Here is a 126,060-nt window from a genome sequence, read left to right as displayed (position 1 = left end):
ATCTAGCTGTGTGTGTTTGTAGGGATGTGCTGTTTACTTTTGGAGGCTGGGTTTTTGTTTTTATGGGTATTGGTTATTTGATGTGTTGGTTGGGGTTTTTTTGTTTGTGCATTTTGTTTTTTTATTGTGTCAGGTATTTTGTGTTTTTTTCGGTTTTATTTTTGGTTTGGTTTGGTTTTGAGCATGCCATCTCTACATGGTAAAAAAGCCTAGAACTGATTTCTGATGTGTTTAAGAAAACAGGTAAGTTGCTGTGGCAGAAAAAAGGAAGGTAGAAAATCGCATGCATTTTTTCCTTGATATTACTCTAATAGTTTATCCTTCTTCATATTTAGCAGTTCAGAGACTGAGATGGTTCAGTACTTACTCTTCATGTTGTTAATCATCTTGTCTTTGAGAAACTGAGTCAGAACTACTCTGTTGTAACCATCAGACATCTCCAGTGATGGAAGAGTTCTATTTAGGCTATTTGTTCCACAGGAGACATTTCAAAATATTAACCAGATTGGAAGGTACTTAGGAAAGAAATGTGGTAAGACATTACTGGCATGATGACCCTACGAAATATTTTTATTTTGTCATTCCTGTACTTTTGTGGTGTCCCTTTTTGACTGCGAGGGACTTGAGGCCAAAAGTTGATAAAATATACTTTGAGCAAATAAAAAAAAGAAAAAAAAATAGATCTGTTTATCACAGGTTTCTTAATGTTTATTAGAGCATCTGTTGTGTTTACCTGGAATTTATAGTATCTGACTGCCTCTTTTCTGGGTATTTTTTCCTCCTCTCTCATGTGTTGCATTTTGGATGGAATTAATTGGATGTGTGCACAGAAACTTCAGCATCAACATTTGCTGCTACTGTCAGAATGGATGATAACTGCTTTACACTGCTGTATACTTCACACGGGGGAAACCCCATTCTGCTATAGTAAAGCACAGGTTAATATCAGTGGAAGCTAAAATAACAGCTTCAGAGATCTATGTTAAAGCAATATTCCTTTTTTCTTACAACTTCTGTTAAGTAAGTATATACTTAATCACTCCTGTGTCAAATTCTGGGGTCCTATGATTTGTCTTGGCATGAATTAAATCCTGCACTCACAGGGGTAAAATTATTCTCCTGAAGTAATTTCTTTTGACAATAGCATTTGCCTTGCAGATGCCGTGATTAACTGCAGGCTTCAGTTGTGAATACTGCGGTTGTTTTCATCCTTTAGACATTCTTGAATTCTTCTCCGTTCTCAATGTTTCATGACCAATGGAAAAAGCAACAGAAGTAAAACCACTGCTTTTATTTTTCCCTTAGAACAACATTTTGGAAGTGCCTGATGTGGCAACACAATTTAAACCAAGATGTAATATTCTGTTTTTACAGGTTTAATATGCTTTTGAGAGATATCTGTTCTAGATATTCTTGTTGCGTAGATCCAAGTAACCACAGGAAATAGGCACTCCAAAAATTCAGTTATTTATTTATTTTTTAAAACCAGTGCAGTGAGAAGGGAATCGGTTGTCAGTGCCAACTTTCCATATTCTTTGTGTTTATTTTTTGATACTTTGACCCTTGTTTGAGACTATGTGATTTCTAAGTTCTTTTTCCAGTTTTATCTTGGTATGCCTCCAAACTTCTTTTGGGAGCATCCTTCTTGGAAATTAACTTCTCCATTAACAGCCATAATGCTAAAATATGTTCAGAAATAAATCAAAATATGAACTTACATCCATCAAGAAAAGTCTGTGGGGAAAAGGATAGGAGACAGGGCAGAGAATAGCAAATAGTAGCTGCAATGGCATTCCGAGTTGTTAATATTTTTTGTTCATTCATATCTTTTGACTTCCCTCTTCCTTGTGGAACACCAGTCATAAAGCAAAGCCTACCCTGTACTATTGGTCCATGTATATATTATTCCTTCACATAAAGTCAGAAGAAATCTGTCTGGAAGAGATTTTACAAGGTTGTCTACTCCGTTATTCTGTATTATCTAAAAAAACCCCTTTCTCATTTGTGATGGAGATTCCACCACATTCCCAGGTAATCTGTTCTGTTGCTGTTACAAGTTGCCTGCTAATTGACCTGAATATTTCTTGCTATGGTTTAAGCTGATTACTGTTTCTGCTATCCCATCCTTCCCTTATGTAACAGCTTTGAAAACTAATATTACATCCCCTTTGATCTGAAGTCTGTTAAATATGGCTGTTTAGGAAAATTGCATTAACTGGACAGATTGAAGACCATTCTCATTTTTCTCCCAAAAGTGCCAATTGATACTTTCCTTGTGTTGGATTCAATGTTCTACATGAGATGCAGTGCTCTGGTTAAAGTCTTGCCAGTGAGGTACTTGCATTATAGAGCGAGCTTTTCTATCAGACCTTTTCTCCCTCTCTCATTCCTTTCACAACCTAATTTTATTTAAGTCTTGCTGACATTGTGATTTTAACTTACAGATTTTCTTCTCAAGAACTGATTTTTCTTGCATCATTTCAGTTGAAGTGAAACGGTGAAGTTCTGCCATGCTTTGAGGTATCAGGAGATGTTCCTGCTGGAAAATCTGGTGTGAGTGTCTCAGTTCTGTGGGAGCTTTGTGCTTATGCTTCTTTTCAGACTCCTAAGAGGTTTGCATCAGCTTTACCTGACTTGAAATATTATTTCTCCTTCCCAGTTTTGCTTCATAGGATACATGTTAGTGAAATCCACAGCATAAACATGGAATCTTTAATGGAAAATAAAAAAGAACTGAACAATTTAATCTTTTTAATCATTATTTTTTTAAGAGCAGGTGTAAGGGTAAAGGGAAGCTGAACCAAAATGTAAGGTGTTTAACAGCAGCTTTTGTCAGACACTGTATGTAAATAGTCTCTTACACATTTAATAAATGTAATATGACTATGTATGCAGGTATTTATTAGAACAGATTTAACCATTGCTTATTTTTGATACCATATGGAAATGGAATATATGGAAAATACTTTGTGTCAGCTGAAAATACCTTTATTAGACTTTGTAGATGTAGTAATCCCTGTTGCAGTCTGATGCATAGAAATGCAGGTAAAACAAGCCAAAGCTTGCTTCTCTACAACAATGCTCCAGATGTAGGATGTCTAGTATTTCCTGCTCCTCTCTTCTTTTACTTAAGTTAGTCTGCCTCTAACTTGGTGAAGTGAAAGGTTTTATTCAGTAAACATAGGGGAGGACTGCTGTTTCCAGGTGAAATTTTTCTTCAGCCTCCTTGTCAACTTGCTACTGTATTAATGTCTGCAGTGGCTTCCTCCTCCTCCCCTGTGAAGTTACTATCATAAATAATACATAAAACTCTGAACTGCCTTTCACCCTGAAAGAGCAGTCCCCATGGTTGCTTTAGACACTAGTCAGGATTATGTCAAGATTACTAACTCTTTAGTATTCTTTTTGGTTTAATTGTGTTTTTCTCTCACTAAAATGAAATGAGAACTAAAAACTGCAGCTGTATTAGTTCCAAATAAACATGGACTACAAACTGTTCCTTTGTATTTCAACTTCAAAGACAGTTTTTTGAAAATTTTTTAGATTGAATTTGTACTCTTGGGCTGTAGAGACTTTTTGACAGCAGCATAAATGTAGGCTGTGAATTCTTAATTCATATCTATGAGCAATTTGAAGGTGGAAAAACATGGTTTTGACGCCTAAAAAATCAACCCGGAATGAGGACAACATCATGATACTCAGTTTAGACTAAGTTTTAATTGCTGGTTTCTAATATCTGTCTTGATAAAAAGTGTTCAGAAGCATCAAACAAGAGCTGGCATGGTAGGTGTCAGTTTAGTGATCTAATAAAATGTAAATGGAGGCTGGTGTCTTATCTGTGCTTCTGGAAATGCCTTATGTCCACTCTGTACCATGAAGCTGATTGTCCTGTTGCCTAAACAACAAAAAGGATGTGGAGATGCTTTTCCCTTTAGGAGAGATGATGAACTATAGGACTTGTCCATCTGTATTCTTGAATGCATTTTGCCTAAGGAAAGGGCTGGGTGGCTATAGGGTGGGAGCTGGCACATGGACCTACTAAGAATTTTTCAAAATTAATATTAAAAGTCTAAGCCAAGGAGTTATTAGAAAAATGTAAATGAACCTGATAAGCAATGGTTTCCCCCCCCCAAGATTAGCATAATATTCACATTAATTATGATACTGCCAAATTTTAAATTAGAGCTTCCTTTTATGGAGGAGGAGTAGCAATCTTTTAGTCACAGTAGTGGGAGAAACTTAAAGGTATATTTAAGTTGGCAGCTCTGCTCTCAGAGCCTCTCTTTTTGCGTTTTTTTTTTCTACTCTGCCTCCCCTTTTGCTGCTGAATCTTTTTGAGCTGGGACATGTCAGTGACTGTTTCATTAATTTGCTTTCTAGCTTTGAAGAGCCTAAAAGATGTGTCATGGCCTGAGCTAGGCACAACGCACACTACTATACTGGGATATAATCCTTGCCTCAGAAAATGTAAAATATGAGTTGGAAAAAAAATGACACCAAGAAGAGATGAGGATGGGAGACAGAGAATGCTATGTTAATGATATAAACAGCTCACTTTTAATGCAATAGCAAACATCTCAAATTTCATCTTGCTTAATAAGTACCTATGGCAACAATTTATAGTATGAAAAGATTATTGAAAGTCATGAAAAGATTATTGAAAAGTATGAGCAAATCTTCAACTCTGCATAGGCTAGCAGGAACACTAAGGTAGGCCCCTAGATAGGTAGAGCTTTAAAATATGATGAGGATTTTCTTTGTTTAGGTGATTTGCAAGCAGGTCTTTAGAAGCCATTCTTTTTTAGAGATGTCCTTTGACTCTCCCATGTGATATTTCCTGGCTGCATAAAGTTTTATAGAAAACCAATTGTTACATGATATGAGAATGCTTCCTCCATTTTGACAGGATACATTTGCAAAAAAATCTAATAGGAAGGATTTTGTTGGCTTTGTGTGTGTGCTGTTGTGAACCTTGATCTTGAGAAAAAGCAGATGACAACCTGAGTGGAACACAGTGACAGCAAGGGACTTCCCAGTGCATACCTAGCCAGCAGCTGTCTTGCATATTTAAATGGTGTTCCCCACTACAGTGATGGCAGATTGACTTCTGTCTCTCTGCCAGTCCTCCCAAAGTCTGAATTGCAAGCTAAGTAGAAGGGTGAAAGTTACAAAACTGGCACCTTGAATTCTCACCAGAGGCTGATAGGAAGTTTGTACCCATCCTGCTGCATATGCACTGTGATCTTGAAGTGAAAATGTCTTCTTAAAAAGGAGTATTAAATTTTAGCCTGCACGCTTTCATGCTGTAGGGAGATGGAGCAACCCATTCTCAAGAAAAGGTATCATGAGCGTTGCTGCAGTCTCGGTTAGTCCCTGGCAGGAGTGTGCTGCTTTAGGGTGCCTCTGTTGTGCTGTCATACTCTTTAGGCTGCCTGCTTAATTCCAAAGAAAAAGCAGAGCCTTCCAAAATTTTAGGGAAGTTCACGTATCATTCTCTTTCTGAATGTATAAAAGTTTATGGAAATCACCACAGCTATAGTGACTAGCCAAAGTGAAGCAGGTATTCAGTGTTCCTGTGGGACACAGATGTTAGAGGTTGACCCCCATTTCCCTGTTTCTCTAGTTGGACAGATCAGATCAGTCCAGGCCCTAACACCTGTCACTGTTCTGGGTTCCTACGACAGGAGGCATGCAAGGCCTCAGACAAGACTGCCCTGATGGCCCCATTCCTTCAGTCCAGGCACATCTCTCCACATTTCCACTTACACCCATATGCACAGGACAGGTAGGTGGCTGAGGCTGGTGTTGTACCTCCTGTCCCTGATCCAGGTGGTGTGCTCAACAGTATTTGCTGCAACAGCAGCCCCTGAGCCTGCAGCTACCCCACCTTAGTCCAAACCAGCTCTTTTTTCTTTCTTTTAAGAAAGGCATACTTCTAGAGCATTGCAGTTCAAAACAAATTGGGAAAAGATCTCAAGGGTATCTAATGTTGCTGAAATGTTTACAAGATCAGCATGGACAAGGCATGTTCTCTGACAGCTAAGTGTAACAGTTGATGTGACCAAAGTGGTTTTACTCTGTGACTAAGTCTATGATCTAACTTGTTCAAAGACATGGAGAAACCTCAGTTTTACAACCTTGTATTATTTTCCTAATACTAAGAAGGGCTACTAACTCACAGTTAGTTAGGCTGCTTCTGCCAAGACTTCCCACCTCAGCAGGACCCTGCACAGCTCTTTAAGGCTCACTGGCACCTTGTCTCTGATGAGGAAATGCTGATGATGCTACCTGCAGTGGATCTGGTGATTCCTATCTGCTCTTCCGTCTAGTAGGGCAATGGTTCCAGTTTATGGGTCATAGCCGAAATTTGTAGCAGCACCTCTAACTTTGGCATGCAAGACCAAAGCACAAGCAGAGGAGATGCAGTGTTTATCTCTTGAGAATGCTCTTCTGTTTCCATGGCAGTAGACAGCTCAGGCCAGATTTGGGCAATCTTGTCTGCAAAGCAGCACGAAAAAAATTAGGAGAGTTAAAACTTAACTGCAGCTGAATGGAGGCAGTCAAAATTAATCAAGCTTGCATACACTGAGATTGGGTCTGCCATATAAGACTGCAGAAACGAAGAAGAAACCTCTTTGCTTCCTGCATTGCTCAGGCATCTGATTTCAAATCTGCCTGCCCCAGTCAGGGAGACTTCTGTACCTTGAACTTTTGGAGTTGCCTTTCTAATAAGAAAACTATACTTATTCACAGTGGGAAGACAAAATAATTTCATAACAAAATTATTAAACTTTGAATCAATATTATTACAAAGTATCCTTCATACATTGATAATCAATTAAATTGCTGCTGCTTCAGGGTTGCCCCAATGATCATCAGTGCAAACATCTTCAGAAGTTGATCTATTAAAGCATAGCCCTGCCTTCTTGAGGCATGTGTATTATGGTCTCTTCCTAAAAATTAATGAAAAGAATGGAGATTGCTAGTCATGAGAAGGAGGAAGATGATAGATGAGGTTTCCAGCTGAACTTTGGTGAAGTAGGCACTAGGTATAACAATGCCAGCCGCCTGAAAACCTCTGTAGACCTTACAGTGTGTTTCCATTGATTTTGGTAGCATGTGAGGGAGGGTGTGCTGACTTCCTCAAACAAATTACTGTCATATGTAGATTATGTATCAGATTTGAACTGACTTTAGAAGATTAGTAAAAGTTAGCATTGAACATAGGTTGAAAAGTTAGCGTGAAACATAAGACTGCTTCCAGAATATTTTATTGAATGGGCCTAATCTTTTGAAAACATAGACTACCTGTTCAATAACAGTTTGAATATCAATTAGGTAGTAGATAGAGTATATGTTGGATAGATAATTTAATTTACCAAAATAAAAGTGTAAAGATCTCTTTTCCATTTTTTTTTTCTCTACGAGTCAAAATATATCCAAGTCAGTTTGATCACTTCAAAGACTTAGAAACTAAATATCACTTTTAATTTCTTTGCAAGGTTGTTCAGTGGTAAATATACAGTCCCCTATAAACTGGCTGTTTCTTAATGCAGCCTTTGCCAATGAAATAAAAATGACAGATGTTACAGACGTTTTTGTTTTGTTTAGGGTTGTGGTTGGTTGTTGTTGTGCTTGGTTTGGTTTTTTTTGGTCTAGGTTCTAAAGAGACTTCTAAAATTAGATGATAAGGCACTTCTGTTTAGACAAGTTTAGTTCTTTCAGAGCACGCTCTTCTGCAGCTGAAGAAACCTAATTGTTCTGCAATCTAGGTGATTGTTTATTTATTTATATTATGTGAATGCTTAAGACTTGCAACCAAATGAGGCCCTCTTTATGGTGACACAAAGTTTTATTATTGATGTGTTGCCCAAAAACTTCAGTTAAAATTAATGAGAAGGATAAAAAATAGAAAATCACAGAAATTTTAGAATTTCCCAGAATTTTCATGAGACTGCCAGGAAACAGAAACTTATCCAAGTTGGTGGAGGCTACCTTGGCTTTGCTGGCCATGCTGTAAGACAAAATACATGGCTTTGGCAATTCCCCATTTTCCATCTCTCTGCACTTTCCAAACAGAGATGGAAAGCTTTATTCCTTTTGAATGAGGAAGCTTGTACCTGAGAGCTGTTTGGAGGTACTGCACTTATTTTCCTGTCTCTTGGGACTCTATGTTTGACAAGGACATTCCAATGCCTGTTTCTTCCAGTCTCTGTAAGTACTAAAAGCACCTGGAAGAAGCTCAGTCCATGTATTCACACTTGAACTAAGGAGTAAATGCCTGTTGAGGAGTTCAGTACTGTTCTTACTGCCTAATGAGTCTTTACAAAGACACTGTCTTGCTGAGGGGTGCCAGACCCCCAGAAGTGGCATCATGTGCTGGCCAGTTGCAAATGAGAAAAACACATCACTGACCTTTTCCTGAAATTAAAGGAAATTTTCAGGATAGATCAAAAAATCACTTCAACTATTTTAGCATTGGACACTAGAAAATGTAAGTGTGGACAGAGCCTGAGGCAATACCTCCTTTTATAAGCAGAATGTAATATCCTAAAGCTCTTGAGAAAATCTGCATCCCACAAATGTGAATCAGCATTGACGAAGATCCTTGAATCACAGCAGAAAGAGGTGAGTAATCTTGCCTTCCACCATCTTGTATTGCTAATACCTCTGGCATTAGTACTGGGGGGCAAAGGACACCCCAGGGTCATAAAGGAAAAAGGCAGTGACTTGAAGATTCTAGTGAGGCTGACATTTGGGCAAAGGCCATGTGCAATTTACCCCTGCTCTAAAGGAACAGTGGAATCAAAAGTGAAGAGTGACAGTTCCTAAGGGAGAAGCAGGTGAGAGCAGGTACCTGAGAGAACAGGTACTTTGGATCTCAACTTTTATGAGTCTGGAGAAGGTGATCTAAGCTGCCCTTGCCTATGTGTGTTCTTGTAGCATCCCAGGCAAAACAATTCTGAGGTGGGGGATTTTCACCCTTGAACACACCAACCTCTCCTTTTCTTTAGAAGAGAGAAATGCAAAGCCAGTTTTAGTGTACATACACTTTAGAATTCCATCCCCTTCACCAGGGAAGGCAAAGATTTAACCATATAGCCTGGATCACACTGGGGATTCCTAATCAGGCAATGGAATCAGTGCTCACCTCTTTTTTTTTTTTTTTTTTTTTTTTTTTTTCCTACTGTGTTATCTCTTCTCAGGAGACCCCAGTCTTCACCATTTTTAATTTCCTTGATAAATGTAATATACAAGGACCTTTTCCAGGTTCTCATTTTTTAATGAGAGACACCACATTCCCCAAAATTTCACAAGGAGCTGAAATTTGAGGGAAAGCATATGAAGCACACCTGTCTGTATAAAGCCTCTCATAGGGAGAACTCCTGCATGCTAGTATGGGTCTAAGAGTAGGCTGACTTCATCATAGCTTTCACATTGTGTTTGTCTGTCTTGTCCAATCTTACTTTTATTTATATTTCTCTACAATAAGATTTTTTCTCAATAATTCTGTGTTATTAATCAAACCAAGCTTATAAATCAACTGCATTAACTAAAAATGCAATCCTACACTTCATCCAATTTAACTACACCATGGCTCCTTACAGTTCTATTTCAGAGATCTTTACCTAATCTATTAATTCAGGGTTTTCTGCGGTTTCAGAGTAAGATTCTGACTGATCAGCAGTGTACTTCAGTATAAAGTGGCTGCCATGTTCTGCAAGATGTGTAATGAGTTAGTACATGTAACTGTAAATAGTAGAGATGATTATAAATAATAAAGGAAAATAGCAAAACACATGAAAGAAACAAGTAGAAGTTTAATAAAATGTTAATGATAGTGGATAGTTAAAATAATTTCCTTAATAATCAACTAAATTGATAGAAACAGATCATATTTTATCTGTTGCACTGCCTTCAGTTATAATTTTTGATTATAAAATTGATTATTTTTAGTTTCCCAATTACAACATCATATAAATAATATGAAATTGTGATCTGCACTAGAAAAAACTTGGTGGCTTCAACCTCTCATGTCCTCCTCAGGATGGCAGATGTTATCTAACCAGGTTAACCTTCCCAGGAACCCTGGGACAGACCTCCTCCAGAAGGTGATTCAGAGCATGACTATAGCTGAGACACACTGTTTGTCCTCAGATATATATGTTTTGTTTTTTTTTTTTCAAATCCCTTCTTCCATTTACTCTTGCTGTTAGACAGCTGGTAACCCAATGACTTTGCTTTACAGTACTCAAGCTTGCTCAAAGAATGATTGCTCCTAATCAGCAAAATGCTCAATTGCCTTGGATTTCTCATAGTGATCCTTGTATCTAATTTTACTGCTTTGCTGGTTGAAACCATAACATAGGACCTTTCCCTTTGTAAAGAAATTATTAGCAGCAGGGAAAATCAGTTGCACATTGCTCAGTATCACTCAGTTTCTCAAATAAAGCTCTAAATTCTGAGCTACAGAAATGTTTCCACTTATCTTTTAAATGAGTATGGTCACGCATGTGTAAATAGTTTTTGAGTTTGTTGGTGTTTTTTCCCCTTTGCAGACATATTTCATGGTAAGGCTTACTCAGCAGACACATTTCTCTCTCTTACATTTGTCTCATGCTTTCACTCTTACTGGAAGCATTGAAGAGTGCAAAAATTCAGGTCAAACTCTTGTAGGGAGGAAATTAATTCATAAATGTCACTATGTCTAGGTAGACTATTGTGATTCAAAAAAAATTCAGCTCGGGAAAGTCAACATCTAACATAATTTCATCCTTCATTGAGAAGTCTCCCACATGATGAAACTACAAGGAAGAATGACACAAAGAGAAATTAACAGCATTATATTTAGTAACAGACAAGGTATAGAATGTGAAAATTTTTATATGACCGAAGGACTGTTATATTCTGGAAGAGACCATTCCTTTTCTTACCAACTAGAAAAATTCTTTCTGTTACTTATTCTTACCATGCAATAAAACACCCCCATGTGCTTCGTAAGTCTGAAGTGTCAACTGGTTGCTTATAATACATGCCTTTTCCATGGCAGTGGCATTACAGGTATGGCTGTAAAGGTTTTGTTTATGAGATGCCATCCTTGTTAGTCTCCAGTTTCTTAGGATTTTGTATGGGTTATGAGGGTTTATTTAGGGGAGGTAGGTAGTGGGGCAGTGTTTAGGGTGTTTTTATTGCTTTTGTTATTATTAGGGCTTTAGTTTTGTTTTTGTTTTGTGTGATGGTTTTTTTCTGGAGGGGTCGGCTTGTTAACTTGGGCACAGATGTGGGACTTGAGCAGATGGTGACAGTTCAGGAGGAAGTCCTGGTACTCTGTGGTGACACAGTTTATGTAGTGTTTTGGCAGCTACTGCCACCCTATGGTTTTCCATAATGGATGAATGCTGCAGAGCTTTAATGTGTTGCATTTCTCCAGAAACCTCTTCGAAGAGGTCAGAGAGAAGACAATGAATATTCCTGTTGTCTTACTCACTCCTTCTCTATGTCCCCTTTTCAGAAAAATCCCATCTGAAAGAAAATCAAGTATGGCATGAGAGGCCATAGGTGGCATTAGGATGGTAGGATCTTTTCCACTGCGTTTACAACTATGTCATTGAATATTAATTTTGGTTCCAAGGGTTTTCACTGACTGACTATATCTGCTTTGGCAGGATAGATTTTGCTCTTTTTTTTTAGGAACTTAAAAATGTACATCTGGAGAAAGCTTCCAAAACCCATTTTTTAAAGTTGCTGCTGCTTTGGGAGCCTGTGTTTACATCATGGATGCCACATATAGACAGATCTGGGTTAAAGCAATCTGGTCTAAGCAGAGTGTCCTCAGAGCATTGCTTCCAGCAGAGCTTTGCCCTCCAGACGCCAGCAAGTGCCCAGCCGAGGGCTCTGATGCGGAAAGAGGACGTTTCAGATACCATTATTCCACCCATTGCCCTCCTTCAGGCCAGGGAATACCCTTTGCGTGGCAGAATACTTTTTTTTTCTTTTGAGGAAGCGGCAAGAGGGATCACCTCTCATGTTGTATATCTTCTCTTTAGGGCTGGAAGCTTCTTTCCCTTGACCAACCTAGCTCAAACGTGGCAGCAGTGTAGGCTGTAGAAAATAACTCAGCTGGCTTGAAGGCAGAGATATGGGACTCTCTCATGTATTACAGCGCACAGGCATTGTCTTCTCTCGTCGGGGACTCTCAGATTCCATCCCCTCTGCCAGTTCAACCTCACACCTATGCAGCGCACGAAGTGTGAAGTGCACCCACTGCTCTTTATTTTTCTTAGCCGACATGAAAACTGGGTGCCCTCTCCTAGCCGGATCCCCAAAACCGCGCTGCCGGCCGGCAAGAGCTGGCTCCAGGGCCCCCCGAGTCGGAGCACTCCCCGCCGCCGCGGTCCCCCGGCACCCCGCGCATTCCCTGCTCCGCCCGCCGGGGCTGTGTGGGCGCTCTGTAAACCTCTCCTGGGGGCTCAGTAGCTCCTCTCCGCAGCCACCTGTAGCTATGGCTGATTTTTCTGCATTGCTCCGAAAAATATCTATTCTCAGCCCCGCTCCCTTCCCGCGTGTTTTACTTAAGTGAGCCAAACGTCCATGTAACAGGAGAGGAGGTGGTGTCTTTTTCGGAAAGATTCAGCGTTTGTTTTCACGGTCGCCTCCCTGAGCCCCCCTAGGCTGGTAGCGCGGGACAAGAGGGGTGTGTAGGGCCGGCTCGGCTGCCCCTGCCTCCGCCCCGGGGCGGAGCTGCGGCCCCAAATGAGGTACGATTTCACCTTTGGGTTTGTCTTCCCGGAGAGCCACTGGAATTACGGCTGTCCCGGTTCTCGGTGCGGCGCGGCCCCCTGCTCATGGCTCTGCGCTCCGCCGGTGGTCCCCGCTCCCAGCCCCGACGTGCCACGGGCGCATCCCCCTTATAAAATGAGGGGAGCGGGATCTCCACGCGGGCGGCTGGAGCCGCTGTTACGCCTGTCGGAGTTGAGCGTGGAGGGAGGTGAAACAGCCACCTGAACGCGGAGAAACACCCGAACCGACAACAAGTAGTCTCGCCTGGCAGGGCGGCACGGAGAGAGTCTGGGGCCGGAGCCCGCCCGGGAGCAGAAGCCGCTGTCGCTCCTCCGGCAAAGGTAGCGGCGGGGCGGCGGGAGGGATGGCGGGGGAGCGGGAGGGACTCGCGGCGGCCCTGATCCCACCTGCCCTTCCCCGAGATGCGCGCTCGCCTTCGTGATTTGTCTGAGAAAGTAGCGAGCCCAGCTCCATACAGACAGCTTTCCCCAGAGTATACCTGCTGCCTGCGCTTATGGGGTGCTCGGTATTTCTTCCCCAAAAGCAACCCTTTCCTCCCTCCCACAGTGGGGGTGGGGAGGAGGAGAAAAATATCTAAGCCTTCTTTTTTCCCCCTCGTTAAGTTGTTAGGATAATAAAAGATAGATGCCCATTAAATAATTAACCGTAACACTTTCTGTTCCATCAGCTCGGTTCACACAGCCCCGCGAGGGAGAAGGGGGTGGGGACGGTGGCGGATCCATACGCGGTCGAAGCAGCAGCAGTGCCATTTCGGTAGCCTGCTTCCAGGGGAAGCGGGAGACAGCCCGGAGCTGTGCCCGGAGCGGGCAGGCGGCACAGCCCTCCGCGGAGGAGCGTGCGGAGCTGGCCGGCGGTGGGTGGCGGGGCGGGCCGGAGGGGCTCTCCCCGGAGTGCGGGTCCGCGGGAGATCTTGGGAGGGGTCTGGGACAGGCAGTGACCGCGGGGAACGGTCCTCCTGCGGTGGTGCCTGTGGGGCTTCTCCTCGATTTCTTCTGTTTGCGTTTAAGGCAGAAGCTCGTCCCCCACGGATCTGCCGGCGACAGGCTGCCCCCCGCCCAGCGACCGGCGCGTCCCCCTCCCAATCCCCGCCGCCGCCTCCCGCGCTCTCCCCAGTCATGTCCCACCCGGAGCGATGGGGAAGCTCGAGGACAACGAGAGGGTGATCCTCAACGTGGGGGGCACGCGGCACGAGACCTACCGCAGTACCCTGAAGACCCTGCCGGGGACCCGCCTGGCTCTGCTCGCCTGCGAGTCCCAGAGCGAGTCCCCGGGCGGCGAGGAGCCGCCGCCGCCCCCCAACCCGCCACCGCCTCCCGCGGGCGGCTGCCCCGAGCCCGGCAGCGTCTGCAGCCCCCGGGGCAGCGGCGGCGCCAGCGAGTTTTTCTTCGACCGGCACCCGGGAGTCTTCGCCTATGTACTCAACTACTACCGCACCGGCAAGCTGCACTGCCCCGCCGACGTCTGCGGGCCGCTCTTCGAGGAGGAGCTGGCCTTTTGGGGCATCGACGAGACCGACGTGGAGCCCTGCTGCTGGATGACCTACCGCCAGCACCGCGACGCCGAGGAGGCCCTCGACATCTTCGAGGCACCCGACCTGCTTACGGGCGAGCCGCCCCTCGACGGCGACGACGACGACTTGGCCGCCAAGAGACTGGGCATCGAGGACGTGGGGGCGGCCGCCGAGGGCAAGGGCGGGCGCTGGCGGCGGCTGCAGCCCCGTGTCTGGGCGCTCTTCGAGGACCCTTACTCCTCCCGTGCCGCCAGGGTAAGCGCCGCCGGCCGGCGCTCCCACCGGGGGCTGGGGAGGCCGAGGGGCTGCTGGGGTCCCCTGAGCGGGAGCCGGCAGCACGGGGAAGCTCGCCCCGCTTGGGGTGTGCCTGCAGAAGTGATGCTTTGGTGGGCCACTGCACGGGGGGGACATTGGTCCACGTGGGGTGGTGATGCCTGTGACCTCCACATCTGCAGGCAATGGCAGGCAGCGCGGGGGTCCCGCTGTGTCAGCATCCTTCCCTTGGGAGTACGGGGGTGAGGTGGGACCTGTGCCCCAAGAAGCCTGCAAGGGAGCCATAGTCACCCCCTGGCCTGTGTGGGGGTGTGGAGGGGGTGACTCACCGGTGGACCTGCTTGTGTGTGGGTGTGAGCAGGAACAGCCCCATGGCACCCTCATACTCCCTGAGTGGCTGCATGAAGGTGCGTTTGGAGCCGGGGCAGCTGGCCTGTGGTCTTGGGTTTGGGTCAGGTGGTGACGGTGACACAGGAGAGCGACCTCAGTCCTTTCTGAGCTTTGCGCAGCCTGCACTGGTAGGTGATTCTGGTTCAACAAAGTAAATGTGACAGCGGGTCACCCTGGCCTTTCCTCCATTGATTTCTCAGGGTGACCCTGACTGGCTCAGTGACTAAGGGTCTGGGGACAAGACAGTAAGTAATTATACTGAGTTTCTCTTACTTAGATAGGGATTTTAGATTTTTATGCTCACTACTTTATACTTTGATGACTTGGATTTTAGTTCTGTCTTTTCATTGCAGTTGTCAGTGGTGATGCAGGTTCACTCTCTAATTCAAGGCTTTGGAGCAAACAAATGGTTTTGATGCCTTTGAGAGAAATATGCAGTGGTGTCTCTAATTTACCCAGAAAAGCAACCCCCAGCAAATCCTCCCTGCAATACAAGACAAAGAACTTGTAACAGGAAATGTTTGATTATAAAATGGCAGTAAGTATTCTGTAGTGTATTTATCAGGATTTCCATGAAGTATTCAGAGCTAAACCTGCAGAAGGTGCGGTTTTGGTGGGTGTAATCTCCTAAGATCCACTTATTCCACTGGCAGCCTCATAGATATGTGCGTAAGTGTGTGGTTTAGTGACTTCTGGAATTGTACCCCATGGCATGATGCAGTTTCTGCCCACTTGGGAGCTATGAGCTTATTGAGGTAAGTTAAAGAGAAAGGAAGAGTCCTCACAATTATTACTGTCACTTGCAGAGTGCCAGTGTTGTTTATGTTATTGAAGGTTGCCTACCAGTATGTTTTGCCTCGACAGCTGGCTCCAGTTGATTCTTAAAATATGTTTTTAATAAAGAATGGGTTCTGAAGAAAAGCTGCCAGAAGTGTCTCTTTGCTTATCAGTGATGTACCCACATCTCTCATCTCAGCTGTTTGAATCCTAAAGAAAATTTTGCTGTCAGTTCCCTGACAAACCGTAGTCTATGCGGCGATTGCCCTGCCGGTTTTCTTTCACCTTCTGTCTTGTGGAAAGTTGCTGACAGTGTCAAAACTGCAGCTTTTATGACAGAGAACCTTCCTGCTCAACTTTGCTGGAGAACTAAGAAGTATGGAGTAAATGTTAAATGGAAGATGCCAGAAGTAGGAAGGTAGACATGCTGTTGTGCCCTGGAGTTGCAGTTGGGTTTTCAGCCCAGTCTTTGACGGAACCTGTAGGTACTTGCTTTCCAAATTTTCCATCTGTGCTAGGTCATCCTGAACCATTAGTGGCGTGGGTGAAGATATTTCAAGTTTGCAAAATGAATACTGTAATTGACACTATAATAGGAAATTGCAACATGGCAATATGAGTCTCTTAGAAGATAGAGTATTAACCTTTTTATAACTTAAATGGTTTTAAAGATTTTATTCTGATTTCAAATCCAGGCAGCCAGAAAAAGGCAGTGTCAGAGCCATAACAACAGTGTCTAAATCTGTATTTTCATTTTCTGAAGATCTGTACTTGATCTTTTAGGTAGGGAGACAATTTCGAGAATTTCTGGTAAGTTTTAAAGCATTAAAGTGAATTTGTATGTAAGGACTCACATGCACTTAGTAAGCACTCTTGAACACAGTAATTTAAGGTGATGGCAACCTTCGTTTGGTACTGAGACATCGTGTTTTTCCACATCTGAAACAAGAGCCCTTATTTTATGAGTATTCTGGCAAATACACTCTTGTTTTATGTCAGCTGAGATGATGACTAACTCTAAAAAAATTTGAGTGAAATCCTGGGCTTACTGAAATCAAGACAAAACTCTGTGAACATCAATTTCTGCCTCACAGTGTTAGTTACTGACTCATCCACCACTTAGATTATGGTGGGGCTGCTTAGTGGTAAACTTTCCTAAGAACTGTGATAATTTTTTTCTTTTAGCATTACTGATTTAGGTTCACTAGTGTCTTTTTTGGGAATTATGATGCTGATAAAAATGAGATATTTTCTGTTAATGAAATGGTACTTAATATTTGTGATTTTCTTTATTCAAAACTGTGATCTCTAAAAATAGAAATTTATAGAAATTCAAATATAAGTTGCCATGGTAACCTCTTTGGGGATAGTGCACGCACAAGATTATTCTAGCAAGACCATCCAGTGATGTTATATAAATAGTGGAACTAGTTTGTTGACAAGAAAATTTACTTTGGTCGAGATTCTAAAAAAATTCAACTTTCAGTGCATGCAGTTTGGTAGTCAAATAGTGACATCTACTATTCATGGGGCTTGTAAATCTGAAATGTAATCCATGTATATATGATTGCTTTGAAACCTGCAACACTTTCCTTTGTTTCCCGAGTTCAGGAGTTAGGTCTGAATGTTATTTCTGTCTTTGTAATATCATTCTGGATTTCATAGACCGTGAAATGAAATTAAAGAGTGCAGCCGTACTCCTTTCACTCCACACGTAATAGAACGATCATTCACAAAAGGCTGTTTGACACAATGCTGTTATGGAGATATGGAAATATACTGGCATAAGGTGCTGTCACAGGAGGAGGAGTGCTGGGTGACTGAATCTTTGTGTGTTGGTTTAAACATCTCTGAAACAGGCACCTATCTCTTACCTGACTAAAGCATGTACGCTGTTTTGTTGGTTAATATCTGTAAGTGATTTTGGTGTCTGATGGCTCCTAAGTGCCAGGTACTTGTTTGCAAAGATACATCTAAGTAGTTTGTAAGAAAGCACAAGAGGCAATATTAAATGCTGAGTTCAAAAGGTGTCTGCAGATGTCCAATAGGAACTGCAATGCCAGTGCTCATCCCAGATATCATATTTCAAAGTAATTACCTCTAAAGCCTTTTTACTTTTCAATAATAGTTGAAAAATGATGCTGTTTAAAGAAGTAATTAGTATTTGTCATTGATTTTCCCTAAGGATTATGCACTGTACTGGATGCAGGAATGCAAAAATGGCCCTGAAATTCACCAGTTCCATAGTCATATATCCTTCATGTTTTGGGAAGACTGTAAATCTATTCATGGATAATGGGACAGCACCTGCCACGTGGGGTAGTTAAGCCGTGCAGGAGTCAGATTGACCCTGGGCACTTTAGTTGGCACTGCTGTTTGCAGCCACTGAAGGCAACTTACACAGCCCCTTTACTATGGCTTTATCTCTAGGAAAGATCATAATTGCTTGGTTTACAAGGAAATAGGAATCCTAATTAGCAAGTATTTTTCAAGTTTTGCTGTAAGTAAATATTCACTGCAGTGCAAATAAACCCACAAAAGCCTTGCAGTCCAGGCACCAAGATACATCTTGTAAGTGTTTTTAAAAATACTGATGCTGCTTCACAGTGGCATGGGGATCTGTATTTGAGCAGTGGGTGGTATTTTTGGAGGGAAGTAAAGTTCCCTTCTGCTGCTTTATATGATGTTAAATTGTCAGAGATTCCTTTCAGTGACCCATTGCAGCTACACCAGCTTTGAACGTTTGGTGAGGTGAAGAATCAGCTGAAATGAATGGGATGGGAGGGGGGAAAAATATGACTTTACAGATTCCCTCTAGAGGCTAAATATACAGATATGTTGGAAAACATTCTTATCAAAGATAACTTTGTCTTTATTTGGTGGCTTGCTTATGTTTTCTCCAGGTACCTAGATACCTGTTTTGATACTTGTCAAGAAAGTGTTGATTTAGGAAGCCTGTCAAATACTATGATGAATGACTGAAGTGAGTTATATTTTTAGGGCTTTGCCTGTTCTGATGCAAGACAGGTTTTATTTTTGGTGGAAACAACACTGCTGCAGTAATCTGAAATACTGTGAATAGAGTGGTGAAGGTACATTAGTCTCAGAATATATGTTTGTAGATTAATAATGAATAGCAAAGGTTTGCTTTCTTAACTGATAGGGAAGCCCTTTCATACCCAGAGGAAATCTTTACTCTATCTTTTATTCAACAAGGAAAGCAGGTATACTTCAGATTTTACCATTCAGTTATTATTTAGACAGACATCTGTCTGAAAATGGCACAAAGAAAATAGTTAAGCTTGATGCTTCAAAGAGGCTATTCCTTTTGTTGGTAATCAAAACACTGAATTTATTTACAAGGGGGAAAACAGTCATTACATTAAATTGGTGAAAAACAGTCATTCTGGTTAAAGCATTTGTACTATGGGAGCTGTCTTTTTTATGGACACATCAAGATGTGTTCCTAAAGAACACATAAAAGTCATCATGAATTACCATTAGAGATATTCATACACTCTAGCTTTATGTCTACATGGGCTGACTAAATCACATTGTAAGTAATTTTTATTAATTTACTTCTGGTATGCTGGCTTTTATAAGTCCTAATTGGAAATTCTAGCTTAATACATGATGTATAATCAACTAGTTTGATCTAGCCTGGGTTTAGATGGTCTCTGATGGTACTGACACATCGGTGAAGTAAAATCAGCAAGATTTCTGCCTTCCTAACTTCTGCCTCTTCCTCTACAGCTGTTCTGCCTGATGCTGCTAGTGTTTCCATGGAAACAAGCCAGCTCTTCGCTTCCTCTTCCCATTGAAAACAGCCTTCTCACTGTCACTTATTCATCTGGGAAAAGGATTTTGTCATGGCTCTGACATAAATGACACAGAGATGATCTGTCCTATCATTTCAGAAATAGATGCTTTTAGGTATGTGCATGTGCATACAGCCAGATTGTCTTTCAGTGACTCTAAAATAATTTGGTTAATGGACTTAGGTTGAATTTGCTTTGGTGTTTAACTGGAAGTGGAAATCAGCTAATTAGATACAGCCCAATATAGTAACAGTGTGAGAACTATTTTTAAGTGAGAAATCTGGTAGACAATGTTCTCTTTTTTATGTAGTTAATATAGAATGTAGTATTTGTCATGTTTGTTTACAGTGATAAAATTCTTAAATGGTTTACTTTGAGGATGAGAATTTATCCTCAAACTGATTAAGATGATGGTGGGAGGAATAGCTCACAACTTCGGATGAATATTGTATAGTTTTCAATGCTACTGTCAGATGAGGAATCACGTTATCATGCACATCATGTGATGCAGTCAGAATACAAAATAGGCGATGCAGGAGAACTGGTGTCTTCAAGATCCTTTTAATTTTAAGGTGTTTGGTACTTAGTCCAAAGTAAATATATCAATCAATACCCTTGAAGAAATCAGCATTTTTACTTAATCTGGTGAATTTGTGTTAAGTCATAATTAAAAACGTTCAGAACTCAGATAAATTCCATGTGCTTGATTAATATCCTTCACTGTAGTGACTTTAATGTACTGTAAGAGAAGTTTGTGTAAAATTTGCCTACCCTTCTCTCCCTCAGTGATCATTGGCAGAGCATGATTGTTCTCTTCCTATGAAGGTGCCTTGCAACTGGGGTAGAAGAATAAAAGAAGAGGATAAGCTCCCTCTATAAATTTTTGATATCTTAATAATTTCTTATAAAAGTGTTGTCCAGTAGTTTTAAGATGGAAGAAACGAGTTCTTCTCATTATCAAGTGCTGTTTCATGACTGTTCATTTCTCCAGAGATGGTTCATTCTCGTCCTGTGATTCAGATTAGTTGCTCATTTTAGGGAAGGACAGTTTCCTTTGGCCATAACTGAAAAAGAGAGGGTTTATCCTCTCTATATTTAGCACCCAGTGGAGGTAGTGTGTTCCCTTTTAATTCTCTTTACTAAACTTTTCTTAAGGCCTCACTTCTGTTAGCGTGGTTTACATAGACTTGTAGGGATTTCTGTAGGGTTTTGGATTTTTTTTTTTATTGTAAGTAAATTAGTAAAGCAAATAAAATACGGGTATAAGTCAGAACATCAAGCTATCAGCTTTCAGTCTACTTAGTGTATTTCTTATAGTTATACAGTTCCTTTACATACTCTTGTTCTTTAACGAGCACACATTTTTCCAGTATAAATCAGTAATTGCATAGGAATAAAAATTATATTTTAAAGAAATGCTAAGCAAGGCTATTCAATAATTCTATATGCAGAGGAAATACGAGAACTGTGTCCAGTCTTACATGTGCTCTTGCTTCCAAAGAGCCTTTTCCCTGATGCAAGGACTGAAACATGAGAATATTTCACATGTCAGAAATAATTTATTCTGTGAACAAAATATTCAACTGGGGTAGTGTCCAAGGACATAGTAGTGAAAATTTAGCTTGGTGATATTTATCAATATGATCAAAGGGATTCAAGTTGTAGTAGTCATGACCTGGTACATTTTTTTTTCCCTATAGTGGTATACAGGTGTATATATTGATATAAATAAATGGTAATTTTGTCAGATTCTATAGAAATAGCTGTAGAGAATGAACATGAAATCACCCGTTTTTGAGGTTTTTTGGTTTTGTTCTACTAATTTGTTTAATTAATCTTTGTTGGTACTATATGATGACTAAAGCAATTTTGAAGGAGAAATTCCACTTCCATCTGTTAATCAGATGTGTTAAAAATAGAATGCCTTCTAATCACATGAAATACAATTTCTTGTGATTTGTGATTTGCTTTACAGATTTGCTGGCTGAAGCGGTGGCTTGAAGCTTAAAAATAAAATTATCTGATTATGTATTATAGTAGTGCGTTGTTATTCCCCCTGTTGCTTTTAAGTTGAAAATTCTGAGACGACGCTGTGGTTTGGGTCTTTTTACCAGTAGCTTAATTGTTACAGCAGTGTGATAATTCAGTCCTTTCTTGTTACAGACAGCCTTTTGTAGTTTCTTGGTGTTTCTAGGTGAAACTTAGATATTGTGTCTTTGATTTATTCCAACAAAACACTGTAAACAGAGAACAGTCTCTTAGCCTAATGCTAGTGTGGCAGAGTTCATTAATATGCATGAAATATGACATGCCGTATGATCTAAGCTTGTTTCTGAAATAAGTGTAGATTTCAATAAGTATAGTTTAAAGTGTTTACATTTTCATTAGTGTATAGCATAGAGAATTTCCACTTTGCCCAATCTTTGTAAGGGTAAGAATCCCTTGAAGATTATGCTTTTGTCTTGAATAATTTTTGAGTACTAAAGTTATAGTAGATACATAGTAAACTTCTTTTTAACTGTTTAATCCTTATCCCAAGAGAAATAATTCTTCTTTGGCAATGACTTTCACCCTGCTAAAATGCTTGCTTTGATAAAAGCACAAGGCTATTCCAATATTAGGGATCTGAAAGTACCTGGGATTTTAGAGCAACAGAAATCAAATGCTGAAGCTCATTTAATGGCGGAGAAGATTGCTTTGGAGAAGATGAAGTTTGGTAGAGTTGAAAGAGGGGGCTACAGAACAGTGCTGTGAAGTACTGGGTACACGTTGTTGCCATAATGCAGAGCAGAGACTGAGTTCCCAGCAGTTTTCCAGGGGGGCTGTGTTGGTGCCTGCTGCTACACTGAGTGAGAGATTAACCATCCCCAGCAGCGCCCTGCTGCTGGTGGCCACTCTGAAGGGGTGGGAGGAATAATAATAATCATGTCTTCTAGTCACACTCCTGTTGGCCTGAGTAATTTCTCAGATTGTGAACATTCACAAAATTTATTAGGCTTCTATATGCTGTGTACTGTTAGACTGAGGATAATAAAATATGTAGTAATTAATATTTTATATAAAGCCTGTGCAATAACAGAACTTTATTTTTTTTAAAAAATGTAGATATAAACATTTTTACAGGAAAATGTAAAAATGTTTTTGAAGTATACAAATGTCTGGTCATAAATTTTCTTTAGTTCTTAGGCAATATCAGAGATGTCCTCAATAGCCCTTATTTTTACATAGGTATTTAAAAATTCTCTGAACTTTTCAAGTGAGCAATAGTCTATTTTGGCAGTTGGTAATCCTACTAATATGAATGGCAGTTATGTTTAATAATTAGTTTCAGGAATATCTTCTTTTTTACAGGATAATTGTTTAAAAGCTGAAAGAGATAACTTTGATTTTTTTTATTAGTATCATCAAAAGTGTTACACATGTCTTTTTTGTGACAGGAATTTTTCAGTATTCTAAGTTTAAGCCAGATATGATTTGAAGAGGAACCCTTTTTATCTTCCTGGTTTCTGATCTCATAAATAAATTTTCTTGCATTTGCAGTTCTAGAGCTGATACCTACCGTCAGATTTCCGTTTGAATTTCAGAATGTAATTGATGCATGAGCCCATCTGAATTTCACCGTGAACATTCTTCCCTTGGTCTTCAAAATTATTTAAAAAAATTACAAATAACTCAGTTGGGATGGATTTATGTCTTTCTACAGCTTCCTGAGAAGGGAAAGTGGAGAAGGGAGTTGCTGTTCTTCTGGTATCCAGTCATGGGATGTGGGAAAGGTTCAAAGCTGTATCAGAAGTTCAGGCTGGGCACTGGGAACCATTTCTTTACTGAGAGGTTACACACTGGAGCAGCCTTCCTAGAGAAGTGGTCAATGTCCCATGCCTACAGTGTTAAGAAGAATTTGGGCAATGCCCTTAAAATGCCCATGCTTTAACCGTTGATTCAGCTTTGGTCAAACAGTTGGACTAGATGATTGTTTTAGGACCCTTCCACCTGAAAGAATCTATCCTATTCTAAAGAAGTAAGTTCTGGTTTTCCAACCTTACCATGTTTCCCTTACAATGGAAAATCAAGTCCTTTTATTTAATACTGATGGTGTTTTCATATTTTCATGGTCTGGAAACAAAAGTGTATATAGTAAAAGACATAATAAACGACATCACCTTTTCTTTTGGGGTAGAAATCAAACAGGATAGGATTTCAGTGCAGGTACTGAACATCAGCTTTTCTCTATAACTCATTATCCCTTCATTATCTGTTAATACTGTATGTTAAATTGATTTAAATTCCTTAGGCATCTTAATCCTTTGGCCAATGAATTTTATTCCTGGCTGTATTAGAGATTGTTTGAATATAGTGCCAAATTTGAGAATTGAGACTCTTGACAGCAAGACAGAGTTATTTTCCTGATTGCCTAGGTGATACACCTGTGAAGCTAGGAAAAGAAATGGCTGTGGTTGTCATTTGTCTCCAAAACAGGCATGTGAAGGTAATAGTGCAGTGACCCCTGAATGGTCAACAAAACTGGTTTGATGCACTGCAGCTACAAGGTCTCATTGGTTAGTCATTGCATTTTTTAAGTCGGTGCTTTGATGGCAGAAAAAAATGAACTGGGGGAATTAAAAATGAACATAGATATTTAATAATCGGGAAAATTACATCTTGGGAAAAAAATGAGCCGTTATGGACTGCAAAAAAATATGTTTTCAATGTCTTGGTTTGTCACAATATAGCCAGCCAAACCTTAAAACTGGCAAAGATACTTCAGATTGCATGTGTTTCTTTTGACTGATCTTCACTGTTTTAAGGATGGAAGATGCTGGGTTTTTATGAACTGCAGGTTTATCTATTTAAACTTCTTGCTCCAATTGCCATTTCCTTAATCTTTTAGTGAGATGGGAGTTTTGATCTTTCAGTCTTTTCAAAATTACTTCCCTGATGACTAGGTTATGGCATTTTTGAAACAGCTATGGTAAGTAGGTACAGTCTGCACCTCCATCCAGGAGCTGTGACAGCAGTAAGTGTCTCTTAAAACTATCATTGAAGACTCTCATAATTGGTTCTTACTTGTTTCTTCACTCTTAAATGCACTGCATTGCATTCAGCATCTTGCATTGTCACTGAGCCAATGACTAGCTATTCTAGTACTTCTGAATCAATGCCCTTTCCAATGCTTTTGTATTAAAATTTACCATTTTGCTATAGCTTGAAGTGCAGTGATAGCTATAGATACCTATCTGCTGTGAATACTACTTTAGTAGCTGTGTTTGCAGTTTTTCTTTGAAAGTGTGATAGCTTGCTTCACCTACTGAAATGAAAACTGCAAAATTTCAATGACTTTGTATTCTCAACAATTGAAAGACATTTAAATTTAGTATTTGGTAGCAGAAATGTACCCATTAGTCTCTAGAGAAGTGCAGATGTAGTTTATGTTGGGTTTGTATTTCATTTAGGGCAACCTCTCTTGCAATGCAGTCCTGATAGATTTCTGAGATGAAGGCATTCCTCTTTGAAATTGTACCTGCTTTCTTCAAATATGAGGAGCCAATTTTCTAAAATGTGAAGAAATATTAAAATCCTATTTAGTACTGCTGCTGTTTGTGTGCTCCTTGCAAATAGGGATCAGGAGATGTGTGTTAGTAAGCATAATGAAAAAAAGTTTGCAAATCTTATTTTGTTTGTTTACTGGCAAAGCAATTTAAAATAACCAGGTGATTGTTAAGAGTTTCCTACTGACACTGTGAGTAATGTGTTGCCTCCAGGAACCCAAGCCTTGTCTGTGGTTGGGAAGGTCTTTGAAAAAGTGGAGGCTAAAGGAAAACATGTGATGTGACCTAAATTTTTCATTGCAGTTTTACTGTTCAGACAAGTACAGTGTGACAACTCTGTGCACTGAAGAAGTGTGAAAATGGGGTGAAATGTGCGTGTGAGACAGGAGGGAGAATGTTTGGAATCTTAGTTCTTTAGAGTTCAGGTGTTCTTATCCATATATATACAAATGTATATGCAAATATTTTGTGTGTGTATAGATATATGTAAGTGCACAGACACACACATATATTTGTAGCCAAATTAATAGATAGGTGTTTCTAACCTGTAATTATGACAGTCAATAAGATTTTTTTTTTAATTTCCCAATTCTTTTTTGGAAGATTTTAATAAAGAAGCCTACATCCGAGATTTCATTACTTAATTCAGTGTTCTTGCTTTCACATGTTTAGTTCAACTCCTGGCAATAAGTCTGAGTAGAGTTTTGTGGACTGTATGAATATCTTGCTTTTTTAGGCTATGATGGATCTGTTTACTAGATATGCATCTATATTACAATATTGGCATATAGTAATTAATCGTGTTTGATAACAGGAGTGGTGTTCCTATGAATTTTATCTCACTAAACGTGGAAGAAACCTGAAGGACTTACATAATTTAAAACATCTTAATTTCTGTGAAATGCTATCTTATCAGTGACTCTCAGGGCCAAATAAAGTTATTCCTGTTTGTCAAAACATACATTCGTTACAATATTTTATAAGACATTTAAAGAAAGTTGTATCTCTCAAGGATGCAGTTTTCCCTTCTTCAGCCTTAGTAAGGGGACATATTAAATCAGATTTGGTAATCATTTACATCAGGTCATGTTGATAACACACACAGTGATTTTTCATCTTTGAAGTATTTCAGCCTGTTTTATTATTGATCAGACTTGTTTTCATTTAGTTCTGTTTTTTGAAATGGGTAGAGGATCAGTTCAAGTTGAGTTCATACATCTCTGCTTCTTGTGAGGATTATTCACTAATGAGAAGCATAAAACCATGAAACCAACATTTAAGCAGAAGATGCAGAATGTCATAATACAGTGTAAGCTGGGAAAGGTGTAGGGATTATGGCACGATGAACTCATTTGGTCAGGCTTGGAGGGACGCTTGCGTGTGAAGAGGGATCAGGTTTATGTCTTCTGTGGTTCATCCTTGACTGCAAACTGGGAAGATACAAATGCTGTCTTACCTTAGAAAATAAAAATAAATAAATTAAAAAACAATTAGTGCTGAAATAACAAGAGTTTCTAAAAAAGAAGGAATTGTATTTTTGTTTGTGACTGTAAAATACAGTGCAAAGGAGAGCTTAGATGATTTTTAATGAAGGTTGGGGAATGTTTGCTTGTTTCAGTGCCTGAAAATGAAAGCATACATAATTGTTTAATGGTCTCTTTTTTTGTTTGTTTTGGTTTTGTTTTGTTTTGTTTTTGTTTTGTTTTCTGTTGTTTTTGGTGTTTTCTTCATTCAGGGCATCTATGGTAGAAGTAATGTGTGACTGTGTAGTAATTTGAATGTATGCAGTAATGATTATGAGGGGAAATCCTCAATATATTGATAATAGTGTTTGCAGAGCAGAGTTGGAAGAGTATATTCAGAGAAGTCTTATATCCTGCACCAGAAGAATACAGAAAAAAGGAAAATTTTGACTTCAGTAGAAAACAATGACTATTTTGCAAACTGAAGCAAAGTCTGCATGGAAGAAACCTCTTCAGTCATGTTAGTAATAGTTGTTTTATTGGATGTAAACACAAGGAGATTGAATTAAAAGTATAGAACAGTATAAAAGACCTTTAAATCATGGATTAAGGTGGGAGTTGGCACATATTGGTCTGCTATGGTTTTTCTTCTAAAATTTTATTAAGTAAAAAGTTTGCAGAATTTGATACTGTTCACTGAATGTCTGCAAAGACTTTTGGTATTTGACCCATGCAGTGAAATTCTAGCACAACAGAATGTAAAGTCTCAAAGTGAAAAATGTTGTTCCGCCTTTACAGTTGTCTCTGCTGTCAATTTGATCTGCAGTATATTAGAATTATAAATATGTTGAATGAGCTCATGTTGATTCTTGGTTGTGTTCTGTAGCTGCTTACTAGGGGATGCATTTTATCAGGCTTTTAAAAAAAGAGGGTAAGATTCCAAGGGCTTGGCCAGTGTCATCAATACTTAGGGTAGAACCTAATTGTGTATTTCAGGAGCATTTGCATTAGTTACTGAAAACTAATTGCTATTCTTTGCTGCTTTTTGAAAGGTGAATAATTTGTACCTAATTATATAGATCAGTATTGGCTAAGCATACAGCAGTGTTGTAATTGAATGACTAAATTTCGGTGTGAGGTTTTTCTCAACAGAAATTAATCCTTAATTCTGAAATAACACCCACCTTTGTGTCGTGCTTTTCTTGTACGAGAGCTGTAGCTCTAAGTTCTCTCTGTAGAGATGGGTGAACTTATCCTATATATGGTGAATGCATTTTCATGAGCAAGATGTGTAACATGTTGTTTAACAGTTTGTTGTGAAACAAAGCCAAAAAGTTTGCTCATTTATCAGAAATGTGAACTGTTATCTAATGTGAAAGCCATGGAGAGGAAGAGCATTGCTGTGGAAGTATTAAAATGTTTTCAAGACTCCTGGGGGTACTAATGATGTTATTTGATTTTTTTTCCTTTTTCCCTTACAAGGGGAAGCTATACTGAGTTACAATATCAGGAAATATGTATTATTATGTATCAGGAAATACCTATTACTCTACTGAATTATTACAGGAAATTCATTAATAGTTTAACTGCGGTGTTTTCTGTTGGGGAAAAACAAAGCAAAACAGAACAAAACTAACATTTCGTTATATCTGGCCAAGATTTGAGGATGTGCTCAAAGCATGTGACAGTATTGGCTGAATTAATTCCAGAAGATGGCAGTTGGCAAGCCTTAAGTCTGCTGTGATCGTGGACAGGCAAGTGATTTCTTCATTCAGTTAATTGCTTTGGAACAAACAAGAGGCAGGATAAACAAGTGAGCTCAGTTTCTTTTTCTACCTGAAATGATGGCTTCCTGTACTTTTGACGGAGAATCGCTGTGTTTGGGGGATTTCTTCTGAGGTTTTTGAGGTTTGAAAAATTCTTTCCTAGTGTGTTGTTAATAACTGTGTAATGTAGGGCTGGATTTCAGCATTGATTCCTAATACAGAGTAATGTCAAAACTTAAACCAACATACATCATTCTACTTAGAATTCAGTGCACATTCCCGGTCAGTAAACCAACTGTAAAGTATTTGTCAAGAGAAAATTTCTAAAACTATGAATTCATGTCTGTCAGATACACTTTTGCTCATGTACTGCGCTGATGTTGGATGTTGCTCTGAATTTGGCAAAGCTAGTTCTAAACCAGGAGTGTAGGAGAGATCTGGTCTCGTGTTCACTGCATACCTTAAGAAAGCTCAAGCCTTCTGTTAAAGGAATTTAATGTGAAAAAACAGTTCTGTGTATTTCTAGTTGTTGTTGAAAATTGCTGGCATGAGTGACTACTTTGACCCTGAAAAAGCTACAAGCTGGTAGCCATGATAATGTTTTGCGCTGCATTTTAAACTGAGTTTGGCACTAGTTGTTAAAAAGGCTCTCCTTCTCTCCTGAGATATTTGTTGGAGTGAAAGTCCTAAAAACTGGACGTATTTTCAAAACTTACCTAGATAAGCATTCACCTCATAAAGACTGGAGATTGTAATACTGTTTTGTTGAGTCAAGGCAATTTTTGCTAAAAAGAAGTACACAGCTTCCTGCATTAGTCTGGCGATCTCTGAATCAGGAAAGGATTTCCTGGCATATGCAGAGTTTACTGGGCAAAGTGAGCATTGTCAGACTGGTAAGTTAAGCGTGCTAGAGGATGGAGGTGCACCTATAAATAGGAAACCAATCTGTAAAAAATACATTCAGATCTTGAGGAGAGAGGATCTTAGAGGAGAAATCTAATTGGGGGATACTGAAGAAAAGTGATGCATTTGAAATGGCAGTTAAATAAAAAGAAAGGTCAAGAGTGAGAAAAGGCCTGTTGAGGAGGGGTGTTTTGTTTGAAGGTTATAAATTAGGTGAGGCTCCAGAAATTAGGAACTGGTGATGCCCTGAAATGTAGGTTGTGTTGGTTATAGTTGCTTCTGGATTTGTTTTATTCTGCTGCCTTGGGAAGAAATAATACATGTTAACAGTTTTGTAGGGTGAAATATTTGCATTTATCACAGTCCTTGGGAATTCTTTAGCTGATTAGAATAAAGTATTGGCAGGGGAAGAGAAAGGAGAAGTGCAGGGAGAAGCCTCAATGTCCATTTGTACAAAGCTACAGTCTTAGGTTTAATTACACAGTTGGTTTTTTACTTTTGAAAAGCAATATGTTAAATCTTTGAGTTTACCATTAATCTCTCTGAAGATTTATCTGAATGGCAAAACTTCTCTGTACCTCTGTAAGCTTTAGAGTGGGATCCTGCATCCAAAATGCATTTGCTTTTAATTTTCTGGAGAGTTCACAGCTCACAATCCTGATGCTGTCCTTAATAACTCTGTTAAACATGGTGCCTGTTCTGCAGTATCTGTAGCTTTTTAGATAAGAGATTTTGAAGTTAAATATATAAAGAATGTGGCATTGGGGTGTAACTGTGTTAGGCAAAATACCTGAGTTAAGTGTGTGCCTGTATGTAGCAATATAAAAAATATTATTTAAACGGCAAAGTCCAAGAAAACTGAACACTGAGTTGTTTTTTATTTCAGTTCACAGGAAAGTAAAAAATAGGTCATGTAGGAAGAGGAGAGGCTAATAAGATAAATGTTTAATATTTGAAATTCAGGAAAACCACTAAGTGGCATAGAGTTTTATTTTTCATTTCAAACTCACTAGTTTTTACAAAATGGCCTTGAATAAAATTATCCTAAAGGGACTGTCTTATACATTCTGAGCTGATACACCCAAATGATGGCTTTTTCTCCATCTCACAACCTATTTTAGGGCTGTTGTTGAAAGAACATTGATACTAAGGATGATGATTCCCCCTTTTGGGGCACTAATCCATGGCAGAAACAGTTCACTCTGAAATTCCCCTTGAAAATAAAGTAAGACTCCTACAGCCAAGCAAAGGACTTCCAACTCTAAATTACTTATAAGCATGACTTCTTTACACCGTATCAGAATTAGAGAGGCATGTCAAGTGAATGATGAATGAATCTTTTACGTTGCTGTGAATACAAAAAGACATTATCAATCCTAAATACTGGATATTAAAAAAAAATTCTTATTGCCACATTATAAGTTTGCCGCCAAAAAAGAAAAAAAAGGACTCTACTTCTAGGATATATTTTTATCATTTTTATTACTAGGTTTAGGAGACTCATGTATCCATTCAATTAAGATGAAGACCCAGGGAGAGAAAGAACAGTAAAAATTCAAAATGAGGCTTGGAAATTTGTGGTACCCTTTTTCCTGAGTTACGAGTGGTGGCAATTAAAGTGTCAGACAGTCTTGATAAACGGCTTTGTCTCTTTTCATAATCAGACTACTTCATGAAAATTTGAATTATTTTGGAACAAACAGGAAGAAATGGAACAACCAACCATATGAAAACTTTTGTGTGTGAATGATGATTTTATGACAACTTTTATCAGAGGTTCACTTTAGAATGCCTTATTGATAGTTGTGTGGAAAGAAAAACTGCCTAGATATACACAATCAGACAGTTCTACTTCTCCACTAAATTTGGATTTTTCTCTTTTTTTTTTTTTTTTTAATTTAAGCATATGAATTGTCATCCTCCTTATTTCATGAATCTGTTACATTTTGGAACAAACTAATTTTCTTTAGGCTATTTTCTACTTTTTCTAATTCACTTATTTTTCTGCTTGGTTTTTTTTCCTCTTTTTTTTCCTTCTTATTATTTGAAGACTCTCTAAATTTAGGTAACCCATTGCTCATCTGTAGAAAGATTCATCAGCAAGGCTTCTTCCTGAAAGTTTGGGTCTTAATATCTGCAGAGCTAGTGATGCATCTCATGAGTTCAGATACCTGATCCTGTAATACAGAATAAATGGGCAAAGTCCATACCCTCTTCTTTTTCCATTTTATTGAGTAATGTTAAAAAACCCCATAAATCTCCATAGGCTCACAGCTCGGAACTGTAAAGTATAACAGTGAACAACATTATTCTCTCCAAACACAGTTAGACTTAACCGTCTTAAAACTGCAGAGAGAACTGCATCTGGTTTTTAATCCTATCTGCAGATCTGTTATATCCCTGTTACAGAATCCTCTACACAAAATCTGCCTGAAAAGGTCTCAGATGTTGTGGTATATAATTTCTCAGTTGTGTGGCCTGGAGGTTCAATTCAGTGCACCTGATATTCGAAATATAAGTTCCCCATCTTTTTAATATTTTGAGGTACAGACCTAGATGATTAAAAATAGCTGAGAGAGATGCATTCATTTGGACACAGTAAACTCTCTGAGTGTTTTAAATATAATCCTGCTACATGTGTGACTGAAATGGGCAGTTGTGCTCTCCACTTCATTGGACTGCATTTGTTTTTCCATAAGCTCTACTAGTGTGAACTAAGCAATGTGCTAAGTGAGAATTGTATTTGTGGCCAAAATGTGGAATTGGCACTGATCTAACTAAATTGTTTGCTAAAGCCGATTTGCCTAAATCCATGTAGCAAGCTTCTATGACTATGCTTCAATCAGTTGAAGAGTGCCCAGTACTCATTTGGGTTAGTTTGGCTTTCAAACCCGTTTTCCCACACTTAACAGAATGTCCTAGAAGCTGTCTCTGATGTAAATAAGTTAATTTGCAAATCAGTTTAGCTAAACTGGAGAAATTTCTCTGTGATTTCTGTAAGGGTCGCTTGTGATATTAAGGTGTTCTGACCCTCACAAGATATTCTGGGAAACCACTGTTGCATGCCTTAACTATCAGTTTTAGTCCTGACTGCCTGAGATGTCTGAAGTACACCTCCGTTCAGTATGACACGATTTTCTTGAAATTAAAGTATTTGAGTGAAAAGTGAAATCAGGTTGAACTGACTCTTATCTACTTAGCTACTTCTGAGACACTCATTGCTTGTGTTTAGTACTTTTTCCAGTCCTTGCTATAGCCTCTTCCAGCTGTAGATTCCATAGATGTGCACTGTTTTTGCCATATGTCTGCACATATTTGGCTTGTGTGTGTTTTGGATTGCACAGTATGAGCCCTGGTAGGGAGAGTAATGAGTTTCTAATGCAATTCACTGTCAAGTTTGTGACCTCATCAAAGTCTAGCATATTTTAAAGAGCTTGGATGTTCTTTTCTCATCAAGTCAGTAAAACCATCTTTATTCCATTCCAGCCTGTCTTCTTAATGTGGAAGAACTGTGACAGCTGCCAGCATACTTTATTGCAATTTATAACATCACATAACCACCAAGTGATGTTTTTTCACTCTTCACATGTGTACTGAATTCCCTCCTTGTTTGCTGTGCCCCTCAAATGCACAACAGAGCCATTGAATCCTCTTGGGATGTGCTGTGGCTGCATGAACCCTGCTGAGGCAGACCTATGAATCTGTTACTTCAATATTAATGATTTCTATCCCCCTCAGCACACCCCACTGTCTGCATTTCCAAGCCAGGGAGCAGAGGCTGGGATGGCTGCATCACATGGGGGGATTTACATGAGGCTGTGATTTGTTCAGAATCAGCAGAGAAATTCTTGTAGTAAATAGCATGTTCGTGTTTTTGTGGTGGATTGCACACAGGAGGATCGCAGGTCTGCTTGTCCTCTGCATGTGGGGCAATGAGAGCAACAGTAGTGACAGAGCTGCCATGGACAGCTGCTGGGGTAGACCTTTGGAGGTCCATGCAGATGCAGCCTTGGTTTTATTTTTCAGGCCTTTTTTGGTGACGGAGTAAGAGACAGACCAAAACACCAGCAACCATAAAAGCTGTTTTTCTACATGAAGGAATGGCAATCATAGTCAAAATGGACGACAGCATGTTTTAATTCTAAAAGGATGTAAATAGTCTCTGTTCAAAGGGAAAGTAAAGCAGGGGCTCAGCAGGAAGCCTGAGAGGAGGCTGAAGTAGGCACACACCTGCTCAGCAGTGCTGAAGTGATGTTCAAGTGGAAGGCACAATGTGCTTATGCAGCATTGCAGTAGCTTTATTTAGTTTGTTTTTATTTTACGAAACTGGAAAGATTCCCTAACTGTAAATTCTAGATCTGCTGCTTTAATTTTTGATAGAAGAAACTATTGGAACTGCTTTGCCTATTGCCCTCTTCTTTATTAAATGTTTCCTTTGCACTGCTGTGTACCCCTGTTCATTTTGAGGAAGAGAATGTGGCCTTCTGTGTTGAGTGGGCTAGTAGATTATACAGTTGCAGCTTTTATATAATTTCCTCTATCTGTCTCCCTGGGGAACAGAAAAACCAAGATCTTCAGGAGATCTTTTTTGTTGTTGTAGGTAATGGACTCATAGTTCCTTGTGGATCTGTTATATATTGTGTATACTCACCATATGTAGCCCTTAAATGTAGAAGTTACAGTAAAAGGCACCTATTAAAATTGTACAGTTAACACCCTGAATTAGGGCATACTAAAATTCGGTGTTCAGCAGCACCATCCTATGTGTATAATTAAGACATAAGATTTTAGTGCTGGGTGATACTGTTCATTTAGAGAGTGGGGGTTGTTGGTGCCTCCACAGTTTGTTCTCCAAACTGCATTGCATGGCATGGGCATGTTGGTAGGTAGTTGCTAGTTTTTCATGTCCTTATATTTCCTTGAAAACTTTGCAATGGATTCAGTACCTCATGTAACCAAAAGCAAGGATCCCAGTGTAGACTGGGAATTGCTTTCATTAAAGAATACTGTGTATTATTTTGTGCTGAAAGGGTTTGCCTTTCATTGGATTATATCTATTCTACCTCTCTGGGAAGTGAAAATGTTCTTGTGACTTTCAAAGTCATTGAGTAGATGAAAGGAACAGATTCAGTGATTAAATGTAGAATAACAAGGTGGTGCTGTAAAGATGACCTTGGTTTTCTCGTTACATATTAAACTCCCTTCTCAACACTGCTCTGGGCATCAGAATGATATGTATCCATCCGAGCTGACTTTTTAATGAAGTTTACTAATGTGTACGCTGGTCTGTATGGACAGTTTACTGTGCAGTGTTCAGCAGTATCAGGGCAGAGTACAAATGCAGGCTCTCTGTCAAAGACCAAGAACTGCCCTCCAAATACTGCCAGAATAAATAAAACTGTCGTGGAAAAACTGCTTCTGAAGAACAGCTCCCTATTGCAGCTTTATTTTTGCAGAAGCTGGAAGCTAGCACTGTTTTCTTTACCTCACTTAATGACTTCACCCATTTCAGAGAAAACTCTTCTAGTTCACTAGAAAGAGGTTGCTTGTCTACATGTCATTGTAAATGTCATAAATATGAAAAAAAATCCTTGATTTGAATTTCAAAGCAGCAGTTCTTGCCAGTGGGACTCTAAGCTGTTCATGCACTGTGTAGCTGCTCAGCATCACTCCAACATCTTTTGTTTCCTATTTGTATTATATTTTCTAGAAAATGAGACTGGTTGTGTGAACCAGGTTTGCTGCTTTGCTGGCTAGTGGATGCTTATGTGGTACATTAACCTCCTATTGATGTATTTCTTTAATTAAGTTTGTTCCCAAGTGAAGTAAGAATTATTACATTTTTAGATGTTTATGCTCACTGTAAGATCTGACTTAGAGAAATTTCTGTTTCATGATTTTGACCTGAGGACATACAAACTTCCAAGGTTTGGCGTTGCAGAGCTTATATTTAATTCTAGGTCCAAAGTAATATTTTTTTTAGTCAGGAGTCAGGCAAGGTAAACAGTAATGTCAAGAGGCATGAACTATCTCATTTGCTTCAATGGATGCAGAAGCCCTGATTTGACCAAATAAGCATCAACATGATTGACCCTTTTACTGATTAACATATTAAAAGAAAAAAAATATTTTCCTGGTTATGTAATCTTATTAAAATGCGAGTCCATTAACTTCAAAGATTGTAGTTTAAGAACTAAGATTAAAACTAAATATTCAGATATACTGATGTAATGAAAGATAATGCTTTCATTAATTAAAATGTGAAATTCTAGTATTGTGAAGACAACACTATAGAACTTATGTGATTTTTGTGTTGTGGTTTGCAAGGTTTTGTTGTTTTTCTGCAAAATAGAGTTGTCTTAGTAGACACAAAAACTGTGTCTTGAGCAGCTGTATAGATATTTCCTGATGACTCCCTTTCAACAATAGCTGACAGACAGAAAAAAAAAAAAAAACAGGAGAAGAATAAAAAATACCTGTTTATATTACCCTGGGCTGTAAACACACCACAGTATTCCTCCCTCCTGAGATTACACAGAGCTCTGCCTGTTGAGCTTTGCAGTGTATTAGTGCCCTCCTCCTTCTGGTGAGCTCCTTCTGAGGGGCTCCTCAGGGCCAGCAGCAGAGTTCCACCTCACAAGGACTTGGTGGCTGTCATCCAGGAACAGGAATAGTTTAGTGATGCTGCTTTTCTTCCCCAGGGAATTTGTGTCAGTGGGTGGGCCAGGCTCATTCCATCTTCTGCATAAATCATTTGATCATTGCCTAAATTCCTGTTGAGTATTCCTGTAGAATCTTTTAATCATTTCTCTTGGTCGAATTCTTAAATGTGCCTAAACTGCTTTGAGCACAATATGTTTGGGGGAAGATGGAAACCAGGGAAGAATGTAATGACTGAATGTGATAAAGTCTTCTAGGAATGCAAATACACCTTTTCTTCATAAACTCTGTTCTTTCAAGCATGTCTGCTTTTATTATGGAGCCAAGATGGAAAGATGTGGACTAGTTGATGCTGTATGAATCACCAAAGTAGTGAGAAATTTAGAAATCATGGATTATTGGAAAGAGTACAACCTGAGGTTGTTTGTCTTACAGAACAGGATAATGTAGAAAGACACAGGGTGCTTCAAACAGGCTGCTACAAAAAAAGTGTAAGCTTTTCCAGTGCCCATACCAAGGAGAGCAAAATACAGTAGGATCAAATTGGAGGTGGAAGGATTTAGTATAGGTTTAGTTTAATTTTAGCCAGAACAGAGACTGATGATACTGAGCAAAAGCCATAAGCGTGAAACACGAAGACTTTGCTCCTGTCTCCTTGTATCTTTCCAAATTCTGTGGAGTTGCCACCACGGTTTAGGATTAAAAGTTCAAGTTGCAGTTCAGTAGCTGGACACTTACAGAACAACAAATAATTGTCTTGGATGAGAAAATCCATACTTCATTCCTATCCACACTTGCTTTATGTTTTGTTCTTAATTGCAATAGTACTTTGTCAGAGTTTAAAAAATAGTAGAAATTGGAAATAATTAGGAGATTATATGTTTCTAGTCACATAAATTTGAGAAATGTGCATTTGCCAGTGGATTCCAGAGTAAGAGAGTGGTCTCAAATTACAGATTAGTGTTCTGTGTTGTCTTGATTAATTTTTTTAAGTGTATTCTTACTCCATGCTGTCGATGTGTATAGCTGCTAAAAGCACAAAGTGACAAAAGTAGTTCCCTATGACTCCTGTGAGAGAAGTGTTGTGAGCTAAGAGAATTATGGAATCAGGCAATGGAGACTGAAGCTATTTGTGTTCTTATTTAAATAACTGTGTAAAAATAGTGATGTTGAAGGGAGCAGTAGTTCAGCAGGAAGAGTTGGCTGGGAGGTTGGAACATTTTTGCTCTGCAGTCTCTATGTGCAGTCATGATTCCTGCTCCAGGGTTTCCAGTCACAAAGCAAGCTTTAGGCTTTTTTATGAGTCTGAAAGGTGACTAAGGTGGTGCAGTACTCTATTGTTTTGGCCACATCAAATTCAGAGTCATCATTTATGATTTCTTTCACACAAATAAAGATTTACAAGCCTGTTTGACATACGAGAAGATGTCAGCCAATTTGTACGTCTGTATCTAGACTCCATATGAAAGACTTGCACTAGTTTATAAATAATCCAGTGAGGGATCTAAATAAGTACAGGGAAAATAGAAACATTTATAGTCTGTGCCTGTGCCAGAAATACTTCATCTTTATTGAGAGATCTGTCTTCTCATGGAAAATGGTAGCAAGATTTTTACCTGCAATAAGATCTGAAAATAGGTTCTGAAAAAGTTGAAAATAAGAACAGAAGCCTTCTGAAACACCCTCCAAAACCTTGATATCAACCAGTGTATATCTTCTATATATTTTATATTTGTTCAACTGTTTCTTCTTCTGAATTTGTCATGCCTTCTGATGTTGTGCCTTTTGTTGGTGCTTATGCAGGAAAATGCCTTTTTAATGCTCTTAAATGCTTTTCTGAATCAGGGCTGTAATGTTTTTCAGTAGTGAGTGTCTTTTAAATGTGGAAGTGCATTCAAATGCATGAAAGGCAGCTGAAATGTTGGGTAGTATTTATTACTTGGCTAGCAATAAATTTGTCCAAACTGCAGCTTAGAGGAGATAGAATGTATTCATAAATTTTGTGTTGTTATTGTTGGATAATTTAGATCTGGGGAAGGAGAAATAATAGGAAGGGGCAGCATTTTTAATTTTTTTGAATCAGCTACTAATTCTGAAATGTCATGTTCAGTAGAAATTTCACTAAAAATAATTATAAGATAGCTTTTAATATTTTGAGGTTGAGAGAAAAAAAACCCAAAAAAACTAAACAGTGAAGAAAACCAGAAAAATGCCCATTATGGGCTGACATCTTTTAATATTTAGTTTTTCTGTGTGTTCCTCAAACTGAGAAGTCCATTTTTTTTGTTATTGAAGTGATTGTCTCTATCTGGTTAGAAAGGCATTTAAGGCTTTCTGGGGAACCAAGAAGAAAACAGGCAGAATTTAGAACTCTCTGGAGGACTTTTACAGTAGCAGCATTAAATGGCAAACCACACTTGGATGTCAAACACCCAAACAAAACCAACAGATTGCTCAGGTCAGAGAAGAAGGTGTTATGGGCTCAGGCTGCCTGAAATGTGTACCAGGGCGCCTGAGCCATGCACACCTCAGGCAACTTCTGCATGGCTGTCAGGAGAGGGTTCATTAATTTCAGAATAATAGTTGTCCTGGGAAAGGAAAAGTGGAAATCTGGGCTAAGAATTTCAATAGAAGTAAGAGATGTAAAAAGCATTTAAAAAAGAACCCAGAGCCTGGTATGGTTGGTGGTCTTGATGAGTTCATTAAATCTCAGGCTCAAGTAGAGGCAAATTTTGGAACAATATAGATGAGATTTCTTATATAAACATGAATATATTCAATTAAAAGCCTGGGTAGATAGATGTCGTGAGACTTTGTGAACATCTGTTGACTTTTTCTCACAGTTCATTATGCAGAAATATGTTTCTTCTGCTCATTTTGAAGTTTGGACATTAAACTTAATTGATTCATAAGAAGGCGACATGGATAATAGACTGCTATTAATGTGCATACCTTACTAAGGTGAGATTTGTTCTGCTGAATTAATAAGTGAATTTTAACAAAAATAGCCCAATTGCCAACAGGAAGGGAGCAGAATATCTTTGTATAAATAAGATATAAAAATATGTTATCAATTTAGAGTTTTCTCAGTGGAGGAGAATGGCAGAAGTTTCAATATGAGAAATCACAACAGTTACCATTGCTATTACAGCAACCATTCTGAATTAATGGAGTATGACTGCAAGCAGGCAAGGGAAGGGCTTTTCCTCTTCAGGAAGTCAGTATTATCCTTATAGACACCACTGGGAAAAATCCCCTCACAAACAAACAAACAAACAAACAAACAAACAAACGCTTTAGAAGGCATCTCTGCTATTTGGGATGCCTACCCAAAATTTATTCTTAAATGGCTCCTGTAATTTGTGCCATGATGCATGTTCTTTACCCTGAGAAGTTTGTGTTAGTGTGGTTGTCCAGGTGTCACTGAGCTGTTGTCCAAGTGTGTGGGCTTGTGGCTGCCCTGTGGATGGCAGCCATCCTGCGGGGACTGAGTTACACAGTGCCAGTGGTGTGAGATTCTGCTGTCGAGTCCCACCTGGCTGCTGTGTTGGCAGCTTGCAGACCTATGTGAGTCTTTCTTCTCTTCTAGAGAACTTTGTAAACCTCCAGTGAGGGATTTGCCTTTCCTGTTCATGGGAAAACTGGGAACTCCAGCCTATGTGCTCTCTCTTTGTAAGTGTTATGAAGTCTTTTACACAGCACTTGGTTTTGATTTGGCTTCATTGGTGAAGCTCATCAGTCTCAATCCTATTTCCAAAGGTTGAATGAGTGTTTCATTTTAAAACTCGAAGCAGGAGAAATATTATTTTGAGTAAATGGTAATTTTTGACCAAGGTGAAAATATTTTGATTGAGTCAGAAGTTTAGACCAGAACTGTTCTTTGCAAGAGTAGCTACTAATTGCAGGTAAATAAGCTTTTGAGGGGAAGGGTGTGTACAAGTTGATGGCAGTTTCATACAAGAGGAATGTACTGCTACGTGTTCCCTGTGCAAGGAGCCTTTTACAAAAGTATGACAATAAAAGCTGTGTTGTGTGAAGGTATAGCTACTAAAAGAAATCCTAATCCTTAAGTATTTTAATTTTTTTTATTATTATTAACAGAAATTTCCCTAGTCCTTACATTTGCTATACTGAATGCTATTTTGCAATCTCTGTAGTATGAGTTGAAATATGAGTTAACTCAGTTCAGTGATCTGTTTGACTGAGTAATGAAGATGGACAGAGTCTGAGGTGAATGCCTCTTGTACAGGAACATCAGCAGACTCATATGCCCACCATGTTGGCTCATTTTGTTACTAATATTTTTGCTCATAACACTGTGAAGGTTAACTGTCTCCAGCAGATGTTTTACCAGCAGTGATACATTCTTGATGTTGATGAAAGGTTTTCATTGGAGGGATACAACAGCTTGTTTCCCTTGTACTCACAGTCGTGTAGAAAAATTCCTTTCAGGGCAATTCTGCTAAAGGGAGAAAGAAATGCTAAACTAATGAAAGCACGTGTCTTGAATATTTAAGGTTAACAAGGTCGTTGAATGATCAAAGCTGCAAATACTTCAATCAAAAGTGGGGGGAAGAAAGAAGGCCTGAAAATATCAAGCTCCCCCTGATAACTATATGACTGGATAAATGGATTTATCAAATGAGCCCAGAGTTTGAGCAGTGCCAGGATTATTTTGACAGCTATGTAGAAATGGGCATTGTGATAATTCAACTTGTGATCTTCTGCCTGGGGGCTTGAAACATGACCTTTATGTCCTGATTTATTGGCTGATTCAGTTGCCTTAGAAATTAATAATTGGCCAGGTAAATCTGGATATTGAATCCAATTGGACCTACAGTAGAGAGGGAGGTGAGCAATAGCCCACATAAGGATCATTTTGAACTGACTCTCCAGAACATACATCATGGGGGACTTCTTGGAGCAAAATGAACCTCATGGTTGTTTTCTGTGTTAAAGAGACTTCTTCAGAGAAGGAGAAGCAGTAGTAGCTGTGGTGAGGAAGGAGCATAAAGACTCGTTGGAGAATGCATTTGTGTGGTTGAAAGGGCTAAATGTGGCACCTCTGCTCTTCCATCCGGCCATCCCAGGAGCAAAAAGCGTAACAAGCAGTTCCAGGCCAATTTTCTGGGAGTAATAGACAGAATCTGCTTCATGGCATTTCTAGTATGACTATAAACTAGCACTCTTTTTGGAAGAATCTGATCTTGCACCAGTGAATACAAGATTGCATTGCCTGCAATCAAGAGATTTTTTTTTTTTTTTTACAATAGATTTGTATTAATTTTCTTAGTAGAAACGAGGGTTTTGCTCTCTGTATAGTTTCAGGGTATAACCAAGGCAGTGATTCTTTTTATCATGAGTTTCTGGCATTTAAAGAGTACCGAGAAGTCTAATGGGGAAGTGGGAAAAACACTAGAGAGATCTTTCAATCCCGAGGAAACCAGGTTAATCATGGTAAATGATTATTTGAAGAAGTCTGCCAAGGTTAAAGGCGCTTCTAGCTTATCTATTATTGATAGTAAATAGAACTTGAAACAGCAGGGCTTTTATGTCCATCTCTTCTACATGGAAACTCTATTGTCATAAAACAATGGAAACTAGAATAAGCATTTAATTTTTCTTAATGTCTGTAATATTTGGAACAGATAGAATAAGGTGAGAAGAACAAAAAGAGATGGAAAAAAAGCATTTACCTTAATTTCTCTCTTTATATATATCTGGGCCTTTATTAATAAAGTGTGTTAGTACGAATAACAATATACTTAGCCATATTTTTAGTGACTTCAAGATAAGTTGGCTACTAATGATGGGAATAGAGGCTGGCGGATGACTACCCCAGCTCCACAATGACAATTCTTAAATCCGTCTTTATTTTTGCTGTGCTAAATCGAGCTAGTAATATGAATATATTTTCTCTTCAATGAAGAGTGATAACTACTATAATTATTAATGCAATGCCAGTCACTTAAACATGTATTATTTAGTATGAGTAATAGTCTTTCTTTTAAAACAATTTTTACTCCCATGGTCATAATTTCATTACTTCTTCATGTCATGTTATTATTAAATGGAGTATACCTAAATGTTCTTCAGAAAAGATACTGCTGACACTTTCAGATTAGTTTTAGGTCTAATTAAACTTCCACCGTAAAAGATCAGGTATTTGGGATTTTCCAAATGATCTTTTTTTTTATATAGCAGATGAAGTGCCAATGGAACAGAGAGAGACAGGGAAAGGCAAGTTCCTGTGACTTGTTATATTTGATCAACCATGCCAGAGTCTTTTTCCCATGTTGTGGAAATGTTAAATGCAAAGTGCCAAGTGTGTCAAGACACTACAGAAAATTAAACCTCTCACATTTGAATGTCAGTTGGGATGCCACGGAGCTTTATGAGGCAAAGTAAGAACACTGGACGTGTTGAAGCCGATAGGATTATTGGAATAGGTCTTGGAGAAGCCGTCTTTGTAAGTTATGTTGTTAATCACTGTCTTCAAGCCTAGAGCCTGCTAGGTTTCCATTAGCAGACAAATAGTGAGGTTAGGTCCAAACACGTGGAGTACTGAATGCCCTCTGTTCATACAGAGGCAAGTGGTCTGGTCTTCCTTATATCACAGAATGATAGAATGGTGTGTGTTGGAAGGGATCTTAAAGATAATCTAGTACCAATTCTCCTGCCATGGATAGGGACAATTTTTACTAGACCAGGTTTCTCAGAGCTCCATCCAGCTGAAACACTTGCAGGAATGGGACATTCATAGCTTCTCTGGGCAACTTTTTCTGGGGCCTCACTGTTCTCACAGTCAAGAATTTTAACTTGATTTCCAGCCTAAACCTCTCTTTCTGTTTAAAGCCATTGCACCTTGTCCTGTCACTCCTTGCTCTTGTAAATAATCTCACTCCATCTTCATGTGGGCTCCCTTCAGGTACTGGAAGGCTGCATTTAAGTCACCTGGAAGTCTTTCCTTTCCAGGCTGAGCAAATTCAATTCTCTTAGCCTTTTGTAATAGGAGAGTTGCTCAATCCCAAGTGCATCATCTAGAACTTGTTCTTGTTGAACTGCATGAGATTCCCCTTGGCCCATTTTAAATATTATTTTTAGGCCTGTGAAACATGTCAAAAGACTTCTACCTCCAGTGAAACTGCAGGAAAGATCACATTATATTCACATGTTTTATTTGTTTGTGTTTTGAATGCAGCGTGAGTTTCTGATCTATGGTAGTTGTTTTTTTTTTTTTTTTTTAGTCTGGATCAGATGTAAATATTGGGAATAGATCAGAATTTGTCAGACTGAAATGTCTGAGAATGAAATATTTGAGAAGGGAAATTGTGGATCTGTTGCTTCCATGCTTCTCTAGTTAAGAGAAATATCACCTGATAGTCTTTATCCCACATGCAACAAATAAAACTGCTGTCACATGTGACTTCTTATATTCCAAAGGAGGAATTAAATGATATTCTGGCTTCTTTTTGCTGATGTTCTCCATGGCTCAGAGTTGTGGTTTTCAAAGGAGAAAACCCGGAATTTGTGCCAAAATGTATTGAATGCCATTAATGTTTCAGCTTATTAAACTACTCTGCGATTTCTGCTTGACAGAGGTCAATAGTCATTTATCACTCGTCTTGCAAATTGCTGTAAACTGGGTCTAATGGATAGTTGTTAGTTTAGTGGAGAAACTCTTTGTTTACACCACAATAGAAACTATCTTTTTTTATTTACTGAATGCATCAGAAAGCTCTTATTACTATTTATTAATTTATTTCAGGACTTTTTTTTCCCCTCAGTATCATTATCCTTTATTAAGTAGGAAAAAAGTCTTAGTGTTGTATGCAAGAATTCCAAGGCTAAACTTTGATAGACATTCATGTTCTTACGTTTTTGCTTGTGGATCAGATGTTGAAAAATATTTATTCTTTTGACTATTCAGTGGAAAATTGACTGGGGAGAATATTTTTAATTTTGGGAGGGGTCGTGAAATGATTATTTTTATATTAGTACAAAATAAAGTTCATGAGAGGCAACTCCAATGGCATGGGGTTCTGCTGAGCATTTCTGCAAACCTTTAGAAATTAATTTAGTGTGGGATGGAAGACAAAATACCATACTGTTTATGAGACTCTGAACAATTCTAGGTGTAGTATCAACTTGTTAAATGTCACTGTCACAACTGATGGAAGTATTTCCTAGACCTGATTAGGATTTTGATTTCATGCTCTTTCTTCTTATCTTGATAGTTACTTGTATAATTTGATGATAAGTCTTTTTGCCATACTGATTTTGTATTTATTTTCTTCTAACATTGGTAGGAGTTTGAGCCACATTTCTTTTCATTTTCCTCATGTAACACAGCCCTGTTTAGAGTCCTGGCCCAGTTAAGATCATGAAGATGCTTTTAAGTTAGAGTTAAGCCAATAGGTTTGCTTATTGGCTTCATTGTTTAGTCTAGCAGGAGGGCTGAAGTCATGGCACACATACTAAAGTAATCAGTGATCCCAATAAATTCCAGTCAAATCACAGAATGGCTGAGGTGGGAAGGGGCTTCTGGAGATCCTCTAGTCCAAACTATGCATAAACAGGGCAGCGTGGAGCCAGTTGCTCAGTAATGTATCCTGTTTGGGTGTGTCAATGGATAGGGTCTCTACAACCTCTCTGGGCAACCTGTGCCAGTGCTTGACCATCCTTACAGTAAAATGCATTTTTCTTGCATTAAACATAATTTCCTATATTCTGATTTGTGCCAGTTTCTTTTGTCCTGTCTCTGGGCACATAGGAGAAGAGTCAGGCTTTTGTCATCGTTTATTTTCCCTGAGGCATGTCTGAGCTGGGACAGCCCGAAACTTGGCTTGAAATCATTGTGATTACCTGCATCAGATTTTTTTGTATGGAGAGGCTTAAAGCACTGAGATAAGGATCTAGTTTTTTTTCTAAGACCATATGGGAAATCAGTATTCTTAATGTTCCATTTGGTGTGATTTACTAGTGTTACATTTTGATGATTTTTCGGTGTTTAAAATAAATTTTCACTCATTTGATTAAAAATAAACACTGGCTAAATTGGAAGAAAGGTAAATTTCTGTTTGAGAGTAAGCTGCACCTTCTTATTGCATAAGCAGCTGGTTATAGTTTCCAGCTGGTGGGATAGTGGGGTATTTCTTTTCAGCAAGGAAGAAATACAGCATGGAAAAGAAGAAGTCCAGATGTTTACTTCACATCTGGAAGTATGGGGAACACGCATACAACATGGGGAAGAATCTTACTAATCTTGCCTGCCATACCAAAGGGTGAGAGCATTTTTCTCTGTTAAAGCCTGTGTAGACTTCATAATTGCCTGCTCTGAGCCACACATGTGAAATCTCCTGTTTTACAGTGGCAAACATTTCAATAAATCTGCTTGAACTATGAGCACAGCACAGTAGTAGTAGAAACCCATCTTGGATTAATAAGATACGTTTTTGTTTACAGTTTCTTCAGTGCTGAGCCATTTCCCTGTTATGTAGAAAGTTTTAACAGTTTGAAGCAGACTGGATTCAGAGACTGCTTCCAGTCTGTTTCTAAAGCTCAGGCCTTTTGATCTCTTGTATTTGGGGTCATATGTGATCTTCAGAAAAATTGTACTGTCTGGACAAATTTTTTTTGTGTAGCATTATTAACTCTACCACTATTCTCTACCCTTGTTCCTAAGCTACTACAACAGTTATTCGAAGCTCATTTAGCTATCACAGTGCTACCTGTGTCCTCAAAGAGTTTAGGATATGTCAGTGCTTTTGTTGTAAGTCCTGGTTTTCAGGATGTCACTACATCCTTCTGCTCAGAAATATTATGGACAAGGCGTATTAATAACAAAATTCAGCTTTAATCAACTTGTTCTAACAGAAAGCTCTCGATGACTTTGGCTTGGGTTCAAAGCTTGTGGGAATCCTGTGGATTGCTGTGTTGCTTCACCCCAGCAGGCAGCCCCAGCCTTCGATCCATGGCCTTTACTCTGGAAGGTAAAAGGATAAAAGGCTGCTGTGAGGGCTTCTCTCCTCTAAGTGCTTACGTTAAGAGAAACAGCCTCAGTTTCATTCCAATTAAATATCGAATTTGAGGCCAGTTTGGGTGAAAATAAACAGTTCTGTTATGAAGACATTTAAAACACATGGTTTGCTGATTTAACTAGTTCATGTTCTCTGCTAAAAGAAAAACATTTATTTGTGCAATCATTCTGCATCTCCAACAGCATTATGAATAAAATTTATGTACTTGCTTTTCTGATAAGTAGAAATCATGGCTTGATAATTACTTAAAGAGGAAAAAGCAAATTAGGTAGAAGTATCATGGTCTGCTTGTTTTAAGCCTGCAGGTTTGTGTAGGGCCATGGGCCTTCATTTAAATAATTTTTTGGTGCTCTAGTGGGACATACATGCTTTGAGATGATTCTCCCCTGAAAAGAATATATACACCCAGACTGTCCAAAAGTTAAGGCAACAGGACATTGCAGCTGTTCTACTGTAAGAAGTCTGCAGGCTTTGTGAAGGATAATTACAGTTCTTCTGGGAAATAAAAATCCCCTCTCTTCAGCAGCTGCAGAATATATGATTAGGTATCATGAAGCATTGCCTTGGATTATACCCAGTCTGATTGCTGAGCTTGAAAATCTGGTCCTTTGAACTGCCTGCTGTTTGCTTATAACTCTGTGTCAGGATTTCGGATTACTGCAGTGACTACAAAGAGCAGAGGTACCAGAAGTAGTTTGAAAACAGCCCTCACATTTCAACATATTCCCTTGTGGCAGGTCAGGACTGTACATACATGTATGTAAACACTGAGAGGAGAGTAAAAACTTTGTTTATGAGGAAGTCAGCAAAACTAGGCATTCGTTGAATTTGTGCTCTTCTGGGGTTAGTTGGGGATCTTTAATGAAGAGGACAGCCATGGGTGGTGGTGCTTAAAGGGGAGAAATGCTCAGATGTCAGGAGAAACTATGTATCCTTGTCTTCCTTTTTTTGGTGACTGCTTTTGTGCACTGCAGCTTTTTTTTTTTTTAATTTTATTTTAATTATTTTTTTTTTAATTTTTTTTTTCCTTCTGTTGTATATCCTGGCTTCTCTGGGGTTTTCTCTTTTTTTCCTTTTTCTATTTTCTTTCTTTTTCTTTTTCCAGCAGCTTTCTTTTTTGTTTGTGGGTTTTTGTTTGTTTGTTTTCTTCTTTTTTCTTCTTTTTCTTCTTTTTTCTTTTTTCTTTTTTTTTTTTCTTTTTTCTTTTTTTAAGTATACAAGAGTGTCTGCAAGTAGATATATAGGAAAAACTGGTGGTATCTGTTGATGCTGTGAGAAGTACCAGGATGTCATCGATCCTTAACAGTTTGTCACATTCACATGCTCAGACATGTCAGCATTGTTGAAAGTAGTGGAGCATTCTCACCCAGGTTTGAAAGTCAGGAGTGAATTGGTTGGTTGGTTTCTTATCATCTTAATTCCATTGTAGAATGGGGTCTGGTCACTTCCTTTGATTTTTAGGTCCCTTCTCGGACAGAAGTGTGAGGGTTTTTTGTTTGGAAGGGTTTTGTTCTGTTTTAAATAGTATTGTAAAATGTTTGTTAGGAGAAACATGGGTACACATCTTAAAAAAAGTAAAATAAAAAAAAAATATCAGTTGTTTAGTTGCCTGCAATAGTAACACTTGCCTACTTTACCTGTGGGCTTAGGATTGATGGTGGTAGTAACAGGTTCTGTTCCTGTGAATGGAGGCGGAGCAAGTGGGTCAGGCATTTCTGTCTTTGGAGTATTTGATTTTTATGATCTCATTAATATTTTTAATGTCTTTTTTTGTGAGTGCAGAATATAATACAGAACACTGCTTTGTGCAAGACTTTATTTTTGGAAAAATACAAATAGAAAAATATCTCATTCTTTCTGGTTCAAAAAATCCTCAACTTTCACATGTAGGAAATACCTACAAAGGTGATTCAAAATACTTTTTCCATCAGCGTGGAGTATTTGTTTTTTTTTCCTGTTGCATTTTCACTTTCTATATCAATGTATTTATCAGGCAGCAATTTGAAAGATGGAGTATTTTTCCTAGATCTTGCACTTAATGAAAACAAAATATAAAACCAACAGGCGTATGCTTCAACCTTTATTCCTATAGCTACATTCCAGTCAGTCATGAAATGTATCCTTAAAAATGTGTTTTTAGTCCTGAGTGGATCTCTCTCAAAAAAGATAAATCTCTATAAATTAAAATTATTTAATATTCAGTCCCTTTTATGCATTTGCTGATTTACCTTGTGTTGATGTAGTCCACAAATATTATACCTTTTCATTCAATAGGTCTTATTCAAACATATTAACAGATTCCCATGTTTAATTATTTATTTTAAACTGCTCTTGCCATTGTGTAGGCTGCAGTTTTTAAAATTGTTGACTAATAATTGCTCTTTTATGTACATCAGTGAAGGAATTGTTTACCTAAATGGCGTTGATCACTTGCCTGTGAGCTATAGGAGTTTTTATTATAGAAACGCACTTTTTTTTGTCAAAAGAAATAAAAACCTGCTTCAAAACCTTCTAAATGGAGTACTGGTCCAGGCTGTGTTTGGAAATAAAGCTGCTGCCTCAAGAAGGTTTGCAATATACCACCATACCATCTAACTCCCAAATATAAAACTCTTGGATGCTGTCATCTCTTGCTCTTTTTGGGGTATAGAAGGCAGCATCACAGTAGCCCTTGGGCTGAAAAAGAAGTGTGCTGTGAGCTGGTGTGAATTTGCAGGGGCTGTACATGCAGATGTCTTGGGAATGATCTCAAGGCTGGTCCTTCACTGGGGTCAGAGCAGGGGCCAGGCCTTCTTGGGGCCTTCCTTGGGGCCATAGATCAGTCTGGACATTGATAGGATGACCAATTTATTTGAAGTACTTAACCATGAACTTCCATGTATGGATAGATAACAGATGATGGGAGAAGTGCAGATTTCTCCTGTATTCCTCATTCAGTTGAAATTCGCATCAGAATTAGGATGAAGATATTTAATTCTGGAAGTTTTTCAAACTAAAGGGTTAAAATTGTCTTCTCAGCTTACATTTCCTCATGTGGTTTTTATTTTTTACTTTATTTATTTTTTTCTAAAGAAACACTTTCCTTAGTTGCATTTTGCCCTGCTGTCTGACATAAATTCTGAGGCTTTTAGCAGTGTTTCTGCCTGAGTTGGAAAGACAGAAGAAATTCACCAGCCTTCTTTCTCTGTTTTCCGTATGATATAATGCCTTTTGTGACAGGCATTGGCAAAGAACCGAGGTGCAAAAAACTGTGAAATACATGAAAATCCTAAAGCCATCATATGAAAAATTGAATATCTAAGTGTATGAAGCTCACACAGCATTTCATCCTACTACATATTTAACAGTTTTTCCTGAGTAGTAGGGAGCTAGCTTTGGAAAGTCCATGAATATTTAATTCTCTGAGATGAAAAGTAACTATGTAGCAAACATATAAGACTTTTTGTTGTTTATTGCTTTTATTTGTGTGTGTTTAGTTTTCATATGGATGAATCAGCATTTAATCTCCCAAAAACCTTCTAAAACTATTCCCATCAACTTAGTAGTACTCATTGCTAAGGCAGACTTCATCAGCTGGAGTTTCCCTTTGTGGAGATGTGAGCTAAGATGCAGAGCATGACTGTTACTTTAGTCTTGGGGCAGTTTGTGACAAGTAAAAACAGAGGGAGTTCTGAAAAAATAATGCTGAATTTGATTATTAAAATACAGTTTCAGCCCTTTTTGCTGCTGGGAGCTGTAATGTTCTGTAACTTTCTGAAGTGAGGGGAGAAGCAGAAGCCTGGGATGCTGGCAAATTTTTTTTTGACAGCAACTAGCTGGAGAGAAGTGAACTGTCCTATATGAGCTGTTTGTCCTAGTTCTGGTGTTCAGGCTCTTGTGGTTCTGCTAGAATACAGATCGAAGAGAAACATGATTTACAGGTAGAAATACTATCTTTTGTGAGATCAGAAGGCATAGAGAGAAGAAATACAAAAGGCTTTGGCTGTGTAAGCCCTTGTCAGATGAGAAACAGTAGAAACAGAGATAGTAGGTTGATAACAATTGCTATGAATTTAATTATGTAGATCATCTAGACAAGTCAGAGAAAAGAATTCTTCCTACCTGTGGTGCAGAGTGCAGCTCAGCTGTGATGGATCATTTTGTTTGATCTGGAGGAGGAAAGCCTTAGGCTGGTAAAATTTGCTGACATACAGATTTTCCTTCAAGTCTATAGGTATGTTAGGGGGAATCATTTTTGTCAGGGAAATTATTTTGTCACTATGCTAGAATTTATTTTACTGCTTGTTGATAGACATCTGTTCAAATTAATGTAATGCAGTTTTAAAATATTGGTTTAGGTCTTTTTTTTCTTCCCAAGGACTACTCATTCTGTTGCACTCTACCCTCTTTATTTATTTATTTATTTATTTATTTATTAATTTTTATTTAATTTTCTTTCTTCCCTCTGTCCCTCTGTTCCTTCCTCCCGGCCCCCAATAATCTGCTTACTTTACATCTCACTCTCATTTCTGCTTGTTAATCAGAATTCTCTTTTCTTTGGCAAGATACCAGGGAAGGTAACTGAACATGCCAGTACAAGTTCCCCAGATGTCAAGTCACATGCATGGTATCTAGAATGGAATGATTTCTCAGATGCTTTAAAAAATCATCTTCAGTTTTGGTTTTGGATGTTTTCAGAAATAATACAGAAATTATCTCTATGCACTCTTGTTGGAGGTAAAGGAAACCCTTCAGAAGCTGCCAACATTTATTTATTACAGATGCTGAAATCAGTCAATCAGTCTGGGGTTGTAATTCTGAGGTGGCCAGGAGATCTTCTGTAAGGGGCTGTCAACTTACTAATGGTCTTTTAAAAAGAATGGAAGAGTTAGTAACTGATACCAAATTGCAGAGTCGTCCCTTTGAGCAGAACACATGCAGTAGGACAGCAAACAACACCTGCACAATTCATGGCTGTTGAAGGGAGCAGAAGTCAATGGATGAGACAGTTTATACCAGCTGAAGATTTGTCATCAGTTTGTGTTTTCCTTCTGTAAATCTTAAAATGTACAATAGTATTTTAAGTGTGATCGCTTAAAAGGAGTAAGCCAAAACAAGCAGAAAATACATGCAATATCCATAGCTCCTCATTTGAAACTGAGGATTTGAAACATTATTTAGTGTATGCTTAAGAGCAGTTCAGGATAATTTGTGCCTGTGCCTTGTGTGTAATAAAATGTGTTTTGTTTACACAGAGAGCAGTTGGAGGAGAGAAGAGAAGGTTTTGTTGAAGAGATAGTGTATTGTTGAACTGTATTTGGAACAGGAAAACTCACTGAACCTACTGCCTTTCTTGCAATTTGCATAGTCTAAAAAGGAGGCTGTACAAGTGGGCCTGCACCTTCCTTCCTTGAAGGGACCTTTGCTTTGCAGATTTATCAGGAAAGATGAACACTGCAATTAGAAATATACAAAGTGACTGCATTTTCCCATTTTCCCATTTGCACTCTTGCTTTCTCTTGCCTTTTTTCCCCTCTGTGTGTGCCTAGCTTTCATGCAAGGATGGTCATAAGGATTAAATGCTCTGTCATAGTGTTGCAAGCTGGCAGGAACTCCTTGAGTCCTTCTGCAGTTTTTCAAGTCCTGATAGATTTTATTTTGCACATAAGCTTGAAAATTTGCAAATCTTCAAAGCTTTTAGGCTTTTTCCTCTGCATGTGTTTATACCAGCAGAGTACCACTATTACTTCATTACATTCATGCCCCCTAATCAACACTGTCTCTAAAGGTAAGACAGATGGAATTTGTTTGCTTATGAATTATGCAAAATTATAGTTCATTAAGTTCCTGAATTTTAATGGCCAAATGAGCCAATGTGTTATGTGGGTGAGCTGGGTACTACACAGTGTGTAGTTGGACTGCAATTCCTTCGATTTGCTAGATGTGCTTTCAAGTACACCTGTTCATCATTGTGACTTTTAGCTGGAAAATCTGCCATCTAGAATCAGACCAGGTTTGGAACAAAATCAGGAAAAAAAAAGTGGCTACAAGTTTAGCTCAAAACACTTTTTTCTCAGCTGAAGGAAAGCACTTTTTAATGGAACTTGATAACAGAAGCTACTGTTTGTTGGGAAATATAAGTATAATTAGAAAGCAGAGTTTCATATTGCATGCTAATGAATGATGAAAGAAGAAAATGAGAGAAATATGTGAAGTGTATTGGCACCATTTTAAATTTTGCAGATTGTATTGAGTCAGAACCCATTTCGGCTTGAAACGGCAGTTTATGGAAATTCCATTTTTTTAATGTTCTGGGAGACAGAATACGAAGCTCCAATGCCTTTTTTTGATTTAAAGGGAATGAACTGGAAAAGATAGGAGGCAGCAGATGACAGGTGTGTTATTTGGTTGTTATCTAACTTCATTTACTTTACATACAGACAGGAAATATGCATCTTTTTTGTAGCTGGACAAAGTTTGATGCAAGGTGCTTTTAAAAATCGTCTTCAGTTTTGGTTTTGAAAGACACTGCATCAAGCTAATTTCAAAGTAGTAGCCCCAAAGTACAAGGAACTGTATTACAGAGTCTCTGGTAGTGTAGTAAAAGGCAATAATTAAGATGTCAGAATAAATCTGTTAAATTACTGTGAGTTTTCTTGTAAACATGAAGCGTTAACAGCCATGTGAAGTTAATGAAAAGGACCAATGCATAAAGAGAAACAGGAATAGTAGGTATTAGAAAATGAACATTTAGTGATTAGTTTTATAGATCCTCTTCTTCATGGTGCAGGAGAGTCAGAAACTAAAAAAAAATGAGCTAAGGTAAGCATTTATATACACTAGTGCCAGTTCGTTGACCTCACGTGATTGCAGGGCTGTAGCAAATGCTGAAATGTGGCTGTTAGGAGGGAGCCTGAATGATAAACCATTTCCTCCACTGCTAAGGGCAAAGGCAGATGCCCTTTCCTGCAGGCATCAAAGACAATGTTAACAGTTACCTGTGTATTACCACCATGATAGAGGTTATTATGACTGAAGAGTAATAGTTGCAAGGAAGAATAATTCATCTATTTGTCATCCACATCTTACAAAAGGCTTTGGGAAGGTTCTTAGAGCTAAGATGAAAAGCTTTGCTTTGAAATGAAATGAAGATACTTGCACAGGTTTTTTATGGACTGATAAGCCATTGGAGAGGACAAGTCACAGGCAGCTTGTTGTAAAACTGAGCCAGTTTGGTAGCTCCCAAAGTAGTCAAGGATATCTTTTTCCTAGTTCTCCAGTCACTACTTTTAGTGATTACTATTTCCTGTTCCTATTTTTATGCCAGAGAGAGGAATTTTAGGTGTTGATTAGGGGATTTGAAGTATTCCCCCCCCCTTTCAAAAGGGGAGCATTTTATTGCTGATACTGCAGGATGCATGAATGATGAGCACTGATGACAGCTGCTCACTCACATTTGTCATCATTATGTAAACTGCCATCTGCGAGAAATGGGCACTGTCCGAATAAAAAGCAGAAGAGCTCAGCTGAATATCAACCACTAGGCTGGGCTGAGCTTCAGCAGAGCTTGAAGGATTGTCTGGTCACAGACACAGCTTCCTCTTTCTGTGACTGGCTTTGAGACAAGATTGGTGAACCTTGTTTGGGCCATTTGCATGCCTTGCTTCTGGTGCTGTGCTCCCAAATGAACATTCAGCAGTGAAGAACAAAGCTGATGATCTAAATTGTTTTCAACATTGCCACTGACCATGGTGGCCTTTATACCATGTTCACTGTGTACATCAGTGCTATATTTGGTAGAAATGTTGGATGACCTGGTTATAACTTTTCCAACAATATAGCTCTGAAACTCTGTAAATAAGTAATGGAAGCATCCTGTGGCCAGAATAGAAGGAAAAGTAATTACTAATCTGAAATAGGACAGTAGAACTGTTTTTTGCAATATAGTGTAGCTTGGAAACAAGATAGAGCAGTTTTTGTCCAGTTAGTAAGCGATTATGCATGAGAAAATTCCGGTTAAATATATTTTTAAAAATCCCAGTGACAGCTACAAATTGTTGTAGAATCAGCACAAGTTGGCAGCTGTGTTGCTCATCTACAAGAAGGGCTGGAAGGATGATCCAAGGAATGACAGGTCTCTCAGCCTGACCTCAGTACCAGGAAGGGTCATGGAGCAGATCATCTTGAGTGCCATCACACAGCATTTGGAGGACAAATGGGGCCAGGCCCAGCCAACATGGGTGAATGAAGGGCAGGTCCTGCTTGGCCAATCTGATCTCCTTTTATGACAAAGTGACCCACGTAGTGGATGAGGGGAAGGTTGTGGTTGTCAACTTGGACTTTACTAAAGCCTTTGTCAGCATTTCCCACAGCATCCTTCTGGAGAAATGGATTGCTCAGGGCTTGGACAGGTGCACTGTTTGCTGAGTAAAAAACTGGCTGGATGGCCAATCTCAGGGAGTGGTGGGGAATGGAGATACATCCAGCTGGCAACCAGTCACTAGTGGAGTTGCCCAGGGCTCAGTGTTGGGGTCAGACCTGTTTAATATCTTTACTGATGATCTGGCTGAGGGGATGGATCAAGTGCACACTCAGTCACTTTGCAGATGATACCAAGTCAGGTATCATCTGCAGGGTAGGGTCTGCACATGGAGCAAGGCCAGTTGCATGAGGCTTTAGCAAGGGAAGTGGCAGTGTCTTGCTCTTAGGTCACAATAACCCCATGCAGCAAACAGGCCTGGGTCAAAGTGGCTGGAAACCAGCCTGGTGGAAAAGGACTTGGGGGTGTTGCAGCTGAACACGAGCCAGTGTGTGCCCAGGTAACCAAGAAGTCCAGTGGTACTGGGGCTTGTGTTAGAAACAGTGCAGCCAGCAGGGTCATGGCAGTGATTGTCCCCTTGTACTTGACACTGTTGAAGCCACACCTTGAATCTGAGTCCTATAAAAAAAACTATAAAAAAACCCCACTGAGGTGCTGGAAAAGTCCAGAGAAGGGCAGCAGAGCTGGGGAAGGGTCTGGAGCACAAGTCTGATGAGGAGAGACTGAGGATTCTGGGGTGGTTTAGCCTGGAGAAAAGGATGTTCGGGAGAGATCTGATTGCTCTCTGCAACCAATTGAAAGGAGGCTGTAGCCAGGTGGGAGTCAGTCTCTCCTGTAGGCAACCAATGATGGAATGAGAGGAAATGGCCTCAAGTTGTGCCAGGGGAGATTTAGATTCAATGTTAGGAAAAAATTTCTTCACCAGAAGGGTTGTTAAGCTGCCTGAGGAGGTGATTGAGTCACCATCCCCAGAGACATTTAAAACAGGTGTAGATGTGGCATTTAGGGACACGGTTTAGTAGTGAACTCCAGTGTTAGGCTAACAGTTGGACTCGATGATCTTAGAGGTCTTTTCCATCCTAAACGGTTCTATGATTCTAACCTCTGTGCTATTTAAGTCCTTTTTTTTTTTTTTTTTTTTTGCAAATTTATCTCCTTATTTTTAAGTTGCAGCTATGTTAGCAGTAATCTAAATCCAGCAGGGTAATATTCCACATTGGCCATTATACTGTAATACTGTAGTGATCAACAGCTGAGAAATTTCCTAAAGCCAGAGGATTTTGTTCTGTTCACAAGCATTAGGTTGCTGTAATGTTCAAAATTTTCAGTCAAAATTACTGATTGACTGTGAGTCTTGATTAAAAAATAATATTGGAACTTCAATTTTCCTCACGTCAGGTGAGTAAGAGTCATCACAGAGCAATGATGCCTGCCTCAACAGTTCTGCAGCACAGTGATGAAACAGGGAAGGAGACAAGCAAGGACTGAATTTTGTGTACTTGTGAGGTTTACTGCTCTGTGTTGACAGTGACACAATATGATAAATCCTTCTCTTCATAACAGGACATTTAAAATGTGATTAGGGCATTTAGTCAAAACCTAAATATAAGTAGAAGATAACCATGCGTATAAAAATGTTTGTTTTGTGTAGATTTTCCCCAGGAGCAATAAATTGGCCAGTCAGAGATTTTGTGCAGTTTTGTGATGTTTATTAGTTACTGTGCCACATTGTACTTTAGGAAAAAAACACCTCTATTCAATTTGATGAAGCAGTAGAAGAACCTTTATTTGAACAGTTTGTGGCTACATGTCCCAGATGATGGATGCAGGGAACAGGAAATTTAATTTTTAATTTAACTTTGCTTCATCAAATACTCAATGCATCAGAAATAAAAATGGTTTTTTGTTGCAGTTTACACTTGATCTCCCTTATCTGAGAGAGCAGATTTTTACATTAAGGAGTTTGGAAGTACAAGGACACCAGTACAGGGTCTGCAGAGTTGGCCTTCTGGAGCAGAGCTATGGACCACACAGTCAGGCAGCACCCAGTATCAACATATCACCCAGTCTGTATACTGTAAACAGTTCTGTACACACACCAGCAAACAGCTACGGTTTTTGCCCCAGGCCTGGACTCCTCCTTAACATGCTCTCTGTTTCCAACAGTGACAAAAGTCTTCCTTTTTCACACTTGCATTATGTATGCTTTGCTACCAGGCGATTCTCCTGGTTCTTCTTAATCCACCTTGAAAAATCTAATTATTTTCCTCTTTTGGCTTTGCTAGGGGGCAGAAAGCCCCATGTCAGCTATGTTTTCTTTTTCTGTATTTAATGCAAACCTCTTTTACTGCTTTCCAAACTCAAGAAGTCAGCTTCAGGCATCAAGACCACCGGTATTCTTCTGCTGGTGACTTGACTTTAATGCTAAATATATCCCCACCATCTTACTGGGTGTGATACATTTTTTGGTAGTCTGTAGCAGTCTATACTGTAGTGCCCAGGCTTTGAAGTCTCTTTAGTCATGTTAGCTTGGGGCTTCAGTTCATGCTCAGCTTTCTGTACTGTCTTTGTTTATTCGGTTTGTTTCAAGGGATGTAGCCCTCTAATCTTGACATGAGAAAAGAGCCAAACTTCTAGTAGTTTTTCCTGGTTGGTACTAGTTGAAGGAGGAGCTTCAACCAGAACATAGGCTAGATGAGTGAGACTTGAATCTTCCTAAACTGAGCAGAGTATTTCGAAGCCTTTTTCACTTGCTATTTCCAAAGGATTTAGGATAAAAAGGTGGATGAAACATCCAATAGAGACATGTGAACCATTCTGCTAATGTAGTTAGCTGTCCTTGTGTGCCAGATACAGAAGTACCTTCATTCCAAGTGATTTTGTCACATTTGTAGTTAGGAAAAATTATATTTCCAGTACTTTTATAGTATTTAAAATAAACCCGTTCTGTTCCAACAGTTACAGTGGAACAGCTTCTTCTTTTGTGTTGAGGTTATTTGTTTTCTTCTTATTCTTTTCCCTCTTCATTTTCACCTGAGAAATGATTCATAGGATTTATCAAATCTTTCTGTAACATGACACATTTGGTCTGATTCTTAGAAATTTTTAATTGTGCATTTGGTGTTGAAATAAAATAAGCAAGGGGAAAAATGGATAACTGCTTTGTGGAAATTAACCTTATTACAGCTTTGAGGAAATGACGCTGTAATTAAAGCTGGGACAGATATTTTATTCAAATCTTTTCAGCTGTGCATAGCATGTTGAAAATAATGTTGTGGTAAGTTATCATGTTGATGCTCTTTAATGGACAGTTTGTGGAGAGAATTTGTACTTAATTCTGAGAGAGAAAGTAGAGTATTTCTGTGTATATTTAGACTTGAGTGAACTTTTGTGGAAAGTAACTTGGAAGCTGGCTTTAACTTCTTATTTTGTCCCAAACTCCAGGTATACTGTTTCCATGCATGTTTCTATAGAGTGGAATTCTGTCTTCTCTCAAGAGCCATAAAACTGGAGTTTGGGTTATGACATCAGTACATATGATATTTTCTAATGATGAATGGTTTACTTTTGCCAGAAGAAAAGTGGGAAGGGAGCAAAGAAAGAAAAAAAACTCCAAAATAGATACAGTTGACTAGTTCTTGTGTTGCACTTGCTACTGTACCACGTGGAAATTTTCCATTGGGGATTTTGAGGGAAAAGTGTAATTTAAAAAAGGATATGAGTAGGTACTAGCATGCTTGCTCTCATTTGCTCCCATCTCAGCCATATTTACTATTGAGCTGAGGAAGCCATGAGTTCAGATCTTTACTTTACTTTGTCTTTCTTTAACATTTCAGTTCCAGGAAGTCAATTAGATGTCAGTTCTCTTTTTCACAGCTTTTCCATCCCTCTTTTAAAACCAGCAATATATTTTTTTCTATTTAGAAAAAAAAATGTAGAATAGACAGACAAAATATTGAAGAATTTATGACTGACTCAGACATGTTTGATAATTAGCTCTTCCCCTTGTTCTGGTTTACAATGCCTCATTTTCTTTTTTCAGTATTTTCTTATTACAGCCTCTTTTAATGCCTTCTTTTCATTTACCAGCAAACACTAAAGTTTTCCAGAGCACAAAGAATCATTTCAGTTTCTTTGAACACAATGGGAACCAAAACAACTCATAGCTGCAGCCTGCAGTTAGATCATCTGTTATTTTTTCATTGCAATTCCATTTTTTTCAGTTGCTTATTTTTTCGTGAAAAAAAAAGCAATCTGCTTGTGCTTCAGCTTTTGTTATCTTTTGTGAGAATATTTTCACAGGTGCTTTTTGAAGAGAGCCTCCTCAGTACAGGTGTTGAGCTGGAGGGGAAGACCATACCAGCAACTCTTAACAAGATCAGATTAGTAAAAGGGTAAGCTCCTGACATCTTGATCTGTAAGATGAAATTTGTTAAGTTCTTCTAATAAAGTCTGTGCATAGCAGCAGATAACTTATTTTCAGCTGTCAGTTTTGGAGATACACTGCAATTTTTAAGATTGTTCAGAAATATTTATTAATAGTGCCATGTTCCGAAAAAGGTCTGTGATGCTTCCAAGGGATGCACAAGTCCTGGACGGATGCTCAGAGTTACTGCTGTGTGTGATTGCAGAAGAAAGTCATGAGGCTGGCACACTTCAAAATTCAGGGCATGCAAAAGTTCAAGCAGCCCAAGCAAATTCTCCTCCTCTCTTCTGCTTCCTCATTATAGTTCATATAATTGCTCAATCAGTTTCATTTCTTTGGAGCATCTCCTTTAGCAGTTAAGAGGCTTGATGATCTAAGTATGAATGGAGTTCTTAAATTATGTTTTTTGGTATTGAGGTTTTTGGCCAAGTAGAAATGCAGACCTTTTGTTTCATCACTGCTGCTTTGCTTTTACAATATTTTTTTTTTACTGTGATGTGGTCTATTAAAGATCTCTCCTGTGTATCAAAGAAAGATGCTGTTCTCAAATGTAAATTATGGTGCATAATTTACTGTTTTTTTGGTCTGTGGGTAGAATTTTTATATGGTCTTATACCTGAAAGAAAAATTACATATTAACAGTACCCTGTCTGCCCATACTTAATCTAGGAAAAAGATTTTATTTCCACACAGAAAAGAAATGTACTTCTTTAAAAAACATTAGACTAATTTGTCTTAACTTCATGTGTCCAGAAAAATGACTCCAACTTGGTGCAGACACATAAAGGTTTAAGCCTGCCATAGTCTAAGCCCTCTCTGGAGTGGATCAAGGAAAGGGAAAATATGCTCATCAGTATTACAGATTTATACTGTAAATAACACTAAAAACAACAGCAAAAATTATAATAATGATGATGCTATTACTTACTACTGCTACTACTATCACATTTTCGTTTTCAGTGAGAACACCCAGCCTCCTTTAAGAGACAGGCCAGTCTTTGCCTTTGGTTTCAGTGGTGTACGGCCACATATAAAAGTGTTCTGGATCTGAAGACTAAGGTCTTGTCTCTAGCAAAATAAAATTAATCCATTCTTAAATGTGACCTCCAAAAAACCTGTGACTGCACTGCACTGTCTTTATCCCTATAGAGTCAGGTAGGGAGTCAGTGTAATGGCTTCAAATAAGTGCTTTTTGACATTTGCATTTGTTGCAGAGCACTTTCCATAAAGATAAAGGCAATAAATGGGTTACAAATATTACTGTAAAGGATTTTTATGGTAAGGCAAAATAGTCTAAATAAATTTATATTGACTGATTATACTTTAGACAGAAGTGGTAGGTGAAATTTGATAGATTTTACATGTACTGATTACCTCTGGAGCTAGTTGTTGCTGACTTACTAGTTAGTAAAGACATACAGTAATGTCAAATCTGCAAATACAAGCAGTATTAAAATATTCAGATTTATGTTCATAAGATATTCTATTCCACTGCATGCTGAGACAATTTTCCTCCAATCACTGGATTGTGAGGTTTTGATGAGGCTATTGCACTTCAGGCTCATTTTTTAAAATCAAATAGTTGTGTTGGTTTTTACTCCTGTCTCCCTAAACAAAAGAATGCTAAAGCTAGTGGTGAATTGGGATGTTAACAGTGAAAGAGAAATAAGGCAGAACATTTTGAAAATGATAGTATTTGTATTAATGAAAAAATTATTTTAGGAAGAAAAGGAAATGGTTTATAAGTAGAGCAAAGAAATAAGAATCAGGAATGATTTTTATTTGCAGCTCTAGCAGAAGATTTAAGAAGTCATTTAATATTTTTGCATGGTTTTGTTTCTATGTCTGTAAAATGGCATGATGAAGGTGTACAGGAAAGCTTAGCTAATTCAAGACTGTGGAGTTTTTAGAGACCAGTGGATATGTCAGATGAAAGTAACTGCAATTTCTTTTAACCTGAGAATTTACCTTATTTAAATTGACTTGATTACCATGCTACTTACTTTTTTGTCTAGAGCATAAAGCTATTGAGTGGCTCATTTTTGTAAGTCATAATTTTTATAAGTCATAAAAAATAGTGTAAAAACTAGAAATTAATGTCATTTTCATATCACACAAGAGACACCACTTTGAAAGTCTATATTTAGTTCATTCCAACTCTGAAAGAACGTGGAATTCCTATCAGAAATGTGCAACAGCAATAACTTTCAGGCATTATCTAAAAATATAAACTATTTTAGATTTTCAAATAAAGTAAAACTTAGAAATGCTGATAGTTTGAACTCAGAAAACTCATTTGGAAACCTGTGAATTCACTAACTTTCACAGATTTAATGGATGGTCTGTCCTTCCTGGCTATCCTACCTGTTTGATTTTGGAAATGCTTTTAGAGTTCTCCAGAGATCATTTGGATTAATAGGGAGCTGAAGTTCTTTGAAAGTACTTGGGTTGAGATGATTGAAAAAAAGTGTTTGGCTTTGAAATTTGGATCTGGTTTAATTTCATATTCGAGTGGCGGTGAAAAGTAAATATCCTTCAATACAATTGTCTTCAATTAGTCATATTTTTCTACTGGAAAGCAACTTAATATTTTATAAAATAACTATCCCATTAGAATTGAGCATACCATTGGTTTTTTATTTATTCTGGATTAGAACATTTATTGTCCCATGGTAAAATATTTAAGAGCCAGTCTGTGCAAATGAAACAAACAGCTAAAAATAAGTGAATAATGAATTGATCAGGTGCATGTTACTTACTAAAGTGTCTCCAAGGATTTATTGCCTTAGTGAAAAGAAAATTTAATACAGTGTGTGTTTTTCTGGTGAAAAATCAGTCATCAGGAAGATACTGTCTTTGCCATGAGTAACCTCTCTGGGAACAAATACAGAGAAGAAAAATCTGAAACCAAATTAGTTCTTCATCTAAGAAAAAGTACTGAAAGTATCAGGATTAACCTTCTTTTAATTAAATGATAAGCTTTTATCAAGATAGACAAGCACTGTATATTTGAAAACTGTATCCCTAACATACTACTGTAGTTACTAATTTTGCTGTGCTAAGAAATATGATTACATAAAACAGGTAAAAGGAGAAAGTTATTTGAGATCCAGAAAAGAAACTCTTCTGTTTCAAGTTTTCAAGAACTCCACGGACTTGTTTGCCTTTATAAGGTATTGTGTAAGAGAGAGGAATGAGCAACCTTTTAAAGTCCAGGCCTTCTGAATACAAAATCAGTGTCGATTTCTAAAGCAAGTAGTAACCATATTCATTCCACCTTTTCGTCTTGGTCTCAGAACTGGTGAGGTTGCATCTCGAGTCCTGTGTCCAGTTCTGGGCTCCTCAGTACAAGAAAGACACTGAGGTGCTGGTGCAAGTCCCTAGGAGGGCAGCAGAACCTGGTGAAGAAGTCTGAAGCAGAAGTCTGATGAGGAGTGGCTGAGGGAGCTGGGGTTGTTTAGCCTGGAGAAAAGGAGGCTCAGGGGAGACCTTATAGCTCTCTGCAACTGTCTGAAAGGAGGTTGTAGCCAAGTGGGAGTCGTTCTCTTCTCTAGGCAACCAGTGATAGAACAAGAGGAAACGGCCTCAAGCTGTGCCAGAGGAGGTTTAGATTAGATATTAGGAAAATCTTTTTCCAATGGATGGGTTGTCAAGCACTGGAAGAGGTGGCCCAGTGAGATGATTGAGTCATTTCACTCCCTGGAGGCATCTAAAACAGGTGTAGATGTGGCACTTGAGGATGTGGTTGTTGGTAAACTTGGCCGTAGTAGGTTAATGGTTGGACTCGATCTTAGAGGTCTTTTCCAACCTGAATGGTTCCATGATTCTATATTGTACCTTTATACAAAAAAGGATGCTTCCCTCATGCCTGGCGGTAACTTTATGAGTTTTAGGTTATACACTACATATATCTTACAGGGTATAGAATAGGAATGATAGAAATTAATCAGTCCAGTGAATTGGCCCAGCCTCATGGTGGTAATCAGTGTGCCACTTTTTTTTTTTTAATTTTTTTTTTTATTTTTTTTTGTATTTGAGGAAAGAAGATGTGATTTTGATTATTACATCTGTTGAAACACTAATCTCAGTCCTTCACAAGGCATCCCTACACATCTGTAGTTTTGTATATTTCCACATTATCAACTCTTAAAGAAAAATTGATCAAGTGTATCTGAGGCTTTTCCCTAGCTACTTCTTTTATTAATGTCTTACCTTACTTGTTAGTTCTTACACTTTTTGCATGGCAACTTCAAAAGCTATTTCACAGTTCTGCCCAGCTAAAAGCAGTTGCTTCATACATGCAAAAAGCTGTCTTATCAGAGCTAAGTTGCTCACTGCAACTAAATCAGAAGCAAGTAAAGAATCACAGTGTAAGTAGTAGGCTAAAGATGGTGTTATGAAGCTCTATGACATAATAAAATACAATATTTAATTGTCTCTGTTCCTCTCTTAGAACTCTGGACATTTGTTTCATTTATGTAAAAATTGGTTGAAATAAATGATTTAATTTTTTCTTACTTAAATCTAACTGGGCAGAAGACATAGATGTCTTAAAATTGAGACAAGAAAAATTAAATTCCTCAAATTTTTGCTTTAATTTTTTTTATTTCTGCCCTGTTTATTAGTGACTTTGGAAAAGAACCATAGCAAGTGAACTTCAAGTCGACTTTTCAAAACGGGAATTTGAAAAGCTATAGTTCCTGGAAAAAAAAACAAAACCACAAACAAAACATTATTTGCAAATAAAAGTCTTTGTTTTCGCATAAAGATCTTTGTCTGACTAGAACAGTTTTTATTAGCTAGTCATATGTGGTTTTTTATGTGAATTTTCTTTTGAAAGCAATGACTTAAATGGAAAATCAGGCAAGTTAAAATGCTTTCTAAAGACCCTGTCCTTAAAAATGGTAATTATAAAGTGTAGGTTACACCAGACTGATTTTATATCGTGTTACATAAAACTTTGGAAGGCTATCCAGGCAGAAAGATTTGAAACACCATATGCATCAACTAGTATGAATATGCATGGAAAATTAACTGAATGATAATCTAAACTCATAGGCAGTTGCCTGTAGTTAGGTTTTTTGATGTATCTCTAGAGAAATTTAGAAGAAATCCATCAGGGGAAGATTTTCAGCTTTCTCATAAAGCTCTTTTCCCCCCCACTATTTAAACACAAATATTAAAAGGCAGATGTCTGAGTGACAGCTATTGGAAATAGAATGCAAGAAATTTTTTATGAATGAGAGTAGGATTATTCTTAACAATTTATGTCAGGCTTGTAAAACATCTTTCGCCTACTCTTTCAGAACTACAGTAACAATTTTATACTGAGCTTGAAAAATATCTGGGCTTTCAACTATCTTTCTTCCTTTTTGTTCCAAGGGACTGAACAACATTTGATGCTGTCTCAGTAAATAAGGTTGTTACCTATGCTGGAAAGCCACTGATTTCACCATGTTTCTGTTAGCCGCATGGAGAAACAGGATGTGTCTGCCTTTTTTTAAGTTCTAGCAGCGTGGCTTCTGAAGGGAGTTACCAGCTCTCTCGGATTCTCCGGGGTGAAGATTCATCTTAGGAAACAAATTGAACTGTTAATGGTACCTCTGAAACCCATGAAACCTTTCAGAAAGGACTTCCCTGGGAAAATCCTCAGCTCACTTTGAGTAGGTCCCAGTGGATTCCTGTGCACAATGTGCGAGTTGTACCTAACCAGTAGGCCAAGAATAGACAGGCTTTGTGTTAAGAGTCTGTACTTGAGTGGGAAACAGTGCTTGGTCAGGTAGATGGAACTCTGAAGGACTTAATAATTTTAATTGTTCTTCCCAGAAAAAAAAAAAAAAAAAAGAGCCTACTTTTGTCCTTTATACCTTCAGATAATTCATGTTCTACATTACATTACATATTCTGTGAGCTATTCCTGAAGCTCTACACTTGTTTATTTGGCAGAGGCAGGTATGTTCATTTGAATGTCATATGCATAAACCTCTTGTTATTTAGTCTCTTTGGGATAGTAGTGTTGATGATGCTGTAATGATGATGCACATACACACAGGTTAGAAATAAAACAAAGTGAAAATTTCTCTTGTAGATATTTCATTCCTTATTTCTCATATTACATGGCTTGTGGTTGGGGACTATGCACAATTTCTTCCTGCAGTGGTGTAAATTGTCCAGTGTTGAGCATGTGGGTCACTGACATGTGTTACTCTTTTTGCTGGTGGTGGAAATGGCCAGTGAAAAAACCATTCTCTTTGCCTGGCCTAATACATCTAAATGTTATTTGTCTGTATTTGGCTAGTGTCTGTACTCTCACCACATGGAAAGAGTTTCCAAAGGATTAGATGAATCTCTTTCCTGAAATGCTGCGTCTCTTCAAAGACTGTAAAAGATTAATTCCGCTCTTGGTTCCTCATCTAGCATTCCTCATCCAGCATATTGCTTTCCTGAAGGCATTCCTGGTTCAGAATGATGTTTGACAAAAGTATTTGTGTTCCTCCTAATATACTGATTTTTTCCCTTATATTATATGTAACCAGGTTTCTATTTAGACAGCCAAGGGTATATATTAGCCCTACCTGGATTTACACTGTGAAAAATGCAACCTTTAGTATCTACTTTCCTACTTCTGATTTGAGCTTGGCTGTTGTGGTCCTTCAGGTTCCTTGACCCAAATCCATTCTGTTCCTTAGTACAACCCTACATGCAGACCTATCTAGGCTAGAAGGTCAGTCACTTGAGTGTGTGCATGACTCCTTAGCTGGAAGAACTTGACGTGTTTTCACCTGAAGTTTAGACCCCATTCATTCACAATGAAGCCTATTTTCTGCAATTAGGCTCTTTCCCATGGCTTCTCAGCAGCCTGTTACATGCTAGTCATTCCAGCTGCTTCTAACCCTCTCTGCAGCAACTTCCCTTTATTTAACACTGGCTTTCCTTCGGGGGAAACCTTCCAGAGGAGGAAAAAGGGAGAACCATTTGGTGTTTGGGTCTTGACCACCAGTTCAGGAAAAGTCAAAGGAAATTCCTGGATCCATTTGCAGAAAAATTCCTAGCTCCACCTTCAGCCACATGGTGTGAAGGGGCCATTTATTCAGATGGGAAAGACTCCTTTAAAACACTGTTAAGCCTATATAAACCAAACTAGATGATTTTTTTCTTTTGAAAAAGTTTTAGTTAGGATTTACTTTTAAGAAGCTTTCCTGAGGGCTGATATTTAGTTGAACTGTAGTCTACTGGAAAGGGGACAACTGAGCGCTCTCTTGAAGTCCCTTAAGCAAATGTTAATTGTCTACACTACATAAGGACAGTAAGTGCTGGAGGAAAGATGCTGCCTGCAACCTTGTGGTAAATAATCAAAGATGGACTGAAACACAAGGAAGGTAACCCTTGGCTAAAGTTAGACTCAAAGTGAGATGTTGCCTGTGAAAATCTGAGCTTAAAGCAAAAACACATGATGGTTGGAGATTTCTGCTAGCTAGAAAATCTTTCTAATAAGAAAACAAGGACAGGCAGTGTAGTGCTACTTTTAACAGAAATTCTCCTCCAGGGCTCAGGCTTGGGCTATACATGGAAGCTGTGACTTTCTGTCTCCTCTGTAAATTTTATTTAATGAGCTGTAAATGTTATGTGCGAATAACCATCTTAATATTTCTGATGCTGCCATGCCAAATACTTAGTTCACCCTGAGATAAGCCTAGAGACTATGCAGATTCCATGACAGATTTCACATCTAAATATCTAAACACTGAAACTGAATTGAAAAGACCTGTTAAAGATGTATGAATGCAGACTTCATAATTTTCATTTCAGCTGCTTTTGTTCCTAAGAAAACACTTTAAAGACAAATTTCTAGGAAAAATGTCTATTGAAATTTTTCCTTTAATTCACAGAGAAGCTTCCAGATGGAAGCTGTTTAGCTCAGTGGCTTGGGAGAAGGTCAAGGCCAGAACTGAATTTTATGGCACAGGTCCAATGGCAAGTAAGAACTCACAGAATTCACAAAAAAACTAAAGAACAAAAGTTATAACCTTAGCGTAAAAATTGCACAAGTTCATCACTTAACAACACAGTCCATAAAAATAAAGAAGCTAATGTTAATATCAGCACCCGAAGTGCATGTCACTCAGATGTTGTGGCTGCATAGTTCTGAGGCAGGATGGAAAGGCAAAATAGTTCCTGGCTATATTACTCAGTGGGAGGAGTGTTATGGAATCACTTTCCTTGTTTGGCTCGTCTGGTCCTGTCTGGAATACAATAAGGCCCAAAAGGTCCATCTACTAAGAAATGGAAGGAAATGCTAATGGATCCAATTTCTTTATCATCCATAATCCTCAGTTCCTTCTAGCAGGCACATTGCCTCATGGTTGCTGGTATTTGTATTGCATTTTCCTTTGAGGAGACAGAGAGGAACCTCAACAGCTGCTGAAGTTAAACCACTCTGGACTTAGATTGTGCTTTGCCCTTTGTGGTGTTTCTATGGGTGTAAATTTTTTCCTGGAACTGCTTTCATTTGTTCCTTCGCATCAGCTTCTTCTTGCACTTGACTTTATGTCCCTTTCACATGCAGAGAAAGGACATCTCCAGTAAAGCCTCCCACTTCTCCCAGCTTTTCTCTATACAGGTGAGTATCTCAAACAGTCTGCATGTTCTGGGACCATTCTGCAATGGCAGAAAAAAAAAATAATCTTTGGGCTGAGATGCTGCATCTTCCAAGAATGCTTATTTCTCTCCGCTGTCTATAAAGACAACCTAGGTTTAGATATCTATGGTTCAGGTGTCTACATTTAATCATTAATGCCTGCTGTATGCTGTGTATGCTAATTGTCCTCTCCTTGGATTCCACATAAAATTAGTTATAAGAATAAAGGAGAGAGTAATCCTTCCAGCTTTACTCTTCTACTATCATTTCACTGATGAGGTCTGAGGATGAAAAGGCAGAAACTGATTGGCAGGACTAGTTGGTTAAATGCTGTGTTAGAGCACTGTCAAAGCCTTGCTTTACCTGGATGCAGGGAAAGCCTACTTTTAAGTAGCTGGGTGGAAGGCAGGTTTCCATAGTGCCAACCTTCATGTAAACATGTTCTAGGAATATGTTTTCAGAATGAGCATGGAGAACTCACATTCTTGTTTTTGAATATGTTAGCTCATTGAAAGTGTAAGGAATGTTGTCTTTATCAATGAGTGAGCAGTTGTGTGTGGATAAATTCTTTGTAATGCATATATTTATTTATAACACATAAATTATAATGTGTATATATATGTAATTTTGGTGTATTTTAAAGAGAGAGAAAGTATCAACTACTGTGTAACTGTTTTAATTTTACATAATCCATGCAATCTCCTTCCATTCTGCTTGAGTAGTAGATATGGTGTACTTTTAAAGGATAAAGCTACAGGGCTTAACAGATTAATTGCTGTAATGTAAAATGACTCAAATGTCCCTGCAGATCATGCTCTGTGAAAATTGCAACTAATTAAGGCTTGTTGGCTATCCAAGTTGATGCAAGTAGAAATAACTGTACACAAAGCTTTATTTTTATAATGAATTAACTTAGTAGCATTTTCTCTAAGCTTTTTCAGAAATTTGTCACATGCTTACATGAAATAGATATATTCATCTAAAATTTTGAAGCAATTAAACCATTACTGATTTCTTGGATTTGAATTATGCTGAAAGCTCTTGGGGCAGCGACTTGTCACTTCAGAGTTTGTGAAATTCTGCTGTCATTGCAATTGAAGGGTCAGTACTACCACAAATGATTTAACAGCAGAAGGTAGAAGTCCTTGGATTTCATATATTTAGGATATGCATTAAGTGATTTATTGAGGTTTTTACTTTGCTTTTTCTGAATGAGGCAAATTTTACAAGGACCTTCTTGAAAATTGGCCATTTGCTCCTTTGATTTTCACAAGTACTTTACGAATATGATGTATTAATTTGCAACTTCCTATGTAGTAGAAGTTGTAAAATTATAAGATTTGTACATTTGCTTGTCTTTGAAGAAATGTCTCTTTATATAGCCTTATTTTCTTCCTTATGTGAAATACTCCATAATAATCAGGAAAATAAAAAGTCCTTTAAAATGTAAGGGCAGTATAAATTAAAAAACAAAGAAACTAAATATAAAACCTAGAAATCATTTAGGTATTGGTCTGGGTGTGCATGTCTTTACTTTTGATTGAGTCCTGATAGTTACAGAGATAAAGAACTTAAGAGTAGTTGAAGTGTAGGTTCTGAACCTTTTTGTACTGAATTGGTGGCAGTTCATGAAAATATTTAGAGAAACTGCTAACTTCAGTATTTATGAGTATTTACAAATCCTTCATGTCTGCTTAGTAGCAAATAACAAGATGAACAGATGTCTCTCCCAAGCTTCTCAAAAAGAGCTTAAGAAGAGTGCGATATGACTTATTAAGCATAACTAATGCTGCACAGACTATCTCTCTTCATCATAAATTCACGTTTGCATGGTGTGGTGACATTTCAGTTATGAATAAAGCAAACCTGTGCCTGATTGCATCCTGACTGTGGTACTTTTATAGTTCTAGCCCTTGCCGTAATCTCTGTGACACTTTCATGTTTAGGAGAGCTGCATGCATCTATTTTATTTTCAAGCTTTCAGCTAACCTCTTCAGGTTACTTGGGCTTATGGAAAGGAGACAAAACATACCCCAGCCTGATTGTTGTGAGGCTGCAGAGCATCAGGAACCTGGCAGAAATAAATTGATGCTGGTCTCAGCATCTCACACATTTTTAAGGGGCTTGGGGAAGGTTTTCTCACTGTCTTCAGCTCAGCCTCTGCAGTCCAAGAAGCAAGGTGACTTTTGGGCACTGTCTCCTGACACCTATCCTGGTCATTATCTCCAGCTGGGTGACTTTTCCTAGTTGCTGATGCAGGCCTGTGATTAAAAAGCATTAACTCAGAACATATAGTTTGTTCTAGAGGTTTATGTAATTTGCACAATGCATAGTCATCCCTGTCTCATTTATCTAATATGGGTGGAAAATAACTCAGGTTATGAAATTTGCAAGAAAAGCTTGTGGCCATAGCATTTTGAAAATAAAATGCATGATTATTGTTTATGCTTTTGTTGTTCTTTATGCAAATTGGCTGATGAAAAATGAATGCAGTATTTTTTTTCTGTAGGGAATCTGAAATCCTTTTCCCTGCACAACTCTAGCTCATCAGTAAACCTGAATGACTGTTTATATCTTTGGTTTCTTTTCTGTGGTGCAGCATGGAGAAGGGCAATAATAGTTACTGTTTTAATAAATTTGTCAGTGCCTAATCACACTGTGTCATGTATGTTGAAATAATGTTAGAAGTACTTTGGGTGTGGTTGCTTATGCAGAGCATAGAGCAAAACTACCTTTCAATACATTTCATATCCGGGGATCAATGTCCCGACACTACCTCTCTGAATAATGCCATGATGGTGTCCTCCTCTGTTTGCTGTGCTTCTTCTGCCTTTAGATTTTCTGGTAAATCACACCTCCTCCATTGCTGAACAAGCCTTTAAATTCTGTTCTGGGAATCAGGAAACGCTACAGCTCCCACAGGGATAAGCTGTATTCTGTGCTGCCGCACATACCTTGTGTGCTCACTGCGTGCACTAGGACTGTAACTCCTTGTGGGTTTACCTGTCTCATTTCACAGAGGAGCACTATTACTCCTTCTCTTTGACTTGGACACATGTGCATCTTACCTCATCAAATTTTCACTTTCCTATTGACCACAAACTCCTTTGATGAAAATTTTGATTCTGTCAAGGAAACAATAACGTAGTTTGCTTGTATCTCTGGCACAATGTAGGCAGATCATCAACAAGGATACCAGATGCAGTCTGTTTAAAAGTGCTGTGTGGTATTAAGAATTGAACATTCCTATTCATCTATATTAACTGGATAAACATGTGATCAATGTTATGTCATTTTATGAGGCTGTGTATAATTTCTGTCCTCATTTCCCTAAAAGTAACAAGAAAATCAGTGAAAACAAAGCTGTTCAGTGCATTTGTCATCTATTCTATTCAATTCTACCAACAGATGTGTTTCATACAGGCCTCATTCTTTTGAATGTGTTAAGATTGACTTTGTCTTCTTGCAGGCTGTTCTGTTTCACCAGAATGATGTACCATGCATTGTTTTTATGTAATAGGTGATCTTGTTTCATAATGCCTTCGTTAATTCTTCACAAACTTTACCAGGCCAAAGTTAAAGCTCACTGATCTTCAAAAGTCACCTGGAAATCTGGTGAGGACTTGTATGTTTTTCAAAATTTCAGCAAGTCTAGAAATTAGAAGCAGGATTGTGTTATTAAGGGCTTTGGTGGCTGGTGTAACACAGGAAGATGTAATGGGAACACTTTTCAGGAATAATGCCTTTGCCTTTGGAAGAATTCTGACAATTTCAAGTGTTAATGCTACTGGATATTTGAAAACACAGTATTCACTCATCTGTCCGACAACTGAATGAGGTACCATTGTTTCATAAGCACCTCACTCCTGTGCATTGGATAACATTCATAGTGCAGGTAGTGTTGCTAAATCTTTGTCAAAGTTCTGACTAACCACCCTCTTCCAGAGGGAATTATTAGAGGGAATGCCAGATGTTTCCACTCCTCACATTGTCTGTTTTTCAATTCCTTGTCCAGCAGATTCTGGTTCCTTTAAATTTTTCAGGGAAGTTGCAATGGAGGATGAGGGAAACAAAGTAAAAGAAGAGGAGTAAGGAGTAAAAGTAAGGAGTAAAAGTAAGGAGAGAGAATTATCTTGTGAGAAGATAATAACTTTTTGACTATTATGCATGGATACATTACCCATATGTCTAACTGGTTTGAAATAATATAATGGATATACAGAAGCAAAGCAATCATATTGTGAAAACTGGAAAATATTGAGACAGAAAGTCACATGACATAACATCTATAGGAAGAGAAAGGAAAAGCCCTCCATGAGTTTCTGAATTAGCAATGTGTTTTTCAGATAAAAATACTGGTATTTTTAATAGAATCTAATCATTTTATCATATTACATGTATGAATATAAGTTAGAAACAAAGTAGTTTAAATAGCTCCCTCCAATTTTTCAGCTGCTGAGGAAGATCCCTGAATTTCCCTTAAAGGACTACTTAAGTTATTTTCAAATTATAAGGGAAGGAAACTATAGCTATTTTCCACCGAGGTTTGGCTATTCTGTTGAAGAAATCAAGCCGTGACACGTGGAAAGGGAGCCCTGTATACAAATAAATCATTCTTGACATATCCCTTAGGCAGTTGGCTTTCTTATGCTATGCACTGGGACGTACTATTATTATTTCCCATGTGATTATATGTGTGCATATGCTGTCACTTTCCATTTCTGGAATAAGCTGTTTGAACTGGATTTTTTAAATCTTCCCTCTTTATTCATCAATGAAAAGGCAGTTTGATGCAAATGAAAGCTTTACTGCATTTCATTAGCAAGGAAAAAAGTCTTTCCTATGTCCCATCCCCAGCTGTACTGCTAAGGCAAGTCAACAACCTCTAAGGTGTTGCCTTAGATGCAGTGTGAAGTAAAATGAAAAAGGTGCAGCTTTAGCTGTCCATCTCCCATTTGAAGGCCTCCAGTTTGAGTGTGTTGAGTGGTAACAACTAGCACTGAAACCCAAAGGAGCTGTGTGAGTATCCATTATCTCCCCACATGTAGACCTAAGGAAAGATACCTTTGCATGAAGCAGTGAGAAAGATAATTGTCTTTTGTAAATTGCTGCATGGTGCCCTGTGCAGTTTTCAGGGTGATTTTCTTTGTGACTTTCTGTCCTTCCATCTCTTCTGCTTAGAGCCTGGTAAGATGATGATGTTTTCACTGCATTAAATCAGGACTAAGGCCTCTGTGACTCCTAGTCACAATCATATCTGGTTTATCCTGGAGGGAAGAAGAGTCTGGTTACATTTGTTTGCTTATGAATGCTGTTCTGTCATATTGCTTTTGACAATTATAATTTCTCACTGGCTTTAGGTGCTTGTTGTAGGGGGAAACACAGTGCTTAGCATCTTTGTCAATACAGGGAATATAACATGCTCAGTATTTTGCAAAACTAGTACGGATCATTCTGTGGCAGGTTGATTATTCTAGTAAATATTGCTGGAAGTTTTATTACTGAAAATGGATCATTTTTTTTATCCATCACTGGGTGTTTCAGGATGTGCGTTGCTGTGGAAAGGGATATTGCACATTGCACAGGTTAGCTACAGTGAGAGAGGAGCAGCTTCTTAATGCAGTAACTCCTGTTTGCCCTTAGGTTGCTGTTATTTTCCACCTCTAATCACAAAGTCGTGGGGGAAATTCAGGCATTTCAATAACCACACACAACCAAGGGTTTATCAGACGAAGCCATATGTAATACTGGCCTATGGCACTCCTGCTTTGTTGTGGACCCATCATTTTCCCTCATACTTTTCTCCCTTTGCAGTTTTGCCAGAAAGCTTTGTGCAGCTGCACTGTGAATTGGTTTTGGAAATGAATGACTTAAGAAGTGCATGAGCTGGGAAAATTTAACGCAGAAAAACAGTGTTTCTGATGAAAACAAAGGAAAATTCAAAGGATCTTCTGAGGAACCTTATGTTGTATGTGAAGAGAATGAGTGATTCCTTGATAATTCTCTTTTCTCTACAGAGGGAAGTGGCTGGAAGTTAACTAGTGTCCACATGTTTTATAAAACAGCAGAGGAGCCCTAAGTATGAATTACTCTGCTTTGTGGCTGTAAATATGGATTTTTGTTTTTTTTAACAAGCCTTCCTCTGCTCACAAAATATGTAGATTCATGTATCTTGTGCAAACCAAGTTGCTACCGATGACCTGAGCACAAATGGGATCTTTTTCTTGCATTTATTCATTTTATATTCAGTGGCTCAGTGGTACCTGCTCTCTCTGTGCTTTTTGAGAGGAAATAATGTAACCTAAAGCAATTCCGTGTTTCTCCTTTAGCAGCTCCTCATGCCTGAGACTTCTGAGATTTCCCTCGTCCCCTGGCTCTTGTGATGGCTTTTGCCGCTTGCAATTAGTAGTCTCTGTGCTTTGGCTGCAGCTGCTTTAGAGCCTGCTCACTGCACCGGTGTTTTGGGCAAAGAAGAAGTGAGAAGCCAAAGCCTAAGGGGTTTGCCTTCAAAATGCACCTAGCACCTGACTGGTGACTTCAATCAAGTTTATTTCAAAGTATCTGTGACTAGCTGTGCAGGCAGTGTGAGTTATCGTGCCGTCAGTTGTTCATGCTGGATCCGGCTCAGACCTCAGAAGGTGATTTCAGCCTTCTATTATTGAAGTGTTTAAAAATAAACTGTGGCTTTCAGCTGCTGTCCAAGGGGAGATGGTCAATGCGCCCTTCCCTGCTGGAAGTACAGCTGAGAGCCAGCAGCTTCAGCTCTTCCCACATAGTCAGAAACAGGTGAATAAAACTGTGCAGCTTCTTGGCTCTTCCCCTTCTTCAGTGTCAGAATTTTTTGCATGTTATGATATCTGTTGCTAAGAAGGAAGACTGCTTTTCACTCTGTGGGTTGCAGAGGGTACGTAGGAGCTACCTAGTAGGTGGAATTATGGGTCAATATTCTGTGAAAACTTCAGATCAGCCAGCATCATTTCTTCTTTCTTTGCTTTCTCCTTTTTTAACTGTGGGATCTGTCTTAATACAGTAGAGGCATAGAGAGAAAGTTGTTTCATATAGGAAGGGATACTGCTTTAGGATTGCAAATATTATATTGGAACATACAGAAGAAGTTTATTTGGAAGTGAGAAATATGCCTGTATGCATGTCTATACAGGGATGGTAATTTGAAATGATTTGGTTTGAGATGGTATACATACTGTCACTTCAAATACATGTTATAAATTTTATAAGAGAGGGTATGGGGAAAGAATGGAGACATAACTTTCTAATCCTTGTGGTTGTGTGTATGTCAATGCCTTCATGAATAATTTAGAAGAGGATATTCAAGGCCAAAGCCTTCTAAACAGGAAGGTGATTTTATGGCTAGTCCTAAGCATGTGGCTGAAGAGACTACTGCAGAAATGTATGTTTTCTATAACTCATTATTTCATCATTTATTTCATAATGAGTATCATAGCAAGTCAACTGGAGTACGAAATTATGTAAAGCAACCATTTCAATACCAGAAAGGAAATGTAATCAAAACAAGTATTCAAATGACTTCCTTTATTCCTTGTTTACATGACAAATGGAACAATAGTTAAATGATATATCTAAAATAGAGTCCAGTAGAACTGAAATCGTGCAAAACCAATCTGTTGTCTTTTGAAACCCTTTCTTAATGGTATCTTATATTTAGCCTTCATATTCAATGGCAAAAACGTTTCCCTGCCTCCTTTTAATTGTTTCTTTCACTTCTTTTGCCCATGTAACATCTTCAGTTTCAGCCCCTTAGTCAAATGGATGTTTTCAGAGTGGCAGCATCCTGACTTCCGTGGTTTCTTGTGTCAGGGATTCCAGTTGGCGTCATGCCCATGTTGTTCCTATGCTGTGAAGCACCTACTGTAAAGTGTAAACCTTACTGCTAAATTATCTTACTCAACCATATTAATGTACCCTGAGGGCCAGATGCTGACACATCAGGGGCAATCATGTAGGTGTTCTGTGGGCTAAGGTGTGCCTCACCTCCTGTGTACTTGTCTCATGGGCCGTGCTTTTCACTACCCAAGCTGCTGACTGCTCATTGCATGAACTTTCAAAATGACAGTCCTGGGCTTGTACCAATAGTTACACCCTCTGGCTCCGTGACAGTGGCCCTTTCGCTGCAATTTTCCTTGTCACTGGCTTCTCTGACCTTCTTTTAACTCTTCACAGATCCTTGACTGTCAATAATCCCAATGTTGCATTGAGAAGATCTGCAGGGAGAATACAGTTCTGAAGAGGACTGTATAAAAAACAGGGTTTTGTTGAATATTAAGGAAACAGTTCTTGTTTCCCTCTCCTCTACTCTCCCCCCCCACCATATTTTAAGGTGAGAAGAAATCACCTGTAGCAACAAATACATTTGCCCTTTTGACTTGCAGAGGTGGAAAATACTGAGAAGGTTCAGGGAGGGCTTTGTCATGATCATCTTCTGAGCTTTGAACAGTGAAATATGGAGACTTTCCAGCCCTCTTACTCAGTGGTGGCAGATGAAACAAGGGGAGGAATGCTGGTTTACATTATATGATAACATTTTTGATGGAATTCTTCCTTTCCATTGGCTTCCTGCTGGTTTTGATGGTCAGTGAGAAATGCGCCTTTAACCCCATGAACTCTGAGAAAAGTAATAATAAGTAGGCAATGAAGCATGCTGCAAATATCATAGCTCTTTGTGTGAATTTTGAGCTGAACATTCTGGTCTTTGTTCATTTAGCATGCTTGAAGAGCCGTTTTGGTGTATAATGTCTCAAGGGCAAGCACAATTTTATTACTTTTTGATCTGCAAAAGGAAGGCACCTGGTTTTCTTATGTCTAAGTAATTACTGTTAAATATTTGTAAGCAGGTGGACACAGTTCATACAAGGGAGGTAAAGACATGCCTTCCTGGAGAGAGAAAAAAATTTAATGGAATTATAAATTTATGGGAACTTTACAGTTGAAATGAAAATTAATTGCACTGAAGAACTTTTCATTATCTGAAAGCAAATTTAAAGGTCAAACCAAACAATGTTGCACCACTGCTGTAGGAAAACACGTCCCTAAACTGAAGTTGCTTCTAGGTCTTTACAGTGTATTGATAATTAATCCCTATTTGGTATGTGAAAGCAAAAAATGAAAGCTGTAGCAGTTCAACTCACATGTAAACCTGCCTGTTAGGACCCAGGCGGATTTTTAACATTATATGATGTCTAGGGATGAAGGACGAAGAGAGTAAGGCAACTAAATACTTTAAGAATTCTGAGAACACCCAAGGCGTTAATTCATGAGTCAGACATCCTTTCCCCTTGGGAGGCTTACTGGTGGAATCAAATGAGAAAAGAGTGCTTGCTTTCTTTTGTACTCTTACTTCTGAAGTAATAGGGAAAGGAGTTAATCAGGTACTGAATTTTTGCTTTGATTTTCCTCTTTAACCAAGGGGCATTTATTAGATTTTTGTTTTGCCTTGCTTTGTCTTGCATTCAGAATTCTATAGGAAGATGCAGTCTTTATATGTGTAGGCCAAGGATGTAAAAATAAAAAGAAAAGTATGGCAGATACTTTTTAATTATATGAAAATCATATTTATTTGTTGGAGAATGAAGTTAAATAATGCCTTCAAAGGCTGTCAACAATTCTTGATTTTTACTTGAATTTCATTAGTTTAAATGTTTCTAATTCCTAATTGCTAATAATTTCTAAGCTTTGAAGATTTAAAGAGCTATCTACAGTGCAATTTCTGCTTCTTTTGAACTTCCGTTATTATTATTTTTTTTCATATGTTCCAGAACAAAAAAGAGAACATAGAGACTAAAGGTGCATCTGCCAGACAACATGTCAAAGTTTTCATATGCTGAAAACGTAGAGGTATAAATAGATGTATTTATCAGCAATTCTAAAGATCAGCAATTTGAAAAATTAGGTTTTCAATCCATAGGGACATTATTTCAGTTAATGCTTGCACTCAGTGGTTATAAATCTGCTTGTGTTAGTTTACACTTATTGCTATTTCTTACACAGGAAATGTTCACCGAGCAACAAAATAATCTGTATATATTAATACAAAATAATGTACCCACCTGTTGTGGGTACATTAAAGTGGTTACTCTTCTCTATTCATCTGTTTATTTTTGCTGTTGTTACATGCATATAAAGTCCTGAAACAAGAAATGCAAAGTATGTTACAATAAAATACATCTAACTTAGGAAAATGTGGTAATGATAGCACATCTGGGAAACAGGAAATTGGTTGTGAATATTATTGACTCATTTATCAGATATTTTGAAGGGGAATATTAACACTGGCCTCTGTGTACCCTGGCTGTGTATATGTATTTTGTGAAACAAGTTCTTAAAAATATTCAAGAGTGCATTTTTTTATAGAGCTAGAGTATTATGATAGATTTTTTTTCCTAAATTAATTTTTCTATGATGCCTTAATAGCTTATTTTTAGATACAATAATTGAATAGAAGCTATGTAGCATTGTGTATTTTCAAAGCATTGATACAATTGAGAAAACATGAAGAATCTTTTTGAAAAAGAAAGTGGGTTTTTTGTTGTTTTTCTCATAAAAGAAATCGTGTGGTCTATAATTGCTTTTCTTATCTTTGAATTCAGTGGCATTTTACCTTGGGAACATGAGGGAGAATTAGGCTTTGTTAGTAGTTCTGTAGTCAGAGTGGGAAGTAGCCAGATAAGACTGGATTTGGGTAAACCAGAAAATGAGATGGCAGTTTAAGTGAATTAGAGGCATTCTTCTGAAAACTGATATAAGTGACTGGCAAGGATACTACACCTGGCTGCATAGCGTGGGATGGGAGGAAACTGTTACACCAATCTCCTGTTAGTAAACTCATTTCACCTTACTAAGTGCCAATTTCTTCATTTTTAAAATGAAGATGGAAAAGAGGTGTGCTGTGATGGTTTGCTAATGTTTGTGGAAAAAGCTTGTTATGTTGCAGTCACTCTTGCTCTCAGCAGCTCTCAGTGCTTGTGGAGAACCCACTCTCAGCCCTGAAGTCTTCTGAAAGGTTTCATGTGAGTGTGTGTGTTAAGACACCTTTGAGTTTCCAATGAAGTGATCTCTGAAAATCCAGTCTTGTTGGGAGGTCTCTGGGGAGACCTTCAGAACTCGTGTTCTCTGAGTCATGATGTCTAGCTTGAACAATAGCCAGGAAATCCAAGTTTGCCCCTGTTAAATAGAATTTTGCCAGTGTAACAGGAAATGTCACTGGTCCCTGGGGATTGACTCTTTCAATCATACTGTATCAAAGATACTTTTCTCTTAACCTTTCCTGTGCACTGTTTCTCTAGACCAAAATATTTCTCAGTTTGTATTTAAAATAAAAAAGTTTGTTCATTACAGTGCATTGTTGCTAAGATAGAGGTTCATTTGTAACTTACTAATAACTGATCATTTCTCTACCCTAGGTTGTATACCTGCTTTTATACAGAAAGAATTTGCCAGTCATGCAACCAAACAGAGTGTATCTCAAGATCAAATTAAGATGTCACACTTTGTTTCCTGATGAAATTGCAATGTCATTCACATTTCTTATGATCTGGCTTTAACAATACATTGAGAAAATATGTTTTTAAACCTGCTCTTATATTAGAGTTTCCTTTAATGCCTAACTTAACAGAAATTTCTTGGGACATAATTTTATAGCTGCTGTATAGCTATAGTCTGAGATGCAACAAGCAGAAATTATTCTGTTGTGCTTCAGGATCTGAGACAAAAATTTTGATTTAAAATTAAAAAGTTTAATGGGCTTTTTAAGACATTTGAAGAATGTGATGCAGTCTGGTCATAACAAAATTATTTCAGAGGTTAAATAATCTCACTGATTTTTTTTGGAATGAAATTGTACAAGAATGTAAGCATTTTGAGTTTTCCCTCCAGTATAAAATCTCATATTCAGTGTTTCAGATTCTCCTCGTGTTATGTAAGTTTTACATCTGTACTCTCTCTCTCTCCTCAAAACTAGGATGAACTGAAGCCTAACAGTTCTAAGTACACTTGCTGTTGCTATGAGTCTGTTGCTTTAAGAAATCCGCTCTCTGAGTATGAAGTATCCTCAGGTTATTTCAATGGTATTTGTGTCCCAAGTGCATTAGAAGTGAAGATGGGAGGTGTTTTCTCGAATGTTGGTGTGCACAGAGTTGTTCAGACTGACCTCCTTCCATAATCCACAGGCAAATGTCCACTCTCATGCCCTGGGGCTCTCTTCTGAGGAGACCTCTTCATGGGCCAGATGAATGGTAACTTAAAATTGCCCCACTCTCTGTTGACTATAAAAAGAGGCTAGAAGGTAGGAATTCTGTGCAGACTCATTGTAAATGTCAGAGAATATCTATTTTCTGGAGCCTCAGTGAGCTTAAGGGGAACAAGGACCTTAAAATTTCCCAAGTGTGGCAGCTCTGAATGAGGAGAACGTGTATGTTTCCTAGAAAATGATGAAGACACAACAAGGAGTCAGCTGGTAATTTTGTGCACCTCCAAGCTCAGAGGACAGATAGGGAGATTCTTTTATATCATAGCTTTGATAATTTTGAGGACTGTAAGTCACATGGTCTCATGTGACTTTTACCTCTGAATTTGGCCTTATTAACCTAGGAACCTGAGAAAGGTAGAAGTTTTTAGCTAGGAAGGAATGGGCACATAGATACCAGTTTAGAAAAACAGGCAGGTGCTAGATTTTCAGTACAACCTTATTTTCCACTTTGATGAGATTTATTATTTCTACAATATGTTTCTACAAGATGTTAGAAAGCACCCTTTAGGAACACCTCTTTGAGATAACTTCCAGCCTGATTAAGAATTTCATAACATTCGCCATTCAAAGATGGTTTGTGCATGGACATTTTAGATACAGTAATTGTAATAGCAGCTGTGAAGCATTTTATATTTTCAAAGAATTTCAAAGCACATTTTCATAGTGTTATATGTGGTTTCAACTGCCCTATCTCAGCACTTAAGAAACATACATCAAAGAGTTTTAAATCCTGCCAATCCTACAAGCTCTGTTTCCTCCTTTCTACATAATTAAGTTAATCTTTCAAGGCAAGTTGACACATGTAGTCAATTGGTTACAGGGTTTTTTAAGATCATATTTTGTATTCTTCTAACACGCTAGTAACTATGGTGAAATCTAACTTGGGAAGTTTTCAGCTTGCACTGACAGTTCTTCATTATTAAATTCAAAGGGCATATATGCTGATTGATTTCTGATTAAATCCGTGTCTTCTGATATGCTGTGTGTAGTTTATCTAGACAGTTTCTTTTAGAGTCAAATATTAAGAGGGAATAATTCACTGTGTTATGTACAATTATTTGAAATAACAGTGTTTTGATCAGTAACATTTCCAGAATTCCAGACATTGGCAATGTAAGCTGCAATAAAATGCTCATTATAGTTCATACTGCTATAATTTTCCTCCTCTTTAGTTGCTTTCATGCTTTATTAGTACCTGTGAAATTCATAGGCAGATAGAGAAACAAACAGCTACCTAGTGTGGAGCATGAAACCTGCGTTTAGTGACTGCTGGCATCTTGACTGATGTGCTATTATGCTGAAAACATGGCATATAAACAGTTTACTGATGAAGGAAGAATCTTTAATTGGGAGTTTGACCAAGGTCAACTAGATATTAAAGAGAAGGTCATGGGCACAAAATTGTTTCACCAATAAATGGCCTGATAATCTGCAGAATGAAATCAGGTACTTTGCATGACTGATGGCCAAAAGGAAGAATTTAGTAGGGGCTACAAGATAAAAGATTGAATATCATCATAGTGAGCTGATGGTGGGTCAGATGCTGCTCTTGACATGTCACATTGAATCTGGACTTCTAAAATTGCTGAACCAACCTGGGTTTCTCTTGCCCTTCACTATTGCATAGCTATTTCTGCTCAGTGGTTTCTGGAACACGTGTAGCTATCTGTGTTTATCTCCACTTCTTCCTGTACCCCTGTAGGAGAAACATCCAAGAGAGGTGAAGCAGGGAAGGTGAGAGGGACTGGTACTTCCCACTGGGGCCTAGGACCTTATGCCAGGGCTGTTTGCTGCCCTCTGGCTTGCTGAACCACCATGAGCAAGCCTTTCCAGCTGGCACCAGGGGCACAGCTATGATGAAGGTCTGCAGATGTAGGACTGTTACATTCAGTGGAATTAGTCCAGGCTTGCAGTAACTCAAGTGGCCTGTTGTTGACAATGGCACGGCTGTTGTTGCTATGAGAAACCAACTACATACTGGCAAGAGAGGAAGATTGCAGATTGAATGTTTATGGCATGTTTATTTACCTTTTCATTAGGAAAGCAAACAAATTAATTGCCTATTGCACAGTCAGGTTAAAGACAAGATGATTTTTTTTATGTTCCTGGTGAAAATACAGTGTCTCTTCAGAACTACCCTAAAACCATCCTGAGCAGAGGATCTAGCATGCTGTGGAATTACAGAGCAGCCCATAGCAATGGCAGATTTTCAGTTATGTACATTTGCCAGGGAGAGATCCTGTCTTCTAAAGAGCAGCTCTTTCTCTCTGTCCTTTGTTACCAAGTGTACAAGAGCAATTCCCAAAACTGTTACCCGACAGAAGGAAAAACTTCTTTCATTCAGTGTTTTCCAGTTATGGTAATTGTGATCAGCTCCTTCCTCACAGATTTTCAGTGTTAATTCACCACCTGCAGACATGCATGTTTAATACTAAAAGTGTCTGATATCATCTACACTGAATCTAACCTACACATATAAACCCAGTGTTTCTGTGGGAGGTTGTTGTATATGGAAAGCTTGGTTTTGATTGTGACACAAGTGACTGCCAAAACATGTGTGAAGGGCTAATTATGTTAAATAGGTACTAATGATCAGAACATATGTTCTGTTCATGCCCCATTTTTCTTTAACCAGGTTGTCTACTTGAGGAATCAGGATACTTCTCCCAGCAGTAAAACTGTAAATAATCATCTGACTGAAGGTCAGCCCTAAGAAAATGAATTACAGTTGTTTGTGGTGCACTTCTGCACTGCTCGGATAAGAACAGCTCATTTAAAGGTACCCATTTGTTCACATGTTCCCTCAGGTAGACTGGCTCCTATTTTAGTGTTTCACTCCATAGTGTTGCCTTTGGAGATACTGGTGGGTTCTTCCTTCTTCTTTATTTCTTCCTGAGTCTATCAGGTTGAGAAAATAAACTTTTGAAGCCTGGGATTTATTTAATCTTTCTGTGATTATAAGAAAATCTCTGTTACAGTAGTTAAAACAAGAAATGGGCTATTACCTTTTCTTGGTTCTTACATTTTCTTCATTTCTTAGAATTTTCTCCTTAGTCAGAATGTAGGCTGAAAATCTAAAATAGGTTAGAACTGCACAGAATATTCAAACACACACAAGAGCACTTACACACCTAGACCTTCAGAAAATTTAAATTTAAAAAATCTAAAAATTTAAAAATTGCCTCGCCATGTTTTTATCTATGATTTAGACCAACTGTACACATTACATGTATCTGAGAAACACGAAATTCTAAAGAAGTGCTCCTTCAGTACTGCATGGTGGCAGCAAGTCTCTGAAATAAATTTCCCTATTTGCAGGTAACTTACTAAAAAATAAATAAGAGGACATTAAATTGAAAAAAATGTTTTAATTTTCTGTATGTGAGCCTTCCTTTCCCTAACTTTGGAATTCCTCCTGTCTTCTCTGTGAGCTAGTTAGCCCACATATGATAGCAGCTCTCAAGTCTAGCCTGAGGTTTAGAGTAAATTCAGTCTGAAGATCAAAATGAGGCTTTTAATCAGCCTTTAATTCAAAACATTTCTGCTGGTATTTTACCAGCTTCTGTTGCATCTAAGATAAGAATATCACCAGAGGTTGAATAAGGCTGTGTTTATTTTTTCATTTGTATTGAGCTACATTATGTGGTATAATTACTAGCACTATTCTTAGAAATTACGACTCACTTTATGAAAATAATGTTTGGAAATAGCATCAACTGTTTGTCTCCTATAAGTCATTCCAACTAGTAATCTTTAAAAAGGCAGTGCCATAGTCTTATAAGTGTGTTGGGGATTGGTAAATTCTATTTCACTGATATTTTCGGTTACACCAACCTATCCACTGATGCCTGATTTACAGTGACAGCTGAGTACTTTAAATTTGGCTGGTTTGGTTTGAAAAGATTCCAATGGCTTGATGCATACATATCCTCCAGATTTAGTTCAATAAACGCTTTTACCATGCCATTGGCTTAGTGGAGATATTTAACGGGACCTGGGAGAATTGGAGCTTTCTCCATACCCTGTCACTGTTCTGAAGTTCATTCCAACTTTACCTCTGAGTTAAATGTGTATGAGAATAATAATTAATGATTCATAGATCAGCAACTTGCTGTATGTTTGCTTATCTTACAAGCCTGTACTGAATATATTTGTTGGGTACTTTGAAACTGCATAAGTTTTTCCACATTTATTTGGAGTAAAATAAAGATCTTAAGGTCCCTGTTCTGAGCAGTGGATGTCAGGTTTTGTTTCATGTCTTCTCTCTAACTTCATTGCACCTCGTAGCTGTAGACTAGCACAGCAGCAGTCTGTGCAGCTTGGGTGAGCTTACGCATACTCGGGCACATGGAGTCAGTGTCACATTACCAAAATCAATGTGGTTATTGCTATCTTAGCAAGATTCTCCAACATGTGCCTCATAGAAAATTCTGAATTGCTCAGTCACTGTCTCAGATGGTCTGACATTGCCAGGCTAGGTTACTAGGTTACCTTTTTTTTACTCTCTCATTTCACCAATTCTATGAGATTTGGTTTGTTTCTGTTCTCCATTCCAAAGGCATGAAACTTCATATTGTTGTACTAAGTTATTTTGTTATTACACCAGTGCAGCTGCATTTGTAATCAGGTGTTGTATGGTGATGATCAGGCACTAAAGGACTACAAGCCTGAACAGCTTATATTTTTGGACGAGTGTCATTAATACTGGGAGCATTACAGGCAGCCTGGATTTGAAAGAAATGAGGGAAAGATGTCCTTGCCTGTGCATGCTGTTGCTGTGCTATTCCATGGATGCATGTATACCACACTAAGGCTCACCCAATGGCCTACTGCCTCCCTGGTGTGCCTTGTAAATGCCCATTCAACTGGTAGAAGTTCTTTTGCTCTGGCATGTGGCTTGCCTTATTGCCTTCTATTTTCTTTCACAGGCCCAAGTTTTCAAATGGGCTGTTTCTGATGTCCGTGTGCATCTGTTAATAAATGGTAGTTGACCCTATATTGCATGAGCCAATTTTATGCTTTGGCATTTCTGCAGCCAAGAAACCATCAAAGTGTTTTAATATCTGGCTCTATCTGCACAGAATCTGGCTCATTTTGCTTGGAAGCTTTCCACCTACCTTATATTCTTTCCTTGGAAAGTGCAAGAACCTCATGATCAAACCAGTTATAGCAATGTCACACCGTGGCCTCTTTAGCCTCTTGCAATGTGCATATTTCAGTAACAGAGAATAGCAGAAAATAAATATAATCATGTCCTCAGACATTACTATCATCAGATTAAGTAAAATAAAATAAAAAAATGCTTTAATTCAACCAGTTCAGGTAGTGACGTTGTGTTTTCCTGTTCTGGTTGTCCAATGTGGTCATGGATGTGTGGCACTGGATAAGGTAATATACTGGTGGTTGATTCATCTAGAGTGGGCTCAGGTCTCAAGTACACAAAAACCTTTCCAGGCTTCTTCATCTCCGGTTTCTAATGTGTGAGTGTTTGGATTGTTAACCAGTGGTAGATAGAAAGGGATTTAAAAATACAGATTTGCATACTTTTTCTGGTCATATCTTGCATAATTTTTCATGCATTTGAAATAAACTGTTAATATGAAGTTTTGAAACGTACATTTTCACATTTCACATCTGAAGCATTATATGACTTGATAGCATTTGGTAGCCAAAATGTTGATGAAATCCCTACGTGTGACATGGGCAATAAAACTTCCTTTATTTTTAAATGTAGATCTATACTCAGTGATCAAAACTCAGTCTTAGCTGTCCTGACATATATTTCAGTTGAGGTCATAACTCTGTTTTTCCAAAAATACTTTTGTAACCTGTTCCATATTGGTAGCCTGTTAAGAGAAACAATATTTCTTGCTTCCAAAGCTCTTGCTATCCATAATTTTCTAGCTTTTAGAATATTTTTCCAGACTATATTGTGTATCTCTTCCCCAGGATGCCTATTGATATTGAGATTCACCTGAAACTTTATGTCTGAAATCTAAAATAAACCCAAACCAAAACCAACACCCCCCCTTCCCCTCCCCAAAATGAATGACTATCTGCTCTTCGCACCACAATTATCTGTACCTGAAGGATTAGCTGTTTCCTACTCATTTATCATAGGAATAAACTACAGTGAACTTACGAACAAGAAATACCCCACAATAAGGAGGCTTGTGTAACGGCCACGTTCAACAAACCCTCTTAACCTTGGTAGAGATTTAACCTCATGTAACATAGCGAATTTTCTGAATCTCAGAAAATTTTTACAGATTGGGCCAAAAGAGAAAGGTGTATGTAATGTGGGTGTCAGTCAGAGCTGCATTTTGACATTATACAATCAAAGAAACAGATGAAATGTTAATCCAAGGAAAAAAAATTACAAAAACTGTGACAGCAAGGCATGAGCTCTAGAAGGAGGAACATAGTTTGGTATAAATCCCATGCAGAAATGAAGATGAAAGCCCGAGTGTCAGTTGAAACAAAGTGAAAAACTGATATTTCTATTGCATTTATTTTCCACAAAGCTAAAGACTTTTGTCAGATTCTCACACTCACATGCTTGCTATGGGCAGCCTGGGCAAACAGCCCTCACCAGACCAGTCCTGTGTCCTGCTTATCTCTCCCTCTAGTGAGTATCCCCAGTTTCCACTGCAGAAGGTGCTCAGTATTTCATAGGGTTTAGCCTAGATAGCTATATATATTTGCTTCCATTTGAATTCCAGATAGGTTTGGTTTTTTTTTTTTTCCCAATAGAAATAATATTGATGCCAGCTGTGCAAAATGGAAAATAAAAACCCCAAACCCATACAAAAAGCTCAACCTTGCTTTGTCTGATTTCTTCTGGAATGAAGCTCTTGTATTGAGTGAGTGCCTGGCCAGGCCATTTGTCTGAAGGCCAGTTTTTGTTCTGGACTGGCAGTATAGTATTTTTGTAAGCTTCCTCCTGCTATCACTGCAGCTGCACCTGGCAAGAGGAAACAACCCACAATCTAAATAGCTCGTCAGAACAATAATGTCTGCTTCTCTCTTGACAGGTTAATTAATTGCGTGCTATTATATTTTGTGTGTGATTTTGGATGGTTTTTATACTTCTCTCTCACATGTGTTTCCCAGTAGGATTTGGAAAGGCTGGTGCATTGTCTGCCTGTCTGTTACTTCAGATGGTGCTTGATGCAGAAAGAAGAGATGGAGGGAAAAGAATGAGAAAGAGTACGTTGGGGCATTACAGTTAGAAAATCTTACTCACTGGGAACTGGGATAAAATAATGGTTATGGCTGACTGGAAAACAAAAACTTTTTAAAAATAAATTTGGGGGTTTGAAGTTTGTTTAGCCCTTTGGAAGGCAGAAAAGGGTGAACTTCTCATCAGTCCAAGGCTGTCGTTTGGGCACACATTTAACATAATCTGTCAACTCCCCTATGAGCATCTGGACCCCTGGATACTGTTTTTTTTTGGTGGGACACCTCTTTTGTGGGAAGTGAGACAGGAGAGAGAAGAAACTAAGTTCTCTCCTGACAAGACTGGAATCCACAGTGAAAATTTCATGAGCAGTTCTTGTCTTAATAACATCAGCTTTTCACCTCTTGAATTACCCTGTTCTAGAAATTGAAGTAGCAGTGTGCAAATGATGTGCTAGAACTAAGGGAGTTGACCAGACATTATGATTTTTCAAACTGGAACATTTCCAGATACTGTATAACACTTCTTTATGTCCTCCGACCCAGAAATATATTGAGACTTATGGGAGGAAGAAGTTTGACAGTTTTCAGTGCTCTTGGAAGATCCACTACCACAGAAAGTTTAAAAATATTAAAGTGCCTTATTCATGCATTAAGATTGTATCAATGTCCACATTCAGCATAAAGAAAGATATTAGTAGAAGAGCTTTATTCGTGTCTGTATGTTTGGAGGGCATCTATTGTATTGCCTGAGACTGAAGCTTTGTCTCTGCACAAGAACTTGGCAGTGAAGGACCCTGCATGCCAAGCAGTGTGCCGTCCTTCCAAACGTTCACAGTAAGCTGGGAATGCACTGGGATTGCTAATGGCTCTCATGAGGCACTGCCCTTGTGTCCACTCTGTGTGGTGCTGATGCAGAAATCGAGGGTTCAGCTTCACATGAATGAAAGTGAAGACGTAAGAGAAAAAAAATCCAACCAAAGCACAGTGACTTATCCAAACACCCTCACTTATAACTGGATCTCATTCACAGTGTAGGAATTTTTCATTTCTGGGTGAAATGAATGCAGTGACAGAGAAGTGAGAGGCCTGAAGGTCTGGGAAGCAACCAAACTGCATAGATGTGGGAGACAGGTTATTTTTATCTGAACTTTAATGGTTTTCATCTCTGTTCTATACGAGGAAGCTAGAAATAGTCCTTTTTTTGGTACTGGGACAATCTATAATGGTGTTGTGGCCTGAGAGCTGCCTGCTCTTGCCATGGTGGGAGGGAATTGAGCTCAAGATCAGGAAGCACTATAGGCACATGGGATTCAGAATCCAAGCCCATACAGTACAAGTTGTATCATGGATCTTTCTGGAGTACTTGAGCTGGGGAGGATGAAAAATACTCAGTATAGGTGACTCTCTTTATTTACTAATTTAGAAAGTAACTTCTCTTTTCATTGTTTTCCTCTAGAGAAGAGGAGGACTGGGTTCACAGATGGGGGTCACTACTGCTGCTGTAAAATCAGATGAATGCATTTATTGCACTATTAAAAATTCCCTTTGTCACAGGATTCTTCCATTTGTTGGGTGGAGATGCTACTCTCAAATTTGGTACCTTGCTCACCTGGCACCAGTGCCCTTCTGTCTCTCCCCAGGGGCCAAATTCATAATTGCAATGAGAGACAAGTACCAGAGCAGCCTAATGTAAAACTGCAGGTCAAACACAGTGATATATAAGTAACCTGTACTGCAAAAATAATCATAAACAGAATACTTGGTAAATCTTTCCCACAAAATCTTGAATGATTTTGTTTTGAGCTATTGGTCTGTTGAGGGCAGGGGAAATACCTGAGTGGCTGGAATAACATTTGTATTACAGCATCTCCTTTAGTAAAGGAAGAATCAGACTTTTATTCCTAAAATGGAATACTTTCTGCTATGTGCTGCAAACTAGAAAGAGTCCTTGGATGCATTTAAGTTTTCTTCTGTTTCCCACAGTCTTCCTGGTTTGTTACATACAGTCTATTAATGTGTTTCTGCTCTTGCTTGGCAAATTAATCCTGAACACTGCAAGTGATAAGCTTTTATTAAACTATTTTAATGGTCATTATCTATCCAAGCAGTTTCAGTCCAAAAACAACACTCCATCTCTGAGAAACCCCACAGCTGATGTTCTAATGCAGTTTTGTTGCAGTTCTGAAGGGACATCTTAAAGACCAAAGAGTCTTAATGGTCAAGAAGTGGATTTAGGATTTAGGAGGCTGGTAAGAACACTGGCATCCTGCTAATTTTTTTGATTTGCCTCATAACCACCAGTGACCAACTTTTGCTGGTATGTCACATGCATATTTCATCAGCGACAACACTTTTAATTCCATGTACAAGTAACCTGCTCTTTTTTAAAAGAGACGTATGCAGGCAGATGTAACCAGTCTTGATAGGAAAGTGCCAGCAGTAAATATCCCATGTAGACCTTAAGCTGGAAATAGAAACTGCAAAATGTGCCTCAGTGCAGCATTGCGTGCCACTCCTTTTGCAGATTATATTCACAGAAGGTCTCTAGTGAGCATAGTCTGCCTGGTAGTGGCAGCAGTGGCAATTCATTCTCCCACGGTACCCTTTGTGCATAATCATCAGCAAGATCTCCAGACATGTCAAAGATCTCCTTTACTGCCTGATTTTCTAACTGTGGTGTCACCACAGTTATGCTCTCTAGAGAATTCCCTTAATGCAAAGTTTTGACTGTATGCTGCAAATGTTGCTTTTCATTGCTGTAAGAATCATTGGAAAGACACCAACCCAAATTATAAATAAAATAAACAGATAAATAAATAAAATTACCAGCCCATTGTAAAGATAACCAGTGCAGAGTACTTTGCCTTTAGCTAGCCCAAAAACCTAGCTGCACAGGAAATTATCTACCCCAGCCAACTCAACAGCATATTCACTCTGACACATACATGATAATTGGAGTACTTCTTACTGCTGGCTGCTTTACTGTAGGTGACTTTTGGACATCCAGAATATTGAAGCTTTTATTACATTAGGTTTATATTTCTTCCTGCAGTCCTTTGTGTGGAGAATGTAATTAAAAGGTCCTGGAATGGGTCCACTGTGTGTATTCCAGTATTGATTTTTTAATAAGTAAGCTAATAATGTAAGTTAAAAAATAAGTGGCATTTGGAATCACAAGGAAAAGGATAAAGATAATAATTTCCTGAATAACTGGTATACCTCTGAAAGAGAGGAGTTGTCATAAGCAGTAGACAGTAGCTTTCCTTGGCATTTTGGGAAGGCTTCTTCAGAGCCTACTGGATTGGGATGAATGCTCTTGTCCATATCAGCACCTGATTGTGAAGAAATATATATGCCATGGTGGCTTGACAGGTCTGACACAGGAATTCATTCCTGGGTTTTCCTGAGGTCACAAAGCAAGTCCTGTATGGTTTCCCTCTGCTGCTAGCAAGCTTCTGCTCATCAATAACAAGCTCTTGAATAAAGGAATCTTCAGCAGAATGATGCACAACATTGCTGGTATTTGTCCTTGGGATGACTAGTCCAGCCCTGAGTGTAAGTATTAGTGTCAGTCCCTAGGGCAACTGTTGACAAAGCTCTAAGAGAGTGTTTAAGCTAAATAATAGGAATACATATGGTGCTATTCACAGAATCGGTGCTAATGCTTGCAGTGTCAATAGCTTAGAACATTATGTATTAAATAAATATGTAAATTGGATTTAGAAATTGGGGGACTAGGGGCTGGGGGCACCTCTTGGGTCTTTGAGTCCAGACCCAGTGTCATTTTCACTCTCATAAACTTGTGTAATCTTTTTCATATGCTTCTTCCAGGTTCCAGAGAAGGGCCTTGAACTATCTTTCATCTCAGTTCAAGTGTCTACTTTGAACAGAGAATGAAATCTGAATGTCACAGTTGTCTGACTATTCTAATAACTGTTACACTGGTGGCTTTTCTCTTTCTTACATTCGCTTTCTCAGTTCAATTGAACTGTCACTTTTGCATTCCTGGAGACAAGGGTAAATGGAATTTTAATGTATAAAAAATGGAAGTAGGCTACATATAATTATTTACCTATCTTTCAAAAAACCTTCAACAAGATTCTGGGTAACTGGTTGACCAATGCAATTTTTTTGCACTGTGGAGCCAAAAGATAGGTCTGAAAATACATCTCTGTGTGAACTAGTGTTGTCTGGGGTGATATGCTTGGTTCCTCAGGGTCCAGATAAGCCTAGCTGACTGCAGTTGCAATGAATAATTCACTGTCTCTAAATTTAGCTTTGATCTATCTGATTGTGTTGTGAACTTGAAACATACTCACATGCATCAAGCACAGGAGTTTCAGCAGTCTTACCCTTTCCTCTCTCATAAAAACATCGTTCTGACGTGAAATTCCTCTCCAAGTGCATCACTCTTTCAGCTGTACCAGAGTGTTAAGGTGCATTGATTAAGCTATCTCAAAGATTTAATTTTTTTAAAATATTAAGACTTTTCAGAGGGTCATGTGAGATCATGGAGGTGTTGCAAGGACACTGCCCTGTGTGGCCTGGGAAGAGGGTAAAGATGAGATACTGTTTCTATTTTATACACTGTCCAGTGATTTAACTATAGAAAGATTTACGGAGCTGTTCTAATTTTATTGGAAGGTAGATTTTTTAAATTGAGGTCAGCATATATGCTCTCTTCCATTTTCCTGGAATCTAGTTGAGGAAGCATGCTTCTCAAAGTGAAACCAGGTTTGAAGGAAAAAATATCTTTAATTAGACCCATAATTCAGTTGGAAAAATCAAATGAGTTTCCAGGCACTTATGCCCTTCATATACAAATATAAAAGTCACAGAAACTGCACAGGGAGTGTAGGCTGGCATAAAAATCCTGATGAGGTTGTGAGATGAAGAGAAAAGATACATGACAGTAAGTGGCTGGACCAGGAGATCAGCACTGGAGCAGAAGGAAGATATCTTACTTTTGGAGATGCGAAACAGGAAGATCATAATGATTTATGTCAAAGGACAAGGACTTGAAGGTCCACATATGTGGAGCAAGGTAGAAAGATACAGTGATTGAGACTAACAAGCTGAGCAAACTAACTAACTGAGCAAATGGCCTGGGACAAACAGCCAGGTAGCATGTGCAGTGGAGGCTGAGTCCGGGCCTGGGAGAGCCTGGAAGAGCAAAGGAGCATCAGCTCTGGAAAGAGAGCTGCATATGAAAATTAAGAGTGATCAGAGGTATAGGACATGCATGTACAAATAAAGTAAGAACAAGTTGCTCAGAAGAAAAGAGGAAGAAAGTCTGGGATCCAGCAGTGAAGCTGAGGAACAGACCTGGGCCTGAGAAAAGGAAGGACAGGAAGAGAAAGTACCAGGGCAGGGACACACTGGAGTTGGAAACGCAGAAAGGATCAAACTGCACATCTGAGGAGGAAAAAAAAAAAAAAAATCTGTACTCCCTAGAGGATTTTCAAGGCAGAATCAGGGAGTTGAGGCTGCTGAGTCTTGCAACTGTGTGCTCTGCCATGAGTCAGTTAAACTACTCCTGCTGTTGGCTACCCTGCTAGTACAAATGGTAGAGAGGTTTTCTCTACAGGATTGAAACTGTGACAGTTCCTGTAAGAAGCCACAGGCTGAAGTTTCTGTGTTCATGATTTGCTTTTATTATGCCTGGATTACTCCACAAAGCCTGCTCCATTGGAAGCTCATTCTTAGGACTATCCTACCAAGCAACCAAGAGTTAGGCAATGCCACAGTCTGGGTATCCTATTCCTTATGGTTTTGCTTTCCCATAACGAAGTTGCAATCATGAAGCAAAGGTACCAGTTACTATCAAATCTCTTTTATTACTGTGGTGCAGGTATGAAAAATTAACCCAGTGCTACTAAATAGTCTATGGAAGGAAAAGCTTCCAGTCAAAGGAGACCTGTTAATCAGTGGTTTGAGGACTCTGCATACACTTTTGTGTAGCTTGGAAGTGGCTCCGTCCCTTCAATTTTTAAGAAGTAGTTTGGTAGTTTTCATTATAGCACATGCAGTAGAAGTCTTATTATTTTGTACGGGAAGGAAATAGGCCTGGAAAACTAGTAAGTAATTCCAGAATGTTTTGATTAGGTTGTGATAACAAAAAGAGGTTTCATGAGATGGTTAAAAGGCTTCTCTGATGAAAGCTAAGATGGGCTCTGTGACAAATCTTAATGGATGTCAAGCCTCAAAATCTCTTCTAAATCCACCCAAGTGTAATTTTAAATTAGGCCATCAGACTTGTTTTCAGTGAGAGGAAACATAAATGAGCTTGAGTGCGTAAGTGAGATGGAGATGATACAGATGAAAGTGTTTCTGTAATTTTAATGGATGTGAGATTTATGTACTAGGCAAACTACATTAAAATAGAATTTTCATTAATTTATATTAAGAATGTCTCTCTCCATTTGTCTGCATGGGTGTAAAAGTCTATTAATAATAAATAGTATTTTACTGTAGATTTTTTTTGCAGTTTTGACCCATTGAGCCAAATGAGAACTTCTCATGATAAATCAAGTGCACACACTGCCTGTGTGGTATTTCAAGTTGCCAGGTCCTAGAGCCTAATCTTTCCTGTAATGATGTGAACAGCAGGTAGTCTAGAGAAGGGCAACAAAGCAAACAGAGAGGCTAATTTGACACATTATGTAAATTTGGGATTGGCCGAAATGCACGCTTCAAAATCTGCATTCTTCTTCCCTTCAAACAATTTTAGCTTCATTTTGGAATATGCTCTTTTAGTAATAAGAAACCTCTGAATGTCTTATCGCAGACCAGAATACAAACTGTGAATTCCTCTTTTTCTCACCTTTCCTTTGACTCTGGGAAGAACATCCATTGCATTTTTGCAGCTACTATAAATATTTTGCCTGTTTGATTTATAGCGATGTTTAATGAATGAGTGGCAGTGGTTTGCTTATCAAGCCACATAGCCATGCAGACCTTTTCAGTAAGACAAGGGCAAAGTGAGCCTTACTGATGCCTTTTTAAAAAACGATTGCTAGAATATAAGTGCCAAGTCTAGTTAAAATAATGTGCACAGCTAGCTGTTAAACCAAAAACATTGCTGCAATAGTCACAGCTGAGAAAAATCACAAGTGATGCAAGCTTCATAAGTTCTAGTGAATGGAAATGGAAGCTTCTGGAGGCAGCCTAATTACTGTTCAAGGACTCCTGCTGAGTCTTCAAGAGGCGATAGCGTGCAGTGGAATGTATGTTGTGTGTTGGTATGGCATGTTTTACTTAGCTGCTCCATGGGGCAACGAAGTCAGATGATTTTGATTTGCCTAGTGGGAAACAACACTGGTCATTTAGGAAATCAGTAATCTTCTTGGATGGTAGGCAATGAGGGATGGAGTATGAGGGAATGTCCTGTGCAGCAAATCAGTCCTGTCCCCAGGAATCCCACTGCATTAGGTGTGGTCCTGCTACTGAAATTCATTCTCAAGTCATCTTTCCTCTTGTGTTTGGTAGAGGAAAAGTTTTCCATGCTAAGCAGAACATCTCTCTAAATCAGCATAGCTTTGTAAATCAGTTTTGCATTCTTTAGAAAGATATATATCAATTAAATGTAATTAAAATGCAGAATGATTTGTAACTCTGGTTTTCTTTGTAATCTGCTTTAAAAGGTAGATATGACTAAGATTTTTTTTGAGTCAGACGTATCTGGGTCAAATTGGTGTTAGACTGCTGATTTACCTAACAGCTTAGTTAGAGTGACTTAATTTTTGTGCCTGGATTTCTGAATATGAAAAGAGGCATTAATAACCTTTTTATTTGTGCCCCAGCTGGTAAAGAAAGACACCAGTTTTTTAAAACTATAACAAATGATAAAAGAATGAACAAGCAAAAGAACATTTGTTCTCTACTACATACAGATAGTAGCCACTCTCAGCTGTAAATACTACTGCACTATAAATCTAGGCATTGGACATTAGCTATAGGCTGTTCTTAGACAGTATCTCAACAAAAGTGTATTGACATACAGATTTTTTTCATTCAATTATGACTATGGGTAGAATAGTAACAGCAGCAGTTTAACTGCTAAATTGCATGCCAAATGTTGTTAGCAGAAGGGGGTAAAAATGAGGTAATTTGTACTGGGGATTTGAAAAGAGTAGACTTATCTTTTGTAGGAAGGAAACCAAAATACTGGTAGGAACTTTTCTAATTGTGGCTTGATGTTGGTTGAAATATTATAATGGCCAGAGTTTCCCAATTAGGATGCTAAGGCTGTTAGACTGCTAGGGCTGTTATCTTTATGTAGACTTTAAAAATCCCACTTTAATGCTGGCATTCCACATTATTCCCCAGAATGAGGATGACTTACACATTTTTAGGGATATAAAATTGGTCTTAGTGCCTGATACTTCATGTATCATGTTTTTGTTTGTCCTTTGATGGTTTATTTAAAGTGCTATCTCTGTATAAATTCATTAGTCTTTGGAGAGAAATAATGTGAGAGATTATGATTTATGAATGGTGAAATAAATTGATAGTATGTTTGCCTTGAGTTTATAGTTTAAATGCCAGTAGTTTTGTCATTGGCTTCTGATGGTATTTGTTTTGTTACTAAGTGTATCCAGATCCAGTGCACTGAAAATGCATCACACCATAAACACTTGTGACTTTGCCTTCTGTTTTTTTCATGAAATGACAATTTTCCAAAGGCAACTTACAGCTAAGGAAGAATTTGAGAAATAGAGTTGTGAAGAGACTGATGGTGTGTTTGGTGAGATATTTGGGTTTATGTAAAATGCACATTAATGTTCAAGTTCTGCCACACACAACATTAAACTATATAGAGAGGTAAGTTCATTACCAGAGCTCATTCTGAAATCACATTATGATTTTGAAAGTCTTCTGATTGCCAGATGGAATTGAACAGAGGGGAAAAAAATCTATCATGTTGAAATCAAAAATGAGGACAATCTGTCAAATCTAAACAAAGAGAACTCTCTTTAAAGCCAGAAGTGGTATCTAAATCTGTGATTTCATTGCCAAGGTTAGTTGCTGCTTTGAATGAAGCATGCCATGTAGTTAACAAATGCAGTTTCTTTTTCTGCGTAAGTAACAGTCACAGTTGAGTCATATTCTCATTGAATGCCCAGATCACTCAAATTTATTGGATTGTTTATGTTGGTTTTTTTTTTTTGAGACTTTAGTTTTATATGACTAAGCAGCTATAAAACTAGATTAAAAAGTCAGCATTGCAAGTTAGTTGGGACTGATTAGAAACAGTATGTGATTTCAGCTTTGTTCCCTGTTTGACTGGGTCTCATTCAATTCCCCTACAGAACTAGGGAGATTTCAGAAACTGACAGTTTGAATTTCTGGAAGAATAAAAAAGGCTACTGGAGAATATTACAGGAAAAAATTATGGAAGATTTACAAAAAATGTATTTCTTTCCTGAACCTTGAGAGAGACAAAAAAAAATCAATATCAGCTTATAATATTTATGGTGGGAGTATATAATATTGATATAACCATTATTAACTGTTTTAGCCAAGAAATAGATCGATGAGTCTTAAAATACATGTGAAGAAAATTTGTAAAATATAATTTTATAATGCATATATATGACCAAATTCTTGCAGTCAGTGAGAGTGGGTGCATGTAATGCATAAATCAGCTTACTTTTTGTGGTCAGAGGATTAGTAAGAGCAAGAAACTGAATCAGTTATTTTTTTCAAATAATTTGTATTATATTGTGAAATATGAAAAGATGAGGCTTAAGCTAACAGATGTGAACTGACATCACTGGGAATAATTTTTAAATCTCCAAAGTTTGGATTTTTTTTTAAATTTATCAAAATGAGTATGGTATTAAAAAAAATACTGCTTTCCTTTAAAGTATTCTGTTATCCTACAGAAGTTATCCTGTTTTGTGGGTTCTGGTTAACACAAATGGTCTGGGAAAGCAAAGAACCCATGAATGGAAACTTCTCTACTCTGTTTGGTCTGAAAAAATTAAGTTGTTTAGTAAACTCCTACCTTTTGTAATGAAAGCAGGATTTTGGTTACAAGAGTGAGCAAGCCATCAAAGTTAGTTTCTTTGGAATAAAAACATTACGGTCTCTTTTCTTGGATGCTCTATAGTTGTATTTTTAGTCTATGGATATGGTGGGGAGGAATATTGATTTTTAAAAATCGTTTTAAGTTCTAGCAACACACATGTATTAAATATCATAATATGCCTGTGAAGAAATTTATTTAAAGCAACTTTTTAATCTTACTTCTTTAAAGGCAATTCTGTACCTGCATTAGAGAATATTAAGTGTTGTATTTTCAAGGGCTTATTAAATATTCATTCATTTTCTTTTTCTATTGTCAAGTATGTCAAGGGCAAACCTTCTGTGTTCTGGAATGTAACTCAAACTAAATGAGTCTTAAAAGCTGCTATTAAATGCTCAGGTTAGAAAATATACATTACACAGTATGGGGAGTTGAAAGAGAAGGTGTTGAGATCCAGCCCCAGAACAAGTTGTATCCAGACCAAATACAAACTTTTTAAGGGAAAACACTGAAATATGGTCAGAGATTTTATATTCAAAACCTAAATGTGAAGCTAGAAGTAAGGATGACTGTGACTATTAACACTTTGCTGCGCAGAAACCTCTTCACTATGATCTGTCCATCTTGGAACACTAAATAATTGTGTAGAAATAGCCTATTTAAGGGCGTGGGATGAACAGCAGAAACTTATTTTAAATATGGAGTAGGATCAGTCTGATTTTATGAATATGTATAATACAGCTGAATGTGAGGGTCAATTTCTAGCTCTGCAGTTGCTTTGTTTGGGCTCTGTCTAAGCTGTTGAGCCTTAGAGTGGCTGCATTAAGGCCCTGGCTCCATCCCAGGACAACGACTAGTCCCATGTCTGGGATTGCTTGGAAAGGAAATGTGTGTGTGTGTATGTGTGTGTGTGTTAGATGTGAGACACGTCATCCTCTGACCTTATGCCTTTTCCTACTGTGAAATCCAGTTATGGCTTATAGAGATAAGATTGTTGTCAGGTCATTTGCAGTCACAATTTTTAGTGACCTTAATTTTTCAAGGCAGTTAAGGAGCTATGTGCAAGGTAAGACATGACTTTGGAATCATAGAAGTTCTGCTGATCCACAGACTGCTCAGTTTGGTGTTCTGGAATTGGTTGTCAATTTTGAAATTGCTTTAAACTCTGAGATACTCAGTTCCCCATGAGACACTGAATTCAAAGTACAAATCATAAAGTTTTCTATTTCCAACAAGTTATCTGCAGGCACCTCACACTCTAGATTTGTGTGCTTCATTGAAAATCAAGTTACAGGTGATTAACCCACTTACTGTGAACATTCCTAGATGTTAGCACTAGAGCTTGGCTGGTGATCCTTTTAACTAGACAAGCTGGAAGCTGGAATCTCTACTGTCTGAACATGAGATTCTGACACACAGGAACAAAATTGGGTGCACACTGCCTTCAAACTGTGAGCAGAGGGAATCAGCAGCCTACTGAGAGCTTTAACTGCTTAATGAGGAATGCTCTACATGCTGTGTATTGCCTAATGAATATTTTTGTAACTTTTAATCACTCTCTTCCAGCAAAAATGGACTGAACTTTTTATTAATTCAATTTGTGTTAACTTCAGTTTCAAAAACAGTCGCCCCAGAGTTAGTCCTCAACTATTCTGTCACTTAGAAAAATGGTTCCTTCAGGAGGCAAAAAGAAAACCTAAATGACGAAAGTTAATTTTATCACATCCATTGAAGCAAACAAGAAGCAATTATTTGAAAAAAAAAACAAAACCAACCTTTTTAAGAAATGAGAAAAAGATCATGATTACCTGGATATTATTTGAAGGTTTTTCTTCAGCTTTTTTTGAAGACTCTCAAAAATGTGTAAGGGCTGCAATCTTTGGTTTAAAAAAGGGGGCAAATAAGGTGTTTTGCTCTCTACCAAGGCTGAACTTGTCTTGCAACTAGTCAAATCCAAAGTTTTCAGAACTTTTTACAGTGAAAGGTTGCTAATGGTTCAAACAGAAAAAAATGTCTCTTGCTGTAACCTTTCTGAAATAGTGATCAGGCTAACTCCTTTTAGATTTTTGTGCTTCAGAAAAGAAAAAAGGAAATAAACAAAAGTTGTGTGTGCTACTCAGGTTATTGTGGACTGAGGAACTATTGCAGGACTGAGGAATAGAACTTGGATGGTCACATCCTTTAGAGAATCTGTGAGTTCAAATCTGTACTGTCTTTTTCTGAAATATGGTGCTTGCCCACATGAGCAAAATGGATGTATTTTCAGAAGCTAATTACTTTAGAGAAGCTAGTATTAGGATGAAGGGGAAGGAAAGCATAAAATGGATAGCACATGGGATAAAGGGATTGCACATGACTTCATTTAGTTTTTATCATTACAGATGAATATGAAAAACATACTAGAGACTTTTCAACACATTTCCTGGTATTATGTAACATAGTACTAAGGAAGCATCTTTGTTAATGTAAGGTTAATCCCTAAACTTTTTTTTTGTTTGACTGGTAAAGTGTTCCTGCTTGCATTGGTCTTTGCATTTGCTTCTTGCATGTTCTCAGAATCCTCTGATTATTGCAATAACATTGTAGGTCTCTTGTGTATGAGGCTTCATCTTACTAGGTGCTATGCAAGTTCTGTCCTGGTCCAAGGAGCTGGCAGTTTAAAACCAAATGCAATGAAAGATAAAAGAAATGTGTGTCCTTTGCTCAAAATCAGTGATGCCATGCATATGCATGGCAAAATGTGTACATCTTATTGGTTTACATTTCTATGAATGCTTATTGCAGGCTTACCAAGAAATCTGTCACCAGATTGACAGTGTTTTCTTGTCTTTGTTCTAACCTCTGGAAGATGACTATCTTTAGGATAGATTTTGGACATGACTGAATGTTCTTTTCCTTTAGGGATAATAAAACACTGAATGTAGGTACACAGCTAAAAATTTCAATCTGCCTTGCCAAATTCAATATCTATGCAGTGTCAATGTTAAGCAAAACAGTAATAAATAGCTTGTCTGGCAGTTCTACCTGTAGTTATCTCTTGGTATTTGGCATTTTTTTTTAGAAAGGTTCTGAACCTGAATGGCCTCTAAAATACAGTCCAGAGAACAGTGGTAATTATTTACAAACTGTTAGGTTCACTGCACTGTTGTGTGCACAGTTAATCCTTATAATATCTGAGTTATTGGTAAATTATTTAGTTGTTGGTAAATTTTACTTTGGCTAGGCTGAATGTAATTTTCTTTTTTTTTCAGACAAAAAAAAAAAATCACAGTTGTCTGAAATCATCAGTGTTGCTGTTGAAGAGGTTGCCCAATATTTTATCTGTCAATAGTTCAGTCCCAAATTACAATTTACGGTGCTGAATTAGCTTCAATGACTCAGCCTCCAAAGATTTGTTTGATTTACCATCCTTGACTGTGTAGAACAATTCTGGAGGATGCTCTAGGAGACACCCTAGGGTCATTCTTAGCCCACCAGTGGCTCAGAGTCTGATAAATTCTTTATCCCTCTTGTGGAGAAGTTTTGCAAAGATATGCTGAAATTAATTCACTTAGATTGTAAAAATCTGGTTGTATTTGCTGACCCTAGTTGTCTCACACAAGATTGAGGCTCTTTTGTGTGTGTTGGTGTCAGGTGCTGCGAGCTATGAACATGCAGCAATTTTGTAGTTAAGGCAAAGGCAGAAAACCTGTTCAGTGAAAATCAGACAGTGTAAGATTGTTTCCTTAGCTTGTGGCTGGACATCCAGACTGGATGACAAGTGTTCAGTTCAGTCTCTGAGCCAGTACTATTTGAAAGGTAACAGATTTAGAGTGTTTTCAGTTGTAGGGCATGGTGCAATAACTTTTTTTTCCTTGACTGAGGGAAGGAAGCCACAAATAACCTGCAAATATCTGATGAAGGTAGTTATATATCCATCTCATCAATCTGAATGTAATAAATTTGCTAGATCTGCACTGCAAATTTAAGCTTGTTTCCAAAGTAAAAAGAATTCTCTCTACAGGTTGTAGAGACAATATTTTGTTGTCTAACCAGTATTCCATTTTAGAAAAATACAAGCACGCAGTATTGTACGAGCCCAAATGAGTTCCTGTGGCACAGTATCTGAATGCTAATACTAAATTCAGTCATTGATATCCTAAGTACACAATATCAATTTTGCCACAATGCTGTATCATGGATTAAAGTGGCAGAACAGAGGCATTCCAGCTTATGGCTGTTATTTGTCTGCTTTACAACTACTTTTTTTTCAATGACATTTAAGATTTCAGTGTGGTAACTAGATACTAGATATTTTTAACCTCTTTTTGCCTCCTTGGGCCCCTAACACTTCAAAAAATCTTCATGTCTCCAGAAGGCTTTTTTTCCCCCAGGATAATAGTGAGTATAAAATATTTGTTAAGATGCACATTCAAAATAAAAAAGATTGTTATTTATGTACTACACCACTGCTGTTCAAGTGCTAGCTAATATGATTGTAATGTTATTGAAAAGAAGTTAACCATTGTAGCAAAGGAACAAGTGACCTCAAAACACCTTTTCATTTGGTGTATATTCCTCCGTGTAAGAAAATCCATCTCCCGCTCTAGCTGTTTGGCTTAGTGTTATTTTTGAGATCCTGTCCTGGATGTGTTCTGTTATTCAATGCTTGATTGTGATGGCTGAGTTGAAGATCAGGCAGTATGTGCTTTTTAAGTCCTAAAAAATCTTCTGTGATGGCCGTTTCGAGGTTATTTACCTGTATTTTATCAATTCATGTGTCTCTACAGAACTGAATTTGTATTTCCCTTTTTGTTTGAATTGCCCTGAATTTGTAGCCTTGTTAGAAGGATTGTGGATTCTAAGACTGTGGCAAAGCTCTGCCACCGCAGTGTGTGAGGTTCTGCAAGGTTTGCTTTTAGTGCTGCCCAAGAGAATCAGTGATGGATGACTACAAATATAATAGGCCATGCAACCTACTCTACCTGTAACACAGAAGGCATTTTCTATCAGTACATATCCTGTATTTGTAAATCGTTGAAAATCTAAAGGAAACACAGAGTTTGGATCTGCTCCTAGATCCTTCTGAGGTGCTCTTCAGGACAGGTGTGAATTCTGAACCGTAATTTTAAGACCATTAGGGTCAGCCCACATTTTCCACTGTGTGAGAGCTGGACATCTTTAAGTATTGCTGTGGTTGGTGTGTACAGGGACTGCTTGCAAGGAACCTTGACAACTGGCTCAAATTCAGACAATTTAGCACATATTAAAGAATTTGTTGCCACTTTCCTAATGAGTTGCATTTTGTCCATTGCCAAGATTTTTCCTCCTCCCGGACTCCTAATCTGCATATGAGAGCTGTCTGCTGCTCTCTTCTGGCCTATATGGAAATTTTTATGTGTATGAATTTGTCAGCCATTTGGGGAAGAATGAGCAAGAGTTTTACTATGAACGCAGACATCATTTGTATTAATGTGAAGAGCTGTGTGGTTCTGATGTCTCTTTTATCTCTTTGTGTTTCAGTTCATCGCTTTTGCCTCTTTATTCTTCATCTTAGTTTCAATCACAACCTTCTGCCTGGAAACACACGAGGCTTTCAATACTATTATAAACAAAACTGAGCAGGTCATCAATGGGACAGAAGCTGTGTTACAGTATGAGATTGAGACAGATCCTGCACTGACATACGTGGAAGGAGTCTGCGTGGTGTGGTTTACATTTGAATTTTTAGTACGTGTTATTTTTTCTCCCAACAAACTTGAATTCATCAAAAACCTCTTGAATATCATTGACTTTGTGGCCATTCTGCCCTTTTACCTAGAAGTGGGCCTGAGTGGGCTCTCCTCCAAAGCTGCTAAGGACGTGCTTGGTTTCCTCAGGGTGGTAAGGTTCGTCAGGATCCTCCGGATTTTCAAGCTCACCCGGCACTTCGTGGGCCTCAGGGTGCTGGGGCACACTCTGCGAGCCAGCACCAATGAATTTCTGCTGCTGATAATATTCCTGGCACTCGGTGTGTTGATATTTGCCACTATGATCTACTACGCAGAGCGGGTGGGAGCCCAGCCTAACGATCCATCAGCAAGTGAACACACGCAGTTCAAAAACATCCCTATCGGCTTCTGGTGGGCTGTCGTCACCATGACCACCCTGGGATATGGGGATATGTATCCACGGACTTGGTCAGGCATGCTGGTGGGAGCCCTGTGTGCACTGGCAGGAGTGCTTACCATAGCCATGCCCGTGCCTGTGATAGTTAACAATTTTGGGATGTACTACTCCCTGGCCATGGCTAAGCAGAAACTGCCAAGGAAACGAAAGAAGCACATCCCTCCTGCTCCTCAAGCCAGCTCACCCACCTTCTGCAAGACAGACTTGAACATGGCCTGCAACAGCACACAAGGAGACATCTGCCTGGGCAAGGACAACCAGATGATGGAACACAACAGATCATCAGGTAGGACCCCACTAGAAATGCATGTCCTCTGAAAATACTTTATAGACCAGTATGTTTGGTAGGGGTCAGAAAGCAGCCAGTCTTTCTGCCAGGAGAAGATGTAGCTCCCACCCTTCTCCCCTCCACCATTTGCGTGTGTCAGTCTCATAGAGGACAAAGTAGGTATAGTGATGTTCCCGAACCTCTATGTAGCTGGTCTATACAGTTTTGCTTGCTCTGTTGAGAATGCTTTCCTGCTGATGATATCAACCTTTTCTTTTGCCTGTTGTTTGTTGCGTTATATGGATGTTTCTTGTTTTTCTGCATGACTGTGACTATTTGAGCAGCCACCGTGTCCCACCCTGTTGGACTCCATGGTGTTTTGCCTCAGTGTCTGTCTCTCGTGTCAGCTTTGCCTGTGCCACATCGTGGCCTGTTAAGCAAGATCCTACAAAGAAGCAGTCATTTAAAAGGAGCAGGTGCTTTACATCCAAAGCCCAGCACTCAAAGGAAATAGGAAGAAATTTTCTTTCTAGTTTTCTTTCTATTTGGCATTCTGCTTCCCTGGCTAAAAGAATCTCCTTCATCTGTGTTAGATGAGACATTGCATGACATTTACTATTCATTAAATTATACTAGCATAGCTGATGTAAATCTTGTCAAGAAAAAAGGAAATGACAGCACCATCATCGCTATTACAGTTGATTTTTTGTGATTTCTAATACCTTATTTGTTAGAGTTCCAAAGGATGAATAAGCAGTATTTTGTGCTTTACTCAGTGAAATTGCATATCAAATAACAGCCTCAGTCCCTCCGAGCCACTGCTCCATACTCCAAATCTGTTGCAATTAAAGAGTAAATTTTACTTCTCAGTATAATTAGTTTAGCAGCAAGAGTATTTTTTTTGTTTCATAAGTGCATTTATTCTTAAGCCAAAAAAAATCTGTTTAAAAACCTCACATACCTGACATGAGACTCCAGCTGTAAAGCTGCTAAAGAATAGTAAGAGAAAACCCACTCATGACTGGTGTAATTCAGTAATTGAAATATAGTATTTAAAAAGAAGAGTCTGGAAAAGCGGTCTCTGAACAATACCCTTCTTTGGTCTGTTGCTCTGTTACTGAATAGCATTTATGTTCAGAGAAGCTCAGTTTCACTCTCTGAGTTATTGTTCACAAAGTTAACAGTTTTTTTGAACATCCTAAATATATTTAAAAGGATGGAAACACTTGAAAAGACTCAGACTGACACTAAAATATAATTAGTTTTTCAGTGCTATCAGACAGATACCCACTTCGAGCTAACATCTTTAAAGTGTTAATGATAACAGCTTTTTCATGCCATCAGGTCCTACCAAAGGTATTCTGAATGGAGAAGACTCAGTGTGATCACTATGTCTCTCACTAAGAGACACTTTTTTTTTGTGTCTACAGCTTTATTTACAAGGGGTTACAATCCTTGAAGTTAGAGAGAAAGCAGACATGCAAGAAGGAGCCATTTAAAAGTGTTATCTTTCTTTTCAGTAGTGCCACCGTTCACATCATGCACTGTAGCTTTATTTCTGGTAGAGAATGTTATTAGAGTCACTATGAATTATGTGCAAAACTTCAAGCCTGAATTCTGCCCTTTGCATTCCTAGTTCAGGAAAAAAAAAACATGCTCAGATTTAAGTGCAAAGGTAAAGTTGAAGTTATTGTGCTGTACTGAGAAGAGATTTTTTTCTTGAAGTGTGGCCTGAATTTGAAACAGCAGATAATTTTAACAGAGAGTCCTTTGGGAGTGACAAATCAGGAGAGGTACAAGTTTTTCCATTTGACAAAGTACAGAGACCAAGACAGCATTTAATGTTGGGTGCTTATGACGACAAGCAGTGCAAGTGTAATAAATATGCAAATGACAGCTGAGTGTTATTAAACAGTGTATAGTGCCAAATGTTGAAAATATAGCCCTTCTGGGTGAGCACTTGTCTTTAAAATATTAAACAATATATTCTAAACAAAAATGCCTGACCTCTTGTTTAGTAAAAATGATAGCCAAAAGAGTAAATAAGTGTTGGAAATGTCCAAGGCTGACTGTATTCTGACAAGTTACAGTCCAGAGTAGGTGACTAACTGAGCCTTGGTTTGATTATTTCTTAATTCATTTTAGTTTAAACTAATTCTATACAAATTTTAGAGCAGGAAAGTCGAAAGATCATTTGTTCTTGAACAAAACATATATCTTTTGCCATTTTGTACTGAATGATGATGAATTGCAATCTTGTTTTCTTCTAATGATTTACTTTATATCTACTTCTTGAGTGATGGGAATATCTGGCATTCAGCGTAAGCTCTTTGTGATGTCTCATTTCCTCATTCATTATTGTCTGTAAATGGGCATGGTGCTTTAACCAGTGTTATCAGGTGAAGACAGTGCAGGAAGTGAGCAGCCACTCTCACCTGGTGAAAGGCTCCCTCCCATCAGACGTTCTAGTACAAGAGACAAAAACAGAAGAGGGGGAACATGTTTCCTACTGACAACAGGTGATTACACGTGTGCTACTGATGGAGGGATCAGGAAAGGTATGGACTTCTTTCATTAGATCATAAAAGGTTACTCAGCAATGTACTTGTGAAAAACAATCTTAGAGTAAAATGATGTGCACAATGCTACAAGAGGAAAGACTGTACTCTCAATGTATCTTTTTTTTTTTACTCCTAGTCATTCTTTTCCTTTTAGAAACAGTCATCCCCTTTAGTCTTCAAAAATGTGCTTGATGTTGGACCCTCATTTCACTTGTGTCTTCATTCGTCTGTAATCTCTAATGGAAAAGTCAGCAATTCAGACCTTGCTCATTCAACCACTCATCACTCAATATAACTTGTAATTCTAAAAGACAAATTAATCATATTATAGCTGTAGTCTGTTCTTAATAAAATTTACAGCTGAATACACTTTAAAGGTTGACATGTCAGAAGTAAGAAACATTTTTGTTCTGAACACAAAAAAGCATATCCTGAGATGCTATTTAGAGTTCTTTGAAATAAAATTTTGAGCTTATAATGCCAATTATTTTTTTCTTGGCAATACACCACTGATATTAAAAGATGACTGTCTACCCCAGCCATAATTCACCTATGTAGTAAAACAATGCTTGACCTTGCAAGGTGTTAAAAAGGCCTTTCTAGTTATTTAGCCTCTTCAAATCTGTTTACTTGCTGCTCAGTAGGATGGAAGCACCCAGGTGGAGTTTGCAAAACTGTTTTGTACTTGTATCTCCCCCATGACTGATTGTTTCTGCCCCAGCAGGCCACATCTGGCTGTGGCTGCAAACCTAACATCAGGACACGGCCCTAAGATCAGCATGCCAGTGGTAGTCTTCCTATTTCCTTAGATCGGAACTGCCTCTGTTTCTTGGCAAATTGTATTCTTCTGACATTGTATCATTCTGACAGATGTTGCATTCCTGAGTGCTGAAGTGTAGCTGTTCATCTCAGAGTTCATCAGAAGTAGCCATGTGGCACAGGATAAAAATTTTTGCCTGGGATTTTTCTGGCTTTTTTTTTTAATTTCTTTTAAACTTGCTTGGTGCATAGCAAACACAGCTGTCCCAGCTAGCCATATATATCTATGGATTTTTTCTGCAAATGCTCTTTTTACATTTCAAAGCATGAGTTCAGTAGGTTAAACTTGTGAAGGCAGATATGCCACCAGTTCCATGTGTATCATATTTGCAAAGAGTATGACTCTCTATGCCGGGGCATTTTATGTACTCCTATATATAATATTTAGCTTAAATGAAAAATCATTGCAAGCATGTTTTTTGCACAGATTTACTACATTTTCCACTAAGCATATATTTCACTGTCTTCTCAACAACTAGGATTATTTAAAATTATCTCTAATGGTAAGAGTCTTTGAGGAGATCAAGAACACCTGGATAAAGTAGATTGCCATGACATCTTGCATGATAAGGTTTTTGACTTCACTCAGCAAATTATGACAGTAACCATGACTAGAGCAGATCAGAAATAATAAAAGAAGTTACCCATCAGCTACTAAAGACATATTTATAAAACCTATTTTATCCTGGAACATTTTAATTTGTAAATCTAGATTTAAAAGAAAATGGTTTTGTAATTTTTACTAGAAAACTGGGACTTGAGTTCAGAATGGGCAGTTTTTAAATGAGAAATGTGCTCCTCATCTGGCTCTGATGATAATCTTAGTTGAGGCTGAAATGTTTCAGCCACTGGCTTTGGAGTGTATTTTAGACAGAGTAAGGAAATTAGCCCATAAGCAAAAAATATCTTCAAGTAATATACAAATGGGTTTGAATGCTTGAATGTCATTCACACATCAAGTCTACTACTTTTACATTTTATTTTTTTTCTCTTTCTTTTTTCTTTCTTTCTTTCTTTTGGGACATTCTTCTTGGTAGGTTTGTTCCTTGGTTGATTCTCAGTTGATTGTTGGTTGTTCCTTGGTTCATTCTCGGTTTTGAGCTTTTTTGCATCTCCATCTCCAAGATGATACTGATTCAGAGCAGATCCACTAAAATACCTGAAAAGTAATGATTTTGGATCATGCATCTTTCACTATTCATCTTGTGTATCTGGTTTTCATTTTTTAGGAATGTCTACTTTATTTATAATCTTTGCCATCTTCCTCTATCAGTTCTTTCCTTTTATCATTAGAAGAGTAGTAAGAAAATAATCTTAAAAACTACTTTCCTAGTTTCTGTGTAAAAAAGCTACCTGATTATTTTGATTTTTTTAATAAACTTTATGTTTACAGGGAGTTTAAATATAGACACTAGCATTGTGCTCCTCTTTAATTCCCTTTTCAAACATAATTCTTTCTAGCCTGTGTAAATACTGATAGAAACTCAGAAACTGGAGGCTGTTTCAGAAATGTATCAGAATTCTGTGTAGTATCAGTCTAGCCTGCCCTTGCCATCTGGAGAGAACATTGCACAATGTTTTAGCAGACATGAGGTTATACATTTGCCTTAAGTCTAGTTTTACAGTGTGCAGGTCTCAGTAGGTAAGAAATATGATAATTGTTGTAAGGGGAGAGCCTAAGATACGATTTTTCCTAAAGATGCCATTACCTGTCTGTTACCTGGAATTTGAGCCAGTAACCATTTCAATCAGAAAAAAGAAAAAAAGTTTGCTGACATTCCATGTGGTGGTTAGCTTTACTGTCATTGGTATTTTAAAAGTTCTGTGGGAAAAAGTCTCATTATTTCCCTGTTAGACCTGAACATGTTAACCTGACAAATTCTTAAATGCATAATTGTCTTCAAAGAAATAAGTAGTGCCACTGAAATCAGTGAGCCTTCGCATGCTTGCATTGAAGCATGTACCAATCTACATCAGGAACAAGGTCCTGCCTGGCTTAATCTTTGTTGTATTTCCTTGCTGGTATCTTCAGACCGATGAGCAGATCCTTTTCGTAACAAATGGGTTTATTCAGCAGCTGCTGAAAATACTTGAATATGAAGATAGTGATGCAGTGAATAGCAATGTTTTTTCGTTGGTTTACAGCATAGCCTCTACAAAATGAAAACAAATCCACAGTAGCAAAAAGTAGGTAGCTAGAGCTCACAGTGTATGTAAACAGAAATGTCTGCAAGTGCAATGTTCCCTTCAAATTGTGAAGCATTTTGTGGTTGCCTCATTTAGTTATTATTAATTATTACTTGCTTATATGGATTAATACCATTGATTTTGTTCAAATCATCTGGAAAAGAAGCACAAATTCAATGTTTTAAGTTTGCCATTCAAGAGGCAATTACAAATACGTCAAACTCTGCTGTCTTACTAGATTTTAAAATTAGAAGTAAAGCCTAAGGGTTAATATTTTTGAAGATAAAACTTCTTATATTATCATTCAGTCCTCTGCAAAACTGATTTACACATACTGTATAAAATTGATCTGGTTTCTGGTTTATTTATTTTAAAGAAAATAATTGTTCTTTGTTAGGAATTGAATTTAGCAAAGATTATATAATTCTAACAGTTTCTGTAGTCTGTCTTAATGGGTTTTTGATTATGCTTAGCCAGATAGCTCAGTCACCCTGATGGGATCTTGTTCTCAGTGCAATCCTGCTGAAGCCCACAGTGTGATACTAAGTGCAAGATGAGATGTGGAAGAGCAGGTCAGACCTCTTTTGTGGTGGTCTGTTTAATTTTTTTGGGAAAACTAGATGCATTAATTTGTAAATAATTTTATTTATTAATATCTTTTGGTAGTAATATGTCTCAGCACTGAGTTCTTTTGCAGGCAGATTCCCTCTGAGTCCCTGATAGCTCCCTGGATTACATTACACTGTACTGTTTGTCTTTTGTGTATTTTTTTGGCTGAATTCAACTGATGTCTGTGCATTTTCTCATACAAGGCTATGAAAAATCTCGAAGCTTAAACAACATAGCTGGCTTGACAGGCAATGCTCTGCGACTGTCTCCAGTAACATCACCCTACAGCTCACCTTGTCCTCTAAGGCGCTCTCGGTCTCCCATTCCTTCCATCTTGTAAACCAGATGGCATCAATCGGCTGCATAGTATTAAATCAAATACTGTTTACCACATATTGGAAATAAATGTAGCATTAAGCATAGGCTCCACAAATATGGTCTAACTCCTGCATGATACAACTGTCAGTAGTAAGAAAAGCCACTTGGGTAGCTGATGATTTTTGTCTTGGCTTTTAAAGGTTAATTGAGGTAGCATTTCTCCTTTTATCTACTATATTGTCCTACTTCCCTGTGGCAATAAAAGGACAGTTAGTGGATGCTGTTGTCCAGTATATTCAATAAATAAGCATATTTTCAGGGAGATTTACTTAAAATAATGTGCTTCCAAGTGATTATCAGTCACTCCATTGAACCTCCATTTCTTGTGACTCTAATCCATTCTGAAGATGTCTGCTCTGAAGGGTCTGCTCATTTGCATGGACCATCCTGTCTCCATCACCTGACAAGCAGTGTTGCCGATCGTGGAGACCACAGAGGGCTCTGGATGTGTGTTCTCACATTGTTACCATCCTGCTGAAATGAAAGCACTGATAAACTGGTCTGCATGTGGGATTGTTTTTCTTTGTTTAACCTTTTCCTTTATTTTTTAACTATCTACTTGTTTATAAATGACTTAATTTTGTGATTAACTTATTTCGGTACTGGATTGCTGTATCAGAGTTCTGAATGTCTCCGGTTGTTTGCACACAGATAACTGCAAAGAGGTTGTCATAACTGGTTACACGCAAGCAGAAGCCAGATCTCTTTCTTAATGGCTTGGGGAAGGCACAAAACATGCAAGAAAGGTAAACGCCATCCAGACTTGCAATTTTAAGCTAGCAAGTGCTGCTTGGTACTGTAGTATTTTCTCTACTCCAGGGTTCTTCAACATTTTCAGAAGCTGAGTACCAAGTAAAATTGAAACAATTACTGGGGGCTTTTTTTTTACCATTGTAAGAGGGTAGTAGTTCTCAAGTTGGCTTTTTGACCAGCCTTATACTTCTGGCTCGTGGGCTTCAAAAATTTCTTCAGTCAATGTTTTTTGAGGTGCTTTGTCCTATATGTTGTTTGTCTGTCTGTTTTGCAACCTGTGTCCTTGTATTCTCCATCTGTCTCCATAAAGCACAGAGATACTGTTAAAATGCCCCCTTCTTTTAAGTTGAACTAAGAACACTTTTTCTCCTTTTCTCTTTTTTTCATATGGACTATACATCTGTTTATAGATAGAAATATACATATTTTTCAAGTGCAGTTAGTATCATCTAGACTAACTCGTGTGCACTCCTAAGATTTTTCGAGCGGCTTTTCAGCACCGACCGGTTGCCTATTGCATCAATCTTCCTCCTAGCAACCAGCATTCATTACAATTTTGAAACTGTATCTCCTCTAGTGGCTTTTTCATTCAATATTAACCTCTGTTTATGCAACAGGTCAAATGCAATGGCAAATTTGAGGTTCTGGGCTGGTGAGGAAAAATTACCCTTAAGCTGTAGAGTTTTAGAACTACATGGGGAAGACCATAATGACTGAAATCTTAAGTGATCCTTGAAATTGTTGAATAATACCCGACTGTCATATTTATTTTTTTGTTAGGAAAAGAAATTAAATTTATTGTTGACCATGTAACATGTTCTTCTGTATATAGCCAAGCCCAATAGCATGACCTGCATGTCAGAATTCTTGTACAATAATGTATTTATCAAAGTATACATTTCTGATATTTAGAGATGTACATTGACTTACTTTTGGTAAAATATTGTCAATAGAGAGATAATTGCAAACAGCTTTTAGCAAATGAATTAATATGATATCTGGTGCTGCTGTTATATTAACTACAGTGTTGTACAGAATTTATCATGGATTTTTGACTGCTGAAAAAGGGACAATGGAATTTAGCCATACCAAGGACTGTACTGGAAAGAGACTGCTGCTGCTGAATGGACCCTGATAAACGACTCACACCTTGAGGAGGTCACTGAGACTTTGCGTGCGGAGTAGAGCTTGTTAAAGAAGATGAAAGACCGCTCATAATTACTGCTGCCAGAGGAAGGGGTGACTAGTCACTGTGGATGAGTCACTGTAAATAAAACGTGTGTGCATGGAATATCAGTTTTTATCTATATCAAGGAAAGCTGAATTCATGTCATCATTGCTAAGGCTCCATGCAAAGACCCACACCCCTGTGTTTATTATTCCTGGTTCCTGCAGTAAGCTGTGCTGTGGATCATACAAAGACACACGCTTAATAATGATAGTGATGTAAAATACATCTGTCTTGACTTCTGTCATACTAATGGCATATATTGCAAAAGTCACAAATTTGAACAGAGTAGGTTTGCATAAGTCCTTGCTTTCTCAGTTTGCCATGATCTAAATTGTTATGAATTCTAGTGTACATGCCAAGTTCTGAGTTTACTTTTCACTTTAATAACAAAAATGTGACTGCAGACAAACATCACTGACTTTGTTCACAGCACACAGTCTTCTTTCAATGTTACCTCAAACTATAAGTATTATCAGAAATAAAATTCTGGCAGCAAGAATATTTTGTGGTTTTTTTTTTTTTTAATTCAAAGTGTTGCAAACCCAACATTATTAAGTATAAAAATTGTATTAAAAATTATATTCTACAAATGTATATTTTACATAAAATATATATTCTTTGATAAGTTATTTTCTGTGATTTTTGTGGTAAATGGATCTAGTCTATTCTATGTTTATGAGACATTGTAGTGCTGCGATGTGATAATTATGTTCTCTCCATCCTACTCAGTGGGAAATTCTCCAGAATCTGTTTTGTCACCCTGGTGTCCTGATTGTAGGGACCTGTCCCAGTTGTGAAACTCTGTATCGTGGAACTTCTGTGAACATGTCAAGGTGCATGCACAATCCTGGTGGAAACCAGTGGAAATGTAATACGTGAATTGGAGAATAAAAGGCAAAAGACCTGGGGAGGAACTTGGAGCATATCTTCTGAACTGGCTCATGAGCTTTCTTTAGCTGTATCGGTCCCCTGCCTGCTACTGGCCATCCCAGTTCTCAAACCAGCCTCCTGGAATGCATGAAGAGCTAATTCCAAGGCTAGCATGAGCTGGCTTCTTCAACAATTGAAAATTTATCAGCTTGTTAATGACTCTATGCCTCATGTGGAAGTTTCAGTCAGGCTGGGTATTTTAAGTCTGATGGGAGTTTTGTTGCATCCTGGTGTGAAGTCAACCTAAAAAGGAGGTGATAAATGGTTGCTTAAAACTTCTAATATACTGTATTTGTGGCAGCCAGAAATCCCCAAATACACAAGCAGATTGCCTGAGAGCAGCGAGGTAGCTAGTACAGTTTTACAAATGATCTGAGAGGCTGTAACACAGTATTTTGGCATATGTGCTGTAATGTAAGAAAGGTTCCAGAAAACAGGATCAGAAAAGAGGTGTTCAATTTCAGAAAATATGTTACAGTGATATGTCAGGAAAGCTCACTATGCTATTTGCCCAAGGGTTAAAAGTTGCCTGTACTGTGACTGTGAGCAGTACCCAAGGGAAGAGGAGGTGTAGTGGTCAGCCAGCACACAGCTCACGGCCAGCTCCAGTCACCCAGAGAGAGGTGTCTGGTTTTTCTCAGTGCTACACAGGGACAGTGATGGTCCCCAGATGTGATGCAGACAAGGTGGTGCATTTTGTTGGTCAAGCTTGTAGAAAACAGTGATGGCCAGATGGTGTCTGACATCTTCTACTGTCTCTGGATGGTAAGGAGCCAGGATGGATCTCCACCAACATAGGACTTTGAGGTCAGAATGTCCTGGACTCGGTATTATTTTTCTGCTAGAGATCCAATCCCATGTTTAAGTGCTTTCTTTTAAAACACACCTGGAGGAAAGGCTGATGGTGAGTCTGGTAACTATTTACGTGTTTTGAAACTACAACCCAACTCTGGCTATTCTAACAGCCCTCTCCTGTTCCTCACCTGTTTCTGGGCCCAGGAAGGGGTGAAAGGGCATTTCTATGAGAGGTGGGACACCAAGGTTTAACTTTCTCAGGCTAAGGAAGGCTTTGAACATAAACCTCTCTCTTCAGGGTACTGCAGATCCTGTGTCTCAGATACAATGTAAAGATTGGGCTGCACATTCTCATTCACTTCCTTTTTTGGCCATCTTTTAAAGGAAAGTAGATGCAATGATCAGAAGCAAAACTGAACCAGGAGAAAGGAGTTCTGGTGCAAGCAGGAAGGTGCTGTGTGGGTATTCTGGGGATCAAATACCCACCAAAGGGTGCTTGTGGCCATGTCTGGGCTTGACTTAGGAGTCTAAAAATTTATTTAATCTTCGTATAAGTATTACTTAAGGATTAGAAGTCAAAACTGGAAAACAAGCCATGAATTTACAAGTAATGCATCAGCTAAGAAAATTTAGGAGAAGCTGTTACTCATTCGCCTTTTAAAACTGTGAAGTCAAGATGTCAAAAGTGAGCATCCTTTTGAAAGATGAACTAATACAACAGGAGGGTTTGTGCAGAGATCAAAAGCTGTGAACTATTGTGGAGATGAGCAGATTTTGGGATGTTTGGACTTTGAAGGCAAGTTATTGTTCTTATGAGGCCTCATTCAGCACTGAGAAAATGTTGTTCCAGCAAATTTTTAGACTTTGCATTAGGAGTTTTTATAGGTGTGTGCTGCAAACTGAATTGCTAGGAAGCATGCAGCTAATGATAATTAATATAATCCTGTATAATCAGGTGGATTTCTCATGTGTGAAAAAAATTACCATTCATGAAAGTTCTCTTACAAAAGGTCTGGATTAAATTAAAGCTGCTAAAAGAGAAGGAAATTTAAGGAATTGGTTCAGATGAGTAACTGAAAATTATAGGGGGAAAAGATTGATCTAACATGAGCAAACTTGCCAGAATAGTTTTGTGAAATCTGAATTTTAAAAGTCATGAATGGATTAACTGTATGAAAGAGAGCATGTTATCATTTGAAAAAAAAAATCATGCAGAAGTCAGATAAAGGAAATTGGAATAGAAAAATGCTGTTAGAAAGAGAAAATGAATTTATTAATATGCTGTATTACAAGCTATGGCTTGAACAATTCCATAATAGAACCTTTGAATACTAACTAAGTGAGAAGAAATTACAAAAAAGCAGAAAGGTTTCTATCAGGTCAAATGTATCAGAATGATTAATATTTTAATAATACATTATTTTCCTCTTGGAAATAAATTTTATTTATTTAATTTCCCAAGAGAAAAGTTATTTTAAAAATGTTGGGTTTTAAAAGTCAAGGGTTGGCTTGAGAGCAAATACTGAGCTATTAGTGCTGGGTGTTGGGAACTCAGCTGGTGTGCCATTTCTCTCCTACTTTAGTGAATATCCCTGGGACATGTTGAAATTGCAGAGGTGTCTGATTTCTAGCCCCTGAGACAGGGATCTGTCACATGCTGTCTCCATGGGAAGGCTGGGATGCTCTCCAGCCAGGCATGAGCGGTGCAGAGCTCCTGCCTCTGCAGCACAGCCTGCAAAGCATCCCGAGTTTGGTCTAGGTGCAGCTTCTCATTGCCTTCTGAAAAATAGGCACGATTCCCCCACCCTCCACAACCTCCTCCCCAAAACTCAACCTCCTGTCACTTGCATTTTTTTATTACCAGCATGTTGATGAACAGCTGACAGATTTCAGATTCATGCTTTCACAGCTTCACATTCACAGATGGCAATATTCTAGCATAATTGAAAAAAAAGAAGAAGTTGGAGGTGGACACTTTTTGAAAATTTGACACAAAAATGTTATGCATTTCATTTAACATCTCCTGTATTATTTGCAGGTGGAAGACTCAAGATCAGTTTAAACCCAGGGCACAGCTAGGCTATTCTGAAACTTTTAGGATGCATTCCTTTTATGTTCTGCATCTGGTTAGAGCATTGCTGCATTTTGTTATCACATGAAGCTCTCAGTTTTCTTCTCAAATGGGATTTGAGATAAGATACTAGAGCAAGTCAGAGAGTACTATTTTAAGTTGGAATTGGAATTGGATTCCCAGGAAAGTGGTGGGATCACCATCCCTGGAGGTATTTGAAAGTGGTGGATGTGGCACTGGGGGATATGGTGAACAAGGCAGTGCTGGGATAGTAGTTGGACTTGATGATCTTAGAGGTATTTTCCAAACTTAATAATTCTATTATTCTTATAGGATTGTAAACATGAATTGTACTTTGCAGAAGAAGATAGTGCCTGGGAAATATTGAAGCCGTAAAAGATGGCTGTAGCTTAACATCTCTTTTTTTTGCAGAATGGTATGAGCATCTTTTTAAAACACAGAAAGCAGACAATTTTGTGTTGACCTCCTCAGAGCAGTATTAGACTTGTGTAAGACAATGAACTACCAAAAGAAGAAAGTGGAAGTTGTTCTCCTTGACCTTAAGACAGCTTATTTCCAAAAGTAGCAAGATCAGACTTCTTAAAGAAGCCCAGCCTTTTCAGTGAAACCATGCAAAATTCCATCAATCTGAAGAATAGTAAACTTTAGCCACATTATCCTATTGAGCTGATGCTAAATATAGAATGGATTTTCAATTCCTTACAGGGATTTCCTTGCTTGTGACTAAATGCAGCACCAAGGCTTTATGAAAATCTAATTTTCTTCATGCCTTTGAATGTTTTTGGTACAATGAAGCTTGGCAGTCTGAAAGTCTTCAGATGATGCCATTGTTTAGAGGCAATTTTTGCATTTTTCTAGCATAAAAAAATCAGTTTTTTTCTGAACTGGAACACTGGAAAGGGGGGTACAAGGAGCACTGAAGAACATGGGTTTCTTGAACTCTTATGAAATCTGCCACTTGAAGCTGTGACCACATAGAAATAAAAATACACAGCTTTCCCTATGTCAGTGTCATAACATTGACTGTAATTCTTACATTTCGGAAGCTCCTCTCAGTTTTGTTTTGAAATCACAGCAACAAAATTTATTTAGTTCCTGCTTTTTATAACCTCTACTTAAACTTTGAGAACTATGCTTTAAGTCTCTGAATAATGGGGTAATTAGAGACCTTAAGAGCATGAGGACTGTGCTCAGAGAAGAACACATGCACAATTTTAATAGTTTCATCTGTAATTACTGAAGTGTTTCCTAAATTATCTGAAGAAGGTCCCAGTGTCAAATGACCTCACTAACATGAATTGCAAAACTGTCCTTGGCATATTTAAGCGAGACTAGGTCTTGGGAAGCCACTGGCTTATGGCATGGGCATTTCGAGGGCATTTATCGCCAAGATCATAGAATCATAGAATAGTTTAGGTTAGAAAGCACCTTAAGGTCATTGAATCCAACTGTTAACATAGCAAGTCCAAGTCCAGCATTAGACTAACTTTAAGTGCCTTATCTATACCCCCTTTAAAACTGCAGAGTGTTTGGCAGCACCTCTGCCCCGTGCCAAACTCTAAGCAAGCTGCTTGGTTTTTTTTCTCCAGAGCTAAAGAAGATGGATCATTCATGTCTAGAAATTGATGTTACCTTTGTCTTAGATACCTCTTTCATTATGGGTCAAATTGATAAATTGATCTTCGTGAGTGCCTGTTGACAGAAAAATATCCGGATCTGTTTCTCTCCTGGCACAGAGACAGAGGGCCAGTACAGAAGTAACATGGCCCTGCTCCAGTGCCTCTCACAGTGTTTTGCTTGCTCTTGCAGATGTGCAGTGCCAAGACATGGAAATTTCCCCTCCACTGCCTCAGAAACAGTTTGCTTTTCAGCACTTGTGTTCTTCTGAGAAGAGAAAAGGAGTGTGCAACCAGAGGCTGCCTGGGAGGCAGCTCATCTCAGGTGCACATGGGATGGACATGTTCCCACACTGACTCCTGAGCTTGCTTCTCATTTTTTGGTGTTGCAAGAAATCTCTGGTGAAACTGTTCTGTCATGTGAGCTCCAGGTGTACTTCAAGAATACTCCTTGGAAGAGCATTTGGCTATGTAAAAAGCTTTAAGCAGATTACCAGTTTGGGGTTTTTTTCCCCTTCTGCAATCTACTGAACCCACTATGTTGATTATTCCCTTGTTTTCTTTGCATGTGCCTTCACTGCTCTCTGTCTTCAGCAGTTTTCCTAGCTTCAACGCTGCCTATCCTGTATTCAGGACTTACCCACGTGCTCCTTTGCCTGTCTCCTCGTTACAGTGCAGCTGCAGCCTGCATGAGAGCTGCTGGGAAGGGAAAAGGTAAGTGAATTTGGACCCAAACTGCAAAGACAGAGGAGTACGGGACTGAGACTTCTTTTTAAGCCAGCTAAAACTTGTTGGAGATTTTGCCTTTTGCAGTTGGGTCCAGCCCAGCTTGGAATGAATTTGCAGTTTTCTGCAGCATCTTTTGTGTAGCTGCCACAGTTGGGAACATTAAATTCTGGAACCACAAAATGCTGTCTGAAAAGCAGCACAGCTGTCAATGAAAAGCAGTTTGCAACTGGAATATGTCCAGTGCCTGGACCATTGCAGAGGGACATGCCAAAAAAAAACAGATAGAGATGATTGCTTAGAAACCAAATTCAGAAATTAGGTTTTCCAACCACATATTCACTGAACTATTCATTTACCAATCAATATAATAGTACTGAGCAGAATGATTGGATGGCTGAATATATCATAAGCTATCAAAAATAATGACAAATACTGACATGATTCTTTCTGCCCTTTTTTAAGGCTTACTATAATAGTGAATTTCCTTCAGATCCAAAGATAAATATAATGAAAATAGGTGCATTAGCTAAATCAATGTCAGTAATTAAACATCCCTCAAAGGTATTACAAGAATTTACTTCAAGAAAAGGTTTTATATTCTAGTCCTAGACAGAAGCTCTGAAATAAGTTTTATTCATTGTCCTCAGTAATCTTCAACTAAGGCATGTTTTCTGGACTTCTGTTGTTCTTGTTACAAGGAAGCCTGTTTCACTTATCTGTATTTAAATCTCTAGGCAGTAACAGGTGATTTTTTATTCAATCATTCCTTCATTTCCTGTGTATTTTTTAAAATACTGAACAAATTATGCTATATGCTCATCCAAGTTTTCAGATGGGATGTTTTGTAACAGCGGGCAGGGCAGGCAGGCATATGCTTAGCAACAGATATGCTCCAGATTGTTGTCTGTAGTTCACAGTAGGTCCCTGGGGAGATTTTTGGGCCTGGCTTTGTCTCAGTGGGGCTGTTACTACCATGTCTAAGCTAAAGGAAGGGGCTGGAACTTCAACTGTCTGATTTCCCATAGAAGTTTCAGCGCACAGAGCTGAGAGGAGCAAGCATTTGTCTATGGCCAGCACTGGGATTTAATTCACTGCCTTCCTAAAAAGCCCAGCCCACTGAGCAGTGTGGCTGTCCTCTGCAGGGCACAGCTCTGGTGTTACAGCTGCACTGCCAGCAGCACTGCCAACACCCTTTGGGGTTCTGGATCTGATTTGAGTCCTGCAGCTGGCTGCCTTGGTTGGGACCCAGCAGCGGTGCATGGGGTAAGTGTAGCAGTATCCAAACCTTGATACTAAGCTGTGCAATTTCTGACAAAAGTTTTAGGGAGTCAGAAGGAATGCACTGCCTGTCCAAGAAGCAGTATATGTGAAAGCCACCACGCTGCTGTGCTGCAGGATGTGTCTATGTCCCCTTCTCCCCAGGATTTCACAAGGGTGTTTTCTTTCTTTGTGGTGGGCTTCACTCACTGGGCTGCTGGCAGGGAAGCAGAGCTGTTCAGTGAGCACCAAACATGTCACAGCCCTCTCTGCATTCCCTTTTGCCTCCATGGCTTTGCAGTGTAGTCACATCATCACAGAAATATTTGTATAAAGTCACATCTCAGTGTTAAACAATATCATGTGCTTGGTATAAGCTGCAAATTGTACCATGTGGCACAAGGTAGTGGGAGGCAGGGGATCTGCTCGAAATCTCTCTGTAGGAGCATGCCTGTGGAAGCTCAGCAGTAGGTAATTTTATTTTCAGAGATAGAGGAGTTCGTGGTTTTGCCCACTGAGTAGGTGGATGGATTTGGAATGTTATGCAGGTTCCCGTGGGAGGAGGACAGAGGAGGACTGCATGGTCCCTGTGTCTACACACTGGCCTGTCTGCACTGAAGTCCAAGGGATCTGTTGGATGGAGACCATGCTGTGAGGGCTTGAAACAGTCTACCTCAAATCAGTCTTGGTGGCCAAATCCTGCTGGTCCTCATATGCTGGGGCTCAGGGAGTGAGTAGGCTGGAAGGATGAGCTGTGCTGCACAGGGAGCAGCAGATCAGCGGGGACAGCTGTGCCAGGGCCTGGGCACAAGTATGAGACTTCTTGGTAGGGTGCAGCATCACCCACTGCATATCCTCTCCTGCTCACAGCCAGGAACCTTGGCCCCTTTGCCACAGTGTTCTACCTCGCTCCTCCCCAGTCCCCTAGTTTTCTCTTTTAGGGCTTGAATTGGCTCCTACACACTGAGGGAATGCACAGACCATCCCCCAGGATGCATGCAAAGAAAAGCATTTGCTTCTTGCGTGCCCTAGTTATGAGATCCTCCTTTCCTAGGCATCACTACAGACACCAGCTTCTCTCCTTCCTGACCCGTTTTGTACCCCATGCGTCCCCAGCAGCTGGAAACTGAGAAACCACTCTGCATTTCTGGTCCTAATGCAGTTTCCTTCTTAATGCTCTATGTAATGCCTTGTCACAATGAAGGTGGTGCCAATGTTTGTCACCACAACCAGCCCAACATGGTGTGGTCAAGGTTGGTTAGATGGCTCTGTGGGCTTGGTGTGGAATCTAGAGGCCTGGCTGTTAGAGGTGCAATTGTTATTATGCATTTTGCTTGGGGGATTATACTGGTTTGGACTGGGATTGCGCTAATTTTCTTTACAGCATTAAGGGATACACAGGATATTTTTTAGATCTTCAAACAAAACAGTGTTGATAACACATCCACGTTTTAGCTATTGCTGAACAGTGCTTACACAGGATTCAGGGCCATTTCTGCTTCCCAGACTACCTTGCCAGTGACCAGGATGAGAGTGCACAAAAAGTTGTGAGGGGACACATCTGGGACAGCTGACCCCAACTAATCAAAGGAATGTCCAAGACTACCATATGACATGATGCTCAGCAGTAAAAGTTTATGAGGGAGGGAACTCTCCAGGGCGGCTGTTGCTTGGAGTCTGTCAGCATTGTTCAGCTTGTGGTGAGCAATATTTTTGGGGTTTTTCCATGACTTTTTTTTCTTGGCTTTGTTTTTCTATTTTGTTGTTTTTTATTTTACTTACTAAACTGTCTTTATCTCAAACCATGAGTTTTTCCAATTTACATATACTCCCAGAAACCATTTATGGTTGCATTTAAGGTGATAAGAGGGCTTGTAGGTTTTGCTTGGATGTTTTTATGTCCAATTAGGCTTAATTATTGTATTTAGCAAATACGTAGAAAATTAATTTTTTTCCTTTTCTTGCAATGCTATTTTCTCTTTCAAGACCAGCTTAAGGAGACATCAAAGGCACAGCAGCTGACGTTGAAATGCAAGTGCTGGCTTCACAATATTCACAACTGCATGTGGTCTTTAGCCTCATTGGATTACAAGGCCGCCAGTGTTTCTGAATAAATTTTACATAACTATAAATAATTAAAATAAATTACAATACAAAATAATACAAACAACCATCTTCCCCCCACAAAGGATTCTAAGTAAAGCTAAAGGAGAATTCTGTCCTTTCTCTGGCACGGTGGAGCTTCATGGACAACAGACTTATTGTTAAATGTTCAAGGAAGGATTCCAAGAGCTTTTGAAAAGTGCTTTGTGTATAAGGTTCTCTTCAGGAGGAAGCTGGGACTTGGTTAAACAGTACTCTCAGCCTTGGAAAAGGCCCTTTCTTGTAGGCACATGTGCTGTGAAGAAGCACCTCATCTCTTTGGTCACAGGTGTCTTGGGAGGGTGGCTGGTAACCAGGAAGAGTGGCTGATAACCTCTCTGAGGCTACCCCACACTGAGCTGCAGGTGAGAAATCTGCAGAGAGTCTGTGAGCACTGAGGCACTGCCAGAGACCACTAACTACCAGCCATGCTGTACTAGCAGGCAAAAAAACCCCAAACCTCTGTCATCATCCTCTCCTCCTCCTGCAAGGAAGGGACTGTTATCTTTCTCATCAGATTCTACTGCAGGTAATGCTTGTGAGCCTGATTGCAGTGAGTAATACGTGTGCAGATGGACTGCATGTTTCAGAGCTTAACACTGAATTTTTACAGCTATCTGGGCTAGTGTGTTGTAGCACTGGTTACCATCACATCATACAGAGCTGCCTGGAAAGCACAGAGAAGCCACAACTCTGTCTGGAAGCTTGAATTTGGGTCTGTGCCTTGAGCCAGCAAAGCTCTGGCAGGCTGGCTTTCATCTCTGGGAAAAGGTGTTTGGTGGTCAGGACATGCTCTCATCATGCTGTCTCTTGGGCAGCATCCCCACAGGCTCCTTTCCCTCAGTGTATGGGCACTTTACAGCCTTCTACTAGCCTTAATTCAGACACAAACATTCTGCATTTGAAAGCCCTCATCTGTGGACCTGGAATACAATTTTATTTAGCAACACTCTCTATTTTTCTTTTTTTCTGGAGAAAAAGGAACAAGGGTGGAAAAAAATAACAAAGATGAAAGTTGTACTTACAAAGCAGTACCGTATATCTTTAGAACACTTTTTTAAAATAATAGTTGTCCTAAAATGATGTTGACAAGGAAATCCCAGAAAAAATTTACTTCAGAAAAGTTCGTATAGTTTCATGGATGTCCATTAGTGCTCTTCTTTACTTTTTGTTTCTGCAGTCATTCATCAAAAAGATTCATATTTACTGTTTACAAACAATAAAACTAAAGTAGTAACAAAAGTAACTCTCTTCAATAATAATCTCAAATACATATACTGATACTGTGTTTTTGTCATCTTGATTGCACTGGATTGGTTTTTTCCCAACTCACTAAAAACTAGAAAAAAATCTTTAATTATTTTTTTTTTTTTTAATATTTAACACTGTCAAAATGTGGTTTTCTCCTGTGGAGTGCAGAGACTGCTATATGTTGGAGAGGTACAGGTTTCTCTAGAACTTTGTACTTCTAGCATGTGGAGAAGTGATAACTATGTTTTTACTGGACAATTATAAAGAGATTATGGCAGCAGTAGTGTGGGTCCTGTTCAGAGTTAAGGGTTCTTAACCTTTTGCCTTTCCCCCATTTTGTATCAAACACTTAATGAAAGCCATTGTAAAATGGCGGTATTACCATGAACAAATTTTAACAAATTATGATGGAAAGTTGAAAGAAGTACCGTGAGTAAAATGTCTCATCAAATTTCAGTTTCAACAAAGTTACTTTCAGATTCCATATCTATTAGTCCTTTTCATTGAGACCATACTCATCTGTCCTTAAGACACATTTGCTGAATCTGCTTTAGTTTGTGGGTAAGCTGCTTCTGACACGGTAGCCTTTGCAAGCATGTACAGCGTTCTGAAGAGGAACAGCACATCAGTCCTGTTACAGCATGCAGAGGTTAAATGTTGCTTATCACACTGACCCTCCACACAGGATGGATCTGAGAAGACAATGAGTGCTGCAGAGAGGGAAGTTGTTCTGCTACAAATATGTGACACACACAAACATGTTCACAAGAATACCCCAGTAGCCATTAAAATATTCAACTTAACCCAAATGGTACAAAGACTATTCAAACACTCCTAATTGCCATGAATACAGAATTTCTCTTATATTCTTCTATTCATATCATAGCCAATCTCATTTTAGGGAAGATATTTTCCTGCCAAGTAAGATTGGGAGCACAGTTTCAAACTAAAGAATTGAAATTTCCTGATGAAAGTGGTATGAGAACCATGAGACCACACAGTGTTTACCCACTGCTCAGTGACAGGAGGGATTAAAGATGAGGGGAGCACTTAATTGAGGAGAACAAAAACCCCAAATCAATCATAGGTGGGGTTGTTCCCATGGAACAATGTCAACAAACCTGTCTATGTAGTCTGGGGTCAAAAGAGAAAGAGTTACACCCCAGCCCTCCACCTGGGGACCTGTGAAAAAGTTTAGAAATATTTGCTTTTCTGATGACCTTACCCAAATCTCAGTGCAGCTTGTTCTCAGAACTTTTTGAAGATTATGTCATGTAAATTGGCAACAGCAAGAGTCCGTTTGCAGTTTGATGAATGAGAAACCTGGTGACTCCTGGCTGGTGGAGACAGTTGGCACTGGCTCACTGACTAAAAAACTTGGAGACCAGTTTTAACGTGCATCAGATTAAGGTCCATCCCTGCCTTTGACATGGGATGTCCATGGTTCCTTCTCTTTGGCCTCTAACTGGAGGTATAAGAAGACTCAGACTGTTGCATCATGCTCATGATCAGAGAAAAGTTGAATTGCAGGAAAAACAACTAAGAATAAAAAAGGGGAAGTACAAGGACAATAATCTTTCTTCAGTTTACGTGGTTTTATGTCTCACTCTGCCTCTCAGCATGGAAGACACAAATGTAGCTCTCTTGGCCACCAGAGGTAGAACATAAATGGTTTCGATAGAATCAGTCAGACTGATAGGCTGTGAATGCTCCATATTGCATATGCAGCCTTTGAGCTTCTGCCCACATTTCATGTATTCCTCACCAGCAGAAAGATAAGTTTAGAAATATGACTTTTCCAGAAAACTCACATGAAAATGCACACTGGCTTGCAGGTTGGCCTCAAGAACATTTTTGTTCTTTTTCTCAAAAAAATCAAAATGACATCTGCCTTCAGATTTTCAAACCAGAATGACCCTGTGAAATTGTCTTTTGAAATTGCTCAAGTATGAAGAGTACTAATGCAAGATGAAAAAACTATCTCTTAGTTGTAATAGAAGATTGAACCTTAAGAATAATAGAACTGATGGAAAAAGCCTCAGTGAATGCCATCATATAAAGACATCAGAAGCCACTGGTAAATATGTAGTGTGCCAAGAACAGGTATTTTTGAAGTATGAAGGTGTCTTTGTGCAGTCCAGGAAAAAACAGAAAAGATGCAAGAAAAAAAAATAGCATGCTGAGTCTCAAAGTTTTACTGCAATGCACTCATCCAAAGGCTGCCCTTGAATAGATTAATCTAGAAACCTAATTATGAAAGGAAATCTAGATTATCTGCCCAACTCTGAAAGTGACAAACAGTAAAGGAATATATAGCAATGTAATAATTCAGGAATAAACTGAAAAGTTTAATCTTTTTTACTGCTTTTGAGGATACAAATAGACACAGAAAATGATTTCTGGGAATGGATCTGGGGGAAAGACTTTTTTTTTGTCTGTGTGTATTTAATAAAAATTAAAACAGACACTCTGGACCTAATTATTTTTTGTCTCTTCTTGTAAGATTGCTCCTCCTCCAAATATGTTCATATTGATAGCATTTGGGAATACTGTCTAACATATGAAAGCACATCTGAATATGGCTGGTTGTGTGTGTAGAGTCCATGGGGTCTGTGGATGATCCATGTTTCATCTGTCTGTAGTCATCTGTGATTGATAATAACGATCACATCCCTTGCTGGACTTGCATTTCTGTAATTAGAATTACTTTGTGGAAATTAAAAGTTTGTTTTTCTACAGTTGAGTACATCCACAATTTTTTCCATCAAAGGCCAATGCAGTAAATATGCACAGTCCTAAACCTTGCTTGTTCTTTTGTGATAATTAAAATAGTGCATTGAATTCATACCATTGTCTGTACAGAGATGGGTTTCACTCAAATTAAATGGAGGTTCCAGTAATGTTCAATGACAAAAGTGTTTGTCAATTCAAAAATGCTTATGGGTATGACTCTAATAAATGCATTAAAAAATATGTGATGACTCATGTAAAATATTTGAAAGCATGTGTTTGGACTAGAAAGGAGTGTCTACTAGTTTAGAAAAATACTTGTAAACAAGAAGCATTTTTTTTTCCACCAGATTAAACAAATTGATGCGCACTTTGCTTCAGGAAGCAAGTTTTTTGCCTTCTCTGTACCACCAATGGATTATTTCACTTGTCTTGTCTTGTATTTTGCCACGTGTGACAAACCTTTAGACATTTCATAATGCCTCTGTTCATCTGAGGTCAATCAAATGTCTGGTTCCCCTCTGAAATTTTTCAATCCCTGAATGACCCTCACAGAGCCTTAAATCTCTTTTATTTTATTTTTTTTTTCCTGTAAGCATTTAGGAATGATGTACCATTCTGTTTCTAGAAATTCCGCTTCTGAGAACTCTGCCTCTCACTGGTGCCAGGGGCTGAGAAGATGTGTTGGATGTGCAAGGCAGCATTTAAAGGGGATGCTAATTGCTTCAGTTTCCTTCTGCCAAGCCTCACCTTTTTTTTTTTT

General features: G+C 38.5%; 1 protein-coding gene across 6 annotated transcripts; it reads left to right on the top strand.

Moving 5' to 3' along the window:
• The first annotated feature begins 13,865 nt into the window (after nucleotides 1-13,865).
• On the top strand, nucleotides 13,866-112,680 carry KCNC2 (potassium voltage-gated channel subfamily C member 2). Of its 6 annotated transcripts, XM_066183265.1 has the most exons (5): nucleotides 13,866-14,566; nucleotides 102,305-103,235; nucleotides 105,608-105,775; nucleotides 110,423-110,517; nucleotides 111,550-111,618. In XM_066183265.1, the coding sequence occupies exons 1-4, from the start codon at nucleotides 13,934-13,936 to the stop codon at nucleotides 110,482-110,484; spliced, it is 1,794 nt and encodes a 597-aa protein (XP_066039362.1). In that variant the 5' UTR covers nucleotides 13,866-13,933; the 3' UTR covers nucleotides 110,485-110,517; nucleotides 111,550-111,618. The 6 variants fall into 6 exon arrangements, with proteins under 6 accessions (XP_066039362.1, XP_066039361.1, XP_066039365.1 ...); XM_066183264.1 differs by lacking the exon at nucleotides 110,423-110,517 and having other exon boundaries at nucleotides 111,550-112,680; XM_066183268.1 differs by lacking the exon at nucleotides 105,608-105,775.
• Nucleotides 112,681-126,060: the final 13,380 nt, after the last annotated feature.

The sequence above is a fragment of the Chamaea fasciata genome, unplaced genomic scaffold (genome assembly GCF_029207755.1).
Source record: "Chamaea fasciata isolate MVZ Bird 193981 ecotype frontalis unplaced genomic scaffold, bChaFas1.0.hap1 SCAF_5, whole genome shotgun sequence".
Lineage (NCBI taxonomy): Eukaryota > Metazoa > Chordata > Aves > Passeriformes > Sylviidae > Chamaea > Chamaea fasciata.
The sequence above is the reverse complement of the archived record's forward strand: the minus strand, read 5'-3'. Positions and strand labels throughout refer to the sequence as shown.

What these genes read in the sequence shown, in the direction of transcription:
- KCNC2 (XM_066183263.1), top strand. Translation starts at nt 13,934, where the DNA reads ATGGGGAAGCTCGAGGACAACGAGAGGGTGATCCTCAACGTGGGGGGC. An exon ending in GGAACACAACAGATCATCAG is followed by an intron (nt 103,236 to 105,607) that starts GTAGGACCCCAC and finishes TGCTTTAACCAG; the next exon opens with TGTTATCAGGTGAAGACAGT. An exon ending in TGATGGAGGGATCAGGAAAG is followed by an intron (nt 105,776 to 109,596) that starts GTATGGACTTCT and finishes TTCTCATACAAG; the next exon opens with GCTATGAAAAATCTCGAAGC.